The following is a 138,722-nucleotide window of genomic DNA, read 5'->3' as shown; positions in this document are numbered from 1 at the left end:
ATAATAACACATAGCGAGAAGTGTAGAGAACACACACTCCTCTCCTCTCTATGAAACTCGGCCTCTCTCTAACACACATATCATCCCTCTTGTTTCTCTAACTCTCTTTGATTTAAGATCAAATGAAAAGTTGTCAGAATTTTGATGAAGAGAATACACTAATTAATGGTGTAGTTCTCTTTAATCATTTCTTCCAACTGATTTTGATTTCTTCTAGCAAAGAGATTAAAACTTTCTTGCCATGGTGTGGTGTGGATCATCTCTAGAGGGCTCCTACATTGGAGCCTAGGGTGAATGAAAGGGTCGAACGAGTATTACTAGTTGAAACATAAATGAGGTAAACTTTCATTTAAATATCGTATCTCGTTTGTTCTTTATCTATAGCTTGTATGTTGGACGTCTTATTTTATTTTCTTTAATACATATACTACATCGAGCATCCGGGAAGACAAAAGGTACACTCCTTGGTTGGTTGTAGAAATTATTTTAATTATGCATATTTTACCGCTTTCTTTTATTTTTCCTGCGCTTCTGCTCGTGCGTTCCTGGGCCGATCCGCTTCCCTTCATTCTAGTCCATAGCTCCTCAGATTTTTTCTTTCCCTCCTCAGTAGAAGGGTAGTTCTTAAGTTTTAGCACTGCTTGCTCTAGGCCACCATGTAGGCTCGATACAATATCTCTCAGATGAGTAAGGCTAGCCTCATATTGGCATTCTTTTTCATGCATAATCCCTCTAGCTCCTCCACCTTCCTGTAAGTTTCCTCTACAGCAGGCCCTTTGTGCTCCAGCAAGTCTCCGATCAGTAGGACAATCTGCAAACAGGTCAAGTAAATTCCTCATATTAAGCACACACTGGAATTAAAATTTTTATACTCCTTACCTTGCTAGCTATGAAACCCATAAGTTCATGATTTGATCGCGGGAAAGGCTCTCCAGTAAAATCTTGTTTCAAGGAGCCAGAGTCCTTTCACGAAGTTGGTTGCCCTGTTGCAATCACCCGCCTCTTTCAGCAAGGAGGGAGTCTCATTTGCACCAAGTTTTTCTCTCTTTATTTGCACTGGCGAGAGTCGAGGAGTACTAGCACGAGTGGAAGGTTTGGGAGCAGGTTGAGCAAAGGAACTGAAGAAGCCTTAGTTTTCTTTGCAGGAGTTGACATGGCTTTTGCTTGGTGTTTCCCTTTGGAATCTCCGGTACAAGCCGAACTCACAGGAATTGAAGAAGAACTTTTCGCCAACGGACGCTTAGAAGACCTCAAAGATTCTTTCCTCAGCTAAAGCCTTATCCTTCAGTAGCTTGTTGAGTATATTGACTACATGAAATACAAGGTTGTTAGCACAAATCCTTTCAAATGTCCAAAGCAAAGCTGTAATCTAAAACGCGCTATGAAGATATACCATCAGTTGTATCTAAGACCACTTCCTTGGGACTCAACCCATAGCGAAAGAGAATGTCCAGATGTACTAGCTCACAAGGATCATAATGAAAAGCATTCGGACGTTCTAACGAAAACTTGAAGGGAGCAGGCCAGCTACGAATAGAATACCTAGGAAGATCGGGAGCACTAGAGATCCAAGATGTGGAGAATTGCCAAGACGTAGGGGAGGATATGAAAAAGTAATGGCGTTTTCATTCTTTGATAGAAGTGTCAGAGGGGAGAAAGTGAGCATCCTCCTAAGAAGTAAAGTAAAAAAGACTAGGATTGGCTTTCTTTAGCATAAAGAAAGAGTGAAACTGAGTAACGGTTGGATCTTCCTCCAAATTTCACACTAAAATGTGGAAACCAACGATTATACTGAAAGCCTTTGGGGCGAACTGATTCAAAGGTACTCGGAATAAAGTGGATATTTTTTAGCACAAAATTGGAGGAATTATAAAGCCCTAGAAGCCGGGATTCTAATAAAAAAATCTCCATGTGTGCCATACTTAGACCTAAGATCGATTATATTTTCCTCCTTCACGCAGGAATGGTAAACCCTATACGATTCGGTACTAGAGGCAACTAATAAGTCCTCAATTTCCTCCTCTCTGACTCTCCTCTAGAAATTATTTTCCTGCTACTCACCTCCTCTTCCCCTTTACCCCGCTGAGGATCTGAGTTAGAAGTATCAGAGAGAGCTGCGAGGTTCAAGAAATCTTCTACTACTCCTTCCTCAGACATGATTAAAATTTTCAAAAAGGATAAAGTAACTTACCTAAAGGTGAAGATACATGGGGATGGTAACAAAGAAAAAGAGGAAACCTGCGGAAATCAAAGACTTAGAAAACACCCTAGCTTCAGAAGCGAAGAAAAAGAAGGGGGAGGATTATTTTTTACCTTAGAATGTGAATGGTAAAATAAAGGGTGAAGTCCCTATATATATGTGAGTTATTTTGGAATAAACTCAAAACTCCAGCCAGCTGTCTTTTCCTCCCTGTGAACTTTTCTCCTTCTTCTTTGCAATCATTACATATTAATGCTTATCCTTTTCCTTTCTTGCATATACGAATTTGAAATTCAAATTCTTACAGCAGAGGAGGGAACATTGTTAATTTGTTGAGTATCTTCTTTAGATATCACTTGTTGTCCTGTAGAACAAGGCACAATATCCTTCAGCCGGTCGGCATTACTCAAGAAGCTTAGCGGGATTCGTCCTTCTGACGAGTAGGCAAACTATTTTCTTTCTTTTTTTTTTCTTTTGCAGGGTATCCTATTTACTCCAGCAATCCCACTCTACGATTTGCACTCTTGGAGTGCGAGGGAGTGATGATGCCCTCTAAAATTATTGGGTCAAGCCCACAAGTGATGCATACTAGTCGAGCAGGCTAAAAGTCCAACTAGTCCGTCAGTAGGACAGATAAGAGCACAAGCAGGGCAGATAAAAGCCCATCACTAGAGAAGAAAGACACATAGGCTTACCTGCTTCTTTACTGTCTAGAATGCCCAAAAAGTAAGCCCACTGCAGCCAGACACGTCCTCATACAGCTAGAAGGACATGTCATATAGCTTGCTAAGACGCTTGTACACATCACCCTAAAATATCTCTATGTGGTTCTATACAAATCGGATGTAAAACGAGTTGGAAAGATCATAAGTAACCAATTCCCGGAAAAATAGACAAATCTGGCAGAGTTTCATCCAGCTCATATATCTAAATCGAAACTTATCCAAATCTATAATGGTTTGTTGCGGATGAAAGCCAATTCGAGGAGATTTTCAATGCTGTATGGCACTCAATAATTGACCCCGTATCCAACTATGTATAAGCCTATAAATAGAGGACTTATGCAGGTTTCTAGGTACACAGTTCAACATCACTCTTACTCTCAAACTCTCATACACTAACACTATTTTCTCTCGGTTTTTGAGCTATTTCGAGCTTATAATTTTCATTCCACACGAATATTAATCATCTTCAATCATATTTCACCATTATTCTCACTTTATTTCAAGTTTTTCTTTTTACTTCTTTATAAACTTTAGCCTCTGTTTTGCAAGGCTAGTCCTCTGATAATTTTAGAATTTTTTTGAAAATTTTTCGATCTTTGTGGTGTAGCCAAATTTTTTATACGCATCAATATTTAAACTTTTTAATCATAAAAGGGAACATGTGTCAATCACATATTGACCCGACACGTGACAGTTAAGTGGAATAGAAAATTCCCATTGAAAACAAGCTGTAGTATTACAAATATGAGCACGAGCATGCTCTGATGTAAAGAAAATTCACCAGATTTCTCCTCTCAATCCCAATCACAAAACAGAAAACTCATATCAGCAATCAATAAAATCAAGAACAGTTATTAAAATTAAGTATATATCAACACCAAGTGGAGTAGATCCACTTATTTATTATGCTTAGACCACTGGAAATCAAGTTCAGGCAGATAAAGAACATCTCTATATGTTCATGACATGTTGAATACGAGCAATGCCAGTGCAGTGAAGAGCATCATCAGCAGAGGGGTGTGAGCACGAGGGGGACGAGCCCCGTTTTGCTGCTGTGGTGGCGTAGCAAGGACCTCTCTGCAGTCGAGGCCTTTCTCGCCTTCCCTGCACAAAGATGCAAAGAGCCCCGGCGGGTACTTTCCATAGAGATTCACGTAACTAAAAAATGTTTCTGGGCAGTTGCTCCTCGGGTCGTTGAACTGCTCATGCACGGGGCAAATCAGTTGCTTCAGAGGTAAGCAACAGCGTTCGGCTGCGTAGTTCGGCCCTTTGCACTGGCTTGTGATCACTGTGTAGTTCATGTGCTCGAAGTCCACTGTGCAGGCTGCATATGTTGTCAAATGGACGGACAGATTAATGTTAGGAGTATGGGTGAATACTTGCTTTCCTTTTAGTGTAAGACCGATTGGTTATAACAGTCGTATCCTAATTAATAATACAAAATAAATTAAATCTAAATAACACATACTATTACTGTAAACAACACATATTCTGCAGCAGAAACAACGCCGCACACATATGGCAGGTTTCGAACCCATAAGTAATCTCTAAAGGTCATGAGATCTCAATTTCGTCAATTGAGTTAGACCTCATTGACAAGATTGGTTAACACCAGTTAGATATAGAAATTTGTCAAGTTTTATATTTGGATCAATGAATTTAAAATTACATATTTCAATCACTAATAACAAATAATTCAGGATTAATTTATCTCAAACTCTAACATTATGTTTGGATCAATGGATTTAAAACTATGTATCTCAATCCCTACAACAAATAATTCAACTCTTATTTTCAACTTCAATTGTGTAATATTAAACGATCTCAAATTTTTTTAATATGGAGTGGTCTAAAAGTGTTCTAAATCTTTCTACATATTCAAATGAGCCCTATAAATTAAAGTATAAAAAACATACCAAATAGACTATGAAAAATTCGCATGGATGTCAATGAAATTATCATCTTGATTAGTCTCATCTACTTATCAGAATACTTGTTTATGATGTTTTTTATTTTTTGTTATTCTATTACTTTTATTTCCGAAAAATTGACAAGAAGTACCATATATAATGACTTAGTTATATAAATAATTTTCTCTTAATTGTATTTTTAGTTCTATAACTATATTCTTTTGATATTTTAGTGCTATAACTTTTTAAGGTAATAAACTGATTTTTACCTTTTTTAATTTCACAAATTTAGAAAAAATTAGCTGAAATTTTTAAAAATTGGTTGGAAAGTGACTTGTACCAGTCGTGTATCGGTTAAAAGCTGGGAGACCATATTATTTATAGCACAATTTTAAAAATTTCAATTAATTTTATCGTAAAATTGCAAAACTAAAAAAGATGAAGAATCATTTTACAATCCTAACAAATAACAGAACTAAAGTGTCAAATTTCGATAATTATAGGACTGAAGGGATGTTGTTCTATTGTAATAATAGTGGACATGGGTTCGAGCCCCATCATATGTGTAGGATGCTGTTCTATTGTAATAATAGGTGTTGTTTAAGTTTAATTATCTGATATTGTTGATGGGGGTATGATTGTTTGCAACTATTTTTGTTGGAATATTCGACATGAATGATTCTAGTTGATTTATTTCAATTAATAATCGTTCATCGCCTTCGATTAAAAACAATAAAAAACACTCCAAGTTGCAGAACGTAATATCATCAATATTATAAATCCAATTCCATTTCTTTTTCACATGAAAATGAACAAAACCTCAAAGATTAAATGGAGAGAAGGTAGAAGATCTTACCTGTTTTCTGCTGCAGAAGGGATCGACCTACTGACCCGTGATGAGGTTCAAGAACCTCATCTGCTCAGATTCATGACACCAAAACCCAACAAAAAAAGAAAATGAAAAACGATCAATCACATGGATTTATGGAGTTTGTGTATAATTACATGCATGCAAATATATATATATTTGAACGTGGAATTACTCGAAATGTAGGATGAAGATGCGAAGCCAAGCACAAGGAAGGAAAGAAACAATTGCAACAAGGCTCGTCTGGAACCCATTGTTGCTGCCTTCTTCCTTCTGCGGATCGATTTGAAATTCAGAGGGTTGGTATATTTTTGTTTTTTGTTTTTTGGTTATTGGTTTATTTGTTCTTTCATATATTATCTGTTCTTTTTTTGTTTTTTTTTTTTGGGTTTTTGGATTTTTGAGTGTGTGATGATTATGGGAGAGAGAAGAAAGCGGGAGAAGAGTGGCATCAATGCAAGATGTAATTGTCTTTTGTCGTAGTTTATAAAGGCAAAAAAATATTATTTTTTAAGTGGCCAAAATAATTAAGGGTTGTGTATAAATTGGATTGATTATTCTATTTTTGTATGTGTTGTATCTTCTATTTCATTTAAAATATATATCAAAAGATTTGCTTATGTAAAATAGATGACGCAGTTCTTGGTACTTGGTATGTATATATTTGTTAAATGAAATATATATAACTTGAAATGGAAAATTAATTAAGAAAAAAGCAATGTTTTGGAAGATTGTAAGTATGAAATCATTGACATAGTTAGAAAAACAAAAAAGGTGAATAACCATAATTTATCCCCTCAAAGAAATATAGTTATTTGAGTCTTCCAAATCTAAAAACTATTGATGCTAATTTACTACTGAAATGAATAAATTCAACTTATTTTGAGGGTAATACTATTAATTATGAGTAGGTGCAAATAATATAATTACAATTTATATGAAAGTAAATATTTTTTCAACCATAGTTCAACAGAATGAAAAATAATCCATATTATGTTATTAATCATTATAAAGATTTAGTTGACATCACTATAAGAAATATGAATATTTTCATGGCTAATTACAATAACCAAAAGTGAAAAAATTATAGTAAATAATCACGAGGCACAATTATACAACGATTACTAGCCGAGGTTTAGTAGGTAAGGCCAAAACATCAGCCATAATTAAAATCGTAGTAAGTGTTTTGGTCATGACTAAGTATGATAAATATTTTGGTCATAAGTAAGATCATGATAAATATTTGTTGAAGAGTTGTTAATTTATTATTTTAAGAATATAAGTTGTCTTAGGACATATACATACAAAACTAACACATTTTTAATATTTAATTAAATGCTTGATAAACGTTGATTTGTATGGCCCAAAGAGATTTGACCCAAAAGCAAGTTAAAAGGCCCAAGACCCCTATAATTGAATATGGCAGTCCAGAAGGAGGAGGCCTACTCAGCATAGCTCAACATCATTGTCCAAATAGTAAATAATCGGTCCACATCTCTTTGCAAGACAGACGTGGTGCATATCTGGACCCTCCATGTGTTGCCTTTATCTAGCATGGATGACAAGTGTTGAGGGAGGTTCCCTCAAGAACTTGGACTCTTGAATCAGCCAGACTCCTCGCGGACCAAGAGTCCTCCTCAATTAAGGATTCTGTTTCTCATCTGAATAACGACTCTAATTGAGAGATTACTAGAAGATAAGGATGATTCATGGCTCATCTTAACTGACTATATCCATTTACCCCAAAAAAAGGGAACATGTTCGGTTCCTTGATGATGAGGGACACTACTCTACAAATGGTGGTTCTATCCCCACGCGGGGTGATACCTTCAACAACTGAATTTTAGCTATTACTCTGCTGCATATATTCTGCACTATTGAACATGAATTCACTCTTTCATTACGTTTCATTATTCAAACTTATTATTTCGTAAATCCAACACTAACTTGGGCGTCGGAGTTCTGACGTGTTATTTTGCAAGTCGTCTTTTTCAAATTCTTTGTTGGTTGATCTAAGCCCATCGCTCGAAGCCTAAGTCCATTGGATCCATACTAAAATCACAACGCATCAAGTGGCACCATCTGTGGGTAGATTCGAGTTAAAGACGTGAGTTACTATGGAAACCCCTAGCAACACTGCAAATAAGTGAAAGGCCATGGAGACATTTGGCAACAATCAGCCTCTACAGGTTGTTGTAGGGACCTCCTTGACTCCAATTGGTGGAGAATCAACCCTAGCTCTTCTTGTGCCCAGACTGCCCCTTAGAGTGGTGGATCCTCCAAGACGAAGTACCTGCTCAGACACCACCTTAAGGGAAATCTCCCCAGCTTTGTTGGGTGCTATCAGTAGGTGGTCACGGCAGCAATTTGGGAACAAATGGCAGTGCTTATGCTTGCTCGCCAGGCTCCTATGAGGGAGGTTGTCATCCCTGAAGAATGAATAGAAAGAGGCCCAGTCGAGGGAAACGCCCCCCATGTCCAGAACCCAACTGAATGGAGAACAGGGACCCACACCAGCAGTTTCACAAGAGGTCCCCCAACAATAGCTGGCATGTTTGGAGTGCCTCCAGAAAGGTCTCCTGGATGTTCAACATCATATTGCAGGAGCTCCGAAGACGACAATAAAGGTATCCCCTTCACCAAAGCAGTGATGACGGATGAACTTCCAGTAAATTTCCATACCCCAACTATCATTGAATATGATGGGATGTTTAATCCTCAAGAGCACCTCTCACGTTTTGAGAATACAGTCCTTTTGCATAGATACACAGATAGGATCAAATGTCGCGTCTTTGTTACCACCTTCGCCAGAGTTGCACAACAATGGTTCAAGTAATTGCCCATGGGAGCGATAGGATGTTTTCAAGAATTTTGATCCCTCTTTTTGCACCAATTCGCTAGTAGTCATAAGCTCCAAAAGACGGAGCTAAGTCTTTTCGTTGTACATCAAAAAGACAATGAGCTATTGAAGGAGTACTTACAGAGGTTCAATGCTGCCGCATTAGAGGGACCCTTTGCCACATAAGAAGTAAAGGCCCACGCTTTCTCCTAAGGACTCTTAGACGGGGACTTCTTCAAGTCCCTAGCCAAAAAGCCTATTTTCAAGTTCAATGCTCTCTTAGTTCATGCAGCAAAATATATCAATGTAGAGGACACCCAAGTTTCCATAAAGGAGATTCGTGGAGAAAAAAGGAAAGAAGTGTGAGAGGAGGCCTCCTCCAAGAAGCCTCGGACTGATTTTCGAGACAAGAAGCACCCTTCTAGAGGGTTAATGCAATATACATTCCTTTAACAGTACCCATTACTCAGGCCCTTATGGCGGTCAAAGGAAAAAGTCTACTAACTAGTCCTAAGTCATGGAGAGAAAACCCTCAACTTCCCAAGTCGGACAAATTCTGTCGTTTCCATAATGATTATGGTCATAGCACTAAAGAATACCAACATCTAATGAATGAGATTGAAAGTCTTATCCAGATCGAATATCTACAGGAGTACGTTTGTTGGAAAAACATTCAAGGAACGAGGCTATATACAAAGCAAGAAACAGATAAAGGGAAAGAAGTGAAAGTTTTTAGCCCTGAAGTTCCCTTAGGAGAAGAGCATAAAAATACATTTGGGGGAAAGGTTGACACCAGCGACCCCCCTTGTAAAGGAGTCATGATTTCAGGAGGCCCAAGTGCAACTCTCATCATGCCAGGAAAGCTAAAGTCAGAGAGGTACATAGTATAACCATAAAAGAGATATGGGATGGATCGGGTCCTAAAAGCCCCTCAGAATAATGCTCTAGTCATCACAGCATTATTAACCAACTATGAAATAGGACGCATCTTCATAGATTCGAGAAGCTCTGCAGACATATTGTTTGGAGAAGCATACAATCAGATGCAGTTAGGAGACACTCCCTAGAATAGGCTAACACCTCTTTGTATGGTTTCACGGGAGAGGTAGTCCACCCTCGGGGCATGGTCTCACCGTTGACCCTGGGTACCAGTTTTACTCGAAAGACTTGCTTACTGAAGTTTTGAGTGGTGGATACTACCTCAGCCTACATCGTTATTTTGGGGAGGCCCACCCTCAACGCTTTCCATACTGTAATTTCCACTTATCAAATAAAAATAAATTCTCTACACCTTGAGGGGTAGGGGAAATACAAGGAGGACCCCTACAGCTCCGAAATGTTATGTGGAAGCTGCACTCAAAGGACAAAAAAGAAACAAGAAGGAGACGCCTAAGGAGACTCCTCCAAGCAAACGAGAGAAGGGGACTGTAGAAGATAAAGAAAATGAGGAGATGTCCCCCAAAGTTCAGTCGGTCGAGGAGTTAATAAATATTGAACTCGTGCCAGTATTTATATTCATTCTCACAAAACTTGGAGTTCTTATTTATCTGTACTAAACTAAAGTAACAATATTGAGAAAAAAAAATTCGTTAAATGACATATAGAGTCTATACAAAATTCAAAAAATCGCCAAAATAGAACATCATAATACCACCTATAGGAAAATAAAAAATTATATAATAATCTAAAATTCTACGTAATGTCATGCATAGGTTATGCAATACGATTTAGTCTACATCGATGATTTTTAATAATACGGGTCATGTTGATGTGGTTGATCCATATGTCATTTTTACGTATCTGCTCACACAAAAAACAAAACTACTTGTAACTATTAACTTTCTTACTCTTAGAGAATGTTTGGCTAAGATTGTTTAAAATATCTTATAATCTCATACATCTTATAAAATGCTTATGAAATAAGTTGATGAAGTGTCTAAAGAAAATAAGATTATGGAGCTTAATTATATTATGTTAGTAATATAACTTATCTGATTCATTTTTTCTTGACTTTCGTTTTCATATATATAAATTCATTGTAAAAATATCATATAATTAGAATTATATCATGTTCAATAATATAAATTCTACTACTAACATAATATGTGCCGCACCAAGTGATAATTTCACATGCGAATCATATAACATAAAAACATGCGCTTTCTTTTGATATTTTCCTTTTACTTTATCTCACTGTCGAGTAAAATTTGATACGGGGATGAGCTTATAAGTACTTATAAGATTTTATAATAAATTCTGGCCATGTTTAATTTGTGGGGTGAAATTAATGCAGAAAAATATATACTTAAATTGGGAATAAGTAGTGATAGGATAAATTCATATTTTGTTTACTTAAAATAACAAATATCTAACTAATCAATAACTATTATTAAAATAGATCAATATCTATACTGGAACTTATGATATGGAGTCTCTACTTCACCAAATATCATAAGCAAAGTTGTATTATGCGAGATTTTGTAGGATATTTGATCGAAGGTCGATAAACTACCCTTTAAGTTCTAACTGATTACGAAGAACTAAGAAATAATGATTTTCTTTTATAAGATAAGAGATTCATTACATCATTCAATATATTTAAATTCAAATACTATAATTTCGAGAGCAAGAAAAAAGTTTTAAAGTAAACAAAAAATTATTATAAAAGTAGATAAATACCAACACATTGCTGAGACTAGAATTAATTGTGGTTTTGACCGATACCCAGCACCACAATGGGCTTCTACCCACTTTTCTTACCCAATACCGGAAGTTGTAACTAAAATTCGCAACCCGATTACCCATTCAAATAGCCCATCAAAATAAGCTTTTTCAATCCGACACAATTTTCTAGTATCCGGCCCAATTCATAACTGGGCTTGAATACCAGCTCCAAAGCAGACCAAGCATTCCTAAGGCCAATTTAATATCAATTTTCATGGTCCTCTTATGGCATTTCTCAGGTGAACAATTTTTCATAGTTTCTCATGCTTCTCACAAATTTGAGTCGTCCGTAATTTCTACTTAGGACAATGAGGTTGTTGCAAGGACAATAACACAACCTGCAAAACAAATGTCAGTACTTTAATACTCACTTATATAAATTTTATCATTTGTGGTCACCGATGCTAAGCTTCCTAACTAGCTCATTGATCTGTTAGCTATATTACCCGGTTAGCTAGCCGATTGTCTAAATCTCGCGTGCACCTATCTGCCCTTCGCTAACTCAGTTCATTAAGTAGACAAGTTGGGGCCTTCGAGGCCAACAACCTTGCCCCTTGTAATAATTCATTGATTTTGAATACAAATATACAAAAATAAAATAATTGTGTCTGACAAACAATACGATATTTTTGGGATCCTACCAATAGAAAAGAGTCACTGACATACCTAAGCCTTCATATTTTCTCATGAAAGAAAAGTTTTGTTCACACGGATGTTCCCCATCAATCGCTCGTGTTTGTCTGCAAATTTGAAACTGAATGCCCTAAACATGTTTTATGTCCTAACTTGTTGAATTTTATGTCTTAGAAATTCTGTCTGTGACTTTCCCCACACTTAATCTTTACAATATTTTCATCTAAGACATGATTTCAACTTCAATTTAGTCCCAGTAACATAATGATTTCAAGAGCTAACGGCTTACCATAGAAATTGACTCCGTACATGTTTAGTTTCTTGCGTCAAAAAATTATAGTGAAGGAATACCCCTCATTATTTGAATATTACAAATACTTCACGAAATTACAAATACTTTAACAAATATCATCCTACGATTGCCTGTCACGATCAATATTTATTAAAATACTTATAATTTTAAAATAATATATATAATTATTTAAATAATAAAAAATACTTATAATTATAATAAATCTCATCTAACCCATTGTTAATTACCTTTTAATAATTTATTTGATGGAGATAGGGAGTATTAGGTTTAGGTTGGTCTGAATTGTATTAATTGTGATGTGTTTGCTCTATGTATTGCTGGTCAAAGAGGCAAAGTGGATAGTGATGTCAGAGTGATTGCTGCAACTGCAGGCGTAAATGTGGACTCTCCAGTCTCCAGCATGGATTGATATATGTCAGAAACTAAATATATAATCAAAAGTCGGCCGATGGACCTGAAACACGATTTCATTCGCTGTATGATGGGTACCTGCATGCTTCTTGCTCTCGGACTAGCGATTTCGCCATTTCCTAATTCACCCACCCACACTCTCGTGGAATTTCAAATGATTTGAGGGGTGTAGATGACATTTCCTTCCATATTCAAACTCAACTCTAAATCTTAATTATATCCAAGAACAAAAGAATCAGCTGAGTTCAACTCACATACATAAGTGATCGAGAAATTGATCAAATTATAATAAAAAAATTTCAAAACGTACTTTTAAGTATCACATACTAAATTTGTTAGAATTCGATCACATGAAATAATACGTGAACGAAATTCAAATAATATAATTTTAAATTTTTGATCTAATACTTATAATTATGACAAATAATTCATAACAGTGGAATATAGTTTACCTTTATTCCCCTGATAAAGTAAAATTGATCAAATAAAACTACGTTTTATCCATAACATGCAATTAAAATACAAAATATTTCTCAATATTCATAATGCTTTTAACAAAAGTCCACCATCAACATTTTTTTTGAAAATAAAAAAATTATGACAACTATTAAAAACAATATTATCGAAAATAAATTAAGATGATTAGGTATGACCCTTTTTTTCAATTTTCTCTTTCCACTAAAATTTGAACTCGTAACCTATTTTTCATAAAAATAAGATATCATTGTTCGACCACTTAATGATAATTAGGAATTGAGTCTATTGACCCTTCGATGCAATTTGGGAGCATTCAAAGAAAAAAAAAATCTGACATCATTTTTCAATTTCCATAAATAAAATAAAGATGGGTCGAGTGGGGCCTACCACTAAGTGGGACTCCATGTCATGTCCACCCAATCAGCCTCCATTTTTTAATTATTATATAAAGTTGAAGAAGGGGGGGGTTGACGAAGAGGTCGGTGCAGGGTTCACACTTGCCGTACGGCATCCATACGGAAATGACTGCTCGGGTCCCACCTCCCTGCATCCACCCCATCCCTTCGTACGGCGCGTAGAATCAAGCGGTGGGGAATTGCAGAGTATCACCGGACGCGTGTCCAGTTGCTCATAGGAATATAAAAAGCACAAGATTATGGAGTATGTCTGCACCAGAATGCCAGTTGCCCGGTTGAGAGTACAATCAAAGTTTGGTGTGCTTAGCATCCACATTTTTAATTATTTGTATAATAATTAGAGAAACACGTCTAATTGCATATGAAATTGTTGCCCTCTGTCATAATAATTTATTCAGCTACGTCCATTTTTTTTTTTAATAACTTGATACAACTATTTAATAAATTATAATTATTAATAATTAATAATATCAAATACAGATAAGTAATCAATACTATGATATAGTAGTCGAATAATTATCATTAAAGTAAACCAGCACCAACACATTGATGGAATTTATACACGTGACCTCCTAGTTGACAGACAAAACCAAAACTAACAAATCAATTAGTTAATAAAGGAATAATAATACTGAGCTCAACTCCTCGAAAGCCCAAAAAACATGAGGGGAATCGACATAGCCGAGAGTGAGATATTACTCTCCAGAATACAATGTAGAGGGAGCCATTGGCCTCGTAATCGGAGAACAGGAACGAGGGAGCTGAGCAAGACCTCACGGTCATGTAAGTCTAGTTGAAACAAATTTTTGAACTTTACATATTTAAGATGTAAGTAGCTTGCACTAAATTCATGTCCAAAATAGGACAAACTCTCCTCAAAATAATAAAATTGTAAATTTCAAAAATCACAAATTGAATAGAATTTTTTGAAGTGTTTGATAATAAAAGTATTGGGTGATTTCTTGGGGGATGAATGGAGATAGCTGGAGGTGGAGATTCAGTTCACATATATCAAGAAACATGTGCCTTGATATTATATTCCATGTAACAAGGCATGGCAAGCACTTACCTTAAATTCACATTAATTTACTACAACTACCATTTTAAGGGTTCCAATCTTGGTACCAACTCTGTCGTCTTCATATAGACATAATTTTAAATGTTACGTCTAAATTTCAATAATTAAAATATTTACGGCTCGAATATTTATATCAATTCTCACAAAACTTAAAGTTGTTATTTATCTTTACTAAACTAAACTAACAATATTGAGAAAAAAATTTCGTTAAATGACATATAGAGTCTATACGAAACTCAGAAAATCGCCAAAATAGAACATCATAATACCACCTATAGGAAAATAAAAAATTATATAATAATCTAAAATTCTACGTAATGTCATTCATAGGTTAAGCAATACGATTTAGTCTACATCGATGATTTTTAATAATACGGGTCATGTTGATGTGGTTGATCCAAATGTCATTGTTGTACATCTCCCGCTATCCCAATGGTCGACCAATGCCAAATTAATATAACTGACTTCCTAATGCAAATTTTCGTACTTGAATAATGATTACTGAGTTGAGTGTTGGAGGATTATAGCTTAGGTCATCTAATGCTTGGTCCTGTCTCCAATCACCATCACGAGTTAGAATATATTTTTAAAATTAGAAAGTCCTTATAAAAATAATTACAAATTATATTGAAAAAAAGTTAAAACCACAACCATCTTATTAAAAATGATAGATTCTTACTGATTGAGGCAATAATTAAAATAAAACAGATTTTTATGTGTTAGAAAAGAAAAAGAGTGTAATCATGCTCACAATTGCACGTGAATTCCACAACTCTAGACTCTACGCCTCGTGCAAAATGACACAAATAAAGGGGCAATAGTGAAAAAAAACAAAGGATTCCTTTGGACCACTTTCTTGAACTTGAAAGCGGCTGATTTTCACTGAAGATGGGACCAAAGAAATGTAAAGTTGAAGAGATATGAGGAAGACAAGACAAGCGGACTCAACTCCGACCATATCGCAATAAATTTGAAATTATGAATTTGAGTCTTATATGATTGTCTTATTTTATTTGAATATTTGTCTAATTTGTAATTTATTTATCATTTTTTGTTATATTAATATATTAATTGAATTGAAATATACTCAGTATATTAATACAAAGTTGAATTTGTGTAATAATCATTTTTTCATTTAACATAAAGGTTTTAACTTCAAATTCCACATATGTGCATGTATATGTCCTCCATTATAATAATTTATACGTGGTGCTTTTAATATATACTGTAATAGTCGATATTATATCTATATATAAGAAAAATATAACAATTAATTCCTCGACAACCAAATTTTGGTTTACTTTCATAAATAATATTTAAATTCGAAAAAATTAAAAAACACACGAGGAAGATCCTGTTCCAAGAAAAAAGATACAAGGTATGGAGGAGAGGCGGAAAAGCATATTGAATTTTTGATTATAATATTATAATTTAACATACATACATCACGTGTATAATATTTTTTTAAATAAAAAATATAATATTATTTTTAAATTTATTGAATAAAATAAAAAATATAAAACAATTCAAGAGGGAGGGGGAGAAAAGGCGAAAAGTGGGAGAGGGATAAAGGCGTCAAAGAGCAGATTGATTACGGAAAGCTGTAGTGAAACGGACGGAGAATAAAGCAAAAGGTAATGATGAAGGCAAAAGGAAAGGCGGATGACTCACTCCAACGCCAATCACGCCTCCAACGTTTCGCTTTCTTTCTTCCCCCCACTCCATTTCCTTCTTTTTCTATCTAATCTTCCACTTAAAACTACTTAACTTCATTTACGTCACTCTAAAAAAACATTTGATTAATACATATTACACTTACTTTGTTTTGGATTCGACGAAAAAAATGCAAGCAACCCACTCTGATATTATAAATAAGTAAATTATTTTTTTATAAGTTTATATTCCTGTGTTTTTCAAAATAAAATAATTTGTCGTAAATTGCTTCATTTTAGAAAATACACAGGAGTGTGAATTGCTATTATTTTTTAATAAGAGGAAAATTTGCTCATTTGCAATATTATAATTGCATCAGACCCCAATTACAAGTATTCACTCTTGTTCGAAAAAATTACAGATATTCTCATAATTTTAACATTTGTCTAACAACAAACTCATTCGTTATAATTTTCTTTTTATTTCTATGGTAAAATAATTATTATATTTTTTATAATTTCAAAAAATCAACAAATACCACTTTACATTCAACTTAATTTTTTTTATATTTTAATATATTATATGATGTAATTATTCACTTGGAATGCATATAACTTTTGTGTGTAGGCTAAGTATCGACGGAAGCGTTGCGTGCTGGCTTATAAGGACACACTCTTGAGGAAATTGGGGTTGTTTAGAGTAGTTGTAGGATAAGAAATACTGTCTGTTTTTACTATGAAGATGGATGAATTTGTGACGCAAGTTATTAAGGTTTCTTCACTTCTTCTTACTTTCTTTCTATTTCTTATTTGTTTTATTTTGCAATGAAGCTATGAAATTAATAGGAAAACATTATTACTTAATAATGTACTATAACTACATTATTATAAAAAAATATTTATTACATAAGTAAATAAATAAAATAAAATTCCAATTCGATATGTCAAAATATTTTAGTTAATCACATGTTTGTCAAACGATAGTTAGAACTTAAAATCGTATACCACTACTAAATAGTTGATTTTTGTTTGTCACAATTTTCTTCTTTTGACTATAATAATTAATTGTAACAGAAAATCATATTTTTTTTAGTGTACAAATCAGCATATATAGCATCTACATGAAACAATTACATACAAGAAATTGTATGAAAGCTTACAGCGCGGTTTTGGGTATTAATTTGGTTAAGGTGAAAATAATTCTAAACTCGAAAAATAAAAATATTATGAATAATACAATACTTTTATTTTTTATAAAAAAAAATTAAGTAATAAGATCGTAATTTATTTAATAATTTATATTTTTTAATTTGAAAGTTTCATAGCACAATTTCAAAAAACTAAACAAATAAATAACATCTAATAAAATATTTTATAAAATGCACGAGATATAAATAAACCCTTTAATTTTTGAAAACTTTATTGCCAAGAAATCAAAAGTCTAATTACATGTCACATGTTTAATTGTATGATTCCTAGATTAGAAATTGTACAAGCTAATCTAGATCTAGGCATTTTAACATAACTACTTTATTATTTGCAAATGTTAATTATTGTCCTTTTAGAATTTTATTTTTCTTATTACATTTAAATATTGGGTGATGGGTTGTACTTACTCTGTTATTCCGAAAATATATAATTAAATAAAATCAGAATCTTAGTCCAATGTGAACAAATTAATTCTTCAAGGAATTAATTAAAATTTAGAGAATTCTCAAAGCTCTACTGTCAGATCCAATTTTCAAAGATGGAAAGTACCTTTAATTCAGATTTTTATTCCTTTTATGATTAAAGAATTAGATCAGGTTAAATTCCTCGTAACTATAAAAATTTACGAACCTTCTTGGATTTGAGTTAAAGTAGAATAACATCTCATGTTAGTGGGATTCGAAACCCATAACTTTATAGTAATGGAGTTTCAACATGGTCAATTTGAGTTAGGCATTATCAATGAAGATCTCATGTTACGGAATATTCTCCTTCGTGAAGACTCTTGGATCGATCGATAAGAACAAACTTTTTGTCATCGACGAACTTCGAATTTATGACACTAAAATGAAGAACTAGTAAATTTATAATCACTAGACCGCTGATATAAAACGAAGGAGATATCAATTATACTTTAGTTTAGTGGTTAAGAGCAGGCGCGAAGCCAACTCTTGTCAAGCCCCAGCAGCCGATAGGGCTTGGCTTCAGATTGGATTGTTAGCCTATTAAGTCCTAGGTCTAAACTTATCTTCTTTATTAATAAAAATAATCATCAAAGTTTATATTAATGTGTTTAAGAAATAATTTCTTCGGCATTCTCATTTTAGTTTTTCTCTACTGGTTAGAACAACACGATTTCCACTTAAATAATAAGAAAAATTTGTTATCTTGTGATTTTCATAACACCAGGTTATATATTTTTTTACCAAAATTCCTTTTACTTGTAAATTTCAACCCGCCCTTGTTGTCGGAATAATAATTTGTACTTACATTATTATGTTTATTTAATTTATAATAATTATTTTTTTTTATGAATTGAATATTTTTATTTACCACCTAATTAATTAAAATTTGATAGGGCTAAGCCAGACAGCGTAGATATGGTGAGAGATGAGCATAAGGTGATAGGAGAAGCCGTTCTTCTTATTTCGGCGGAATTGAATCGTATAAAATAAAATAATAATGTTCTCTTTTTCTTGATTGGTCACTATGTGTGCTTACTTGTATGTATTTGTACACCAAACTGGACTTTTTCTCTTTCAACCTTTTTATTTTTTATAACGAGAAAATGACCCATCAATTAATTTTCTTTTTAACGTCACGGGTTCGAATCCTATCGAAATATATAAATATTTATTTTATTTTATGTATAATTTACGTATCATTTTTTATTATGTTGATGTATTGCTCTGAGTTATTATAATTTATTTATTATTATCATTAAAAAAAATAATAATTGTAATAATTCCCTTTTTTGACAAAAAATGAAATTATCAAGTTTGGTAATATCCAAACAAGTGCATGAGGGAAGCATCATATATACTCTATTTTGCATTGGGGTGTTTGATCACATCCAAACATTTCTCACCTAACCTAAGAATAAGTTAAATTATTTTTTTATACTATTACCAAAAAAATTGAAATGTCAAATTTTGACTGGTCGGACAGATTTTCTTTTGATCGAACAAGTTACAATTATATTATAAATTTTAATAATAAATCAATTATTAATATAAATGACCAATTAACGACTATTACAGTGAATTATATAACACCCATACACAAATGAGATTCGAATAAGAATATTATCAATTGAATTAAACCGCATTAGCGACTGCAGGAGTGAGTATTTGATTATTTGGAGAGTCAAATTTATACTAAGTGTTGGCCTTAAAAAACAAAATTGACAATGACGCAGAGAGTTTCCTGTAATAGTTGATCAATATATTTCAGAAAAATTTGTGGCAACATTTTCCGTGATACTTCCCAACTCAAGTTGCATAAGCTCAGAAGGCCAAGAGTATATTCCCCATGAATTCCCATATTCACTTTCCAACAAAAGATACCAACCTATGATGTTTAGCTCGTACTGAGTAAAAGATTTTTTATCACACTTTTAGTTTTATATGATAGTAACACGCCAGCATATAAAATTGTCAGCTTCAGATTTACAGAATTAAATTGTAACTTTATCTACCGTGAGGTAAAGTGTGTAGAAGATCCACGTTGGGGTTAAAGAATTTTTTTTGAGTAAATTACAATAACCTCCTATGAGGTTTTGTATAATTATAAATACCTCTTATTATTTGAAAAATTATCAATAACTCCTGATTTTACAACAAATTTAGCTCATTTCGTCAATCTTCGTTAGATTTTCATCTAAAAATTAGATTAATTTTATTAAATATAATGAGGATATTTATGAATTCTCAAATAATAAGAAATATTTATAATTATGTCAAATTTTAGAGGGGTAATGGTAATTTAACACCCCGTTTTGTTATGTTGTTAATGGACACAGGTTATTTAATAACCTGTTTAATTAACTACAGTTTCTCAAGGTACAAAATTAATTAATTCTCTCTCACACTAGAAATAATTGTACCTGCCAAGTACGCTGATCTGTACCTCCCTCCCCTCCTACATTTATTTATATATAGACAACCCCCCACTCCTCTCTCTCTCACTCATCGTCTCATCTTCTCTCACTAAAATAACCCAAACAATTCTCTCGTTTCAACTTCAATTTCTCGCAACAATGAAGAAGCTCATGAGGAGACTATCCAAAGTTGCTGATTCTTCGCAGTACCGCCTGCTGAGGTCCGAATCTAGGGGGTCGGCGAGGCCGATCCTATCGGTGTCGTTCAGGAAGAGGTCCGGCGGCGTTCCGGGGGGACACTTGCCGGTGTATGTCGGCGAGGAGATGGAGAGGTTCGTCGTGAGTGCCGAGTTGCTAAACCACCCGATCTTCGTGAAGCTGCTGAACAAATCGGCGCAGGAGTACGGTTACGAGCAGAAAGGTGTGTTGCGGATCCCCTGCCACGTTTTCCTCTTCGAGCGCGTGCTTGAGACGCTCCGCATCGGCGGCGAGGCTCGTGACTTGCAGGAAATCCTCAACACGCTGTGCGATGAGTTGTGATGGATAAACGACGCCGTGTTCGGGTCAGTGAACGGACGTCATTGATTAGACAAGGAGTAGAGAGATAATCGCTACAGCTTTTAGATCAGCGTTTTTGTGTCTAATTTTCCTTTTTCATTTTTTTCCTTCTCCGATGTAAATACTTTGTGTTGAACAGAGTGGAGGAGTGGAAAGAATTAGGGTGTGATGAAGGTGTTTTTGCCGCCGAGTCATGATGTAGAAAGTGAAAGCAAACGTTAAAATAGAGAATTATTTATGCTATATGTGGAGTAACCTTTTCATCTTTTTGAGCCTTTTTGTTTGTGAATTTTCGTAAAATTACATAAATGCGTGCAAAAATTAACATATGTCGACAATTATTTTACATTTTGATTGTTGAATTATTATTTTCTTTTATCGTATAACTTAAGAAAATTATTGACATAGGTAAATATATTTTAACTGTATAAAGTTGTAAAACTTCATTCCATCAGATGCAACTATAGTATAGGCATGAGATGAAAGGTAAGAAGGAGAGGAAGCAGGTCATATTACCAAAATGGGAGTCGCACCGTACGTGAAGAGACGGAGAAGAAAAGCAGACGACGCTTGGCTGGTAGGGGTAGCCGCAGAGAAAGGGTGGTGGAATCGGTTTCCGCGATTTTCGCTGGCGCTTCGATGGAGATAGGAGCCTGGGATTCCCGAGGAACTGAGGGGGTCTACTGGTCATTTCACTGTCCCCCTCCGGGGCCAGTTTCGTCATCTAAAATAAAATATTTATCTTGCCAGATTTTGGACATTTATAATCAATTATTATTATTATGGTAATATAATCGTACAAGATGTTAGCCTTAATTAACTAGTTTTATTTAATATTCAAACTATTTTTTAATTTCTAGACTCAAAATAAATTGACTTTCTTCCAGAAGAAAATAAAAATAGGGTCAAGTCTTTATTCCTAGACATTAATTAAGGTTGCTCATATTATGGGTCCTACCCCTGCCAAGTTGAGCAAACATATGTCACTAAGGGAACTTTCTTGATACCATAATGTTTTAATTTAATTGTTAAGATTAAATATGAAGTTTTATGAACAAATTTAAAATTACAGGTTTGAATTTTATTGGATATTTGGGTAAGTTCTTTTACTTTATGTGAGTGTTTATCTTGCTTTATGTGAGTTGTTGTAATTCATTTGTCATTGTTAGTCATATTAATGTATTTATTGAGTTAATATATTACTCAATATATCAAAATGAGATACTGTATTTGTTTATTGTTAGTAGTGAATTTGAGTTCCATGGACCTGTGGTATTTGTATCACTTTTTATATGAGTGTTTGTCTTGTTTTATGTGAGTTATTATAATTTATTTACCGTTATTGATAAATTACATATATATATATATATATATATTTCATTGCTGATTTTGTACACAGGAAATCTCCATAACCTTTGTTTTATTTTTGTTAAATAAATTTGACAAATTCCTCCTCCAATCATCGTTACAAGTTAGGACATATCTTCATATTTTAGGTTGCTTGTAAAAATTCTTATAAATTAACTATCAACAAAATTCTTAAATTGATAATGAAAATCGAACTCGTAGGTTAAGAGTGGTTTGTATATGCTGACTGACTTATTAAATATTATTTTTTGTGGAGATACATATAAAATATAAATTCAGTATATCTAAACTTAAATACAAATTCAATATACCAATATTTATAAATCAACAAACATATTTAAAATAAACAAACGGACAAGAGAATACCTATGAAACATGAACTATATACCCACATTCATAAATTTCGGACCCACAACTTTTTCATTAGGATGTCTCCACTTCATCACTCAAACAAGACTCTAACTCGACTCCTTTTCGGACATTAATTCTAATAGTGAGAAACTTAAAATAAAACTTTTGGAGTTACAGAACCTCAATCTCTGCCCCTGAATGAGGAATAATCAAAATTTCAATTTTAAATTGCGATTAGAGCTACATAGGATTCAAGTTGAGTCCAACTCATCATTGTTCATATTTATCGTTGTTTAAATTTATCTGCATTATTACCGAACCTGAAAAGCTGCTTTTTTAATTTGGTTTAATTATTGATTTAGCTGAGTCCAAACTAGTTTTATTTGGAGTCGATCTTGATTAATTTGATATTTTTAAGTGTATTTTATTATTTTTATTGCACAGATCAAGCTCTAACCAAGTTACAAGTTTTATCGAATAAACACTGTTCAAATTTGATTTATTAAATTTAATAAAATCAAATTCAAACAATTTTTTTATTAATTAATTTCAATCAAATATCAAGTAATTTAATCCATTTTTTATTTCTCCACCTACAACAAGGTACGTGGAGAATTTCTCTTAACTCTTCCCACCAACCTCCTAATTTTTATTATGATTTGGCCAAAGCAGCTATATTTACATTAACCTAATTCCTATTAAATACGTCGTCCTTTTTTTTTATATATATAATTACATAAATATTTTAGTGGAGTGAACGATAGATCAGTTCATTTAGTGCATCAATATACTTAAAAGTAATACAATAAATTACAATAAACTCATACTAAGTGAAATAAATATCCACACATCTGATAGTACTCAAATAAAAAGCTTCAATTTGTTCAAAGAATATTGACATAAAACACTAAATTAAATTAAAACGTTTCTGGGATACGTACGCAGGACGACGTGGTCCTCTCAATAAACATAATTATTGTCAATCATCAACTCTATTTCTCTTAGTTATATTTATTACTTTATTTTTCATTAAATGGGCGATAAGATTGACTTAGAGGGTATTTGGGTGAGCTAATATGATAAAAATAAGACGTTAAGAGCTTATAAGCTCTTCACGAAAAGGGGGAAAAAAAAAAAAGTAAGAATTTGCCGACTGTTTTAATAAGATCTTACAATATTCCTTGGATTTAATTATAATAAGATCCCCTGTGTTGTAAAAAATGAAGCAATTTACTTCCTTAGGTAGGGAGGTAAATTACTTCATTTTTTAAAATATAGGGAGAGTAAATTGCTATATTTTAAAAAATACATAGGTATAAATTGTTATTTTATTTCAAGCAACGAAGCATAAATAAATAAATAAAGGTAATAATAATTATAAATATGAGATAAAATAAATTTATCTGTATGCAGGTAAGAAACACGACTTTGGATTCCGGAGAATATTATTGCATATGCATTACGTTCTTATAGTTCGCGATGATATCACCATAGTCGTTGTTTAATTATATGACTTCAACACATTCGAATTCCAACTCTGTGTTTATTTTTTTATTAATAATTAAATTAAAACAGAGAAAGCGTGGTTTCACATTGACAATTCAGTTTTCTTTGAATCAATGATTATCACTTGGAATGTTGCTCCCTACATCCTATTTTTGTTTTTTGTTACTAAAAAAATAATTGATCATATTAAATTAATATTAATATGCTTTAATATAATAAATAATGTATTCGATTTTTTTTAAAAGTAAATAAAAAAAAACACTCATAAATTTATAGTATTTAATTTATTATTACCCGTAATACGCTTAAGCTGTTCAACACGTATATTGATGGCCTCATGCTTCTTCATCATCATCATCATAGTATTCGGACAACACGTATACCGCCCGTAATACGCTTAAGCTGTTCAAACTTATATCCTCATACATATATATAATATTATTCACTTCAATTATTACATTATAAAACTATTAATATATAATCGAGATAACTACATTTACGTTCTCTAATATATATATAGCCTGCTTTTTATATAATTATAGAAATAACTGTTGATAGTAAAAAAAAAAAAAATACAAGTAGTTTAAAATGATGGATGATTGTGTAAATAATTTTTAATAAGTATATGAATAATTATTTAAAAGATGAAAATAAATCATAAATATAAATATTATATATATAAATAGTAGAGAAAGAGAGTGGCACAGCTCAACCACTTAACTGTCAACAATCATCATTAATTAATAAGAGCTCCCAAGAACATGATGAGAGTATTGTACTGACGCGTTTGTCTGTGATTAGCTGACAAGCATTAAGCCCTCAATTTCAGTGTGAAAACTGATTCTGCCCCACATGTAACTTCAATAATCCAAACGGACCTTTGATACGAATGGAATATGGATATGTATAAATATATATATTTTTTAAATTTTTCATAATTATAAATACACTATTGAAATTATTAACACTATGTTTGTTTTAATTTTCAACTTATTTTCGAGACAAGTCAAAACATATTCAATGTTTGTCATCATTCAAAAACACCTTATTTAGGTGTTTTTAACTGTTTTAGCATAAAAATATACATATATATATACACACATATATGCATAAATATATATAAAAAAGGCATGATTTGACAATGAATAGTAATTTTTGTCTCCCAAAATACAACATTAAACATATAATACTTATTTTAAATTATCTCCAAAGACATGATTTGACAATGAATAGTAATTTTTGTCTCCCAAAATACAACATTAAATATATAATACTTATTTTAAATTATCTCCAAAAATAAATCCAAACATACATACTATCTCTAACACACACTTGTTTATCTTTGTTTTTCTCTCTCTATTTCCACAAAACACAACAAAACACTCAAAAAACGAATCCAAACATTATGTAATAGTCTAACAAGTACATCCGTTCGTAACTTATAAGGGATAATATTTGTTAGAACGCAATTAATTTTTAAAAGTATTTATAATTTTTTAAAATACTAATTGAGTACTTATGATTATGACAAATCTCATAATGCCCTTTGTAGTTTATCATTTTTCTAAAGCCGGCTTATAAAATTCCAAAATATAATTTTATCAACTTACACATTCATTAAAGAAAGTTGGGAGTTTTCAATTTATTTTAAAAATATTAACAATTTTTTCGATTTAATAAAATTTACTATTAGTAAAATATAACAAGCTCCATCATCTTATTTTCTACAAATACTTCAATAATTTCTCTCCTTTGTTTTAAAAAGAAATTATAGTTTCCTATAAAATATGTAAACTCATAAAATCTTTTAAACAAACTTAGCCAAACACCCTCTAAATTTAACTGCATAATATTCTTTCCATAAAGAAATTATCGAACAATGCCTAATTATAGTCGTACTAGATGGAAGTAATGGTTATCTATATTTATATAAAAAATAAAAAACAGACAAACTGCAGTTTGTGATATCACTCAACCAATTCTTTGTTGTGTCAACGATATTTTTAAGTTAATTTTTTTTTCTTTTGGATATATGAAGTACTGATTTATATAATGTATTTTAAAATATAAAAAATTATTATTATTTACACACAGAGACAGCGCGCTACTACGACTAAGGAGAAAAAATAAGAAAAGGTATTATGTGCATTGGTGTTAAGCATGATGATTGGTAGAGAGAAGAGCATGTGAGTAGGTGATCATGTGATGATGCACATGCCCACCACTCATTCATCACTATGGACTATCTTGAACATCAAGTTTTTGTAATTTTCCTACTTTATATATTATTATTATTATTAGGGAATAAATGTCTTGTATTATTATAACATTAATCTCCCTTGTTTACCCAAAATATGTTTGTAAAATTTAATTATATAGTAAGTGTAAATATATAATATATTTGTTATGTTATCGATCAATTTTTATATATCAGTACTCATAACAAATATAATTGATTAAAATTCAAGTTGTCATGTGCGAGCTTCTTCTTAATTTCAGATAGAAGGACCTAATTTGGATTTGGGCTTTCAAGATTCTTATGTTAACCCAAACAAATGCTAGTTCTGTTTGGGCTTCGGCCCAACACAACTCAACCCAAGTCTATGTGACATCAGATGAATCATAATGGATCGGGTTCTGACCCATTTTTGAAATATTTAATCACATAGCAAATATGATTTACTTGTTTTGTGATTGATTTGGTTCGATCAAACCTAACCTAGTTCGAGTAAGAATTTCTCCCTGATCAAAATTGTTCGACAATCTTTACCAAGATTCTGCAAAGTTTTGTTACTATCACAATTTCTAGACCAAGTGCTAATTGAATACCAATCTTGAATGCCCATAATTAGCTTTGCTATTTGTCGAGCTACTTATAACAAGGTTAGTTACGTCGTTCATTCGTAGAGTTTGGTATAATTACACATAAACTCTTTACGATTCGAAAAATCATATTTACTACTCATGAAGTTTGTTTCTGTGTAACAAATCAATCACTTTGTTAGTTAAATTTCGTAGAATTTGTTAATATTAGTAAAATAAAAAATTAAATAAAAATTTATATTTATCCACGATTGACTTATTACTGACTTAATATTAGTAAAAAAAAAAAATTTAAAATCATACATGTAATTACACCAAATTAAAAAAAAAATAGTATAATTAACCCTTATAAAAATTTATTGAAGTTGGAAATAACATTAATTTCCAGTGGTTTGGGTTTGGGACATAAATATTTAATAAAGTTATTTAATGCCCTTAAAAAACAAGCATTATCACAAAACTAAACCATATATAAATACATATAGGACAACTCTTTTCGATGAAACTTAGGTAAACACGCTTTTCCCTCATTTATAGGCTGCAACCGTAAATTAATGAAGTGCCGCTGTTGCCTCTTAATTTGTTACAACTTCTATTACAAGACTGCAGATTTATGGGTAGGAAATTTATGATCATAGTTAGTTACATTAAATTAAAAAGTAAATTATCAATGAGTTTTTTTAAAATTTGTCGTAATTACAAAAAAATAATATAAAATTAATGATCGTATAACAAATACCCCTATAATGAATTAATTGTCACAACAAAATATTTATTAATTTTAAATAATATTTATAATTTTTTAAAAAATAATAAATATTTATAATTATAATAATTAAATTTTCGAGAAGTACTTTATAATTTACCTTAAATTTTGACAAGCAAACTTTAGAGCATGGATGGATCTTAAATTGGCACTTTGAGACAACTACAAGAGCAACAAACTTTAAATTCTTGGAACATCAATGTCGCTATCAGCAATTAATTAGGGTTTTGATCCCTTATTAATTAAGATTTGATATAATTATAAATACATTTTCGTTCTCGAAAAATTACAAATACTTGTTTAGAATTAATGATCATCTGACTAATACCGCACTGCAATAAACGATCACTAGAGGTATTGGTTAGAAGGTCGTTAATTTAAAAGGTATTGTAATCTTTCAAACAATAATGAAGTATTTAAATCTATATATATGTCATTTAATCTCAATAGTGAAAATATAGATACATTAATTCTTATTAATTACTGCTAAATATTCTCTTGTCACAACTCTAAATTCTTTAATTCCCTGTCTGCAATTTGGACCAGAACATTAATTTATAGGTATGATCCCCATAATTTTTTAGAGTAAATGAGCCTATATACCAACACTATTGGAACTGCAACTCTAGGTAGTAAAGCAAAATTTTGGCTTCTATATATCTAATATCTCTATTTTATTTCTTGATAGAAAATTAGTGGCATATGAATTATAACATGCAGTTGTTAGGAGACAATCCAATGGTTCGTGTACAAAATTTTCCTATGAAAAATCTCGTTTTCAAATATTGAATCTTTGCATCTGTATTGGGTGTTTACTTTCAATGTCCAAGTATTTGATTTACGTAATGAGGACTAGTTTAATTAATGAAATTGAAATTTCATGACTAAATGGTATGGGTTTGAATCCCATCAATATGTGGACACAATTGTTGGTTTACTGAATTTCACAATATAATAGTATCCGATTCACTAAAAAGAAGTATTTGATTTGTTCGAATGAAAATCTTGATGTGTATACATATGTTATATATATATAGATAATTGATCGATTTAATATTCTAAATAGTAGAATTATTGAAAAATCTAAAAAAGAAACATTTAATGAAACAGACGTAGCCTACATACAAGTCGGGTCGATCTAAAATAACGATAGATGTACATAAAATTGCAAAAAATTAACCCAAAAAAAAAAAAAAAGGCTAAGAAAACAATTGGTTTCATCTGAAAGGGTAGGTGTGGTATTTTAAAAAGCGTGTAAGATGAAAGAACAATTATTATGGAATTAAATGTAAGTTAGGTAGATAATGAATGGGAGGAGTAAATGCGATTTAGGTTGAAGAAGGAGGGTGAGGAATTAATCCTTATAAATAGTTTAGGTGGGGTACTGTTTTCAATCATTTATTCTACGGTCAGGAAAGTCTTTGATGAGTTTTTGCAAATTTCTTGCGCAGCAGTTGCATTTAGAACCACTGCTGCAGGAATTATGTGGTTTTAATGCATTCCTCACACTCCAATACTATCTCCATTTTTTCATATTATTACCTAACTTTGTTCCCCCCACCCCCACCCCCACCCCACAGTTTTTCTCAAGAAAACTCTGCCCTTTAGTAATATATTTCTTATTTGAATTAAATTTGATTGAGTCCAATCGATTACTTGTTAGAAGTGATATAATCTGTTATGAGATTTGGTCATTTTCTTTAAATTGTACATCAATAATATGATAACTATATTGTACTTACGGTGTAATTGGTTCAGATTTTTGACTTGACTTGGTCTGGAGTTGAATTTTCCATTAATGTTAACCACCATAATTGTGATTTCAAAACCTTTTCCGTTAATACGCACAAACATGAGCTTGCTTGCAGTAGTCAGTAGTCGACTCATAACTTGATTATAAGTTTCTGATTCACTTTGTATCTCGAATTATATGTGTTGTATCTAAGAAATATTTATGTAAAAGTTGTTAAGTAGGGTGAGTAGAATGTTGAGGGGGTCTATATATTCAATAATTTCACTTGTTATGTCTAATTACTTCATATCCAATACCAAATCCATCATACTTTAATATGGTTGGTATTTTCTCAATTAAAGCATTAAATGCAGTCAAACTGAAATTATTTTTCTTATTTTTAAATTTTATTGTATCTTCCGACTTACATATCTCAAACCAAACTTCTCGTGTACGAATAAGATAAAACTTTCTATGCAAGATTCAATTAGTAAATTATGATGATGCAATAATTAAATTATTGTAATTTTATTTTTTTTTAATATAACGAATTCAAAATTAATTAAAAATATAGAGTAACACTGCTAATTTATGATGTTTGTATTTAGTGAAAACTTCATTAAATTTTACCAATATATTAAAACATGAATTATGGGACGAAAAATACAATTTTAATATCATATGGACCCAAAAGAAAATCCATATGCATATAAAATTTGGTGCTTTTAATGTCCAACATTAATGTCTGAATTGAAATATTCCACCTCTATATTCATCTTTGAACATCTTTAACTTGTCATTACTCAACTTCTATAACTGCTCTATGTATCAATCTTTAATTTCATTATTGTATTTGAATTCATTCTTTGACCAAAACTATGTTGAAAATTCAATTTCTCCTAAGAAATTTAATATAAGATGTTTTCTTTATTTTGTTTATATGCAATGTGATGTAATAGGGTTTAATAAAACCACCTTTTGATGATTTTGCCCCTCAAAGACCTCTAATAATTACCAGACAGAATTAAGGTCCGTGTGTTTTTCATTAGGCCGGTTAGCACTCGACCTGAAAAACCTGGAATTTGGCTATTGATGCCTACCATCCAAGGGCTCTCAGAATGATACGTGGCTTCATACAAGTTCTTGCAATTGGCTATAAATACCGATTGAACCATTTCACTAGGTATGCATGAATTATTTACTCTCTTAGGATGAGGGTTCAACACTTTTAGTCCTATGCTTCACGGGGTTTTGAAAATGGTCTCAAAATTTATAAAACTTGGCACATTTAATCATTTATTTTACGAAATTTTGAAAATGATTCCAAAATCAGGACTAAAGGTGTAATTTCACCGGTCAACCCATTATCCAGTTTGTAGGCTGTCACCTGACTCAGGTCACCAAGTCATCACTAATCTCGACCCCGATTAAATTTTGATATTTGATTAATTCAATAACATAAACGATAAACCTGGAGAATTCATTTCGAATCTGATTATTCAGCAAAGAACTGGAAAATCAAAATGATCACTCTCCGTGCAATTTAATTAATAACCGGAATAGCAGGCAGAGGACAATAAATTAGAATGGAACAAAGTTACGAGCTTCTATATATCCACAGTGGGACTGGGATCTTAAAGTCTTTCGTCAAATCCAACAGCAAAAGCACATTCAATCGAAATTTTTGCGTACAAGGTGGTAAAACACTAATTGAAATGCTGTAAGAAAGTAGGTGTGTGTATTCAAAGACGGTAGGAAGAAATAATTCTCATTTATTATTTGTTAGGTGCATAATATTAAACAGTCTTTTGGTATACAGTAATTTGCCCTCATGAAGCAACCATGCAGCATTTACAACCCTCTCAGCTCTGACTCAAGCTATCTATTGCCTCTGTCTTTATTTTTTTCAGTTCAACTTCTGTCTGGTTTTTATAAGAGAATCAAACACAAAACCTCTGAGGTGTAATTTGAAACTTGTGAGTTCAAGATTTCTCAGGTTCTGATCATCAAGAAATAGTTCTGATGATTTAGCAGTTATTAAGATAGTTTTGTGAATTGATATAAGTTTTCCCATTGTAACTCATCGGTTGTCTTCCAATTATGAAGAGCGATCAAGGTATACGGATCACCTGATTCCCGAACCTGAAACAGGAGATCGTTACGTTTGTGGGGATCGTCTCCAGGCTTCCACTACAACCATCCAATTAGTTAAAGTTAGTTTGAATTCGTGGGATGCTAGGGTCCAAGAGCTAGATCTCATAATATAAGTATATATTATATGACAAGCTTGCAACTAATTGTTGTGATTTCGAATCATCAACCTGGGTTTACGTTTGGATCAGCAACGACCCCTATTTTTGGGAATTTTGAGGGTATTATTGTCTTTTCAGGGGTATTCCAGTTTTACCCCAGACAAATAGATATTTCATCAACTCTAAATCCTATGACACATTATTCTGAATCCAAACACAGTGTGTAAGAATCTGTGCAGCCTAATACCAGACCTAAGATGCAAGCAGATGAATTTGTACTGTAGACAAGGGGATGCATTCACGATTCTCAACTTAGATGTACCACTGCAAATAAAATAAGAGAGCTCAAACCTTTAAAACATTTATGTACCAATTCTTTCAACTTATAGACCTATTTTTCTATCTATACAAAAAATTAGAACCATTTGATGGGCTCTTCCAAAACTTTCAAATAGATATGTTAAGGTCGATACGAGGCTTCTTGGCTGCGACAGGCAACGGCACGTTGCTGTAGCATCGAGGGCACTTCGGATTGCTCCTTGAGATCAGCACATAAAGCAAACACCCGGGGCACCCGGCTGCAAATGAGGCCGACGACTTCTCTTCCTGATAGAGTTCGCTGTCCTTGACCGAGGACGAAGAAGTCGAGCGGGGTGAAGATGACTTAGACATCGATATCGATCGTTTCCTAACGGTCTCTTTCTCTGCCCTCTCCAGCGCTGATTTCACTTTGTCAAGAGTGCACACACTCTGATAATTGGACGACGAAGGGGAAGCCGACGATGAAGAAACGAGCTTCAAGTCTAAGCTAGCCTCGTCGAAGAGGTTCAGCGTTTGCTTCGATGTTGGAGGGATATTGAGGTCCTGAAACTTAGCCGTGATCTTGCTGCTCCGTGGCTTGGTCTCTGAAGTTGAAGAGGAAGAGTTTGTAGAGTTGCATCTCTGGAGATAAACTTTTCCTGACTGCAAATCACACATAACCAACATGAGTTGACTTATAAACAAGAATCAGGGGAATTTTCCACAGTCCAAGGAAACGTACTAAGTTGTTGAGACCAAGAATTCATGCACTATGATACTAAAAACAAGAGCAACAACATATGATTTGAACTGCAGAGAATCTAAGTCCATGAGGATTGGTTTTATACGCGTATAGCCAAGGCAGAAAAGCTACGGATACAGTACAGCGTAGAGCTTTTTATTCATAAAAAAGCAGTGAATGAAATCCTGAGCGGAGAACTACAAAAACACACGAATAAGAACAAAGAACATTAATTCAGACAACTGAAATGAATGCTACAGTGACAGCTTCCTGTTCAGTAATAAATGCACGCAATTCATCAACTCATCAATGCCCATCAACATGGAGATTGAGATTCTGAGTGAATTGCCACACAAGAACAGGTAAAAGCAAACATGAAAAGGGCAAGAACGCATACATTTAATCATACAGCTGAAAGCCAAATTACAGCAAGAAATAGTAAAAAAGTAAATAAAAATTAAAAATGAAGCAGGAAAAACAAGCCCACAAGCAATCTTGATAAGATTAGGCAATAAACAAAAGAAAGAAAATCTTTATACATATAAAAAAAAAAAAGGAAAAATCAGCTCTTTTATGCTCGTGCATTATTAGAAAATCAAGAATCAAACAGAAAATCAGAAAATTAAATATATATATATATATATATAAACTTGTTTTCTTTTTTGGTTTTTGGTTTAAATAAAAAAAAAAAAGGGAAGAACAACAGACAAAGATTATACCTTTAGGTCAAGGCGTTTTTCCCAGCCACAAGGGACTTGCAGGTCGAGGTCCAATTCCTTGGATTCAAGGGTACAGCACCCTCCAAGCAAGTCCCTAGTGATCGGTGCCGCCGTCGATTTCGCCGACGCTGGTGACTCATTTGCGTCACCACCGCCCATCACTCTGACGAGAGAACTGACGTCGGCCGCCATCCCACGAAGAACAAATACTCTCTCTTCTCTTCTTTTCTTCGCAGAACCCAACAGGAAAACAGAGAGAAATAGAGAAAAAGAAACGAGAGAGGAAGAGAAGTCTTGAGTGGATGGGTTTATATTGAAGGGCTCAGTGTGGGGGTGCCGGGGGGGGGGGGGGCTACCTACACAGGAATAATGAGTGAATCCCTCAAATTAAAAAAAAAATTGATTATGATGAAAATTAATAAAACTGTTTTTTTCAACAATATTATTGATTCAATCAATAGATGAATATATATACATAATAATAAATAATAAATTGTACTAATTTTCTATTATATCAATATGACTGTAAATAAATTACAAACTCATATAATATTAATCAAATTTTCACATATTGGATAGAACTCGAATTTAATCATTGGACCTCAACCACCACATCAAAACAAAAATAATAAAATTACTATAATTATTTAAAGTCCCATTATGAAGAATTTAATGTACATGATATATATTTATGGGAAATTTCTTTAATATTTTTATGGTAATTAATTTTTTTAATTATTACAGAGAGATTCTAAATTTGTAATTTTGTTTTGAGGGCGTCGCATTAAATGCACTAAAGGACAGCTGTGAATTAATGAGACGCTAAATACAAAGAGAGAGAGAGAGAGAGAGAGAGAGAGAGGTGTTTGATAGGTCTCATAAATGCAGCTAATCACTTCTTCAAATTTTATGCATTAATCGCTGTTTGTCCTCTCTATTAATCAATACTTAACACCTTTCCCTTTCCCCATTTTCCTTTTTCTTTAACAATTCAAAACTCATTATACCTTATTTCTAAAATCAAAACTGCTTTCTTTTAAATATATGCTCCCAATCACCTTTCTAACTTCACTCTCCACAAACTACAACTAAAGCTGTTTGGCAAACACGTCCTTCTCATACTAAAATAACATTCAGATTTATATCATACCGATATAAATTAAATTATATTATTCGATATTTTCACGTTGGTCCGTCTTAAAAAATTCTCAATTTCAAGAAAAACAATATTGATAAGGGTAGTAGTATTAATTAAAGTAGATATTTTGTTTGACTAGATAATAATCAAACTTAATTCCTTGGACTTGAAATTAAAGTAACATGGGGTTGCATTCAATTTTTGGTGGATTGTTCATGTGGTGGCGCTATGCATCAATTGTTAACCACTCCTAGTACACAATTTATAGTCAACCCTACATTAAATATCTAACACAAAGGTGTTTATGGCCTCAAAAATATAATTTTTTACATAAATTATTCTAAGTTACGGGTCAAAAAATATTATTTAATTTTCTATTAAAATTGGCTTAAACATAAAACACTTTTTCATCTTTCCGTATGTGTTCATTTTTCCAAATAGGATTTTAAATTTTGCAGCCAAATAAATTAATTAAAATTCAATGATGTCAAACCCTTATACATAAATATTCAAATAATAATGTCATGTAATAGTTTTTCTTACATTAATTAAAGCCACCAAACTCACACCAAAAATTTGGCATCAAATTAAATAGCGACAAATAAGATGGCATCGTGCAACTTTTAAGTTTGGCAAAGTGCGAGTTTCATTCTATCCAAATTCATACTCAATAAATATTTATGTATCTACGTGCTTTTATCCTAGCCGTTAGAATGTTGATTAGATTTAAGATCTGGATTCTACCCATTAAATTTTGTATTTCTTTTTAATCAAGGTATTTTGTTTGCAAATAATTATTAGTAATCATGAATAAATAAAATCGAGTTTTTACTATTATTTGTCATAAATAAGAATCATAGTAAAAATAAAATTAAGGTAAATATTTTAACCATTTTAAGAAAAATTACTGATCGTAGTTAATAATTATTTATTATTAATTATTACAATTAATTCTTGTCCTGCACAAAATACTCTAGTGTTTGTGATGGGGCAGGCTGGTTCCTCTCTAGTGGCTACCTGTCTCCTTACCGGAAGGTGAAAATGAAATTGGGAGATTACGAAAATTGAGAAAAAAAATTATGAGCACTTTTGTATTGTTCTAACATTTTGGTAATAGGTCAAATGAAGATGATGTGGCTGCCAAAACTCATAAGACTTGTCATAAACTCTGACTGCGACATTTCTTGTCACCACCTCGAAGAACCACATGTCATTATGATCCACAACACATTATAGATAATTACATTTCACCTTTTTTATGTACGTTTTGTTTATACAAATTATTCATATATTTTATGTTATCATAAAAGTTATTTATGACAGTCAAAAATTAAGGAGCATTAATTTGTGTAATGATGTTCGTTTTTTAAGACCGTACGCGTAATTGCTCAAAAAATATGAGTGGTTTGTGTAAAAAATATGGACAATTCTGATGGGTGTATGTATAATTTTTCAAAAGACAGAAATTGTCGGTGTAAATAGACCACAAGTCGGGAAGAATAGATGTAATTATCCCGATAATAATACCCTATGCTCTATGATTTCCGAGAATTAATTAAGGAAATTTTGACAATAACTTTAGTATTTCATTGAGCTTCTATTTTCTAGAAAGTATTTTTTAAGTCGACGTTTTGATATGAGATTCACATCTAAATTTTGAAAAAAATAATAATAATTCAACCACCAAATATCGTTTAAATGACCAAATTCACACTATATGATCCGATAATATATTTGATCTCCATAGAGGATCTCGATCATAGTATGATCATGATAGTACAATTCGATCTCATCCCTATAAATATGAAGTCCCTAATTGTCATATACATTTTTTTTAAACTATTTTTAATTTCACATTCCTCCGACTAATGAACAATCGCATTGCATGTGTTTTGGTGTATATTTTTTGACGAAAGTTTAGACATGAGATAAAATATATTAATTTTTTTTTTGGGACCATTTTGAAAATTTTACAAAGCATAGAATTAATTCTATCGAGATTTTTCTTAATTTTGATAATTTCATAAAATATAAAACTAAATGTATCTAATTTTCTCAATTTTAAAATTATTTTGATATTTCATAAAGCATAGAATTAAATATCGTAAATCTAGAGACTAAAAATGTCAAACCGTTATTTAATAGGACTAAACCTGCAATTTTCCGATTATGATGTTAAAAGAAAACGTTAGTTAGAATTTTGTGGGTGAGAACAAACAAAGGCTTAGCCCCAGAAATGCGTTTTTGCGTGAAAGAGAGTATCATCAAAGTGTAGCCTAAACTTTTGTCCATATTTTTATGATTAAGTCCCAAAATTGAGGTGAGATATTATTGCATGTGAATGGTCCTCACTCATTACCTTGTCTATTATTATTTTTCCATCGTCTCGAAAAAATGTAAGCAATCTTCTGAAATATTGCAGATGAATAATTAAATTAATCTCTTATAAAATTAATTTATTTCTTCGAATTTGTTAAAATAATATAATTTACCTCTCTATATTTTTTAGATAAGGGGTTAAATTATTTTATTTTAAAAATATAAAAAATTAAGTAAATTGCTATTTTTTTCTATAGAAAGATAATTTGATCGTTTGTAATATCACATGATTTAAATTGCATTAAACCCTTAAAAGTTTCCCTAACTAACTATGTTAAAATTTCAAAAAACATAATGTTGAAATTTTAGGATTACGAGAAATATTTGAAATCCAATCTTAATTAATGCATGCAATTAATATTGAACTAATTGTGCGCTAATTGACTTTTGATGTATTATTATTATTTAATTAATTAGTAATAAATGTCTATATTAACTACTGTTCAAGTTTTAATCAACGGGGTGGGTGTTGGGTTGTTCAACGTCTCCAAGAATTGACTTTTCATGCATGTTTAAAACAAGATAATTGCATTCTCCTTTCACGAGATTTGGTGTAATCACACGTAAATTTTTTGTGGTTGAAAAATTACATTTAGCATTTGTGATGTTTATTTCCATCTTATCAATTAGTCCTTTTATTAATCAAAATTTATTGAATTTCTTGATATTAACAAAAAATAAAATAAAATAAAAAATTTATATTTACCTTGGATTGACTTAGTACTGACTTATTGCAGGTTAAATAAATTTTTTTTAATCAAATTACCCTCATATGTTTTCACGCGTTAATGTATGTGATTAGGTATATGTTCATCGTTATAAGGGTTGTTTAGTTCAAAGAAATTGTTTGATCTATAATAAAGCAGTAATAAATCAATCGAGGGTAAAAATTAACTTTCATCCAATTTTTCTATCAATATCAGTAAATTCAGTGAATTTTGACTAACAGAGAGACTTATTTGTTAGACGTAAATTCTCAAACCACATGGAATTTACATGTAATTACACCAAACCTCAGAGAATATGAGTGTAATTATCCCAAAAAAATGATGTGTTTTTCTTAAAAAAAATATATATATATTTTAACCTCAGCCATTGTAAAATTTCCCAGAAATATCATATTTTTGTTAGTTTTTTTTTTGGTAAAAACTATGTATTATATCAAGCAATACATAAATGTGGGTAAATGCTTGTACTAATTTATATCTCAATATTTAAGTGCACTAATGTGCATTAAATGATATTACATTTTGGCCAAAATCACACATAATGAAATATTTATATCTATATTGCCCAAAACCTCATAGCTTTTTATAAGTTATAAGTAAAATTAATTGACCTAGTTCATTGCAAGAAATATAATATTTAACCATAACCAATTTATATGATTAATAACAAATTATCGCAGCAAGTAGTCGTCGATCACGATTAAGCAACAGTTATTAAAAATTCTTAAAACAACGATTATTATAGAAAGCCGTAATTCAGAATCGTCAATCATATGGTAAGTGTAATTAATATATATTTTAAAAAGAATAATTAATTACGTGATAAATATATCACACATGTCATGTGTTTGAGTCCAATCAAATCTAATTTGGATAGTAATTTTGTCAATTATTTGATATTAACATATATAACCAAAATATTGAACAAGGAAAGTTGAATAAGAAAGAAGCATTAATTACAAATTATTTATAAAAAAAAATGAAATATATTTTTTAATATATATATATATAATTCATTCTTAACAATTGATCCAAAAAGTGTCTAAAATAAAAAATAAATTACAATGGACTCCCTGAATTTTGCTATAATTATAAATACCTCTAATTGTTCGAAAAATTACATATACCCATTGTGACAACCCATGTAGAAGATTTTCCTCGTATGACCATAATTTTAGGGAAAATTGTGTTTTTTTTAAATAATAAAAAAATATTTATAATCGTAATAAAATTAAAAAGTCTCCATTGTAATTTATCCAAAATTATATACCGAACAAAACGAAATAATCTAAATAAAAAAAAACAAAAAAAAAAGAAAAGAAAAAGGCAATAAAAAAATGGGCAGTATTGAAAGTGAGAGTTGGGTCTAAGTTGAAGCCCTCAATTAATGCCGATATGGCATTTTCCAGACATTAGTCTAATATTTTTGCGTGTTCCAATTCATATATATGGTCCAGTTTGTCGGCCCACAATAATGTCCAACGTTAATTCGTCGAAGATAGATACAGACACGGACACGCGGGTTCTCTCTTAATTTAACTGGGCTTACCTAAGGCACAATAATAATAAGGATAAATTACGACTCATCTTCCTAAAATTTGATATAATTATTAAAATTTACTCACTGTTTGAAAAATTATAAATATTTATCAAATACTTAATAATATGTAACTGCTAGATGATAAGCTGGAAATCACAACTTTATCTTTATTTTTTTTATTAAAAATATAAAAAAAATTGAGGGTGGGTAGGGATAGTTTGTAAAAGTGTTTTAAACAAATTGTAAAGGAATATATAAAATTATAATTGATATTTCAAAAAGTCATTTTAATCAATTCACCATAAAAATTGGATGGAAATATAATAAATGCTATTGGAACGAGTTTGTTTTCAGACGGATGTTAAAATTAGAAAATATTTATACTTTTTTTTAAACAATAAGAAAATATTTATAATTATACCAAAGAACAAAAATGACTCTAATTCGGCCTAATATAAGAGAAAATTGCATATAGGTCCATATATAAAAAATTTGCAATTTAAAGATACTTTTTAAAAAAGTAAAAAAGATAGGTTAGAAAAGAACCCTTAGATATATAGATACGTAGAACTCAATTAATTTGCATGAATATATATATAATATAATTATTAAATGATCATCTCGTCTAAAAATTAGTTAATATAATATCTTAACACGCTCTCTCACGTATAAATACTACACACACAACATTTTTTTTTAATAAATCAATGATAATGAGATCTGAACCGAAAATCTCTTATTTGGCTTGAAATTAGTACCATATTAAACGATAATTTTATCTAAAAGTTTAAAGTATTAAAGAAAAAACATTATTTGATATTTATACGTTAACAATATTATAGCTAGTTTAACTAATTAAAATATAAATTTAATAAATGCATAATAAATTAAAAACATTTAGAGTGATAATTTTATGCATAACTAGAAATTATTTAGTAAAATACAAAATATATTATTACTATTTTACAATAGTAAAATAAAAAAAAATAGTATTTGCTATATTTAATTGATGAAATTATGCTTCCTAAGTCTAACTTAATTAAACCCATTAATTTTCTTAACTCAAATATTCAAATTAATTATGCATTTAAAAATTATAATGATTAGCATCTGTCATTATCAATGCATAGAGTCAAGAAATTGCTGCACCATTTTTGAAATATTGGTGCATAATTAATCATAGCTTTTACCAAACTCAATGCAATTAAACCCTTAATTCAAATCCCCCTTTAGGGTTTGGGTCAAAAGGCAGAGCCTTTATGTTGACCTATATATATAGTTTTATTTAATTTTATTTTCGAAAAAAAGAAAAATATCTATTCTCTATTTCTAAAAAAATAAAAAATTACAACGCCAAAATACAAAAGTTGCATTTAAACACTTGTTTTTGGACTAAATTGCTGTGTTGCTGCTTTCTACTCCTTTCACCGGCATCTTACCAACCTCAAAGGACAAAATTAACCATAATTATAACTTAATTTCTTTCAATTTTATACTAATTAAATTTTCTAAAAAATCTTGCAAGATTTTTTTTTCCAAACTCCCATCATAGTATGGAATTCAAATTATATTTATTATCATTTTCTCATATTACATTTTATAAATTATTTTTTTTAATTTTAGTCTTTACTTTCATTTTTCGTTCAATAATTAACATAGCAATTATCATTTTCGCATGTTAATTATTAGACAAATAATACACATGAAAACTAACGTTTAAAAAAATTTCAATTTTTAGAATGCAATACAAAAAAAATCAAACAAATTGAACTAAATAAAAAAAAAAATCTTAACATGTAGAACCAAAAAATACGACTTTTCCCAAATTATATACTCCCACATGCCAATTTGGCGTCTGTTAAGTAATCAAAGTACTTAGAGTACAGTTTTCTCTAAAAAAAAAAACATAAATTAGTGGAGTTGCTTGTCAAGGTAGATTTCCAACTCCAAGAAAATAAATTCTAGACCCCCCCCCCCACCCCCGGGCAGCAAAACTCTTGAAAATAGTGTTCAAAATCAAATGAGTACCCGTGTGCTGCTGATGAAAACCACACAAGGTTTTGTCATTACAACATGAGTACTAAGCCACACGTACATTAACGTACGTCATGCAGACATACATGCACACGTATATGTGAATGCATGCATATAGTATAAAATGTGTCCCTTTCTAGGCACTTGCTAGGGTCATTATAAAAATAAAAAATAAAAAAAAAAAGTCATGCAAAGTTAGTGAAAATCTCTACTAACCCCATGAACAAATATGTCAAATAATTAGGTGTAATTCGGTTTTAAAAGCATTTAATACTTGCTTCCCTAACTCAAGACTTGCGGTGGGGGTGGGGGTGGGGATGGAATTTTTTGGGCTATGGAATTCAATCCATCTGGAATATTATAATCAAACTTAATTTAGATTAATATAATATACTTATCGTGTAATTAATGTACAATTCAAAAAGAACAATCAATGATATGACAAATGTATCATATCTATTTTGTAATTAATTTGATTCAATCAAATTTAATTTGAGTAAAAATTTTTCTATATACATCTCCTTTTATCAACTAAGTAAACAAGGCCCATGTCATGGGCATAACCGTATAAGAGAATAATCCAAACCATGTAAATATTTGTAGTTTGCATTTATTTATATTTTATTTTTTTAAATTTTTGCACGGGAGGCAATACAGAGACGCGATTTATATATATATATATATTATGAATGATTAATGTTAAAAAAATTATGGTAAATTAATATTATTTATAATAATTAGACAAAATTTATGCAAATTAAGTTTTAACCATATTTAGTTAATACTTGTAAGAATTTTAGATATGATCAAAATATCTATCATAATTTTAAGTCATGACTAATGTTTCAGCTTCGTTTGCTGAAACACGACTAACAACTAGCTGATGCCGTGGTTAATTAATTAGTATTTATTGTGATTTTTATCTTTTGATTGTGTTAATTAATTATGATAGGTAGCTATATTTCTGAGTTTGTAATATATATAAAATTGCTATTATTTTAATGTAATTTGTTGATAATATTTTTGACTTTGAGAGACTTGACTAATTAGGAGACTTTATATGACTATTGTCCAAAGGCCGGGGGTGGGGGGGGGGGGGGGGCACGTAATTTTCAAAATATGGAAATTTCCAATAATAAATAATATAAATGATGAGGACGGGTGACCTAAATCACTAGACTTGCAAATTGGACTCCTTTTTACGTGATATGGACATGGCTACAACCCTTTGCATGCACGTTAGCCATCACACTGCATATCGCAACATTCTCCTACTCCTCCTTTTCCTACCAAATTTAGGTCTGCACTATATATATATATATATTATATTTGTATTTTACATTTCAAGATTTTAGAAGAAAAATGAAAATTAGTGCTCACTAATTAATTACCATAAGGATTTAGAGGTTGTTTCACTATTAATTAATTTAAGTTCATTTTAATATTTTAATTACATGGTGTTTGAAAGTGTTTAAAATTTTATTTTTTTAAATCAATAAAAATCTAAAAATATTAAAGAAGATACATAGGAAATGATTAAGGTAAGAGTTAAGTTGTATATAACTATTTAATATAAATTAAATCAATAAAGCACAAATATTAATTTAATTAATGTCTTGTATCGGGCAATTTTATTATACGGAGAGGTTTGATCTTGAACTGACTAATTTTCACTTGTTAGACCATGATTTTGATCATAATACCCAAATCAATAATCCCTAAATCTAAATTAATTAACATATTTTTGAATTATTTCATCACCTCACGTGGGCTCATAAAAAACTGCACATGTATATATGTATATAGAGAGAAGGATAAAGATTAATGTTTTCTTCACTCAACAACATAGTACAATATTCAAAGACTTAAAATCATCAATATATAATAACTCAAATTTAATTTGTGACACTCATCAAGTGCAAAAAGTCTTTGTATATGCACACCCAATATATATATATATATATATATAAATGTCTAATCGTGCAAAAATCTATTATCCATATAGTTAGTCCAACTAGGCCCTAGCCATGACTACTCTTACGTAATACTAACCACATGTACAAATTAAATTAAGATACCACAATAATTATTATATACAACATTGGCTATGTCTTGCTAATTAAATTACTAATTACCCTTTTAATTATCATGTAGTAATTAATATATATTTGACATTTATATCATCTAGAACTAACATCTATTCACATATATACCCTTCCTGGATAAATTTCAAGAAAATATATATATACACACCAGCCGATATGTCATGCCATTCTTGGCGTATTTATAATAAATAATTTTTTATATTATAAATAAAAATAGAATATATAAATAGAAAAACGAAAGAAAGAAAAAAAATCAATTTATCATTAATAAATTAGTTATTTTATCAATTAAAGGATATTTTTGAATTCATAAAAAATTGATGTGACGGTAGTACTAACTATGTTTATTTGTATGGAGTATTTTTCTTTTTATATTAGTATAAATATAAATAATAAATTACTATTAATAAATAAGCGAATCCTGTCCACTTACTACAAAGGCAAGAAATCATGTCTGTACTAAACCTATATATATAGAGAGAAGGTGAAGTGATGAAAGAATCCAGCATGTAAGGGTCCAGACAAGACTGTGATGATCATCTTCAGGATCAAAGGGGTGGTTGCACCTTATTTTCTGTCTCTACTTTGTTAGTTACTCATCATTCTTTGTGTAGAATCCAAATGGGTAAAGGCCGAGCCCCGTGCTGCGATAAGAGCAAGGTGAAGAAGGGACCATGGAGCCCTGCGGAGGACTTGAGGCTCACAAATTTCATACAAATACATGGTCATAGTAACTGGCGCGCTCTGCCTAAACAAGCCGGTAATGAGACCCCATCTCCGTTGCCTCTTTTTCCTTATTCGTTTGTAGGCGAGGGAACGCGTTAATTAGTGTTATTACATGTATGACCGGCTGCTAACTGATGAAGTTGTTGAATGTTGGTCGACCTTTGTGTCGTTTGTATGTTGTTCTAATCTGATTAATTTCGCAATCTTGATTGTTGATATCTACACTTGTCTGTATGACTTGTAGTTCTCGTCATTCTTACAAATTTCTTTGAGTTTTACTTTGAGAACATAAAACAGTATGATCAGCCAGTATACGGTGTATTAGACGTAGATACTGAAATTTGGACAGCATATATGGCTTCCATTTTAATGCAATAGTAGTATATAGTTCTCGACTTTAATATACGATTGGATACTGATATATTTTGATTTAATGCACGAATCGGTAAGCTATCTATGATTGATGCTGTCTGAATCTTTCATATTATGTCTTTCCTTTTGTTTCAAGATTCACATTCCAAGAAAAGCCCCACCAATTCTTGCACTTTGCATGTTTTACAATGTGAAATTAGTTAACATCCTTTTTCGGACAAATTGTCACATTCGGAGATGTAGGAAATTCCAACCAACATCAGCTTCCTTTCTTCTCAAGTGCAGTAACATACAACAAACAATGACAGAACTAACTGGACAATGTAGTTTCCTGTTGTTTTCGGCATTTCAACTTACTAAATTTGCGTAATTTCTGGTCTGAAGGGCTGATGCGATGTGGAAAGAGTTGTCGTTTGAGGTGGATTAATTACCTAAGGCCCGACGTTAAACGAGGAAACTTCACGCCCGAAGAAGAGCAAACCATAATCAACCTCCATAATTCTATTGGAAACAAGTACATTATAGTAACTCACTAACTCATACATATTGCTTTTGCGTATTTTTTACACCGATTTGATCTAATTTTTGTCAGTTATTCAACTTGTAATAATTCTACAATCCGCAGGTGGTCAAAAATTGCTTCTTACTTGCCCGGAAGAACTGATAACGAGATCAAGAATGTCTGGAACACGCACTTGAAGAAAAGAGCACTAACTTATAAGAAAACTACAGCAGATCATGACTCACACAAAACTGATCTAGTTCCATCTTGTACCTCAAGTTCTATTACATCATCCGATGCTCATAACAACGTGGAAAAGTCGGCACCCAGTGATCAAGAATCGCAGGTTAAGAAGTCAAACGAAAAACAGGCCGAGTTTTTAAAACTGAAACCTAATAACCACGACCAAGTCAAGGAAACCCTGATGTCTGATTCTCCTACATCATCTTACGCCTCCAACTTCTCCAGCCTGCAGGAAAACAGGCCAAAAAACGATCCAAACAAGGGGAAAATCGAAATTCCATTGGATTCCGATATTGATTTCTGGGAACTGCTGGATTCCCTGGATCCTCTACACCCGGAGAAAGCAGAAGAGAATGACCCGAATCAGGGACAGGATCTGTCCCGTCCTGGAGAAAAACTGGATCCGGGGATTGAATGGTTTAGATTCCTGGAAAAAGAACTTGGACTAACAAATGATGCTGAGAATCTGACAAGTGAAGAGAACCTAGTCGCAACAGGCCCAGTACAGTACCAGGAGATGAATTTGGAGGGTGGAATCAGCCCTGTATTGGATTATTTCCCAATATGGCCTTCTTCACCTCAAAATCTTGGCGTCTAGAAGCGGACAAGAGTGTTGGGTCAATCTAGGAACCGTGTCAAATTTGGGCAAATCTTGTTAGTCATTTTTTCTTACATGTAAACACTGTTTTTGTTTTGGGTGAAACAAGAATAGCTAGCCCAGACAAAACACATGTACACTTTTTCTTTTTAATTTGTTTAGCATTATCCGATCCATAAGTTGACTGTCAAAACTAGCTAGGTAGGTGATATTCCCCCCACTAGCTTTGCTGCCACTTAACTTAGAATTTCATGCAAATTTAGTCTTGGTTATGTCCCCACACTTTGGAGAATGAGAGCTCCATCTTTTCACCAAGTACAATTACTGGTAGGTATTATAGTTTACTGCTTCAAAATCAAACATCCCCATCTAATCATTTCTTGAATTTTGGGTAAGGTATTTTTTAGAAATACTCGATAAAACCCTCTTCATATAATAAGATTCAAATTCAATCTGAAAATATAACTATATATACACACACTACAAGAAGCAAAAGTAAAAAATTATAGTGCATACTAATCAGTCTTGATTCAGCTATGACTATTCCTTGTTCTTTTTATAAGCAAGGTTAAAATATTTGCCACAACTAAAAACTGCGCAAATATTTTGATTATAGGTAAAATAATGGTGAATATTAATTACCCTTTGTAAAAATTTAAATTTTTACATTGATTTTGTCGGATTGTGATCGATAGTATTAAATTATTGTAGTGATTTATAACATAAAAAATAATTAAAAATTTCTTAACGGTCATAATTATTTTACGTCTGTAGCTAATGCTTTGTCTTGTGATAAAATTGCCAATAGCAGGTATAACTTTATAAAATAATATCATAAATTGGTGGAATGTTATTACAATGTTGCTATATTTTCTCTCTTCCTTGATAAACAAATTCAAGCGTTCAAGTCTCTAAAAAATTAAATAACTAAATAAAATAAAGCATTGAATGGTGGTATTCATCTGGGCTTAGTGGAAGCCCAATAGTAGTCCACTACACTTACCAGAATGCTGGGCCAGGCTTCAGATGAAGCCCAGTCCAAATACAAGCCCAAACTACTTGGCCCAATAAACTCTCCCAGTGCGTCATGGGCCATTCAACTTCCAAGGCCCTACCAAGAAATAAATCGAGTGGCGATTATGCCCCTCAAATTCTCAAAAATGACTTCTCGGCCCCATTTGCCCCCTCGACTCTTCCGGGGGTTTTCAATTCGCGGTTCTTCAACACCCAAAACCACTTTGCGCGCTTTGCTGAACAATTCTCTTGGTGCCTGCTTTTGCAATGGAAGAAACGCAAGGGTACAGAGGAAAATCGAATGCCATTGAAGATGAAGCAGCAGAAGAAGAAGATATTGGAAGCAGCGGAGTGTTTCTTGAACTGAAGCACCACTGTGTACAGCTGCTGGACCTCCTTCAGAATTCCAAGAAGAATCATTCTTTTCTTACTCAACTTCTTCAACTGCTCCAACGATCTCCCCCGCAGTCCTTGCAGCCGTTCTTAGAGTATGCCTCTTTTTCTTCCACTTTTCTGTTTGCTTATAAATGAAATTCCTTTTATTGATTGTCAATGTGATGATTTTGGGTTGCTAGTTAATGGGTTATTGTAGCACCGAGTTTGAGATTCTTTATGTTTGCTGGATTCTTTAATTGGAGGGATTGTGTTTGGTTTAGTGCAAAGGGGCACTTGTTAACGTTTTGAAAAAGGTTTAGGTAGTGTTGATGGATAAATGACTTTTTCCTGGACAGAAACTGAAACTGCGGACCATCTCTCGTAGTCTTGTTGTCACGTTCCAGTATTTTGCACTAGAAATTGGCGCTGTGAGCTTTGAAAATTATAAAATTCCGTTAAAACATGTATAAAACACGAGACTACAGTGGTGATGCTGCTTCAGTCATGCAGCGTAAAGCATTTACACGGGATGTAAGTGCCACTGCTCCCTAATCTTGGATCAAATGTGTTGGGTCCTAATCCTTCTGTGCTTAAATATATAATTTTTTAACTATGTTTTTATGCCTGTTTGCAGCTTTAAAACTTTTCTTTTAGCGTTTGGTGAAACTGTGAAAATTTCTTCAGAGTATATTTCCCCACAAGAGTTATTATATTAGTGAATAAATTAGGCACCAAATTACTTTTTCATTCTACACAAAAATCAACTAATATATACCCTCATTCAAGTTGGTGGCGTTATGCCGTCTTACACTGGGATGTACTGCGGTCTGAGGAGTGTAGTCCACTGTTTTGCCAGACTTGCTGGAGTTGGGTGAAAAAGCTTAATTCTTTTTCCAAATTCTATTATTCTTATTGTCTTGTAACTTTAATTGTTTAACATGCAGATTACTTATTGAATGTTTCAGCTATACTTTGTTTCCATTGCTGCTTCTATTCGATGCAGCAGTAAATTGTAGGTCCTCGATGAAGTCTGACTCCAAAGATAATCCTCTGGAGTCTAATACCTTAGGGCCAGCACATAAAGTGAGTGACTCTGCGGCCGAAGGTGTTGTCCTTTGTTTGGAGGAAGTCCTGAAGAAGTGCCAGATAGGATCTGTTGATCAGGTACTCGGAGCTATTAGTTTCATATCTATAATTAACTGTATCTAAATTAGAGTTCTATCATCTCTGGACTTCAATGCTTGTATTCTATTAGTTTTCTTTTCTATCTTAGTGTTATGCACAGAACTCAATCTTTGGCAACAAGGAGATAGATTCTTTACAATATATAAATGTTATTCTATGTAGATGGTTGTTATACTGAGGAAATTGACCCATGGAGCAATGCTTTCTCCATTGGAAGCTTCAGAAGAGTTCCGTGAAGGAGTAATAAGGTGTTTTAGGGCACTGCTGCTTAATTTGTGTCCTTGTTCTGATGGCTCCTGTCCATGCAAACAAATAGGTCAGTGGCCTAGTCTTCCTGCTGAAAAGGAGTTGCAATTTCCTCTTCCCAAACTACCAAAATGTGATTCAGTCTTGGGAGAATGTTTATCAGCATTTCTTCAGTCTGAACCTGCTTCTGCCGCGATTGGACACTGGCTTTCTCTTCTGCTCAAGGCATGTATCTGTCCTTCTAGGTGATTGTGTTCCTAAAACTGTGTTCTAACACATTCCCCCTTTGGTTTATGCGCACCACTGTTTCTGAATGTCTGACTTGATATGTAATTGAAGGCTGCAGATATTGAGGCCACACGAGGTCATCGAGGCAGTTCAAGGCTTCGTGTTGAAGCCTTGATGACACTACGAGTCCTCGTTGCAAAGGTATTTGATTTCTGTTTTTTCAAGTAACTCAACTGTTTGGGTAATTCAATGATCCGTGAAGCAGGCCAATGAAAATAATAAATTGGTTTTTGTTTACTTGACTTCCTCTTACAGGTGCTTACTGATGTTATCTTATGGACCACCAGATAGGTGAATTATGGATTTTTATATAAGTGAATTAATCAATATAAGCATGGAATTGCATCTTGCTGATATTCATGCAAATGAGACTGCTATGAAAAACCATGTTTGCCTAATTTATTTGGATGTGAAACTCATATCTAAATGAAAAACTGATTTTTGGTATGATATTTCTCTAGTCCTGGTAGTAGTCTACTACTTTTTTTTAGTTCAAGCTATTGGTAAATTATCAAATAAATAAATAAATAAACAAAAATTTAGGCTATGAGTATGGAACTATAAGCATCAAATTGATAAGGTAGTGTAACCGTTTTTAGTGGAAAGGATATTTTTGCCTATTCTTTTGTGGTTTAGGTGTTACACTTAAAAAAATATTCATAGTGCCATATGGGTATGTAGTTCATAGTTTTATGTGGAATCTGCAGGTAGGTACTGTGGATGCATTGGCTTTTTATTTACCAGGTGTTGTCAGTCAGATTGGGAAGGTGTTGCATGCATCAAGATCAATGATTAGTGGTGCGGCTGGAAGTTCCGAAGCCTTAGATCAGGCTTTGAGAGGGTTGACCGAATATGTTATTATAGTTCTCGAGGATGATGCCACTACATCTATTCTTGGTGCCCCAACAGATGAAATTTCTGGGCTCCGCTCAAGCAAAGAGAAACCTCTTGCATCATTCCTAGAGGAACTCCGGCACCTGCCTGTTAAAAGTTCACTTCCAGATGATGTCAGAACTTCAATTGAACCTGTAGTGAGCAGCTGGGATACCACTCTGATCGATTCTGATATTAAAGTCGGATCTCTGCGTGTGAAGCGTACGGCGGATTGGTTAGCAAATACTACTGCTCATGTTAATAAACTAATGTCTGCAACGTTTCCACATGTAGGTCTAACATCGTTGTCTTTGTGATATTTTGTGCGGCTTTCTGTTGCCAGTGATTACAATTTATCGAAACTCTTTCCGCTTCTTTTTGCAGCTTTGTGTTCATCCAAGCAGAAAAGTGCGACTGGGACTTTTGGCTTCTATAGAGGCACTCTTATGTAAATGCAGTTATGCACTCAGAGAAAGCAGATTGATGCTTTTGGTCAGATGGGATTCAGAATCTCTCTATTGCATATTTTAGTTGCTTGTAGCTTTCTGATGTGTCTTTCCACTAGTTTCATGTTTGCATCTTTTAGTGAAGAACAAAATCTATCATCTGATTACTTTCCAAATGAAGAAAAAAACACAATCTGATTTAAACATTCTGAAGTCTCTGTTCAGTTTGAGGCCTCAGACATTTCTGATTCCCCTTTGTGTATCATCTATCGACAAAGTTAAATAATTCAATAATTTCCTCATGTTGTTAGTAGTTCTGGCATTAATGTACATGAGCTGGTTGCTAATGCAGGAGTGCTTATGTATTTTGGTCTGCGACGACTCTGAAGACGTGTCTTCATATGCTCAGGCATTATTTGGACTATTTGTTTCATCCAGAAGAAAACATCAAATGGAGCATGATATAGCTGAGGTTTTTAGCAGGTAAATTTTTACATCTGTAATATGTTAACTTGCTCTTGATTTTGCTTCTCTTAGAGAGACAAAGATGTTGGTCATATCTGTATCATTTACAGGTTAGTTGAGAAGCTTCCTCAAGTGATACTGGGTAATGAGGAGTCACTTGCGCTATCACATGCCCAGAAATTGCTTGTGGTTACATATTTTGGTGGTCCCCGACTTGTTGCAGACTACCTTCTTCAATCTACGGTAATGCTGTTTTAGTTTTTTTTTTTCTAGTTTATTTGTTTGAGAGTCATGGATAAATTTTGATATCAAATGAGCAGCAACACACCACTTGCTCAGATAAGGACACGTGTTTTATTCAGGGAGCTGCCTAGTCACTTTTCACCTTACTCCAACTATTTGGAGGACTAAGTTCTGTATACTCTTAGAGATGTTCTCCCGACGAACCTCATTTTTCTGCCTTTCTGGAAATGTTTTCGTTAAGTAAGCATAAGAATACGAGTAGTTTTCTAAATTGCCCTTAGCTCAGATATTTCAATTCTATGTGAAGTCTGTTCTTCTTTTGACAGATTTATTAATAAGTTTGACATCTTCTAGGTGGCAGCTGCTCGTTTCTTGGATGTTTTTGCCCTCTGTTTGAGTCAGAACTCGGTATTTGCTGGTTCACTCAAAAAGCTTGCAGCTAAAAGACCATCCGCATCTGGATTCATGCATTCAATATCTGAGATCAGGGATATTACCAGTGCTGAAAATGAAAATTCTGAGTTATTAGGTCTGAAAGACAGGAAATCTTTATACTCGTATGAACATGTAAACAACAAATATGAGCTGCCTAGCATGCCACCTTGGTTTGGTCATGTGGGTAGTCAGAAGCTGTACCAGGCTCTTGCTGGAATTCTTAGACTAGTCAGTCTATACATGTTTACAGGTTGGTCACTTTTCGCATCTGTATTTGCTAAATAATCTTTCTTGCTGACTGATTTGAACTCACATAAGGTCATCTGGTTTTCCTTCTCTAGACTCTCAAAGCGAGGGCTCTTATTCTGTTTTAATTGATATTCTCCTGGGGCACTTGCGTAAATTGATATCTGAGTTGCGAAACAAAGAACACCTCAAGGACAGTTGGCAGGCATGGTACAAGAGAACTGGTTCAGGGCATTTGGTTCGTCAGGCTAGTACTGCTGCATGCATTTTGAATGAGATGATTTTTGGACTCTCTGATCAGGCCATTACCTCTCTCGGAAGACTCTTCCAGTCTAGTCCACAAGAGACCAAGGGGTTCTGCGGAAGTGGTAATGGTAAATCTTTTGGGTATATAGGTGCTTTGCCAGAACATTGGGTTCAGAAGGTGTATCAGAATAATGTTGCAAGGAGTTACTTGATTGAGTGCATTGGTAGTATCTTACATGAATATTTATCACCTGAAGTCTGGGATCTTCCACTTGGATTCTCAGCTTCTCTCCAACAAACTGGAGAAGTTGGAGACATAAGTTTACATTTTTTTAATGACAATGCAATGCTTCACCAGGTTTCTTTAACTTTAAATTCTCTTCCTTTGATAAATAGTTTGTCTTCATGTAGACGTAATTTAGATTTGTTCAATATGTGGCACTAATCTTATAGTTTTCTCATCAACAGGTTATTATTGAAGGGATAGGCATATTTAATGTCTGCCTTGGCAAAGAATTTTCATCATGTGGATTTCTTCACTCCTCACTCTATATGTTGCTTGAAAATGTTATTTGCTCAAATTTCCAAGTCAGAAGGGCATCTGATGTGGTCTTACATGCTATCTCTGCTACACAGAACTGCCCCACTGTGAGTACTGATGGTGCAGTTCTTTTTTGGTGTGAGCATTCAAACGACTAATATGTGCTATATCAAATTCTTGCAGGTGGGTCACTTGGTATTATCAAATGCAGACTATGTAATCGATTCAGTGTGCAGGCAACTGCGCCATTTGGACCTTAATCCTCATGTGCCTAATGTTCTTTCTGCAATGCTTTCTTACATTGGAGTAGCTGATAAAATATTACCATTATTGGAGGAGCCGGTATGAGTTTAGTGCTCCTGGAAAGCATTTCTATTTTTGTCATGACAATGCTTCAATAAGAAATGTAGTTATGTTATGTATTTGAATTTTTGTCCACAAATTTCTGTAACCTGATGCATTAAACTTGTGCAGATGCATGCGGTCTCTATAGAGCTTGAAATTCTTGGCAGGCATCATCACCCAAATTTAACTCTCTCCTTTTTGAAGGTCAAATTGACAAGCACTTTGCATTAGTACTTATTTCAATGTTCTGGGTCCTTATTTCACGAATAAATTCCTGAGGATTCAGATGTTCATATCATGGTATCATGTACTTAGCGATTTATTTGTTGATCTTTTTAGGTGGAAAAGTATGCTATTTTTTGTAGCTGGAACAACTTCTGTGCTGAATAGTAGCATCTCAATAAAACTTTTTGTATTATAAATAGATTTATATTTACCATAAAAAAGTTTGCTGTGACAATTCTTCTTAGTTGTGATAGTTTGCCGAGTTGCTATATCGGTAGTCTTAGGTTTTGTTACTTTTCCCTGTTCAGGCAGTTGCAGAAATAGCGAAAGCCTCCAGACATGAAGCTTATAAACTACCGAATCAAGCAGAGTCATACAAGAAAGAAATAAATGCAAAAATGCTGAACACAGAGAAGAGAACAGGAAAGCACTTTTCTGGATCATTTGCTAATGATACAGACATTGAACAAATGGGCTCCCGTAAGCACTTCTGCTACTGTTCTAGTCTTGTTATACATCTGTGATGCATGCATCATCATGGTAGCTATGCATGTCTATTATTAAATAATAGCAGTTTTAATGAGACAACACACCGACCTTGTCTAATTCATTCCAGAAACAGATGGTGGAATTTCCACCAGTGAGGCTGATATGCAAGAGGAGGAATGGGAGGTGGTTTTGTTCAAGTTTAATGACTCCAAAAGGTATCGACGAATAGTTGGATCGATTGCAGGGTCATGTCTTGTTGCAGTAACTCCATTAATTGCTTCAGCCAACCCAGCAGCATGCTTGACAGCGCTGGATGTAATTGAGGTACAAGTCTGCCAGTGTCATTTCTATAGGAACTCAATGTTCTCCCAACATTGTCTTTTTCAAATTTTCAAATCTGTCTCAGAAAGTAGACCTCAGAGGAGGATTTTATCCATTATTCATTCAACTGAAGAAGTCTTTAACAATGGTCCAAAGTTAATGCAGAATCTTTTGCTAACATTTACCCCTAAGCTATTTGCTCATGGTTAATTGGACGTGATGCTTCAAGTGTATAAAGTTAGCAATGCTTAAGTTTGGACATTTTCAAGAACGATTGCAGGAGAGAATGAAATTTACCCTAGAAAATATCAACCCAACATTTTCTGAATATTTGGTGCCTAAGCTATCTGCTCATGTTTTTAATAGATTATTTTATTTATTATGTGATGGAGGAGAAGTACGGACCTTTCAAGAATGAGAATGAAAGAAAAGGAAGTGCACCACAGAAAATATATGAATTAGTTATTCATAAATATCATCCGCACTTGCTCACAGTGAGACAGCAGAGACGCAACCAGAGTTCAATATACATAAATTCATGTTGGTCTAATTCTCAACCGATGAAAATTATTGATAATGGTTCAGATGCGGGCAGCGGTTGATTCATGCAATCTTAAAACTCTTCCAGGTTATAAATTTGCTCATTTTCACGTTCTTTTCCTTTTCTCTTTCAGGATGGTATCACGGTACTTGCCAAAGTGGAAGAAGCCTACAAGCACGAGAGTGAAACGAAAGAGGCAATCGAACAAGTCATTCACTCTTGTTCTTTCCATAATCTTCTTGACACTCTGGGTGCTGCTGAGGATGAAACAGGGGAGAACAGATTGCTTCCTGCAATGAATAAAATTTGGCCCTTTTTGGTTGCTTGTTTTCGGAGTAAGAATCTTGTGGTAAGTGATCTTACTCTCACTGCGGTTACAGTCTAGAATAAAAACACTGCATAAAGAACTTGTTTATGACTCAGGATTTTGTTCTGATATCTTGCAAATCTTTTCTTTATTTTCTGTCTTCCACCGTTTCAACAGGCCATTCGAAAATGCACTCATACAATCAGTACTGTAGTCCAAATCTGTGGTGGAGACTTCTTTTCTCGCCGTTTTCATGCTGATGCCATCCACATCTGGAAACTCCTAAGCACGTCACCATTTCAAGCAAAACCTCTGGCCAAACAAGAAAGAGCCCCCTTACAGCTTCCTTACAGGAGGAGTTCCACATCTTCTGAGGATTCAGCAGCGGAGACATCTAACCTAAAAGTCCAGGCAGCAATTCTCAATATGATTTCAGACTTGGCTGGGAACAAAAGAAGTGCTTCAGCATTGGAGGCAGTCCTCAAAAAGGTCAGTGGAATTGTCATTGGGATAGTCTGTAGTGGTGTTAAAGGCCTCCAAGATGCTTGTGTAAATGCCCTCGTGGGACTTGCATCCATCGACCCTGATCTCATATGGCTTCTTTTAGCGGACGTCTACTACTCAAGAATGGAAGATCTGCCTTCGCCACCATCTGCAGAATTCCCAGAAATTACGCAAGTGTTGCCTCCGCCAGCATCGTCTAAAGAGTACCTCTATGTGTTATATGGAGGCCAGAGTTATGGATTCGACATTGATCTCACTGCTGTGGAGACTGTGTTAAATAAACTATATGCCCGAGTTTTTACCTCACAAATGTACAAATAGTTATTTCAAGAAAGACCAATTCTAGTGACTTTTCAATTGCAATACCACCTCACCCTCCTCAATTTCTGAGATACCCAAAGACCTCTTCGGACAACAGCATTAGAGTCGTTAAGGTCTAGAAAAAGCCGCGAGAGTACTTGAGTACGTACAGTGCCCTATTTAAGGATCTCCATTAACGTGACAAGAGAGTGTAGAGGTTGAAAATATGCAGCTGTAGGACTATTGCCCGGGATTTAAACGCAACGATTAATGATGACTTATCAATGCTAATGGGTATCGAAAATGATATGATCACTACTACCGACACAATATTCGAAACAAATTTTATTATTTTTATTTAAAAAGAAAAGAAAAAAGGAAATTGCAATAGTTTCTACGTGAGATTGAGTGATGCCTAAATCATTTAACTGCCTGTAAGTAAATTTTTATAAGAGGAAAACACTAAAAAAACGAAAATTGAGCTGTACTGCGAAAAGAGAATTTGCTCTTGTTGAGAGTCGAACTCAAGACCTCCCGCTTACTAAACGGGTGCTCTAACCAACTGAGCTACGAGAGCTTGCCATTGTCATGGTAATCCCAATTACTATTTTTATCTCATCGCATGTGTCTGTGTCTTGGAGTTGAAAACAATTGGAACAACTCCATAACGACCATTACCTGCGTGCATAAAGGAATAACGTTTCGATTGAGAGTCTACAGCACCTCACTCATCTCAAGAACTAGTATAATGAATGTAAAAAGTACTTAAAATATAAATGACTAGACTAATCCAAAATCGTAATCAGAGTAAACCGCCTGATCATCATACATTTAAAACCATATCCATGTTGGGACCTCTTCTTTTAATTACTTTGCTAAGTGTAGATTGTGCCTCAAGTTCAGTCTTATTACATGTTTAACAGATACTAGCCCCCCTACATCCAATCAACGAATTAGACTGAACATATGTTCGCCAACCACAGGGATCCGACAGGCAGGTCCAGCCCAATCTAGCTGATTAGAAGGCCCATGGAATCAGCCAGCAAAGTTGTCTGCAACAATTTTCTTGCACATAACAAAAATAAAGAATTTATAAATTCCATTAATTTCCACAAATAATCCTTCCATGCCCAATCAATTATTTTGGATGATGAAATCCATTGACATATCTATTTGCAGTAATCCATTCCTATAACCCCAACTTCACTCCTCTTACACTTAATGCTGGATTCTATTGCAAAAAGTTGTGTTGCGGATAATATTTTAATGAATAAATTACATTAAGGTTCAGTTCAATTACATAAATTAACCTCAATTATACAAACACACCCCACCTTTCTAAAATGACAAATACACTCGTTAAGATTGTTATTGTAATTATAAATACACCCTGAAGCAAAACCTTACACAAACACTAACATTCCTTCAAAAAGTGTACCTATTCTTATATGATGTTTGTATAATTAAACCTAATCTAAAAAAATTTCAATGTAATTAACCCTTTTTAAATTTTAGTTAAAGGTCGTATCATTGCACTAGTTAATCCTAAGGTAAGCTATCATGCGTAAATAATGACAATCACAGATTTAGCAAACTTGATAATATTTGTAGGCAACAGGAATCCTCCTAAAGGACAAACAAGAGTGTTCAATTGCATATGTGGCCGGTTTAGGAAGAATCTAAGAGAAAGAAACGAGTTTCCAGTAAATGTAAGAATTGGAACAAGATCTAATACAGCAGCGGAATAGTTATACGGACAAAATCAACCACTGGATTCTGCCAACAACAAAAGGTGGGTGTGCAACTATTCCACTTCCTGTAAGTAATCTTCAATTTCAGACGAGGTAAGAACCCTGCAAACAGAAGGTGCAGCCAGCGTCACCAACCGGCTAACCAACATCTCAGACATACAGCAAATGTTCAAAGGACTGGAATAAAACATACCTGAATATTTTGTCATTGCCAATCACACCAATCTCAATGTTTTTCCCTGAAATCTGTCCTTCAAATCTAGAGAAAAGAGTGATAGTATCACGGGGTCACACAAATGTGTATATGTATATATGCAAGATATAAAGTCCTATTTCATTAATGTAAATCTTTTCCTCTCACAAGTAAAAAGTTGTTGGAGAAACAAACGTGATATATACTGACCACAATTCCTCATTGAGAAAAATATCATATGCAAACCAAATAGTTCTTTTAACATATACTTAAAAATCCAGGTACTTACCCCTCCTTCAGTGTCAAAATTGCTGTATGCACAGCATCATCAAGTTCCATATCTTCTGTGTACCTGCAAGAATTTCAATACATAACAAGTCACTGAAACTTGATAGCATCAAAACAATCAAGGAATCAAAATGCCCGCAAATAAAGTTACCATTAAAAAAAAATCATAGACAGAATTCAGAATCTTGTACACTTAACCCTATTTCTTCTCTTCAGGTAGGAAAACATGAAATTGGCCAATTAGCACAAAATGATTGAACATGGCATGAAATTCATCAGTAAGCCAAAGAAACAGTTTGACGGACAGCAGCTCATACAACTCTACAAGAAGTTCATCAACCCATGCATCCTTTGGGAAGGAGGCAGAAAGGCTATGATCATATCAAGGTGTCAAAAGAAGGAACCAGTATATTTCCGAGAGAGTTTACTCAGTGGTGCATGGCATTCAATATCATTCAGCAAGCTCAAGAAGAGAAGGCAGTTGAAATCCATCAAACAGAACAAGGAAAACCTCAACTCGTAATGCAAATAACCACCAACCTCTTCTCCAAAAATGTCTTTGCATTTGATACATTCTTTCCCATGGCTGAAGCTTTCCAAGAGAAGTATGAACCTGAAGGATCCACCTACATAACAAGAAAATATGTAATATCTTAGGCATAAAATGAATCTGTGGAGGACCATAAGAAATACGTTAGCACCAAAATTACAGCATTCTATAGTAATTTACTTAAGTGAAACAGCAAAACAGTTGATCTGAATCATATAACATTGTGCAGACTGCAGAGTGTGGACAATACATTTAGTATCAATATTATATGCACAGGGCAAACTGTAACATCATGTCAGCAGCAATCACAACACAACATATCACCACAGTCACCAGACCATGGCACACATATCCACCACTCAGCCCTCAAAAGAAAAACAGGAAAAACGAATAACCAGAAAAGTGGACACCAAAAAAATGAGAACATTGAATTTTTGCAAAAAGAATAAAATAAAAAGAGCCAAGAGTATCAAAATGCAAACAGGAGCATACTGAGAAACAATAGAAAAGCACTATCGGGCTATCACATTGAAGAACTCATGAGTTTACATGGTTCATGACAAGGACAAGATTGACATTCGTCAGTAAAGGGGCACCATAAACGCAAGGACAAAGCTAAACAAGATATGGTGGCATACCTGATATAGCTGTGGACCTTTGTCATCGTATCCGGCAACCAAGAGTGATACACCAAACGGCCTCACGCCACTACCAGAAAATTCAGAAAGTTTAGGAAGGACACGCATATTGCAGGGAAATAATATATAAGCTAGTTCTTTCAAGCATGCATAAGTGAGCAAGAGATTTCCATTAGGATGCGAAGCCATTAAATTTCCATCAGTTTGAATTACTCAACATAGAGGACCAACAAAGTTTCCGCACCCACACGCCCACCCCAAAAAAAAGGAAAGAAAGAAAAACACTAGTGAGATTCAAACCAAGCTTTTTCATATCAAAAGTTAACATACGGAAAGGATAAAGCATCATTTTCAAGGAAAACCACCTGTACCCATCACTTCACACAAATATAGCAGGAACACCTCCCAGTGAGTACAAAGAGTTACATATTGAGGCTATCTTTCTAGTCTTCTATACAAATAATTTTGGTGAGTATTAGCAACATTTCATGGGGAACAAATTAACAGACTCGTTCCTATAGTACCTTCATTCTGCCAATAAAAAACAATCAAGGGAACATATCTTATTCGCAGGATTCAGTAGACAGCATCGAATTAAGATTTGTAGGCATTTAACAAGAAAAGCAACCCAAAACAGCTTCCACAGGTGGTTTGGCAATATTTACTAAGCATAAGAGATGGTCAAGACATACACCTAGCATGCCAATAAAAGTTAGCACTTCGTAGATAATACTACATTTATAAGCCGTCAGCGGCTCTACTGCTGCCAAAAGATGAACAGTTCATGATGAATAAGCAATCCCATTCGCACAAGAGATTATATAGTGGAAAGTTATACATACCCTGATTGAGTAAATTCTTGCATGACCGTCGCAGTTTCCCTCACCAATTGAGTGACTGGAATTGGTTCCTAGAGTTTTCCAGGGGAAGATAACTGGAAGTCAGCATAATATGCTTTTTTCATACTATACCAAAGGTTTACATCAAGCAATTTAAAATAATTAAGTTAGAATGCAGCCTGTCCATAAATGAGGCAATTAAATGTAACTGAGGGCAAAGACTCCAACCGTCTCCTTAGGTCTTTTTAGCAATTAAAGCACAACCCTAGTAGCAAGCGTACCCTAGTGTCCTTCCATCCTACCATATTTTCATTACTACGAACAAATTTGAGGAAAGCTTATGTCCAGAAGGTGGTAAATTGACGCAAGTAGCTTTAGAAGGAAAGTTAGACACCACTTTGTGATGTGTTTGGTAGGATCATGTCAAAGATGAAAGAAACTTCTAGTCTTTATGTTAAGAAAATGAATATAGGTGTACATAAATTGTCATCTAATAAATCCTCTGCGATAGTGCAATAGATGATTTAATAAGATAAGAACCAGCATGATCAATAATCCCACTCCACTCTATATGTTAGATTAACTGTTTCTAATACATTGGGTTAATTGATTAGATATTAAATCAATCCCATTACAGATGGATAGCATGTAAATTCCTACTTCAGCTCTGCATAAAATATAATATGCTTTATTGCGACTTAATATGCATAAAGACATGTTCGATGATGTCACAATTTTCCATCAGGATAAATATATATCGAGGCAGCCCATGGGATTGCTATCAGAAAACAGAGAAGAAGCTGCAAAAGTACTTTGTATAGTCTATAATATTGCTCAGCCTGCTTCCTACTTTTTCGCACCAAAACTCGAGAATCGGGCCCCATGCCGCTGCACCAAAAATAAAGAAATCAGCCAACACAATTAGCTAATGTAGGACTCTAGTGAAAGAATAGATATAAGAGGAGAATCTATAGTAGCTCCAACACTTGTACACATTTTGGAGGATCACTTCAAAAAAATAAGGCATTGAGGGCTAATTTGAATAGAAACGTATTTCAACATATTAATGAAAGATAAACAAGTGTTAAAGTTGGAAGTATGAAAGGATGGTCTGGAATAGTCCAAGAGTCCCCTAATATCGAATCAAGATTCAAACATTTTCTAGTCCAAATAGGTATTTCTCTTAAATCTCTACCATAATAAACCAAATATGAGTCACAGTTCCCTAAGATATTATAGGCATCTCATTTGAGATATTTAAGATCAACAGAATATCAATGTCTATGGCATATTAGCAATACACTTGAGGCCGTCACTAGATATCATTCTCCTTGCATGCCATTATTCATCTTTTTATACAACTTTTACAGATTAAGTTAATAGTATAGTGTAGCTATTAAAACATATTGTAACGATGGATTAATAAACAGATATTAACCTGTAGACAACTCCAATATTTGGGGTCAAAATCTGAATCTTTTGCACCTGCAAGTAGTGAATGAATCCTCAACATAAGCCAAGAAGCACTTTTGACATAACTACTTCAGTATGTAAAAATGAGAAGGTTATCATACTAGAGAAAGTGATGCACTAGAAGGAATTTACTAAAAACCTCATACAATTCCTGAAGTTTGAAAAACATGAAATGTTTTAAAACTTAAAGAAAGAAATCCTTAATGTTGATAACAAAATACCATGTTACCCAGACAAATCTTGCTTCTTGCAATAATCTATTTGCAACAGCACATTGAATGTGCAGCAAGATAAGCAGACACTCAAAGTATGTTTGAGCATCATAATGATGATATCTTAGTCACTTCAAAAATTAAAAGTGAGATAGCAAAATTTTCATAAGACAGGGGAGGACAAGATATGTTGCTTTTATATGTTGATGTAAAATCAACAAAATACTTATCTTTCCTGAACAAAAACAACAATTGCAAGAAATTTATGCATGAGATATGCTCACCATGTCCCATCAATCACTAATTGTAAGGTGTGCCGCAGTAAAGATCGTACTTGAGAGGTAGATTACAAGTTCATAAATAAGAGAAATTTACATCATTTATAATATACTTGCAGATGTCGCTTAACATATGCATCATTTATAAGACAAAATTAACAAACATAGAAAAGAGTCTTCTCAGAAGTACTGAATAAAACCCATTAGAGTTACCAAAATATACTTACGGATGTTTCATCAACTAAAATTGATGGTAACTTCTTCTCTGTTGCAATAACAACGCCATTAGCAGCTGCAACAACCCCACATTGAATCATCAGAATGTTTCTTGAACTTTTTTCTTTTTCATTTGACAAAATGTTAATTGTTATCCAATTTTATTCAAATTGGGGACATAGACAGACGTGAATTACTCATTTTATCCTCGCTCCAGATGCATCACTAAAACAGTCATATTTTAATATACAAAGTGTTCAAGCAACACATCTGGAGAAATTGTACAGGGTTAAAAGTAGAAGCTCACCTTTAATTCCTAAAGATGTTTGACCAGATCCAACTGCTGTCAAAGCATGTTCAATTTGAACAAGCTTGCCTGAAGGGCTGCGGCCAGGACAAAAATACCATAATTACCAACTACAGATTCTTAGTAAAAAGATCAGATTCAAACATTTGTGCACCCTATCAATGCATTACCTGAAAGTAGTGAGGGAGAAAGAATACTGACTGTCACCCATTGACTTCTTGGTTAAACTTCAAATACTCCTGATGAATAAACTAGGGGAAAAAAACACAAGTAAAATACGATGTACAGGACAGAGAAACTGACCCTTTTGAGACTGAACGAAATATATATCAGTAAAACCCAGAAGTAATAACTAATAAAGCACTCAAATTCCAGCACTAACAAGAAAATTCCTGTCAAGAAAATATACAGTTGGATTTCTAATGGAAGAATAGAGGGTCTTAACTAACGATTAAAATTATGATCTACGGGAAATGCACCAATAGTTAAAAAACAGAAAAAACGTCATATCCCAGAGAAAAGTAACTCTTAATCCGGACAAAATTAATAATAATTGCAAATGATTTCTAACTTGTGCGAAAAATCAAACATTAACGGCAAAGATTTTCGCACCTTAAGCTATTCCTGTGACTCGAATGTGGTCGGAATTGCAGTGCAAATGGCCGAGGACAGAGGTTTTTGTTGTGGGGTTTCTTGTTGAAGAAGAACGGGATCCTCGATCAACTCTTTCACAACCCAATATATCACGGGCCTAATCTGCTCGATTGTCTTTGGGCCCATTGACATTAGTCCAATGACCTAGGTTGAATGGATCAATTTTGAATTATGAATTTCAAATCTCCACTTATAATTTTTTTGAATAATTCTAATTTTAAACAATTTCAAATGCAAATTTAAAATCCTTCTATTCAAATGCAATCTCAAGTAATTTTCTATTAAGTCCTCCCTCTCTTTTCCTTTTTCAAGAAAAAAACTTAATTCATACATTTATCTCAACTCTTCTATAACTTAATTTTTATTTCCCTAATTCAAATTATTTTCTCTCTTTCTTTTCGGCGTTTTTGCACTTTCTCTATCACACACACATATTTGAATGTGACGCGAATACTAACATACACTAGTGTGTATGGCACACTAAAATGAATTATCAAATTAAATAAAATTATTAAAAGATAATTGAAAATTTTAAAAATATTATAATAACAAATTTATAAAACTTAAATTAGTGGAAAATTGAGAAGAATGGACAATTTGAAGGTCTAGAAGAGTGGTTTGAGAATGTAGAAGAGTGAGAGAGTGGAAAGTAAATAAATAAATGAAATTAAATAAATTAGCAGACAAAAAAGAGTGAGACATCAAAGTGGTGCTTTTATTTAATAATAAGGTGTAGATTATAAAATTACATTTGAAATTATGGATTTCAAATCTCTAATAACAAAGTATTTGAATTTGTTTATGTTGCTTTTAGGTTGAAAGATTTAAAATTATGGATTTCAATGTGCTGAAAGATCCGTTAGTTCTGCTCTTGTTCCATACTTGTGAAAAATATTGTTGATGAGATTAGGCTTGTTATATTTAGTCACAATCTCGCATCAGCTAGTTGTTAGTTCATGGAGACTTTATAGACTATGGAGGATTCCTTGGTTTGAAGGGACTTATGATGCTTGAACCCTGTTGTACTATTATTTTTTATTAATGCAATTTACTGCTACCGAAAACAACAACAACAATCATTTAAATTTGTTTGGATAAGTTGAATTTACATAATTTCAAATATTTAAATTTTGGATTCTATTTTATTGCATATTGATCGATTTTAAAATTGTTTTAATTCGAACCATTTGAAATATCTTCTCCACGTCATTTTCTCAAATCCAAATTCATCAAATGAAATACACCAATGATTTGAAATTATGACTTTCATGGTGTTTTTGAAATATATTTTATTAAAAATATTAATAAATTTTGATTTTTTAAGTGAAATTGTTTTAATAATTTCTCCCAATATTTGTTTCAAATTCAAACTTACCGATCAAAATATAGTCAAGAAGAAACCGAATCTTTTTAAAGATTTGGTACCAAATTTGTAATTCACCTATAATTTGAGACCGAAAATGCAAATTGCCTCCAAAGTCCACCGAAAATGTTTCTCCACTCCACTGTGGACTCTATTACAGCTTATTGCAGTGGGTTTTTTGTTGATAGGTTCAAAGCTGAATTGTACAAGGAGAAGGTCCAAGTTCTGGGATAGAATCAAATTCCACTCTGCAATCTCAAAACCCTTTTTCTCCAATTCGGTTGATACAGCGGATCAGCGGAAGAAGCAAAGTTGGAGAGAAGACAAAAGTCCCTCTTCTTTAAATACTGCAAGTTTATTTGGTAACTCTGATTTATTTACCTCTTTCCATCGGTACTTTTGGAATGGCATCCGCCGTTTTCTCCAGGGCCCTCTTCGCCCGTCGCATCGTTCAATCATCTTCACAGTTCCTCCAAAAATCCCAATTCTTTACTTCAGTCTTCCCGGTGAGTTATGCTTCTCTAACTAGAGTTGTTTCCTCGTTCTCGATGCTTGTAATTCCATGATTAGTGTCTGTCTTTCTGTTACTTATTTAAATAATCAATCGTGTTTCTGTTTTCTCGACACAATTGGTGGTTGTTCCATGGGGGAATTTTACTTCTGTTGAATTCTTCCGTTGTGGGTTTGCGGATTCCAGTCGTTTGTTTTAGCTTCTAGATTGTAAATTTTAAGTTAAATGGTGATTGATTTGGCGAATTCTGAAATTTTCGCAGTGATTTTGTGGAACACGTGAATTCGTGTTTTCTTTTTCAATTGTCGTTTCAAGATGGCAGACATTTGGTTCCTGTATGATTAAAGGACTCTCGAGTTTCACAGTGGTGGGGGGAGGGGTTTAGGATTTGTTTTCCTGAATAGGTTTATCAAGTGGTTTTGGAATAGAAGGCTCCATTACCATGCAAGTTTACTCCGCCTTGCTCAAGTAGTTGTTACTGTTGTATTACTAATATCTGGAAGTCGAGTTCTTTTTGTAAGAACATCGCATGTTGTTGTCCAACCTATTCACCCAATGAAATTTATTGTATTTAATGAAATAGTAAATGAAAAACTGTGGACCACATAAATGCAATTCAGAATCTGTTGATCTTTTATTTGGGGGGAATCATGTGTATTGGCCATTAATTCTACCCTACTCACATTTGAATCTCTTCTAAGGACTCTAGACAAATATTTTACATATTGAACATTATATATTTGTTTGTTTTTGTGTTTCAGAAGAGAGCATTTCCCTCATGGTCAGGTTCCTCCAATTTGGCATATAAAACCTCGGTATCCATTTCTTGTAGCATGTCTTCGGCATCAGTTGCAGCGCAAGCTTCATTCTCCATGAAATCCTTGTCAACCAGTGAGCCTGTTGTTTCAGTTGACTGGCTCCATGCCAACCTCCGAGAACCTGACGTTAAGGTTTACAGCTTTGCTTGATTAACTGATCTGAACATCTATAGTTTCTATCCCGTTTTTCATTCTTGTATTTCTTAGGATACACAGGATGTGTATCGTTTCCATGTCCTATTGAAAAGTTGGGGTTCGATTTTAGCTCTGAAGTTCTGATAGAACTTTTATTTTTCATGTGTTCCTAGTGACAAGCTGTTTATCTCTTTGCAATTATGTGTAACATCTCCATCAAGGCTTGGGTTCAGAATGAAAAAGGATGGCACCAGGAAATTGGTATACAACCAATTAATACTAGACTGAGATATGATTATGTAGCCTCCCTGTACTGAGCTCTCTCCTTGCCCCTTGGACAAGGATCCACTCAGTTAACAACATACTATCCTCCATAAATGGCTTTTACATAACTGTTCCCCTGAGTATTTTGGGTCATCAGGCAGTTCAAGGGAATATTGTTTTCAAACTATATGAAGCCGGTTATCCAACATGTATGCTGTGAAATTTCCTGGAACAATATCATTTTCCAAGGTAAAGAGAGTGTTGCAATAAAGCAAATGCTGATTGAAGATGATGCAATATGCCTGTGTTTGCTTGTGCTAGATCTTGTTGAATAGCTGGGATAATTTTCATTTGCTCGCATGAGAACTTATGTTCTGACCCTGGAGACACAATGGAATTGGAATATTATGCCTTCTCTTTCAAACTTCATTTGCTAATATTGCTTCTAATGATTAAGTGTAACCTGAAGAAGTAATTCATTTTATACGAGATGCCTTTGTTTTCTGTACTTGTATTCAGGTTATAATTTAATGTTAAGATATCTTGGCCCTTAATACTTCCAGGTGTTAGACGCATCCTGGTACATGCCAGATGAACAGAGAAATCCACTTCAAGAGTATCAGGTGCAGACCCATCTTTACCTATGTTGTGTAGTTTTGCATATTTCTTGCTTGTTAGTGCCACAGTCTTCAGAAAATATTTACCAGTACAGCTCTACCTTTTTGGACCTGTACTCTTTCTTCAAATTGCATAGTTTGCTTCCATTGGTTGACGCTTAATATTAATCTGAGCATTACATGATACTCATTTGTTTCTTACTGCTGTTTTAGTGTTTTCTGCTATGACACTTACATTCTCTTTGTGGACAGGTTGCACATATTCCAGGTGCACTTTTCTTTGATGTTGATGGCATATCTGATCGAACTACTCATGTAAGATGCTATCACTTGTGAAATGCTAGTTATTTAATAAGTGCTCCATAAGCTCAATTTCCCTTTTTGGAAAACTTTGGAGTCTATTATAGTCCGAAGTTATTTTCTTCTACTAAATACCCTCTATGTTTATTTTCACCTTGATGTCTGTATTTGCACGTCATATTTGGGAGTCAAGAGAGGAAAGTGATCAGACCTTTTAGCATAGTATTAATGCTACTTAGCTCCATTACTGTTCTTTATCAAGATGAGATAAACTCCATCACCAAGAAATAGGTTGTATGCACTATGCAGCTGGTAGACCACCTAAGTTTAGGAGATTGATCATAGATATTTGTTCTTCTGCATTTAATCCTGTAGCTTCATTTAAATGCATGCATAGTTTAATCATGTGTATTGCATGTGACTAATCTAAGTGTCCTTATTCCTAAATGGTTTATTCAGTTGCCACATATGTTGCCATCAGAAGAAGCGTTTGCTGCTGCTGTTTCGGCGCTTGGCATTGAGAATAAAGACGGGCTTGTTGTTTATGATGGAAAGGGAATTTTCAGCGCTGCCCGTGTTTGGTGGTGAGTTTTCTAAGTTTGACGTTTTGAAGTCAACAAGCAGTTCAGTGTATTACTTGAGACATCCTTTAATCATCATAGACAGAATCATCTACTATTTGTTTCTGTTCAATAAACAGGATGTTTCGAGTATTTGGGCACGACAGGATTTGGGTTTTGGATGGAGGCCTACCAAGATGGCGTGCTTCAGGATATGATGTTGAATCAAGTGCATCAAGTGATGCTATATTGAAAGCTAGTGCAGCCAGTGAGGCAATAGAGAAAGTGTACCAGGGACAACGGGTCCGTTCTGTGTTATACATGTGAATATATTACTTGTTCCCTAATTCCTCTCTTATGTCTCAGTTTCAGGCTTGTTCTATATGACTTTCAGATCTTATGTATCTCTCGGGCTACTACTTACATTTTCTTGCTCAATGTTGGCATTTGTTCTATGCTTTGCTTCTGGAATAATAATGATCTCTTGATATCTGCAGGTTGGACCAATTACCTTCCAGACCAATTTTCAGCCAGATCTCATCTGGTCACTTGAACAGGTCTGTTTTTCTTGAGTTCCATTGTTCATTATGTAGCTATGAACTTATGTGCTATATTGATCAGCGCCAATGTCTTATGGGCTTGTTTTTCTTGAGGGTGGTACAATGTTCGACTAAGAGCGGGATATTGTTGAATAATGCTCTGTAAAGTCTCAACAGTTACCCCAGGAGGTACATTTGATTGGGATGTTAAAAAGGTCGAACGTGCAATTCTATGTGACGAGGAGGTGCAATATCAATGGAACACTTGATTCTTGACAACATGAGCAATAATTTTCCTATTGATTTTCTCAGGCTTTCTGTTTGCATCTGTATGACTATTATCGTATTGGTTTGGGTTCCTGCAAACCAAAATAGTTAAACCTTTTCTGCTTTTGCGGCAATAACTATTGAATTTGCAAGGCACAAGAAATGGAGATTTAGTTTTTTTGGTTGATTACCTGAAGCTGTTAGGCTTGTATGATATTTCTGTCTGATTGATTTTGTATGACCCTTTTTTCAGCGTACATTCAGGTTATGATTTCTATGAGTTTTTCAGGTTCAGAAAAATATTGAGGAACAGACACATCAGCATGTAGATGCTCGCTCCAAAGCTAGGTATATTAGCCATGACGCTCTTTTATTAATGTCATTGGCTTTAAATTATTGCTAACACAATGTCGTAAATAAAAGGAGTCTGTTTTTTGCAAGTTTTCTTTTAAACTTAAAATTATTAGCTATAATTATATCCATATGCTTGAAGAATTTATTATCGATCAGGGATTACTCGTGGATAATGTGCACCATTATTTTTTCATTTTCTAGTTTCCTGAAATTGAATAGCTGTTTCTCTTTCGCACACAAAGATCAAATCGATCCACTTTAAAACATTCCGCGTGCATTAGCTTGTAGGAGTTGTTAAAATCTCACATCTCAAATCCATCTCAACCAGTTGAATTTCTTTTTTCCTTCCACAGATTTGATGGAGTTGCACCGGAGCCTCGAAAGGGAATAAGAAGTGGCCATGTTCCAGGGAGCAAATGTATTCCCTTTGCCCAGGTACATGACTATCTATAATCGGAAGAACTGATTCATTGGAGCTGGCTTTCAGAAATCTGGATGTATATCTATGTGTCTCATTTCTGATCACCAAGGTTCACAATATGGAGAAACGTAGTAGAGTTTATAAATGCTGAACAAAAGTTGAATTGTATAATAACTTTTCTTCCTTTTTGTTGTATTAACTACTTTTTCAATTCTTTTATGCATCCCAATGTATACCATGTTGAGATGTGTCCCCTTCCAGCATAAGCACTTGATGTTCGTGAAATAAGCTTCCTTTTTTAGCCTTTTCTTTCAATAGTGGGCCTTTCTGTTGCCATTTGCATGGTTGCTGTTCCTTTGTAGTCACAGTACAAGTTATGAAGATCTTGATTAGTATTGATGTTGTGCTGGGGTTTCCTACAGATGTTGGACGGGTCACAGACACTCTTACCTGCCGATGAGCTCAAAAAGAGATATGAACAGGAAGGTCAGATATAATATTCTTGTCCATATGTAGTTGTTTGGAAGGCCTTAGTTTGAGTGGGTGCTTGTTTGACATCATGTTAACTGGCATGCTTGGTTTTGAATGGGAGACAGCATATTTGCTTTTGAAACAGCTCTAGTCTCCTAAATAGTTCTCTCTTTCTTGTAACACGGTCTGCCTTATGTTTTGGGGTTATGCCTCAATGGACATCATTTGTCATTTGAAGCAACAAACGTCTGTAATCACTTTGACAGCTAATTGCTTTTATAACTTTGTCTAAGAACCCGATCTTTTGCAGGAATCTCATTGGACAAACCCGTAGTGACGTCATGTGGTACTGGTGTAACTGCATGTATTCTGGCATTGGTAAGTCCGGTCTTCAACTCCTCTTGATTACACTCCAAAAGAGAAACTAGTTTCTGGCAATAGTATAATTCTTCAGTAGCTATTGACCATGAAAGAGATTAAAAACAAAAAGATTCGCATTTCAGGGCCTTCACCGGTTAGGGAAGACCGATGTTCCAATATATGATGGTTCATGGACAGAATGGGGAGCAAATCCTGATACACCCGTTGTCACTTCCCAAGAGTAGATTCAAGTGGTAACTTTGATGTCCATCGACACACCCACATCCCTGAGATTTGCCTCTTCACTAGATTCCGTTGACTCTGACGAAAAGAGAATGTAAAATATTTGACAGGAACTTCAAATCCTTTGAGTAATTTCATTTGTGAATGTCTTAAAAACTGGTATGTCATCTTCTGTGGATGGTGGCATATCTATCTATCACAGATGCGTGTTGGTTTGTATGGATGAGATGGGGAAGAGGGAAACAGAAGGGTGGAGAAATAGTAATTCCACCAGCTCCAGTCTTGGCATCAGCTGGAATTACTGAAATTGATTCTTGTTGAATACACCTCAAGGCTGATCTTGCTCATTGCGTATCTTCACACTGCCATATCTATATTTCTTTCTTTAATTGCATTTTTTATTTACTATTAGAGCATAAAAAAAAAAGACTCCTATTGCATAGATTCGTAGGAAACTCTTGACAACTATATAACATAAAATAAGATTTTCATTTGCCAACGTTTGAATTATCAAATCTTGACATATATTCTTTAAAATGCTTTTTCCTGTATAAAATACATGGAATAAAAGATGTTGAATAATAAAACCTCTCTCAAATTTTATTATGTTTTGTAAATATGAATTTTTCATAATTTTCATATCTATTTATTTTAATAGAGAAAAATTATCAGATACCATGTATTTGTTCTAATATATAAAAAATATATATATTCTATATTCACAAATTGTAGTTATTGATATCGTTACACAAATTTTTGGTGAAACTAAAAATATTTGTCAACTAATAAGATGATTTACTTACTCATTTTTCAAATTTTATATTAATTTATAAATTATTTTTTTCTTTCTTTTTTATCTTATTTATTATATATTTTAAAATAAAAAAAATATTTATTATACGCACATAAAAATAGCTTGCCACGATAACTATTATGTTTATAATAGTTTTTATTTTTTCTTTACGCATAATGTAATAAATAACATACTATTATAAAAAAAAATTAAAAATAAACTAATAATTTTTTCTCTGGTTGGTCTCATGGCTGATGGCTCATACTGTTTTGCCAAAAATGGAGAATCCAATCATCCTACGGTGGAAATTGCAGGCGGGGACACTCAACTCCTATCACCGTGGACAACAAATGGCAAATACCTGGTAACATTACGGTTGCATGTCTACGGCTTCAGTTTTCTTGCCAATGTTATTCATCAAAACGTAAGCAGAGGAAGGGAGGGAATGCAGGAGTGCTACTACAAAGACTTCGTTCTTCTTTCTTTCATTCTTGATTCTTTCCTCAAAGAAAGTAGGGAGATTAGTCGTTGTTTGATTTTTGAGAAACAAATTTGATGGGTGTTGACGGGGGAGAAAATGATGCCGCAAAGGCTCAATTCGAGGTGCCGGAAGCGGCGGGGCGTCCTGAAACTGTGAAGGGAGATGTGTTTGTTTTGAAAGATGATGCCGAAGATGGGGAGGGAAATGGAGATCCCAAGAAAGTGGAGGATGAGAAGGAGAAAGAGAATGTCGATGAGAGCGAGAAGGGCACGCGAACGTTGCCTCCAGCTGATGGAAATGGGATGAAAATTGGACAGGATGAGGTCGCTCTTTTAGCGCAATCGTCTGATGAAAAAGAGAAGGAAAATACCGAGAAAATTGAGAAGATCGGTTCTTCATTGCCGGAATCTGAAGGTAATGAGAAGGGCCGCGATGGTGCCCTGCCGTCATCTGATGGAAATGAGAAGGAGAATGCAGTGGAAAGTGAGAAAGGCACTTCTCCAATGCATGGAAATGAGAAGGAAAATTCAAAGGAAACAGAGAAGGGTGATCATCCAATGCTGCTTGCTGGAAATGAGGAAGAAAAGAGGCAGGAACATGAGAAGGGTGAGCGGTCATTGTCTCCATCTGGTGGAGCTGTGCTGGAGAAAATCAAGGAAATCGAGACGGCTGAGTCGTCTTCTTCACCATCTGATGCAAAGGGGGACGAATCCTATTCTATGAGCAAGGAAAATCTGTTCCCTCATGATTTGAAAGAACAGGAGAAGACGGCATTGATGGAACTGAGATCGAAACTTGAATATGCGATTTTGAAGAACAAGTTATACAAGAAGGTGAAGGGTGAGAAGAAAGACGAATCCCAGAAGGAAAATTCGAGCGAAGAGAAACAAGAACGTGAGAAAGTGGAGGAAGAAAAGGAAAAACAAGGTAAAGATGAAGAGAAGTCCAAAGAAGATGGAGGAGATATTGTGGAGAAAGGGAAAGCAAAAGATGAGGAAGAAGAGCAAAAACCTGATGGAGAAGAGAAGGTTCAGATAGAGATTGAAGTTGATAAAGATATAACTCTTTGGGGTGTGCCCTTGTTGCCAAGCAAGGGAGATAAAAGAACAGATGTTTTACTCTTGAAGTTCTTAATAGCTAGAGAGTTTAAGTCCAGTGATGCCTTCGAGATGTTGAGGAACACTCTTCAATGGAGGAAGGAACAAAAAATCGACTCAATCTTCGACGAAGATTTTGGAGACGACTATGTTTCGGTGGGATACATGAAGGGGTTAGACCGTGAGGGGCATCCTGTTTGCTACAATGTGTTTGGTGTCTTTGCTGATGATGAGATGTGTGACAAGACCTTTGGAACGGAAGCGAGTCGTGAGAGGTTTCTTCGGTGGAGGCTGCAATTGCTGGAGAAGGAAATTCAGAAGCTTGATTTCAGGCCTGGAGGAGTATCCACGTTGGTCCAAATTAATGATCTCAAGGAATGTCCTGGACCTGCACGCAAGGATCTCCGGCTCGTCAGTAAACAAGCCGTTGCAATTCTTCAGGACAACTACCCTGAATTTGTTGCAAGAAATGTAAGGCTTTCATACCTCATCTATTGTGCCCTTTGTCTGAACAGGACCAACAAAGATGACTATAACAAGGATCTGATCACTCCCTACATTCTCTTGTTTGTTCTTTTTCTGTTTTAGATCTTTATCAATGTTCCCTTCTGGTATTATGCGTTCAATGCAATTCTGTCGCCTTTCGTAACACAAAGGGCCAAGAGCAAATTCGTGTTCAGCCGCCCCTCCAGGGTCACAGACACACTTCTCAAGTATGCAACTTTGTCATTGTTCATCACATGTTAATTCTCTTTTCATTAGACTATTGCAACTAATGCAGCACAAGAAATGCAGGTACATTCGTGCAGAGGAAATCCCTGTTGCCTACGGAGGACTACAAAGAGAAAATGACCCCGAATTTTTGGCCCAAGATGCTGTTTTTGAGGTTAATGTTAAAGCTGGAGCAACTGAAACTGTAGAGATCCCTGCACCAGAGGCAAGTTGAATTGAATTTCCTTTGGCTTAAAGATTTTCAGCTCTCTGAATGAATGGTTGTGATGTTTTTGTAACAGGCTGGGAACATTCTGATGTGGGACTTGACCATAATAGGCTGGGATGTTAGCTATAAAGAGGAATTCGTGCCCACAGATGAAGAGTCGTATACGGTGATTGTGAAGAAGGGCAGGAAGATAAGCTGGCAAGATGAACCTATACGTAATTCTTATAAGAACAACGAACCGGGGAAAGTCGTGATCACGATTGAGAATGGGATGTTCAAGAAGAAAAAAGTGTTGTACAGATACAAGACCAAGAATCCCTCTGCTTCATCTGGAACTTGATGACAAGAGAGCTCTGATGTGGATTTAGTGTTGGAATGGTCTACCTGCAAGAATTTTTGCTTCTTTTACTGTGGTTTTTTTATGTTCTGATGTTGTGTTTTTGTTCTTTGAAATTCTTTTAGTGCATTTATGTTGTTGGTTCAAGAATGGGATTTGGGTTTTGGTTGTATGCTTCTAGTTCTGATGTGTAATAGAAGTACATTCCAAATTGTAGTAACTGGTCTGTACCATTGTAGTAGTATATACACTCAAATTAGGGGATAATATTCATTTTTGGAGATTGTAATCCTTTCTTTTCATTTCAAATTTATAAATTAATTTTATTTTATTTAATACTAATTGTGGCACGTTGTTTTTACGTGCATATAATAAATAATTTGTCACGATTAAAATATATTATGAGTAAGAGTAAAACTATATAAACCAATACATTTTATTAAAAGAATAGAAAGAAAGAAGCAAATAAAAACTAATTTAATAATTAATGTAAAATTTTAAAAGTTAAATAAGTTAGTTATCTTATTAATTGAAGGGGCATTTTTTTCTTTACAAAAAATTTGTGCAGCGGTATCACTAACCGCCATTTGTGAGTTTGGATAAATTTTCTATTTTATATTAGTATAGATATAGGAATCACCATACAAAAACTTCGAATAAATGATGTATCCTTTACACATATTATTGCTACCGTGAGAAATCTTTCTTTGGACAAAATAAATGACGTAATCTTTGTAATTTATACACATAGTGAGCGTATATTAAATAAAATAAAAAAACAATATGAAATAAAAAATCTATTCTGGATATTTATATATCTGATTTAAGTGGAAGCAAGTGCTAAATCAAAGTCTTTTAGCAAGAAGAGTATAATTTTAATTTTCTTTTACTATATTATTAATTTTGTTAAGTCAAAGCACATCCAAGATCGCGTGGCCTAATGGATAAGGCGCTCGCCTCCGGAGCGGGAGATTGTGGGTTCGAGTCCCATCGCGATCGGTCCTCTCTTTTCTTCACCTTTTCTGATTGGTGCCCCACTCTCCACCGCGCGAATTTCCTCTACTTTCTTTTAAATACTCTGTTCTTCCCCAATTTCTTTCTACTTTTCACCCCTTTCCCCCATAAATCAAAGCAGCAAAGCAAAGAAACTGTGCTGAATGGTTTCACTCAGAGGTCGTTGTTCTTCACAGAAGCACATCCTTCTATACTTGGATGTTTTGGCTTCTCACAAACCCAAAACCCACTTCCAGGATGAAGTGTATGATTGCGCGAGACTTCATCAGCTATCGCTTATGGTTATGGCGTATCAAACCACAATCTCTTCAGAAATTCCCACCTGTTTCTCCTTTCTCATAATCACAGCAGATAAAGAACCGCGCAGAGAGTTGGAATATTAGCCTCGCCGTCACGCAAATCAAGTTCATAACCACCAAGGGCTTCTTCTCTGCACTTCTCCAATCCAAATATTAATCCAGGTATGCAGAAAACAAAACCAAAATCCCGAGAACCCTCTCTCCTTTTTGTTGCTCTCCGCCTCTCCTTTCCGAAATTAGAAACCCATTATGAGTGTGTGACTGCATTCATCTCGAGAAGTATCCCACATCGTAAATGCTAACCTTGTGGTGCTTCCTTATTGATTCATGGCCTGCTTGTATTGCTCGCCGAGCTCGGTAACGCGGGCTTGTAACCCAAGTGGGGGCATCAAGGTGACTGGACGTTGGGTCGATTCGGCTGGCTGGATTCCAGCGGCATAATTCTGGCCCGCCCTCTCCAAGTGGGGAGTTGGGCCATGGTGCTTGGGCGTAGGCCTGGGCTTCATGGCCCTTAGAGCGGAGGGCACCGCGTCAGGCTGGTTTCACAGAGCAGCGATCACCTCCCGCTCTCTGCAGTGGAAGGATAACGAGCCGGCGCCGCTTGGATCCAATAAAGTCAGTTGGGCTGGCCCTAATTGGACAGTCACTTTTTTCCCTATTTTTTCCTTATCACGTAAGTTACTAAAAATATCTAAGCATTTTAGCTTCAATATTTGGTTCTGAATTTGTGATTTTGAAATTGGATGGGCAATGATCATCAATTCACCTTTTCTCTCTTTGGTTTATAATATATTTTAGCAGTTACAAAATGCTGACCAATTTTGCAAGGATTCTCTTCCCATGTTCAACTGTTGATATTTGCATTTGGTATCAATTTCTTTTGATTGTAGCAAATGCGCTTGAGTCTTACGATTGCTATGCATCGTCATCAGTTTATAAGGAAGGAGGCAGTTTTCATTTTCGTAGGTAATTTTGATCTACCATTAACACTCTACAAGGCCAGCTCCAACATTATTTATGTGAACAGGCTCTGGTCAAAACCAGACATGAAAACTGAGAGGAAACGTAACGGGATTTACATGCTTAAGCATCATGAAGAGCAGGAACTCCTCAAGCTGGCATCTCCTCCAGTGGAGATATTGTCAGCTAGATCAACCTTCTCAACAGCCACAACAGGATTACTTCCTCCAATGATTTCGTCGTCTGCCCATTGCCACTAAGTTCTGCCAATTTCTTGACAATGGCCTGAAAACAAATAATTACTCCTGCTTCCAAAGCTAGAACTGAAATTTCTTGCAGGCAAGCACTATGACTCAACGAGGTATCTCTGTTTCTGCTGCAAACTTTAACAAACTCAAAACACCCTAGGTCCATTCCAGATGATGGTCTTGGTAGTATCCAAAGCTTCACCGAATGATTTGATACTGTCAGGACCGGAACACAAACCCAAGAACCCCTCTCTTTTTTGTTGCTTTCCTTCCCTCCCTTTTGAAATAAGAAACTTCATTTCACTCTTGAGTAGCTGATAGAGAAATATCCCACATCGTAAGTGACGATCTTGCGGTGCTTACTTATTGATTCACGGCCGGGTTGGAATGACTGCCGAGCTTGGTAACGCAGGCTTGTAACCCAAGTGGGGGCACTAGGGTGATTGGATGTTGGGCCAATTTGGCTGGCTGGATTCTAGTAGCTTAATTCTGGCCTGCCCGTTCCAAGCGGAGAGTTGGGCTATGGTGCTTGGGCGAAGGCTTAGGCTTCATGGCTCTTAGAGTGGAGGGCAACGCGTTAGGCTGGTTTTACAGAGCAACGACTACTTCCCGCTCTCTGCAGTGGAAGGATAACAGGTTGGTGCTGCTTGGATCCATTAAAGCTAGTTGGGTTGGTTCTAATTGGACAATCACTTTTTTCTCTCATCACATTAGTTACTAAATATTTCATTTAAGCATTTTAGCTTCAAATTTTTGTTCCTAAATATGTCATTTTGTTGTTAAATAGCACCGATGATGAATTCACCTTTTCTCTTTGGTTTATAATAATTTTTTAGCAGTTAATTAATTTTGTAAGAATTCTCTTCCAGGAACATCGAGTTGAATTGTTCCTCTTAGTTGATTTGATACTGTTGGGAAAAATATCCAAACCCATCCAACCAGAAACCCAAGAACCTCTCCCCTTTTTTAATCCTTTCTGTTGCTTTCCTGCCTCCATTTCTAAATAAGAAACCCTCTTGAGAATTGATAGAACATCCCACATGGTAAATAATAATCTTGTGGTGCTTGCTTATTGATTCATAGCCTGGTTGGGTTGCTTGCTGAGCTCGGTAACATGGGCTTTTAACTCAAGTGGGAGTGATTGAATGTTGGGCTAACTTGGTTGGCTGAATTCCAGCAGCTTATTTCTGGTCTGCCCATTCCAAGTGGGGAGTTTGGCCATGGAGTTTGTGTAAAGGCCTTAGGCTTCATGGCCACCAGACTTCCTCCCATTCTTTGCAGTGGAAAGATAACCGGCCAGTGTTGCTTGGATCCACTAAAGCCAAGTTGGGGTTGGTCCTAATTCGACAGTCACCTTTTACTTACTGCCAAATTTTCCCTTCACATCAGTTACTAGAATAATTTCACAAAATATATATTTTTGCCTGTTTGTTTGTGTTTTCATTTTCAATTTTTAGTAGAAAATACTTATGTCTAATTTTATATAGGTTTTGGTGTGAAATGAGAATATATTTGCATGGTAGTAAATGCGTGGAAGGGTTACGGTTGCTACTGCACACGCTATATCACTTTATAAGGTTGCTATTTAAAGAAAATTGCGCCTAGAAAGATTTTGAACGCTTTCAGTGAAGCACGTTAGGAATTGCATTCTCTGGTAAAAACAATTTCTGTCATCCGTACAATAATTTAACATTTAAATGTCGCACTCACTGAATTTCCCAACAAGTGATGTTTAAACATTATATTGTAATATTTAGGATTCATTAAATTGGGATGATCGCAGGGAAAACAAAACCTAAATGAAGGAACAGGTGAGTTCATGGAACAGATAGGATGGGGAAGTCAATATTATTTCCTGGGTTTGAACTGAGATTTTTCTAATAACTATTTTTGATCACGTCGAACGGATTACTAGGTTGGGTGCAGTATTGAGCCACGGATGAGTATTTTCTTGGGGAGAACTTGTGTCTTCTATTGCTCAGAACATAATTGTTAAAATACACAACTTGAAACTTCCTAGCAAATTTGACACCCCCAAGTGCGATCAAACAGAAAAAGAATGATTGTCCAGACATCACAGCAAAATATAACCATAAACCACGGCAGTCTAATGGCATGTCAAATTTAATGAGTTTTGATGTCTTCATATGGATGTAATTGCATCAATTGACAGATGCGCCTAAAAGGAAAACATAAGGTGCAGACAAAATCTACATTTCACATTCCAGCAGCGGTAAATTGAATGGATTTAACACAATTGTAGAGCAATTCTCAAGCAATCACTGATTTCATATGTGCACCGTGTGGTAGTCTTCATTCACTCCATCCAGTATCACAAAACATGCAAGCGGTAGGAGAATCCTGAAATCATCACTCCATTATATCAACAAGCAAAACCAGAAAAAAATTGTTATTCAGCAAAGCATGAATTTCAAGTCATGGTAGAGATTATTTAAATTTGATCTACCACTCTACAAGGCCAGCTCTGACAGTAATGTAAACACGCTCTGGCCAAAACCAGACATGAAAACTGAGGGATGGACAAAAATGAAAAATAGCAGGAACGATTGCTTAAGCATCATCAAGAGCAAGAACTCCAGGTAGTGTCTTCCCCTCGAGAAGTTCCAAGCTGGCACCCCCTCCAGTTGAGATATGGCTCATCTTGTCTGCCAGACCAACCTTCTCAACAGCAGCAACAGAGTCACCTCCTCCGATGATTGTCGTCACCCCCTTGCCACTAAGTTCCGCCAATTTCTTGGCAATGGCCTGGAAAAACAATTAAACCTGCTTAATTCCAAAGCTACAACTTGTGAAATTTTATGCGGACAAACATCATGAAGCTAAATGTATTTCATGATATCAAGTACCTCTGTTCCTGCTGCAAACTTATCAAATTCAAAGACGCCCATAGGTCCATTCCAGATGATGGTCTTGGTAGTCTCCAAAGCTTCACCGAATGATTTAATACTGTCGGGACCAATATCCAAACCCATCCAGCCATCAGGAATTTGAGATGCCGGAACAACCTAAAGAAACAGGAATAGCAAAATCGTAATACTGATATAGCAAGTACAAATGCTTTTATAGCATGAATTGTCAAAAACAGTGCTGCATCTGTTTCATTGTTGAACAAGGCGAATTTGTTAGATATAGCACTGCAGAATCGTCTCTGAAACTTAAATTAATTCAAGCAGTGCAGCCAAAAGTCATATTTACGAGTTAAGTAAAACTACCAACCTTGCTGTTAGCATCAGCAGCAAACTTGTCAGCAATAACTACATCAGAAGGTAGCAAGAGAGAAACACCCTTAGTTTTAGCCTTCTCCATAAGTGAAGTTGCAAGACCAAGCTTGTCTTCCTCTACAAGTGAAGATCCCACAGCATGTCCTTGGGCTTTGTAGAACGTAAAGATCATTCCTCCACCAAGCAAGAGGAGGTCTACCTTCTCTAACAGTGACTCTATAACACCAATTTTACTGGATACCTTTGAACCACCAACAATTGCTGCAAATGGCTTCTGCGGATTGGCCACAGCCCCAACTAAATAATCAAGCTCCTGAAAAGCACAGTAAAGAAGTCACAGTATGACTCAGGAGCACATGTCCATTCATACATATAAGAATCAAGAGCAGCCAGTAGAAAACGAAATATTGGGGCAGCTAACTTCCTCCGACCATCTAACATCAAAATACCTTCTAGGAATATGTGGCGCAGGAAGTGCAAAACTTCTTACAATATGAGAAATAACTACTACATTCACAATCAAGATTGGATTAGGAATTATTAAAGTGTATAACACTCACGAACCTTCTGCATAAGGAATCCAGCAACAGAAGGCTTCAAGTACTTGGCAACCCCTTCAGTTGAAGCATGAGCCCTATGTGCAGTTCCAAATGCATCGTTAACATACAAGTCGGCAAGGGATGCAAGCTTTTTTGCAAACTCAGGGTCATTCTTCTCCTCCTCTTTGTAAAATCTAACATTTTCCAGGAGAAGAACGCCTCCCTCGGGCAAGCTAGCTACCAACTTCTCAACTTCTTCACCAATACAATCGTTAGCCACCCTCACCTGGAAATATCAAAGAAGTTAGATAAGACAAAGGCATCTCCAGACATGAACTCAAACTCCTATAACACATACCTCAACTCCAAGAAGCTCAGAGAGTCTAGGAACAAGGGGCTTCAAACTGTACTTTGGTGTGACGCCTTTTGGACGCCCCTAAAACACATATGAAAGGCATAATGATTGAACTTCATCACCGGATTATGAATTTGGGCATCTATGGATGTCCAAGAGATTTTCACACAAAAATATAACTCAGACCAACAAATCTTCCAATACAATGCAATAGAAAGCATGGGATAATCAATTACTTGCACTCGAGTCTAACCACAGAAGCATCACATGGTACAGAGTTGTCAGAAGTTTAAAAATATAACTGAGAGCAACAAATCTTCGAATACAATGCAACAGAAAGTATGAGATAATCAATCAGTTGCACTCGAGTCTAAGAACCAGAGAAGCATCATATGGAACAGACTTGCCATAAATTTAAAAATATAACTGAGAGCAACAAATCTTCCACTACAATGCAACATAAAGTGCGAGATAATCAATCAGTTGCACTCGAGCCTAAGAAGCAGAGGAGCATCATATGGAACAGACTTGTCAGAAGTTTAAAAATATAGCTGAGAGTAACAAATCTTTCAATTCAAAGCTTCGCGGTTTAATTTAAACACAAACAATAAATCAACCAACACATACACATTTATAAATCTGGCTTCATAACTGAAATCAAATAATAAATCCGAACCAGAACACTGAAATTTAAACAACACTCATTAATTCTTCAGTTGAACTGCAACTAAAAGGACTCGAAAGCACATACGAGGTGACTGGAGAGTATGACTTTGGCGCCGTGGTCAATCAAGTACTTAATAGTAGGGACGGCGGCCCTAATCCTGGTATCATCGGTGATGTGGAAGGTATCATCCAAAGGCACGTTCAGATCCACTCTGACGAAAACTCTCTTCCCCTTCAGATCGGCTTCCTTCAATGATCCAACGCTCTTCTTCGTCGCCATTTCTACTATTCAAATCAAAATCCTACACAAACACAAACTCAAAGCAAATCAATATCTCAATAACAATCAGTCACGTATACGTAGAAGACAGTAGGATTTGTGGAGAAGATAAAAATTACGCCTACCTCGAGTATCGAGAATGGAAGTTCTGGTTCAATAACTGTGAAATGTGGTGCGGAGAAGATCACATACGCGAAAATGTAGTGGAAGAATCGAGAAGGTGTCGTAAATATATATGTATGTATGTTAGAGAATAGGTCACAGGCTAAAATTAAATCCGGTTTTTGCTGAACATGACCCGAGACAAATGGAAGTTATTGCTCCTTGTATAATTTGATCAGTAGTGCTTTTATTATTCTTATGGATAAATTATATTTTATCATTTGAATTATATGTATTTTTATATTTAAGTATTTAAATTTTTTTATGTCAATTTATCATATTAACTTTGTAAAATTTGTACTTTATCATATATGACCTGTTTTTATTTATTTTTTAATCAGAAAAATATCACATCACATAATTCTTAAAGATCACATGTGCACTGCATATGATATTTTTTTTAATAAAAAGCTTAGTGAAAAATTAGTTATAAATAACAAAGTGTAAAATTTCACCAAGTTAAGATGAGACACAAAAAAAAGTTAGATGCCAAAATATAAAAACAACCATAATTCAGCAAATATAATCTACCTTGTTATTATTGATGAATGAATGTGGTTGGGCATCAAGAAAGTACTTAACCTGAGATGTGAATGTGCTTGTTATTACCTTTCCCTATTGCTCTTTTGGAATTCTACTTAACTTGAATTTGGGTAATATCAGATGATTTAGAACAACAAAATTTTATTTATTTGGTGATATGAGTTATTTTAGTAATAGGTGAGAAAAAAAAAGAAGTTTTGTATTAATTGTGGTATATAACTCGAACAGTTTGAATTGAATTATTCAAGAAAAATAGTTATTTATACCGGACGTATGAATAAAAATCGGGCCTTAATAGTACAGAGTAAATATCTTATAAAGTTATATTAGCAACTTATCCAATTTAATAACGAATGACAAAGGAAAGTTAAATGAATCATATTTTTCATATAATAAGTGTATAAATTTAAAAGTATATATTAGCATTTTTTGGCTGGTTGACTGAACTATTTAGTTGATTTATTTAAAATTTGAATTAAGTATATAATAAGGTAGCAGGGAGAAAAATTATTGATCCAGTGTGGTGGGTTGGCCAAGAGCAACTTGCTTTATGAATAATTATAAGAAGCTAAAGGGACCACCATTTTGGGGAAAACTCCACCTGTGACTGTGAGCCTCACAATGGTGATGAGACCTTCAGCTTAGGCAAGCGCATCAATTGTGTTTCACAGTTTGCTCAAGATTTTCAATGGCCCCCTTCTAACCTTTTACAAAACACCAGATGTCAATCAGAGATCCTCACAATGACTAAACAAAGCTAGTATTATTACCAGAAAAGAGGGCAGCAAAGAATGGAGATATCAAAATACATTCCTTCCTCAAATTTTTCTCCATTCATTATTGTGTTTTGGACAAGAAAAAGCCTGATCGAGACGATATATTACATGGAACTCGTCCGTATTCTACAACATCTCTTGTTCAGGAAAGACACATAGTTACCGGACTGGGTTAAAAAAATTGATTAGAATGGACGTCTTACGTAATGCCCTTACACGGCAACTGGAGTGGCTTCATCGAGGGCAAGGACACCGGGGAGTTCTTTGCCTTCCAAGAGCTCCAAACTGGCACCACCGCCGGTTGATATGTGGCTCATCACGTTAGCAACTCCAACTTTCTCCACAGCTGCAACTGAATCTCCACCACCAATAATTGTCGTCACCCCCTTCCCACTAAGCTCAGCCAGCTTATTTGCAATTGCCTGCAAACAACAACCAACATTCTCAGTACGTGCGTTTTATAATACTTCTTTTTTGTTTTTTGATGCATCAAGTTGGTAGAAAATGGTTTGCAGATATAGTAAAAGATACCTCAGTGCCAACAGCAAACTTGTCGAACTCAAACACTCCCATTGGTCCATTCCAAATAACAGTTTTTGTTGTCTCCAGGGCATCGCTGAATGTCTTGACAGAATCTGGTCCAATGTCCAAACCCATCCAGCCATCTGGGATAGCTGATGCTGGCACAACCTGCATGTTCCAGATTTAACATAGCATTTGAAGACTAATAAAGCTAAACATTCTGAAATAATGGTCTGAATCAATTGTAGCCGAGCAAGAAAGTTGGCCTCGGGAGACACAGTTACAGATTAACACACTGACAGATAAAGAAGGGAGCAATTAACTAGAGATTTTAAGGCTCAACGAATAGGACCTTGCTCTCTGCATCTGGGGCGAACTTGTCGGCTATAACCACATCTGTGGGTAGCAAGAGACTCACTCCTTTAGCCTTGGCCTTCTCGAGGAGTGATGTTGCAAGATCTAGCTTGTCTTCTTCAACCAGGGATGATCCAACTGACAGCCCTTGTGCTTTGTAAAATGTGAAGATCATTCCTCCACCCAACAGCAATATATCACACTTCTCTAGAAGTGATTCAATCACTCCAATCTTAGAGGAGACCTTTGAACCACCCACAATAGCAGCAAACGGTCTCTTTGGGCTTGAGACTGCTCCAACTAGATAGTCCAGCTCCTGAAACAGCAAAAACGGACCTTGAAGGTTAACAAACAAGAAATTAAACGCTACACTTGTATGCTGATCCCCACGTGTAATATGGTATGATCTAACCTTTTGTAAAAGGAAACCAGCAACAGAGGGCTTCAAGAATTTTGTAACTCCCTCAGTAGAGGCATGTGCTCTGTGTGCAGTACCGAAGGCATCATTCACAAATAGGTCAGCCAACGAGGCAAGCTTCTTTGCGAACTCAGGCTCGTTCTTCTCTTCCTCTTTATAGAACCTCACATTCTCAAGCAGGAGGACTCCACCTTCAGGTAGTGAAGCCACCAATTTCTCAACCTCTGGGCCAATGCAGTCATCAGCTTTCACAACCTGGATCAGTACAGTCGGCGTAGAAAAGCTCAACCAGTAATAATGCATAAGCAGAAATGAATGAGCACTGAATTTCTTCAAGTGGCTTCTGGAAACAGAATTATGTCGTGCTATTTCCCTAATTACATTCTTCTCTTTAATTTCCTATAAATGGTACCTGAATACCAAGTAGTTCAGAAAGCCTGGGAACAAGAGGTGCGAGACTGTATTTAGGAGTGACGCCTTTTGGTCGTCCCTGAGAAGCCAAGAATAAGAACCAAGTATGAACTCAGGCAGTCACAAACTAAAAGCATGTCACACATATAAATAAGATCCTACGTAAGACATATATCACCTAAACAAATAACAAAAAATCACCAATAATTGATTGAAAGAAACAACTTAATGATACATTAAGAAGCATCTCAATTGAGTAGAACAATTTTGTCTCATCTGAAGGGATGAAAACATAACCAATAACGAGGAAAAACTAACAAGAAGAAAGAGGCATCACAATGAAGATATTCTTTATAGTATGAAATAGAAAAATAAGATTAGAAAAAGAATCCCATGAGAGCAAATATTGGCATTTTGCCATTTAAACTTGTATATCCTTTGAGCTCAAAACAAAACAATGACCGAAGATTAACTCGTTTCATGTAACGGGAGCTTGATCATATTGTATATATAGTCCATACATTCCAAAAATCAAAAACTCCGAAAGAGAAAAAATGGTCTTTGATCTATTCTGAATCAAACAAATTCTGGGAACCGAAACTCCCCAATTAGGTATTGCGTCTGTATAACTTTACATGGAACAGACACAAGATCGAAACTCTATTCTAGTAGTCAACAAATGTATGAAGAAATTCAGATACAAACATGAAGACCCCAGATAGGAGAATTGCAGCAACATATGATCAAACGCATTTCTGGAACTCGCAGAAACATTAATCAAAACGAAAATCCCGTAAAATCACTCACCAAGTGACTGGAAAGTATGACCTTAGCACCATTGCTGATCAAGTGCTTAATGGTGGGGACAGCAGCTCTAATCCTAGTGTCATCAGTAATATTCTGGCTGTCATCAAGAGGCACATTGAGGTCAGCCCTGACAAACACCTTTTTACCCTTGAGGTCCGCCCCGCTGAGGTCTCCCACACTCTTCTTCGCCATCGAGGCCACTCCTCTGACGGGCTTAGCCGAGGCGTTCTTGAATGAAACCAGCTTGGTGGCCACATGGTGTGAGAGAAGCGGGTCGGCGGCAGCGGCGGCGAAGCCCAAGCGTCGGAGTGGAGTCTTCGAAAGGAAACGGGTGGTGGGGGCAGTGAGAGAGGCCCTGGCGGCGGCGGTGGAGGCCTTGGGAATGCCGCAGAAGGCTGGTGATGCAGCTGAAGACGCCATTGTCACGGTGTGTGGAATGGGTCGGCGGCTCTCTCTCCTCTGACAATTGTGGAAGTGAAATGAAAAAGAACAAAAGGTGTGGATTGAAGGGGTAATATTGTTTGTGGAGAGGGTGTGGGGATTGGGTGTTGAGGAGATTTCAGATTTCTCTTATCGCTGAGTAGAGGTTGAAGATGTTCGATGATTTTCAGGCTCACTGTGCTTCCATGCTTGTCTTGTGGTTATGTTTTTTCTATTTATTTTGCCAAAAAACTTGTCATATTTTTACATCTTCTACCTAAAGAAATTAAAAAAAAAAAATACTTTTTTTTTATTTTCTTTCTCCCATCAATCATTTCCACCCTTCTTTATTTTTATTTTTTTAATAAATAAAAGATAGAAGAGGGGTAAACATGGCAATTATACTTGGACACAACAATTGATGTGAGTACAAATTCACATAAACAGTATCACCAAATTCCTAAAAGGTGATGAACTAATAATGGTAAATAAATTACAATAACTCGTCTAAAAATACTGAATAATAGCTCTATTCAACCAATACATCAATATAATTAATAACGATAAATAAATTATATAAAATGACAGTAATACTTAAACTTACGCCTTCAAATTTGTTGGTAAAACCTATTATGACCAACAATTTTGCATATAATCGTTTCTTTATTTGTCTTTTGGGTATGATTTTGAGTAATTTTCAAGTGATTGGCAAATATGAAAAGAAATAAGTTAACTCCCATCTTTCACTAATTTGTGGGTATGCACTAAGGTCTACCTCTTTCAAATCTATAATATACGAATATTTCAAAAAATTACTTAATGTATTGTTAGATAAAGACATGATTCAAACACAGTATCGAAGTGTCCAAAAATCAAAAAGAAAAGGGGACACAGCTTCGAACACACCACAAATGACACGTTTTGGACGTATTTTAATTTGTTTTTTAATAATTTAAAAAAATGGGATGTCTTGAAAAAATAAGCTTAATAAAAAGAAAAAAAATTAATTAACTCTTCTTAAACTAAAAGTATTAGGATAAAATTACTAAAAATTTAAAAGATGTTCACGATTTAATTAATTAAATTATTAAAAAAACTTCATTGTGTTTTTTTTTAAATAAACTGATTGTGTATATTTTTGAAGTTATATTTAATTAAAAATATAGATGTAACACATACTTATTTTATATTTTATCTTAATATTTTTTTCTATTATATATTCTAATTTTATGAAAAATTGAAAATATATATAATAAAAATATATATTATATAGTGTTATCAGTGTCGTGTTGTATTCTAATTTTATTTTATATTTTTTATATCACTGTACCCATATCATATGGTATTTGTGCCTATGGATCCTAGTCTCAAACCAATGGTGCAGAAAAGTTCTCAGCACCCCCAGAATATCTGCACTAGACTATCAATGGTTTGGGCCCAACAAATAATGCAACTCCTGGCCATGGAGAAAACCAGGAGCAGCCTGAAATGTCAGACATAAAGTCAAGGGTTGATTACACTTGCATCTTTTTAAAAAAGACGAAATTATATTTTTTAAAAAAAAAAAAATTAAAACTATAATTACGCTTCTCCTAAAATTTCACTGTTTATGCTTGACCTCATTTTATTAGTGAGATAAAAAAATAATGACATTACAAAAAAATTATATAAATTTTCAATTTTACCTCTCATTTAATAGTCTCATATAATTATTTTGTACTTATAAGAGAAAAAATACAATGATATTAACTCCACTTCATATATATAGTACATTTATCTCTTTATAAGTAAAAAGATAAAATGATGAACAAAATTGAAATTTTATGTAATTTCTTACTCTAACACCAACAATTTTCATTCAAATCTTAACGGAAATAGATCAGGTGTAAATTGAGGATTTTCAGATGGGTAAATGTAATTTCACGACTTTTTTTGGAAAGAAGAGTAATTGTATATTTTTAATGAGGGTCTAAATGTAAGTAACCCTAAATTCAAACATCAAAAACTTCTCAAACAAGATCAATCCTGAATGGTGATTACATAGTCATATTACAAACAGTAGGTGATAAAAGTTAATTTCTGAGAAGTATTATGTTTGCAATTCTTAATTGGTAGAGGTAGACAGACAATATTGTTGAACATTCAGGTTAGGCTACAGTCTGCTGGTAGGAAGCGCAGTTGGAGCTGCACGCGATCTTTTCTCCACCGTTCGAGAGAGCTGTTTAACGGCGTCTTTGGGCAGATGACGAGGCCTGCTGAGCCAAAGCCCTCCATCAACCGGTAGGATGCTTCCGTTGATGAATTTACCTTTGCATAAATGAGAGAAGGTGATGAGGTTTCCAAGATAAACAAGTTAATTAGAATTCTAAAGTGCATCGGAGCAGCAGTTACGACTATAAAGGCAATCCATCAAAGAGAACACTATGATCATCGTAGAATAGGGAAGAGACGAAATTAATAATATCGATTCTTTAGTAAGACTAGGATAATTTAGAATGGCTATAACAACGAACGGAGAAGATAAGGATTCTGCAACTTGGGAATAGTTTGGACACCAGTAAGTTAACGCAACTTCAGCTTTTGTTATTCACACAGAAGGTGCAAAGTTCAAGAAACTGAAAAATCAAACACCATCGCCATTAATGTGAGATGAATGTTGCATGCTATACGTCCAACCAGGGCAACCAGACTCAAATTTGAATCCCCTAATATAATGAGGTGTTTGAGAAACTTTTGAAAGGGTAGTTAGAGCTGAAAGTGTAAGAACACCTGATCAGTTTTGCATAGATTGTTGGAATATGAAACTTCGATATTATATTATGAGAACTACATGAATCATGCATCTGTTACTATTTGAATCTTTTCTACTTACACAACATAGGTTGTCTGTAATACAAATTCCAGAAACTTAGTAATATAGAATCCTATCTGACTGTAAAGTAGAATATGTAAACAAAGATCAAAGCTCTTCATGCAAATGGTGACAAGGCAACAGATATTAGAATACAGTCATTATGAATGCTACCATTTGTAATGAAAAAAGCAGTCCCCTGTCTTTCCTTACAAAAGCCTCAAGAGGTTTATGCCAATCAGAAAATATGAGGAATTGCAAGATTACTGACCGGCATCTGAGGCAAGGTAGACAGCAGTCATGGCAATATCCCACTTAGTGCCAAGTCTGAAGAGAGGCATATAGTCTCTGGCTTTGCTATCTATCTCTTGAGGTGCAAGTTTACTCATGCCAGGAGTGTCTCCTATGGGACCTGGAGCAATCCCATTAACTCTAATATCATAGTCCGTACCCCATTCCAGGGCTAAATTTCTTGTAAGGGCATCAACAGCTGCCTAGAGAGGGAAAAATAATTGATCAAAGATTCTCAAGAGAGCCAAATTATTTTCACCTGTAAGCATCAAATTCACAAACCTTGGCAGCAGATACATGGATTTGATACCAGGCTGCCGTATAGTGCAACGTCGCACTGATATTCAGTATAAATCCTCCTGTAGACGAGTTTCTTCCAGGTCCACCTTTCTTAAGGTATGGAAGAGCTTCATGACACATTGTAAACGTCCCAACAGAATCAATATCCATCACTGCAAGAAGTAATTACAAACAGGTACTCAGTCAAATCAGGTTCTTTGCGTATGATTGAACATGCAATCATGCACAAAAAGCAAGTCCCAAGCCTTGTACTCTCTTTGAAAACAATCATATAGAGAACCTCGTGCGAAGACATTTAAGAGGTACTGATCTTGAATTGTATGAATCCTACAAAGAAATTGCAACTGAAGCCCACAGACCTAAACTCCTCAACCATTTCCAAGATGCATTCAAGCAAGAAAAATAACAGCTATATACATCTTCCCGGACTAGCGCATAGCTAGTTAATTGCAATACTTTGATCAAAGAATTTGGCTAACAATTATGAAAGGGGCAATCCAACAACCTCAGAGAACACTGTCATATAAGCTTCAAAGTCCAATTGAGCTTCCACAAAGAAGGGGAAAAAGCAAATTCTATTAAAACACCTGTTTTAAAACCATTAGGAGAGAGATCCTCAGCTGACGCTAAAAAATTGCCAGCAGCAGCATTCACAAGAATATCCAGCTTCCCGAAGTGCTTCACAGTTGCTTCCACAACTCTTTGAGCATCTTCTCTTTTCCTAACATCCCCTTCAAACCCGACGGCCTGAGATACAAATTTTGCAATAGAATGGGCGAATCATAATTGTCAACGTTTGAATTTCATTTAGTATTTATAATGCCAATTCTTTCAATTTGGAGAAGAAAAGAGGAAACTAGACGATCTCCGACGGGTAAAGAGAAGAGGATTACAGGGATGCCGAGGGATTGGAGGGCTGAGACGGCGTCGTCAAGGACGTTCTTGCGGCGGCCCATGATAGCAATGGACGCTCCGTGTTTGCCGAACTGGGTAGAAATCTCGAACCCGATACCCGACCCGCCTCCAGTCAGCAGAGCTACCTTGCCTCTCAGTACATCGGGCTTGAAGGGAGAATCCATACCCGATTATGTGATGTGATTGCTTCTTGATTGAATTCGGAAAGCGAAGACCAAATACTGGTGAGATGGATGCCTTTTCTTTGAAAAGCGGGTCAGAAGCAGTTATACTGTATGTCTTCAAGAGAGAGAGCACCTCCTGTCACCTTTCCTTTTCGTTCTGTTTTCATTTTTTAATTATTTTGAAATCTGGTTCATTCATATAATAAATAATATTTTATATTTTAAAATATATATTTAAATTAATATTATATATATATATATTTTTAAAAATTACGAAAAGAAAATAAATCTAAAAATATTTATGAGAGGAAAAAACCATTATAACCATTATTTATGAGAGAAAAAAACTTCTCATATACTAATATATATTTTAAATGTTTATTTTATTTATTTATCTAATTTCGTAACAATCCTTTTTTGGTAGTTATTTTTTTATCATTATTTTATTAGAAATTTAATATATATACTATATTATATTATTTACTAAGAGCCCCTCTCTCTCTTCTTTTATCTGCTATTTTCTTTTTTTAATTATTTCAGTAATTTTTTTCTTTTTTCTCAACCTCCATTTTTTTCTTTCTCTCAACTTCCATTTTTTTTTTTCTAAATAACTATTTACAACCTCTATCTTTGTAATATTTTTTATTTATTTAACTAAAATATATAGTTTAAAAATATAAAAAATATATTTTAATATTTTAAATTAATTACATACAAATATTGGTGTGCCACATACACTCGTAAACTTATTAAATGCGTTAGCCAAAGAGGACATACTAAATAAAGAGTAGGTACCAAAAAAGGGAAAACTACATTTCTCACTCTTAAAATTTGGTATAATTACGTGTAGATTCCTTATAATTTGAAAAATTACATTTAATACCCCTGAAGTTTGCTTTCGTCTATTAATAAATAAGTCCCTTCATTACTCAAAATTTATTAAATTTGTCTAATATTAACAAAAAAGAGAGAGAGAGAGAGAAAAATTTATATTAACCCCTAACTGACTTATTTCAAGTTAAATAAATCTTTTTATGATCAAATTATCATCACACGTTTTCACGCGTTAACGATTGTGAGGAGATATATTTTTCATTACTATAAGGGTAGTTTAGTTTGAAAAAAATTATTTAACCTGCAACAAATCAATAATTAGTCGAGAAAAAGTATCAAGTTTTATTTATTTTATTAATATTAACAAATCTAGTGAATTTGACTTACGAATGAACTTATTTCTTAAACGGAAAAACTTCAAAATGTTGAATGTAATTTATCAAATTATAAAGACAGAAAACTTAGTCGGGTGTGTGTGGACTGTGGACTACTCTAGGATAATTGGAATTGGGAAGACCCCTGCTTGTAAAATTCGCTTTTGTATTGTAGGAAATAATTTTGGGTAAAATGTCTACATATGAAAAAAATAAAATAGTAGATAATAAATTTTACATTATTCAACAAAATATTTTATGATTGTGTAGAATTGAATTTTACTAGAATCATTTTGCATGTACATTATAACGAATAGCATCTCATAAACTCTTCATATTGGAATGTACATAATATACTATAAATTTATAACTTAGCTCTTACAAAAATTTCCTTGCAGTAGCCCTGTAAGCCTGCGTCCTATAACCCCCCTCCAATTCAGTACGGAATTGAACTCAACTTGTACCTAGATATAACATCCAACAATACAAATAGTTGGATGGATGATGCCACTCGACAAACGGTTCACAACCCAGCGGTTTGGCGTTGCTATCATTCAATCACGAGGAGGAAAGAAAAACAGGTTGAACTGCATTTTTATGACAGTTTCATGTTTAAAGGGCCCATCATTTTCCAATGAGTTCTTCTTTCTTTCCCTTTCCAGAGAGGAGCATTTTCTACCATTTGTTCAGCAGTTCCCACCAGCAAAATGAAGTATACCAGAGTAAGCTAACTTTAAGGTCATTTCACTACACCAGTAAAAAGTTCCTACACCACGGCCACTAGGAATACTACACAACTTTCCAATAACAAAATACAAACTTCTCCAGCTTTTTGCCAAAGAGGTCATGGCAATTATGATGCAACTTCCCCGGGGATTCAGCTATGATGCAATTAGCCTCTCAATTATGAATCACCTTGTTGCTGCTGTGGAGGTGGCTGCTGAGATGGACTCTGAGTATGCGACTGCGGCCATGGCATGAAAGGGAGAGGTGGTCGCGGCTGTTGACTAGCATATAGAGCTGCCTGGTCGACTGGCTTCCCCATCATCATTCCAGCTGCTGCGATGGGAGGCTGTGGGGGCACATAATAATATGGAAGAGCATCTGGAGAACCAACTAACGGAATTGCAGCCTTAGTGATGCCGAGTCCCTCTTCTTTCAATTCATCTCTAGGGATAATATCGACCAAAAAGTCGAACACATCAGTTCTTGAGATGGCAGCTGCAATATCATTCTTCTGAAGGGTTCGCCTTTTATTTTCTTCAGTATGTATCCAAGATCGCAGTGTCAGCTCCAAGATGAACATCTCACATGCCTTGGCAAATACCACAGGAGCCTCAGCAGAAATCATTCTGACATCTTTATCAGCTTTCATTATCTTTTTTATTCGAGCAAGCGGGAGACTATGGTTCTTGAAATCAGTAGTCTGCTCAATTTCTTGCATTTGATTCGCCCAGAAAGCTTGAAGTTGCTGTTGTTGCTGCTGACTATGAAAATGCTGGGGCTGATGGTAGCCAAGCTGTTGTTGAGGGGCAAAACCAGCGGGAGGCTGAGTTGGAGAGGAAACGGTCACAGCTGGAGCACTGGTACCCACCATAGGGGCTGCTTGATAAGGGGCAGAAGCATACGCCACCTGACCGCTGCCGGCTACAACTCCTGCAGCTGGCTGCTGTTGTTGCTGGTTATGGTGGGTAAACTGCTGCCGCTGGTCTGAGTGATCCATGATGGATGACAATGCTGTGCACTTCCCTAGTAACAGCTATATGCTCAACCCAATGCTGCGACACAAGACGGATCATGCATATGAAAGAGTTCTGATTGTCCGTTCAAATTAACCCATCTTCATCATCGAAACATCTAATGCAAAGCCAGCAATCATAGTAAATGGACAACACTGTACAGTACACAATTCTAAACACAATAAACTAAATCTGCATGTCCAGACATAGTGCAAGGATTCCTTGCATTAGCAAGTGCAAGCCCACTTAGCAAGAGTTAAGTATCAATAACAGAGCTGGTGAACTTCTTCAAAATTCAGTGCATCAAGAATAGTGAGTGTGAAATTTAAGGACCAACATTAACACACTACAATTTTTTCCTACGTTGCGTAGCATAACTTTGCCCTCTCGGTTGGATTCATTCATGAGACTAATACCATTCTAATTTCTAGCAAACCCTAACCTTACTATTCGGAAAACATCAAATTCATTAATGTAAGAAAGTGTTGCCACGATCTGCAAACTTGTCACAAACATTGAAGGCACCCCAGCCACAAACTAGAGAAAATACCCAGGAAAAATAAATAGTCAAAGCCAAAAAATATAATACAAAGCAAAAGAATGATGTAGATGGAATCCAAGAAACAAAGCCCAGTTCCAGAAGAAAACAAAAGATCATTATGTCTCTTTATCAACAAAGAATAGTCCCAAAACTGAAAATTTAATTCCAAAATCAATCTCAAAGTACAACTTTACAAGCCTTTCAGTTTCAAACTGGGGGGGGGGGGGGTCATATGGCCAACTCAAATAAGAAAAATTCACATCAAATCCCCGGCTACTCCCAAAAGCAAAATCATTCGGGGGAAAACATTAGCGTAAACCCCCCCTCCCCCCCAACACACCCAACCCACGCCGGCGGGGATTGGCGTAGTGCTTTGCACAAGAAACACGAAGGCACATAATTTATACCGCATAGAAACAAACACTTGAACAAAAGAAAACTACCGAAGAATCAGATAAAGAAGCACATGTGACGAACGCAAGCCCTTACCCATACTTGAGAAAACAAACAGCCGCAGATTCCAAAGAGTAGACGAGGAGACAGAGAGAGCAGACGACACCTAGAGAACTAGATACTCATGCTCAAAGATTTCCGTATCCTCTGAAATTGACGAAGATATACGATATACATACGCGTATGCTTATTCTCAAAGAGAGACGATGATGGGGAAAAAGCGAGAGAACTCCTGAATATGGGCCGACTGAAAATAGAGAGAGAGAGAGAGAGAGAGAGAGAGTCCTCTCCTCGCCCTTCTGGGACACGTGTTCCGGAATGGGACTGCCTAGACAGTGCTGGAGACTTCCACGTGTCGAATATCTACTAGTGGACAAAACCAAGGTTCGAAGCAAAGAAGCGCGTTACTGACGCCCCGTTTGTTTGATAGAAATCGTTCTGTTGTTGGATGCACGCCATAGCTATAGGGGGTTTGGTAGCATACTGGAGTCGCATGAGCAGTGAGGGTTATTTTGGGAAAATTGATGGGGAGTAGGGTTTTTGTTTGGCGTGCACGTGAGGAGCGTGTGCGGCTGTCAGGTGATGGGTGTATCATCAACACCGTCACGTGATGAGACCAAAACCACAGTCAGCCTGTTGAAGTTACTAACACAGTGTTTGATTTTGTTTTTGGCGCATTTTGAAGATGAGTGAAAATATGGATGATATTTATCTTAATTTATTTTGAAAATTTTGATGTTATTTTGAAATATTCTGAAATAGTACCCTCACTAATTATAAGCTTTACAACTAAAAAAATTATATATATACTCATACATATATATAAATATATATAAAAGAAATATATTTAACAATGAATAGTAGTTTTTGTTTTCCACAAAACAATATCAAACATACCATACTTATTTTATATTATATCCAAAAATAAATCCAAACATACTCACTATCTCTAACATTATCTTTATTTTTCTCTCTCTATCTCTATATGATGTGGTTGAGGTTTTTTACTAAGGGATAAAATCGGGAATTTTACCTCGACACAATTGCGCACCAGGTGAATTGCAATTTCCGCAAAATGGGTGCTTTTCTCAAGAGAAAATGTGTAATGAATAGTAAACTCCATAAAAAATTAATATTTTGGTATTTATAGTGGTGTTGAAAGTTATATGGTGTGGTGGGTTGCATTTGCTTAAGGTGTGTCTCATACCTATAAAATTACATTTTTACCCTTAGAAATTAATATTTTTTACTAATATACATCATATAGCCCCCCACTCTCGGATGAAATATGCACACCCGGTGTAATATTTCGTCCGAGAGTAAACACTTTTCGGAATTGAGTTAATACATGGGAGTGGATGGTTGGGCAGTCGTTTCTTATTTTTCAATTCACTGGGGTGTGCGAATTCTTGGCCAACAGTATCTGGTGCACGGCTCGAGCTGGGGACCCACTAAGCGATGCACCCCAAGCCCAGCTCGAGCCACCAGCTCGAGGCATTACCTCAGCCGGGGGGTGGGGTGCGTCGCACCCCGCGCCCTCGAGCTGTGCCAGCCGGCGGGGTGCGTGTGCACCCGCGCCCGCGTCCAGCTCGAGGCAGCGCACCTCATAGCTCGAGGCATTGCCTGCGCTCGCGTCTGGAGGGCTAGGGCTGGCGCGGGCGCGGTGCGCCCCGAGCCCTCCTCAAGCTTGGCTTGAGTTTTCAAGTGTTGAGAGGAGATGCTTATTTTTGTGTCCCCTGGGTTTTGAACCCAAATCAAAAGGATGGTAAATGAAAACTCCTACCACTACACCATCACTAATTTCTTGATAATATTTGTTTTCATTCTCTACTAATAGGAGTTATTCAGAGTTTATTCATCTCTTCCGCTAAATTTTTTCATTTGTCTTGAGGATTTCGACGTCATTTTCAAGAGAGACTCCCCATAAATAATTCTTACATGTAGTGATGGAGCCCCCCAAGACTTTGGAGGAAGTGAAACGACGCATTTTTTTCTTTTTTGAAGACGTTGCCTCTTGGGATGATTTTTTCACCATCCATTAGGTTGAAAATCTTAGGAGGTGACTCGATAGTACTCTATATTCATAAATGTAGTCACTACACTTACTAAGTTGTTGTTTTGTTCTCTTACGATTTATATTCGTCGAATGTTGCCTCAAGGGATGTTTTTGCTCATGCCCCAAAGTTAGGTTTTTACCAACTTCGGAAGGGGGGGCAAAATTTTTCGAGTCCAACATTTTTATGTGGGGACATTGCCTCAAGGATTTGATAAGGGGATGTTGCCTCAAGGATTTGATACTTCATGTCCTGGAGTCGGTCTTTTACCAACTTCAAAGGGATGTAAAGTTTTTGGGGCGACATTATTGACGAGGATCTCAATGAAAGTTCCGTTTAGGGGGTCCCGGGCAATAGCGACTTTTGTCTATATGACAATGACGATTTTTGCCTCTAGGGTACTCGTGAAACTTCAAGGATCTCTACTTCTAAATTCGTCTCGTTTGTTGGGACTACAACAAAAAAACTAACTCCATTACTTCAAATTCGAAGTACAATATTTTTGGAGAAATCAAAAGAGGAGAAAGATATGTTGAGCTACTACTCGAGTTTTCTCCTATTACAAGTGAATAGCCAAAAAATAATTTTTTCGCTACGTGAACTCTGAGTTACTCCTTTGTGGCTTGTTGATCTTTTTTAGGTCACGGGATAACTCCTGCGGTGGGATAGTTATCATCGCGAGGAGTTGGCGCATTCGGCCCATGGTCAAACTGGCGTCCTTGTAGATAGTAGTTGATATATTCCTTTAAGTGTCCCCGCTGGATCAATTTTTCTATCTCATTCTTCAGGTGATGGCATTCCTCCGTCGTGTGTCCCCTGTCTCGTGAAAACGGCAATACTTATCGGATTTGAGTCTCTTGGGGTTATCTTTCATCTTTGCCAGTCATTGACTGATTAGCCCTTGCTGTTCCGCCACTATTAATATCTCCCCCCTAGGAGCATTCAAGGGGGTGTAGTGAGCAAACCCCACCGGAGGTACATGCTTGCGTTCCTCTTTCTTTTTCGGCTCCTTTTCCTCTTCCCACCTTTCTTTTTGCCGCTAAGGGATGGATCTAAAGCATTAGACTCCTCAATCCGAATGTATTTCTGGGACCGCACGAGCAAATCTTCCATAGTGCTAGGGGGCTTGCCGGCTATGGACTCCTTGAATCTTCCCCGTGGTAGGTTCTGTTGGATGATACTAGCCAACAACTCATGATTAACATGGGGAACTTCGTGCATTGTTTCCACGAATCTGTGGATGTAGTCTCTCAAAGTTTCGCCCTCCCTTTGGCGAATGGTGAATAGAGATGCGGCCGTTTTTGGAACTTTTTTGTTCATGGAGAAGTGATGCAAGAAACGTTGAACCAATTGCTCGAGGCTAGAAATAGTTCCAGCGAGCAGTTGGTTGAACCAGGCTAATGCGCGTTTTGACAGCGTAGTATGGAAGACCTTGCAGTAAGCGTCGTCACTTAGATCGTACCAATCAATCTTGGCGTAAAATTTATCTAAGTGTTCGTGTGGGCCTCCCGTTCCATCATATGCCGACAGATTCGACACCTTGAGACCAGCTGGGAGCGCCTCGGCCAGAATGTTGGAGGCAGATGAGTTCCGTCTTGGAGGTGCCACACCCAACGGCAAATGGGAATCCTCGGCTCCCCAAGTTGGGAGGGGGGGAAAGATTCTCGATTATGGAGATCCCGATCTTGAGTTTGTGCAACTTTGGGTCTGGAAATCCGACTGTTTACTTCTTCTCGCCTCTGCTCCTCCTCCTCAGGAGCCGAGGATAGTTCTCAACTTCTGCGAGGGGGAGGGGGGGCGGGTTCACTGGTTGTTGCACCACAAATTGGGCCACGGCTTGAGCCGCAACTCGAGTAGATGCGTCTCGTATTAAGGCTAGCAAGGCCTCCTGTGTCAGCTGAATTATCGGTTCTTGGGGTGGAGCATCCGAGGGGAGTACTCCTGTTGGGGGCACGGCCAGAGATTGTTGATGTGACGAGGGGACTCCCCCATTGAGGGGTGTCTGCTCATGCATCAGGGGGGTTACCTCCTGAGGAACTGACTGTTCACGAGGCGGGTCTTGTTCCGCCAAGGCTCGAGACCTGGTTTGCATACTCAGTGTCGAGATAAACAATTCCCACAAACGGCGCCAATGATGTGGTTGAGGTTTTTTACTAAGGGATAAAATCGGAAATTTTACCTCGGCACAATTGCGCACCAGGTGAATTGCAATTTCCGCAAAAGGGGTGCTTTTCTCAAGAGAAAATGTGTAATGAATAGTAACCTCCATAAAAAATTAATATTTTGGTATTTATAGTAGTGTTGGAAGTTATATGGTGTGGTGGGTTGCATTTGTTTAAGGTGTGTCTCATACCTATAAAATTACATTTTTACCCTTAGAAATTAATATTTTTTACTAATATACATCACCATAGAACACACCAAAATAAATTAAAAATGAAACCCAACATAGTGTAAAGATTTTAGAAAAAGAACACTTCATACTATCCGTTTGCTTCTCTCGTTGATAGTTAGGGGAGTAGTTTTTTTAGATTGTTAGGATTAGTCATTTTATCAGTTATTTATTAGGTAATCGTTAATTTTTTTAAAAAATATTTTTTAAATAATAAAAAATACTTATAATTATAATAAATTTTAAAAAGTTGGTGGAAATATATATATATATGAAAATGAAATTGAGATATAAAGCGATCCGTAGATCCAAGTTTAATGAAAGGAGGTGAAGATGTTGATCCATTTATGACAAGGGTACACTCATAATTTGGGAAGAAGAGGGTTCAGATTAGATGGGGTTCGGCCCACTTTGGTTCAGACTCCCCATTCTCCTCGCAATTTATTGTTGTTTTCTTTGCCCAAGACTCCATCTAACAATGAGATCTAGAGAGGTAGGTGCTAACAGCTCCCATTGCATGCAAATGTGGAATGAAATCCATTAATAATTTTATTTTTTGAATTTAATTTCTTGAACTCAACAAGTCAAACTTTAACAAAATTCATTTTTTGTTGGGTAAGCTTTCGAGTTTAATTTGAATTCGATTCGATTAGTATAAAAATGATACCATATATTAAAAATAGAAATTATAAAGTTATTTATACTGTATTCATATTTGATCACATTAAAACTCGTTCGATCTCGATTAGATTAATAATATGATCAAATTCAAATGCAAGTTTTTAAGCTCAATCAAACCCGAACAATGATGCAATATATGGAGCAGTCTTGTATTTCCAACTCCAACTTTTGATTCATTTTGAAAGAAGAATTAAGGGATGTGGATGTGCCACAACAATTATACCATGCACTCGAATATAAATTCTATTTTTTTTTTTTTTCAATATTGGTGGAGTTCTGCTCTAATAGCACTTTATTACGATCCCACATCCATTCCTATAAAATCGGTTATTACATAGGAGGGGTGGCATTATGTATAAGAAGATTCAAGAATTCTGTCCTAACTCATCTGAAATGGGAGTCTCCCACACTTCAATTCAAACTCGGAAGTTAACTAACAAAAGAAAAGTAAAATAGAATACAACACTAGATTTCATGTTGTTTGAAAAATTATAAATACCCTTTGAAATTGACGATCATTTAATAAATGCCTTTATTACTGATTGTCATGAGAAGAGTATTTGTTAGATGTCCATTAATTTTAAACAAGTATTTATAATTTTTTAGATAACGATAAAATATTTATAACTATAACAAATCTCATTAAATTCGATGCCTTGCCCATTTTATATAATATGAAAATCCAGTAAATATACAAGTTTTTCTTGAGAAGCATAGGCCAACTAAAATTGTCTCATTGATTGTTGGCCGACCTCGTGACAAACAAATGAAAACCCATCACTAACTTAGTGGCAGCTAGGCCTTGTGGTAGGTATTTTTGATGAAATTCCTCATAGACCAATTGTAGCTCATTTTTCTCTCTCTATATAGGCCGGCTAACCAAGAAAATTAATGAAGATGCTTGGGAAAAAAACATTATTTTGGTTGCAGATGTTGTCTCTTTTATTTCACCACCACCCAATTGGTTGAATCCTCTTAGTTTCTCATAATCACAAGGGGAAGGTCTTATGTAGTTTGATCTGGTAAGAAGATGTTCTCCATGCCCAACACAAGGAGGATATTCTTGTGAAGGATGGTTAAAAGATGTACATATCATGCAGCTAACTTGCTCCTAACTCTCTAAGTAGTCATCTTTTCACCAAATTCCCACAAACAAGTGGAGCAGATGGGAGGGTTAATGAATGGGTGGCTTACCCTTCCTACATTTGAGATTCTCAACCAAGACTCGGCCATCCGACAGTTTTGCCCGGCACGGGTGGAGCAAGGACAGGGAGGAGAATGGGGGGATTCTTTGTCAGTGGATGAAGATGTGGAGATATGGCCACATCTTATCGATGAAACGCCTCAACTAGCCCCGTCTGAGGTAGAGGAGATTGTTAGGACTTTCTTCGACGTTGAATGCTATGAAAAAGACAATGCAGGGAAGTGCTTGGAGGAGGAGGGGAATGATCTTTTTGATAAGGTTCAAGAAGATGGTCTCCAAGATCTTTCGATGGTCGATGATGATCTTTGTTGCGGATTGAATGCTGCAATGTTGATTGAAGAAGGGTGTGATGAGATGGAGCGGTGTAGCTCGACCAACAATCTTGGGTCTTTTGTGCCTAATAATGCAGAGGATATGATCCCAGTTGGGGTGGATCAAGGGCTACAACTGGTGCATCTGCTGTTAGCTTGTGCTGAGGCTGTGGGGTGTAGAGATACTCAGCTTGCTGATTCAATACTAACTCAAATATGGCCTTGTGTTAACACTTGGGGGGATTCTCTTCAAAGAGTATCCCATTGTTTTGCCATGGGGTTGAAGTCTAGGCTTTCACTTCTGCAAAATGTGAACTCAAATGGCTTCTTCACTAGCAAGGCCATCGACGTCTCCTTGATCACTAGGGAGGAAAAGATTGAAGCTTTTACTTTGTTGCACCAAACAACCCCTTATATCAGCTTTGGTCTAATGGCTGCAAATGATGCTATATCCCAAGCAGCAACTGGGAAAGACTTCTTGCACATTATTGACCTTGGAATGGAGCATAATCTTCAATGGCCTTGTTTGGTTAGGACTTTGGCATCAAGAACCGATGGCCCCCCAAAAACTATAAGGATCACCGGTATAACCGGAGATCATGATACATCAGAGCTTGAAAACAGCATGAAGGGCCTCTCTGAGGAAGCCATTTCTCTTGGGATTTCCCTTGAATTCCAGTTCTTGGCAGAGCAAGTATCTCCATTGACGTTAACCTGCGAAAAGCTCGACTTAAGACAAGAAGAGGCATTGTTCGTCAATAGCATAATGCACCTGCACAAGCATGTCAAAGAAAGTAGAGGATCCTTGAAAACCGTTCTCCAATCAGTCAAGAAATTGAATCCAGTTCTCCTCACTGTGGTTGAACAAGATGCAAACCACAATGGACCTTTCTTTCTAGGCAGATTCTTGGAGTCACTTCACTATTACTCAGCCATTTTCGACTCCCTCGATGCCAGTCTCCCAAGAAACAGCCAACAGAGGATCAAGATTGAGAAATTCCACTTTGCTGGGGAAATCCACAACGTTGTGGCCTACGAAGGGTCCGATAGGGTTGAGAGGCATGAGAGAGCAGATCAATGGCGAAGGCAGATTGGTCGAGCTGGCTTTCAGGTGGTGGGGTTGAAGTGTTTGAAGCAAGCTAAGATGATGGTTTCCAGTTATGGGGTTGACGGGTATAGTGTGGGAAGTGAGAAGGGTTATCTTCAGCTAGGATGGAAAGGGAGGCCAATAATGATAGCATCAGCTTGGCAAGTGCATAATGTGCCTTCTTCTTGATGCTTAAATGATGATACTGCTACTTCCTCTTTGTCATGATTCATTATTCATTGAACTCAACAAAGTTTTATTACATCTATATGTGAATTCATTTATTTTACTTGTCTCTCTTCCTACTGTTTTACATAGTACAATCAATCCATATCCTACTCAAACAACGAATTTAATTTCATATAGTGCGAGTAGCGGATTAATTAATAAGTCACTCTACTTGACGTTTGACTGACCATCGAATTCATGATAATAACCACAATTATTTATTAAATTTTGAAAAAAAGTAACAAAACCACATTACAGTAGAAAAACTACATTTAGTATATCAGATTAGTTTTATATAATTATTAAGTGAATTTTTCCCTATTTAGCACACGCAACAAGTATGCTACTCTCACTGATTCTTATTAATGCATATAAGCGTCTAAATTAACAAGATTCTGGAAAATAAATTCTAGGGCCTTTCATCATATTCAAGATTCTAAAACTCGAATCTGTTTGTTCTAATCTTATTCCAAAAAAAAGGCTCAAAAGAATTTGGACAAATTATTTCAAAATTGCAAAATCACAACCCCATCGAGGAGGAAACATCGTGTATACTTAGTGCATCAAAGAAGCAATCATATTCAAATTCATTCATTTTTTCAATTCGTTTACAGAAAACCCAGCTTTGATGTTTGTCCTTGTCATACACAGAAGTACGTTAAACATACAAAACTAAACCTTCGCAAAATCCCTTTAATTGTATTGAAAGGGATGGACAGGTTAATCGAGACCCGTATTGATCGAAGGGGATGAACTCGAACGTAATCAACCGATTCATTCAGTTAAGGTGAAAAGCCCCACAGCAGAGTTGAACTTAAAACCGAGACATCTCCCTTCATATACAGATTTATAGATATATATTAATTACATTATATATAGGCTGATTTTCAAGCCATTTGTCCACCGGTTCAGGAAGTAGGACAAATTATCCCCAGTTTGAGCAATTGAATGAACAAATCTATATGCTTCATTAGTAAAGATGACATCAAAACCATTAGCTTATTACCTACGAACTCGCCTTCCTTGTCTGGGCTGAGGCAGACATTACACGCAGCCGACTGGCTATTTCAGTAAAAGAAGGCCTTACAGCAGGATTTGGGGCCCAACACTGCTCCATCAATCTTCTCCATTCTGCATCGCAGTAGCTTGGAATGGTTGGCCTCAATGTGTTGTTCACAATCCCTCCTGCACGCATGAAAACGTAAATCGATAATTAAGAATGCCCATCAAGGCTGCCAAAATATTGAAAGCATGTACAGGACTAGATGCGCTGGAAGTATACCAAATGAGTATATAGGTTTTGATGTACAAGAGGGGAACCATCAAAAGATGGACAAGCCATAACAGTAAACAAGATTTCGTCACTCAAAATGAAAAACTTAATTCACAAACCTATAATTGCACCATAATGCATGTTGGCATAAGGCTCCTCCCCCGTAAGAATCTCCCACAAGACAATACCAAATGAAAAGACATCAACCTGTGGGATCAGAGATCAGTTCTTATTATATAATCACATAGAAAGATTGGAATTTCTTCAACTATTCTCAAGAATTTAAAAAACATAGAAGATTGCTGGTCTGCTTGTTCATATGCAAGAGCACACTTGTTTAAATTACTTGGGAAGAATAAAGCTCCAAAAACCAAGGAATTCATCCATCAAAAGTATCTGAAAGAACCTCAATCTTGATTTCATAAGTATTAATTTTAGAATGTCTATCCATTCAATTTTTTGCTTATAAGCTTCTATGTAGTGTGCTGACCTTCTCAGAAACTTTATTGCTACTTCCATTAAGTAGCTCTGGGGCCATCCACGGAAGAGTTCCACGAACTCCACCAGAAACCAAGGTGTTCCGCTTGATTTTTGATAAACCAAAATCCCCTACCTGATAAGTTTCATGCAAACACAAATGCAAACCAGTCAAATCATGATCAGGGTAATAAAGAATACTTCACATGCTAATCAGATGATTCTGAAAATCCTTAATCATAAAGTCTTTCACATTCATCAAGTTGATGTGGAAAGGTGCGCTCCAACTCAAACAACCTTGCATATAGGTCTTGAAGGATCTTTCAAGTTCACGAGCAAATTGTCGCATTTCAGATCAAAGTGCACTATATTCTTTGAATGCAAATATTCCATTCCAAAAGCTGCATCCATGGCAATTATCAGCCTCTTCCGGCGATCAAGATGCCTGCAAATTTGTATTAAACATAAAAGAAGGTTGTACAAACAGAAAAAAAGCCACAAAAAGAAAGGGAGCAAGTATTCAAGATCTAATAGGTGAATATGCTAGTCCACGCCAAAGAAGACAGCATGCCGGAGCCCATTTCTAAGTTGCTTACTCTTGAGTAGCAAAACAAAGTTTACCAACCATGTGGATAGCAGTACCTATCCTTTCGAAGTAAAACATGTCTTAAAGAACCATCAACCATGTATTCTGTCACAGTAGCCAATGTTCCCCCTGGTCCATCTTGTACCACACCATAAAATGCAACCACATTTGGGTGGTGAAGTTTTGAGAGAATTTCAGCTTCCCTCCAAAATTCAACAGTCTGAAAGCGGGAAAGATGTTAATAACCATTTCAACAAGGGCCGAGACATAAATGTTAACAACATAAGATGACAAAAAGTAAGCAACACCAGAACCAAACATCTTCAATTTGATAAAGGAACTTCAATTGATTTTAAAGCATAAACAAGTAAAATACAAGAACTGCATATAACAGCTGAATGTATATAGAAAATAAACAATAGTAGAATGTTAAGGAATTCATGATAGATAACCAGTCTCTCTTGCTCTGATTGACGACCAGTGAAGCAACTCTTCTTTATGCGCTTGATTGCCACATCGGAGCCTCTCCATTTTCCATGATATACAGTGCCAAATGTGCCAGAACCAAGCTCCCTCAGTTCCTCAAGGTCTGCATCTTTTATGATCTGCAGAGCAACCAAACAGAGTCACTAAGCTGCAACATACAATCAAGTTGATGAAACCCCATCACTCCAACAGTTTGACAAAGAAATAGCAGATGGTTGCTCAACTCACTGAGTTGGGTTTAAACATATAACTGTGTTTAAATTACAACGGATCAAATCATTCCACATGACAATTTGACAAGTTTCTAAAATAAACCGTACTGAATTTTTTTGCAAATAAGCTGGATCAAAATCGCTTCAAAGCATTAAGTTCTTAACTTCAAGTATAAACAAAGAAAGCTCAAAAGAGAAATAACAAGGAAAAGAAAAACATTTTCCGATGCCTTATAAGCACAAATAGTAGCATAAACTACAAAATTACATATCATTAAAAAAAATCAAAAGTGAAAAAGTTGGCACAAACCTGCAATGAATTGATATCAAAATCCATCAAAGAAGGATCTAGATGAGGTAAGCCAATATTTCCAACTCCATCCTAGAATATAGTGAAGATTATGAGACATCCTCTGGAGGCACTTATGTTCAGTAATGACTCTTAACTGCCAAAAACTCAGCCCAAAAAAAAGGAAGTACCTCATATTCTGATTCTCGAGTTCTTATATTATCCATCAAGTCACCATATTGCATGCTTTCACTGACTTTCACTTGAGGTGCATTATAATTGGAATGATCAGGTGTAGCAACAGCTCCATCTCTGCCAGATATGTCTTTCTGATCATCCTCGCCATATTTCTCTTGCACCCCCCCGCGACTTGGAAGAAATCCATCCCTCGTCACTGGTACGAAGTCATATGCTAAAGGAGCCTCCTCTTCAACTTTTGTAAGTCCTGAGGAAAACATAACATGGTCTTGATCAATAAGAGATACATCCCTCCTTGTAAACTCATCCCCTGCCAGTCTCTGGAAGAAGGACCAGTGTTTAGGATCATGGTTCTCTATGTTCACACTCAAACCAGCTCCATCTTTTTGTAGAGGACCAAAATCAGACGAACTGTCAGAAAGAACAGCTTTAGAAAATATATCTGAAAGAAGATCGCGGGGGAACCGATCATTGATATCAATAAGAATGTCTCCCTGCTCAGTCCTGGGAACACCGACACTGGGTTCTTCACGAGTCCCTGGCAATGTTGAAGGTTGAGGATGGTTATGGGCATCACCAGCAACAGATTGGCTATCAACCCTGCCAACCTGATGAACTGTAGAATTTTCAGAATGTTTCACTGAATCCCCATGGATTACAGTAGGGAGCTTCAAATTAACTTCAAGGCCCTCTGTCTGCTTCAGATTTTGAGTTCTGTTAAGCCCATTATCAAGGGTTTTAGGTTCCTCAGGAAAATCCTTTTCAGTAGAAATTGACTGATCTGTAGGAATATGCCCACTCCCTTTTTCTAAGTTCTCCACAGCTGTTGTAATTAAATCCTGCTGGGAAGTATCAGTATGTGACTGATTAATGAGAAACTGAGAACTGCGTGAATCATCTGACTTTGATATTCTGCTGAGCAGGCCTGCCTGCTCCCGAGGAATCCACTCGGACCGGAAGGCCCTCTGGGGAGGGATAGAAGACTCAAAGTAGCTCAAATCAGAAGGATCAGGCTCTGAGTGGATGGATTCAGCAACAGAAACATTACCAGAGGTAAAATACTCATTGCCACTGGTTGTAGGAAACTCGGATTGCATGACATCATCAAGAGGTTTGGAGACCCGCACAGCTTCCTCAGGCCTCCCATTGCCTTTTGAAGAATATTCCCTATCCAGTTTGGGAACCGTCACAGGTGACTCTTCAACAGGGAAACTAATTTTAGTGTTGTCACTTTGTGCCTGTGACGGAACATAGTGCTCATTTGCCAACATTTGCTCGCCTTCATTTTCTGTTTGAATTAAGCCATCAACGTTCAGTTTAGCCTCCTTTTCATGTGCTTTTGTGCCCAGTGCACCAGAGCTATGTATCAACATCCCTTCAAGACCTTTCTGTTCAGAAGAAGGCCCATAAAAAGATTGTGGCACAGCACTTTCTGATGGCGTATAATATGGAGGGTGAAAATTATATCCAAATTGTGGAGGATGTTGTCTTTCTTGGTCTTGCTGCACAGAACCATGATTGAAGCGCAAGTCCGTTTCATAAACTTTGGAGGAACTTGGTACAGTTGAATTAGAAGGTTCAACTGCTGTTGGCGGGACTACAAAACCTGCCAAGTTCGAGTTACTGACAGCAACATATTCAGAAGCGATCTTAGTTGTGCACCTATCAACATTCAGTGTGTCCAACTCATTTAGATTATTTATAGAAGAGCTTGCTAAACCACATAGAGTAGAGCCTTTTCGTGATCCAATGTCCATGCCATTGACAGCAACTACATATTTCATTTCTGAATCACCATTGGAGTTGGCCAAACTGAAATGTGCATCATCCAAATCTGCAGGAGAGAATAGAAACATCCGAAGTTTTTTTGATGCATCTCCATCTTCCAGAATATTGCACTCCTCCATCATGTTCAATAAATCCTCATCGCTCGATATTGAAACTAAGGCATCAAGATCCTCACCAGGAAGCTGATACTTAATGGTACATGTTTCATCATAAAGTGCAGTTGTTTTACGCCACAATTCCTTCCATGTAATGTCCTTGCTTATCCGAATGATCCGTGTTTCCCCACCAACATATCTGAGCTTTCCATCACTTGGCCGAGGCAGAATTCTACCACCAAAGCTACAGAGTACCTTGAGCTTGGAGCTGTCAGATGCTCCAGATGAGGTATACGTGAGTGTGCGGCTGTTGTAATCTGATGAACCATGTGGCACCAGTTGCCTAGTTTGGAAAGAACCATGGTTAACATTGTCCCCATGTAAAGACGAATTCTTTCGTTCAAATTCTCTCGAATCTTTTTCTGCAGCGCCAATCATAGAGATATCTGAACCACTTTCGGAGCCAGTATGACTAAGGCCTAAAAGGCCTTTAAGCTCCAAGTAAGCAGGTGCATGACTGGAATCCCCAGAGATATTTGGAACAAATGGCTTCCTGGGGTTAACGCGGTCACGCATAAATTCAAGAGCAAACTCCTCACCAGTCTGTATAGAGTAATTAAGAACAGGTTTAGCTTCGGAAAAAGTACTCTCTGGAGACCTCAAACTAGCATTTGCATGACCCGAAGGATCCATCTTAAAAACTTGCGATTGAGGACCACGATCTTCATCCCCATGTTCTGGGGAATGGAATTGCACAAAATTATGATTTTTTGATGGTTCCATAACGAAATTGCTAATTCTGTCCTTTTTCAAATAAAAATTCAATCGGAACAACCCTTGATGCCACAATCTTCTGAGTAACTTGCAAAAGCCACAGACAAGCACTACAGTCCTCAACACAAAGCAAAGACTTTGCTTGAAAACAAGGTCAGTGGTATTTAAGGAATACATATAAGTAAAAGTCTAGGAACATTTCCTGAGTCAAGTTGTGATGGAACATCAATGAGGATTCTGAACCAAACACTGCCAAAAGAGGAAATATTTTGTGTTAAAGTTCGAATTAGGTAAATATTTTGTGGAGTCATAAGGTAACAAAAACATTACATTCCAAAGACGACCATTTTCCATTTTATTTGTGGGGGGGACATTCCACATTCCTAAAGAAGGGATTTCTTACATGCATGACTACATAACCACAAATCAGTTATGAAGCAAGGGATCATCTACAATAAAATGCAAAACTTATTTTGGCCAAGTAAATGAGAAATCTCGTACAGATGAAGCTAATGCATGATAGGATTCACAAGAAACAAGACACCGACAAATTTCTTCGTCCTTTTGGAAAACGTAGCGATTGAATGCTAAACCTCCAGGGGAAAACATCATTACCTATCACTTGGAGGAACGCCTTTACTATTTGAATTTCTTAGACATCGAGAGCTCATTCATGTCTTCTCTTCCTAGCAGCTCCATTATCTATGCGACTATAAACTTCTAAAATTAAGTAAAAACGAAGATGGTTTCAATCAATCAGATAATCGGGTAAGATTCTAAATTAACTTTACACCCCTTCAAAATCTAAAAAACCATCACTTATATACCTCCAAATGGAAAACCCCTAAAGATGCTACCACATGCAAAGTTTATCCAAAGAAAAAACGTAATTAGCACTCAATCCACGCTTCAGAAAACACAAAATCCTTCAATAATCCACTATCCTTATCCGAAAGCTATCATCATCGACCAATAGCAACCCAATTCTGAGAAGAACTTACACAAAACCAGTCGGTGTAGCTTTTATGTCCACAGATACAAACAAAGATAGATCGGAATGAGTTGAATCACATAATCAGTAGGGTTTTACCTCAACAGTCCAATGCAATGTGAGAACTCAAGCTGTTGACTAAATCCGCCACTTTCGCAACTCCATCTTCCGTGTCAAGAGGATAAACACTGATGACCAAATAAGAGTGAAATTCAAAGAGCATTTCAATTTCTAATTCGAAAATATATTCCACTTATGTGAATGAGATGTATTTGTAAAGCGTATGATGGCGTTTCGTCCTTTTCTGAGGAATTTTCGACATTTTTCCGCCACCAGACAATGACTGCGCACACGTATCTCTCCCTCGCATTGGATAATGTAAAATATTATGAGTTGGATTATTTGTTAAGTGCTCATAAAAATTTAATAATATACGAATAATTGCAGCATCATTTATGCGTTTATGTAATTTTATTTTGGGACACATAAATATCTTTATATAATTTAAAAAATTATATTAAACATTTCTAATCGTCAATGACAGATTTCATCTACTATAAGTACTTATAAACTATCTATAATGCAATTTTCACATTAATAAAAGTAAAAAAATTAAATGTATAGTTTTGTATCACAAAATTGTATATTATAATTAATCGAAATAATTTATATTGTCTGATGCATGTCGGACAAGTTCGGGTCGGGTCGCTGAACCTAGTACCCTAATATCGGGTCGCTAAATCCCTCTTTGAACTTTTTAAGAGTAGATATTGAGAACATAACACACGTTAGGCTTGCTAGCTAGCCCCCATCTAAGGCCCTCCTATGCTTAAGATAGAAAAGTGGAGTTAAAAGCGACCAGTCGAGAACGAGTGAGATAAAAAAAAAAAAATGTGATAAATACACTTGCATAAATATTCATAAATACTGGTATTTATAGTGTATTCGGTACCGCATGGTACGTGGCATCATTTGAGTGTTCTGGTGTCAGGTGATCCAACGGCTATTAAAGCGGGTGGATCCATTGGTCCGGGTCAGGCAGGCCGGGGCGGGCGACTCGACCCGCGCTTTCATGTGCGGATCCTGTCCTTTACTGCAAATTTCTTTAAAAAAACAGGGACAATTTAGTCTCTTGAAAATTACTCTCATCATTGTCCATTGTGCACACGATTATTTTCATGTATTTTAAAATGATTTTTTTTTATTTTTTATTTCTTTCTTGCAAGTGAAGTAAAACAATTAATTTGAAGTTGGTCCATGCTGAGTGTCGATGAACTCCACGTCCTTTACGCCGCCCACTTAACTTCAAATTCAAAATCAAACTTGAAAAGTTTAGCTTTATTCAAAATTCTCGGCTTTGTTTGGTTTTGTATTTTCACATTTCCCGAGATAAGATAAAACACACTCAATATTTGTTTTATATTTTTATACCTTATTTGTGTGTTTTTATATTTTTCAACTTTCTATATATAATATATATATACATAATATAAAATACATGATTTAACAATAAACAGTAATTTTTGTCTCCCAAAAGTACAACATTAAACATAAAATATTTATATATATACATATTTATATATAAAAATATATGATTTGACAATGAACAGTAATTTTTGTCTCCCAAATTCCAACATCAAACCTATACCACTTATTTTAATATATTTTAAATATTCCCAAAACACGAATTCAAACATATCATCTATTTTCAACACACACCCACTTATCTTTATTTTCCAAAACACAAAACAAAACAAGTAAAACATAAATCCAAACATATGCTCGGTTTTTGTATTCAATTTTTATTTAGGAATAGATTCATTCACATTTATCATCTATAATTTATTAATAGAAATTATTTATATTTTTTATGTAATTATAAAATCACTAATGACAATTAAAAAAATTGAATACATAAGTTTCTATTAATCTTTTACATTTCTTCTATATTTTTTATATTCAATTAATATGTTTTTTTAAATAATAATTAATTTTAAAGTCTAAAAATATTTATGCACGTCCATCTGAGCGTGCCACATATACTAATATGAATTACAATGCATTTAAATTTTGCAAAATCTTCAATAAACTCCTTATCCATTTTTTTTTTAATTTTTAAACTAAGCACTTTTAGAGTCTTGAGGTGAAGCCTTTGTATCTTAATGCACGTATTTAATTTATTTGGAATTATGTAAATTACATGTAAACCTCTATGGTATGAAAAATTACATTTGGTAACTCTGATGACTGTTTTCATCCAACGAATAAATATATTTGTTAGTCAAAATTCACGAATTTTATTGATATTAGAAAGGAAAAAAGAAAAAGAATGAAAATCCATTTTCACCATGATTGACTTATTGCATGTCAAATAAGTTTTTTCTGACCAAATTATCCTTGCATGTGAGGAAGTATATCTTCATTCTTATAAAGAATAGTTTGGTCAAAAAATATTTGTTTGATTTGTTATAAGTCAATAGCAAGTCAATCGAAGTGAATATGAGTTTTCATTCAAATTTATTTGCTAAGTAAGGAATATATTTGGTTAAAGAGAACAAATGTTACTAAATTAAAAATTTTAAATAATAAAAATTTTACGTGTAATTATATCAAATTTTAGAAAATGATAGCACCCCCACAAATTAGCTTAGTGGGCTGTTGGGCCGTAGGCCCAATCGGGTTGGAGAATATGCCATTGCCGTACGCTGAATATTGCTGAAAATTGTGAAGGGTGAGGACTTTTAGTACTTAGCCCACAGTTTAGCTTAGTGGGCTTAGGTCCATCAACTTGGAATCATGAAATTTGTATCCCGTTTGGCTGTGTTTTCATTTTCATTTTTAGTTTCCAACAATTGGAAATGTGTAAAATTATTTTATTGATCTTTGTGTGAAAATTGATAATATGCTTGGATTAGTATAGGTGTGAGAATGTTAAATATAGGTATATGCATTTTTGATGTGACAGAAAGACAATTATGACAAGCCCATGTAACTTATATAAATTTGAAATTGAAAATTAAAATAGGAATGCATTCTCACTAAAAATGACTTGATCAAACAAATTTCTACCTACCCAAACAGTGAAAAATGAATAAAAATCTCATTGAAAACACAAACAAACAAGTTCTAATTTAATTTTCTTTTCTTTTTTCTAAACACATAAAAATGGGCTAGCTTTTATTACTTAAATCACAATGTTTTAGCATAGAAATATGAGAAACTCACCAATCATAATCATAAGCTCATTTGTACTTTGTGGGATGCCACGTGGTCAGTCTGTCATAGATAAATGCATGATTAAATTGGTGATAGGACAAAATTATTTTTTATTTGCTTAAAAATGACAAAAATTATGATTAATTTGTATTAACTTAATCTCAAGTCCATTTCAATCGATAAAAATTTGGCCAATCAACTCTTTCGACAAATTTAAGCACACATCATCGTGCATTTGTGCGCCACCACCTCTAATTAGTCCTTCTATTCTGGAATTGACGTCCAAGCTTGTTCGCCATCGTTGTCTAAACCGAATTTGAAACTGCCCAAATCGAATACAGTATTGACCCAATAATTCCTTCAACTATATGCGGCCACATCTCGCACCACCGTTGCTTTGTCTCATTGAATTTATTGTCTTGAGTATGGGATTCATGAAACTTAGCATCATAAGAAAGCTTCAATAGCGTGATATTTTAAAAAAAAAAAAAGAAAGAAAGAAAGATAAATATCAAAATCACATTAGTCAATATGTGTGTCAAACATCATTTATTGTTAAGAATTTTTTTAATATTTGGAGAATGTTCAAAAATATGAATTTCAATTTAAATGGACCATTCCAAAAGGCAATCCAACCTCTATCAATTTTTATCATACAAAAACATAATATTGAATTGAATTAGGAGAAATATCCAATTTAATAATCCAATCCCTCCCCTCAAAATTTTGTTGATATGATCCCACAAAGTGCAACCAATTTTGGGTGTGATAGAGAAAAGTAGCAAAAGTCAAATCAAAGGAAGTCAGTCTCAAATCCAACAGAAAGGTATAGGTGAGTCAGAGTGGGCAGGTGTGGGATTTGGTCCCATTTCCACAACAATGTACTGACAATCAAAGGAAGTCATGTCTCAAATCCACTTTATTATGTAGGGACTACATAATTTTATTTTATTTGATGTGATTATTTATAATTTTTAAACAACAAAAAATATTAATAATTATGTCAAATCTCATAAAATGTAATTGTAATTTATCTTATTATTAAATCACAAATGATATAATTATGATGGGTTGATAAAAAATTTACAATTTATGCATATGTATAATTTATGATAGATGAGCTCTTTCTTCTACCCCTAAAAATAAATCAAGGTTAATTAATAACACCGTAAACTCTTATAAAAATATAAAATTACGTATTTTCTAAAATAAGTATTAAAATTACACTTACATTCCTTTTGAATGTTCAGTGTTATATATGACCGTTTTATTGTGGTTGGGATGGAAAATGACGAGGTCATAAAAATATTAGTTAAATGTTTAATTTTAACCCCTATTTAACATTCTTATTTAATAATTTTACTTTATACTTATAAAAAGAAAAATATAATAATATTAATCTTATTCCATATATATATATATACTACATTTATCACCTTATATGTATAAAAATATACACGAGAAAGCTAAATGATGAGTAAAATAAAAAATTTATGTAATTTTATTTACTTTCATTAGTATTTTTCGTCCAAATTCTAACACAAATTGGTCAGGTGTAAACGGAGATTTTTTTGAGGACGTGTAGATGTAATTTTCAAACTTTTGGAAGAAAGTATAATTCGTTTTTTTAAAGGGATCTAAGTGTAATTAATTCCAAAAATTATATTAACATTTTTTGTCATATATTTCTATTATAGATATATTTAAATCTAAATTTTGTATCAAATTCAAAGAATTTAAATTTAAATCTAAACTGTGAATTATTAAATTAATGCATACGATGATATAATAGTAATAGAATTAATAGGTCATGTGAGTAGAATGTTAAATCTCAGTGGGTCCCATTGGGCAGTCTGACGTGGCTCCCACAGCACTAACGACACTTCCACCAACCACCCAACGTAAGAAACAGTGTGTGTGTGTGTTAGGTGTGTTTTTGGTGGCGACGACTAATTTTTCATTTTTCAGGATTTTAACTTTATTTTATTACAATAATGAGAACATAAAAAAGTGGAATTCCCGTAAATGAGGCACAGTTTGAGAGAGCAGTGGGCGGTGGCGTTCTTAAGAATCTCCGTCTTCGCTGAATTAGTACGCATTTAAATATTATTCGTCAAAAAGACGTTGGCTTATTCTTTTCCTCAAAGGCCAAAAACCTCTCCGTTCCTCCCTCTAGGGTTTTTGCCGTCGTTATATTGTTTGAGAAAGGTAGGAGAAGCAGCTCGATAGATCGGCGGATCGAATTTCGTTGAGAACAAAGAAAATGGCCTTCTCTTCTTCGCTTCTTAGATCCGCGACGTCACGCGTTCTCGATGCTGATGCTTTCCGCCATTCCGATAATTTTAAGGTGAGATTTCATTTTTGATCGGTTGGTATGTGTATCGAAGATTTAGCTCAGATCAGATTTAGCAGCACGTACTTTTTTTTTTTTTTTGGATGTTTCTTTTCGCAGTCTGCATACTGCGGTTTTGTTACGTTGACCGTTGTTTTCTGTTTGTGTGTGTTGTTGAATATGGCGGTTTAATTTGGACATGCTGCTGGATTTTAGCGTTGGCGCTGCTGCTTGTATTTTGGTTGAATAAATTTTCGACCAACTTTTCTGGTGGTAGGACTGCAAAAACCTAGCAAATAAAGATAAACGGATCGATTTTGGCACTTTGTTGTATTGATTGAGGGAAAAATGAAAAGTTTGAAGTGAACTGCTGAAGCATGCATAGTTGGAAAAGTATATGAGCATAACGCCGGCTGTCTTGCTGAATTGCTTTTTTTTTTTTTTTATTGGCACAAATCAATACTGAAATTATCTTAGCTCCTATGTCCTGACTTGTTCTCTATTTATCATGTGTTTACCATACAAATATAGTTCTCCTTATATGCTATAACACGTAGTTTGTAATGTGATCTAGGTATCATGTGGGGGCCATAACCATAATGTTAATGCGGTGAAGTTCCAGTCTAGCATCTTTGGGACTAATGTCTCAGTGGATTCATCTTCATTACAGTTCAGTAATTCACAACGCCACAACCCCAATGCTTGATGATGCTAATGATGGCAATGTTATTCTACCTGTATCTGTGACTAATGCTGATGTTATATTCTATAGGAAGTCTACTGCCCGTAGCATTCAGCCAATCAAAGCAACGGCAACAGAAATACCTCCAACAGTGGCAAGTAAGGCCTATACCATTAGATTTATTTCAGGTGTTCCGATGAACTCTGCATTAAGAGTTTGAAAAACTCTATTTTTGTGTGTTACTATTCAGAATCAAGAAGCAGTGGGAAAACAAAGGTTGGCATCAATGGTATGTTTCTGACATCTGGGTCACTCTGATTATGTTTATCTTTGACATACAACACAATGGGTTATTCACATAAATCACTTTGGTTACTTGTTGAACTTGGATGTTTGATGCTTCGAATATTATTTGCCCATATATAACATTAATTCACTTGTTACCAACTTGATAAATGGGAAACATGGCAAGATGATGGCAATGTATTACTAAGATGCTTGCACCCTGCAGGTTTTGGACGTATTGGGAGATTAGTTTTACGCATTGCAACATTTAGGGATGATATTGATGTGGTGGCTGTTAATGATCCTTTCGTTGATGCAAAATACATGGTGAGTATGTTTTCTGTTTTTCATCTATATGTTTGCTGTTTGAATGCTTAGTAAATGCTAAATGCAAATAAGTAATGCCTTCTGTGAAGTTTAAATTGCACATGTTTGAACGATCTATTTCTTGTCTGACAAGCACACACCCATATCAGGATTAGTTACCAAAATGCAATGTAAAATGTGTTGTTAATCCTCTCAGGCATACATGTTCAAGTATGATTCAACCCACGGACCCTACAAGGGGACCATCAGGGTCGTAGATGAATCCACTTTGGAAATTAATGGAAAGCAGATTAAAGTTAGCAGCAAAAGGTATCAGCAATATTTGAAGTCCGATAACCATTTTTGATTCACATTGCATATTGTTCGAGCTTTTAGCTGTCATTGTTAATTCCCACCTCTTGATACAGGGACCCTGCAGAGATTCCTTGGGGTGATTATGGGGCTGAGTATGTTGTTGAATCTTCTGGTGTCTTCACTACTGTTGAGAAGGCATCGGCGCACAAAAAGGTTAGTTATGGGGCTGGCACTCTATACATTATCTTTTGCCATCTCATATAAGAAGCTCCTCACTAGGGTTCATTGTGCAGGGTGGTGCAAAGAAGGTTGTAATCTCAGCTCCATCCGCTGATGCTCCTATGTTTGTGGTTGGTGTAAACGAGACTACTTACAAACCGAGTATGGATGTCGTTTCAAATGCTAGCTGTACCACCAATTGCCTTGCACCTCTGGCCAAGGTTTGACTGGATCTGTAAACCCTTGAGGATTATATTATTCATTAGGAAGGCCAAGAAGCTTGGAATTTCCGATACTTATTTTTTTATTTAATCTTTTTTTTTTAAATAAAAAATAAAATCTTCTCACATATCAAACCACCTTCTTCTTGAATCCTGTGGAAAGTGATTATTTTATCTGTTGGACTATTGCTTGAAATTTTTTACACATGGCAGGTAGTCCATGAAGAGTTTGGTATTTTAGAAGGTTTAATGACAACTGTCCATGCAACAACAGGTATGTAATAGGCCTGCGTATCTAGACACAGTATATACTCCCTCGTTTACAATGTTATCTTTGCATCTTTGCTCTTATGCTTAGGCCTGGATCTTCTTAATCCACTGTTCTTGATGTTCAGCCACACAGAAGACAGTTGATGGTCCTTCAATGAAGGACTGGCGGGGTGGCCGTGGAGCCGGGCAGAATATCATCCCTAGTTCCACTGGTGCAGCAAAGGTATGTGTCAGTTTTCAATCGGAAACCCTTTCACGTTCCAGTTTATGCGACAACTTATTTATACTTCAAACGAAAACTTTAGGCTGTTGGGAAAGTTCTTCCAGAACTTAATGGCAAGCTCACTGGAATGGCCTTCCGTGTCCCTACGCCTAATGTCTCTGTCGTAGACTTAACTTGTCGACTTCAGAAGAGTGCTTCTTATGAAGATGTGAAAGCAGCCATAAAGTATGTGAACCACATCTCTGCTTTAATCTGCTGTTGCTCACTTTTTTACATGCGTGGTGTGAATGGGATTCTGAGTATTTTCCATTCTCATGCTTAAATTTTCATGAAAAATTCCAGGTATGCTTCAGAGGGTCCACTGAGAGGCATCCTTGGATACACTGATGAAGATGTCGTCTCCAACGATTTTGTCGGCGACTCAAGGTATACATTTTCTCTCCTCATCTGTCTATCTTACAACTTATAACCCACAGAAGGAGCCTCACTTGGTTGTAAACCCTTATTGCTTATACTCTTCAGCTTTCTATATGGTCGTGAAGTTTCCCAAATTTTTGATGACCTTATGTTATCTAAGATCTTACCTATGACTGTGTTTGGATGGAGGGATTTGGAGACACCAATAATAGGTTAATTTGAAACTCACCACAATAATGAAGAAACTAGCTCAATGGGGTGCTAAAGATTTTGAAACTCATTGAAACTTGAAGTATCCAGATGTGGTTAATTCGGTTATGTTAGGCACGTCACCTAGTTTTGTTCAGTTAGTGGGCTTGGTCATTTCATTTACATTATGGGCACGCTCTGTCAATCTATATGTAATTGTATCGAACTTGGAACTTTTTAATCAGTCTTTTGGGCTCTCACTGCAGGTCAAGCATATTTGATGCTAAGGCTGGCATTGGACTTAGCAAGTCTTTCATGAAGCTCGTCTCTTGGTATGATAATGAATGGGGCTACAGGTATATACTCTTTCTACATTTGTGCAAGTTTTGTAACATACTACCAAACAGCTCGGCCCACTACATGAGTCTTTTGGTCTTTTTTTTTTTTGCAGTAACCGTGTGTTGGACCTGATTGAGCACATGGCTCTGGTGGCAGCGACTAAGTAGAGAAGTAGCTGCTGCAGAAGCCTCTTTTGTTTGAGCAAAGAGGTTGGATGTGGGGAGTAGTTGCAAAATCTTTAGCTGATTTTTGTGCTTGAAATTTCATCACAGTAGCCACCTACGCGGGATGAAGGCTTTGAAATATTGAAATAATGTACTAGTAATTAATTAGTATAGAAACTCAATTTAGAAATGCATGTATTGGTGTGGTTGTTTAGGTTAGGAGGAGGAGCCTAACCAGTGTGGTTCACTCTATATTCACCTCACCGTAAGTACCATCTGGATTGATATTTTTTTGCTGTATTAGGAGGTGCGGGATTGTGCACCAGCTTCTCGTCTCTGGATTATATACTTTTTGGAGGTCCTTAAAGATTCTTTCTCCGTAACCGCTGAACTCGATCTTCCAAGTATCTTCAAGTTACACACAGATTTACTTTACTTCGTACTGTCTAATGTTTACAGACCTTGAATTTCTGACTTTGTAGTATAATAATTAATTGTTACAAATGGCGGATAAATGAAATATGAGAATTTTGATAAGAGTTGACGCAACCAAATAGAAAAAAAGAAAAAAAAAAATTTGGCATCTTTTGTCTTTTGCAGCCATTCCACCTCAGACCAACTAAAAATAGCTACCCAAATTTATAACCTGATTAAATCAACAAGTAAATTGTGAGGCATATGGGAAAATCAAAATGCAATTGTGATGAGACTTGCAAACGGTGGTTGATGAGGATTCAGTTCAATGCTGCAAAGTGTCACAACCCCTTCAATACGTGTCGAGAACCCTTTATTTCACACAAGAGAGTAGGCGTGTATATAATGTTGTTAAGATGAATGAGTTGGATGGATGGGCGTGTTCCAGAGACAAGAAAGCATTATGGGCACAAAGGTCTTCTTCAGTCTCCTCCTGCTATTGCTCTTGCTCTTCACCACTCGTGAGTAACACAATCCCTCTCTCCATATCTCCTCCTCCTTGCATCAAACTAGTATTGAGGATCCTCTTCTTCATCTTAATTTCATGTCGTATAATGAAGCATTGTTGTTATGCAGACGAAGAGGTGGGGTTTGACAGCATGATAGTGAAGGCGGATGGCAGGACGTGCTTATCGCAGAGCCACGGGTTCAGGGGACAGTGCTGGAGCAACACCAATTGTCGGCTGGTGTGCAGGAACGAAGGTTTTCCGGGCGGCAGGTGTCGGGGCTTTCGCAGGCGCTGTTTTTGCGTCAGGCCCTGTCCCTAATTAATTACTCGGCCCCAATCTCATCATCAAATCCATCAACAAGTTATTGATTTCCTGAGTTTCATAGTGTATAAACTATTACATAAATAAAATCGGGAGTTAATTGCAATATAATTAGTCCTATATTTTTATGTTAAATGAATCCAAGATATTAACAAAATATAACAAAAGAGACATGTGGGCATGAGTGGAAGCAGTTAAAAGGGGGAAAATGGGAAGAATAGAGAAAATGAGGACGCTTGTCTCAGATTCCTTTAAATAAAATAGAGTTTGTGCAAGGGTTGGAGTTGGAGTTACTCCTCTTCCCTTTTTACAACACAAAATTCGTCAAGGAAAAATGTCTTGTTTTCAAAATCCCCTACTATTCTGGAGAAATTGGTGTCGCTTGAGGACTTGTACAATACAAAATGGTGAATTTTGAAAAAGTGGTGGGTAGCATTATAATAATGTAATGAGTATTTGCAATTAACGTAAAAAGCTCTCACTAATTATGAGTTTGTTTGTAATAATGGGAAAAGTGTTATGAATGATAATGCTTCAACATCAGTACCATGTTCACTATAAAACCCTACCCCCCATCGCAATATCATCATCCAACCTTCCAACTTTCATCATCAAAATGCCTTCCAAACTCCAAAATCTTCTGCTCTTTCTCCTCCTCTTGGCCTTCCGTAAGTTTTTGAGGGATTTTGAATCTTTCAATAACAGATTTTTCAAATTTGTTTGGATAATTTTATAGTATAAAGAATTTCAATTCCATCACCTCTCATTTTTGGTTAAATTATTTAATATAGAGTCCGTTGGAAATTCTTTCTACAAATCCAAATTGTCCTACCCAAATATATTCTTAAGGGATAATCACATTATGGAACTTAGACACATTGAAAAATCACTCTACGCCCATTACATATTTAAATTACGATTGCACCCTTGACGACGGGACAGTCCGAGGGGCAATTTGTAACAAGTATAAATTTTCGATGTAATATGTTGAAATATAATTATTATTATTATTATTTTGAACTTTTATGTTCTTCATGAAAAATTGAATGCAGAGGAGATGATAATAATGCATGGGGAGGCAGAGGCAGCCGTGTGCGAGTCGCCGAGCAAACTGTTTACAGGCCTTTGCTTCAGCGACAGAAACTGCTCCGCCATCTGCGAGAAAGAGAACTTCGTCACTGGCCGTTGCAAATTCTGGAAATGCATTTGCAGCAAAGACTGCGGCACTGGTGGCGGCGGCGGCGGAGGAGAAGGCGATCCAGGTGGCCCGCCTGACGAAGGCGGCGACGAAGGCCCGCCGGAGGGAGGGCCTCCCGCAACCGTTGTTAACAGGAAGCCTTTGATGGAGTCCTGATTTGTGTCCTCTTCTCTATTATGTCACCACAGTTGAAGAGTTGGAATAAAAATTTATTGCTTAGATGCTGCCAGCTTGGTATTGGTATTGGTATTGGTATAGGTATTGGTTTTCATCTATTAAATTAAAATATGGACTTGTTATGTTTCTAATTTAATAATTTAACAATCAACTCATCTTATACCTTAAGTTTTCCATTATTTTTCATTATTATGTTAGATAACTTATCTAATATATCATTGTAAGTAAAGTCTCTGGAAGTTTAATAGAAGACGTTCCTAAATTCAAGGAGGCCTAAATTTAAGAGCGCATCACAGGCTAACAAGAAAGCTTAAGAATTTGGAATTCTCCAACCAAAATCAAAGTTAATATCGCACGATGTCTACGGATGGTTTAGGTGACATTCATGTAGGATCTTTGTAAACACATCTCACAAAATCAGATAAGAATTTACAACCGACTCAAGGACACGTGGCGCTTTCAACCCAAAAGTAACCTATAAATCCTAAAAGCTTGAAAGATGGTGTCTTCTCAACCACCTCGTTGAAATCTCTGACAAGGCATCTTTATTCATAGAAAATGCTCTGATTTGCACATACTCCAATTGCCTCGAGAATTGTAGATCCTCCACCCGATGGGAGAAACCTTCCACCAAATCTACGACACTTTCAATCTTTTCCAATCGACTTATAGTTGCCTATAAATAGAGAGTTCACCCAAACGGGATAAGACACCTTTTCACCATCATACTACAGCTTTAACCTTCATGCTACAACTTTAGCTGATTAGAACACTTTAATTTCGTACTTAGAGTTTTACTTTAATGTTCATATCTTCCTTGTACGTAAAAATTGAAGAATAACACTCTTTTGTTTCCTAACACTTATTTTACTATTTTTTACTCCAAATGGATTTTAGCACCATATTTTTTGCTCTCATCAGGTTCCATAGTACATTTTTATTGATATTTAATGAAAAAAAGCCATGTAGACGTTAAATGCATGGGACCAAAAGTGTTACATTTTTAAAGTTATGGAACTGAAAATGAGAATCACATAATTAGTAGGACTAAAAGTAAAAATATTCTAAATTACGGGACGAAAAATGACTATATGTATATAGTTGAATATAACAGGAAACACAAATTTGAAACAAATGATCTTGATATAGACAATAAAGAGAAAAATAATCGCACGTAAGCTATTGTCTATATCGATATTTAACTATTTACATAAATGAAGATAAAGTAGGAGTGTTGAATGGATAAAGCTCCTTAAATATTTTTTTTCCTATATAATATATAGGTATATAATTCACGTCCTAAAGTGTGAGAGAAATAGATTATTCATATTTAGTCACATATATATATATATATATATATGATCAGTCTAGAAATGGGGTTGAAATGCTAGTAATTAGCCCACCTCTTCTCCAAATCTAACGAAGCACCTATAGAACAGAAAACACGTCAACTAGTCGGGTCATTGCCCGACTATAAGACTCCCACGCCCAAATCAGAAAAATGAGATCGAATGATTAGCCTTTAATGATAGGATTACAGTAAAATTTATTGATTACCTCTTGTGGTGTGAATCTAATCATATTTATATAACCTCAACTTTCCTTGCCTGATTGCCACGTGCCTTAATCTTAGACCTTCAAAACCGCTTAACAAGGCGGTCAATATGGGATCATACGTCTGGGTCGCCTAATAGGCTATATCCTCGCGATCCGATTGCCTTAATCACGCCACAAATCCTCTTGCCTTATACGGAACAAAAATGACCGTTGTGACGCACAATGTCGATAATATCCTCCCTCGAGGGTATTTGTGTCTTTTAGATATCCATCCCTCATCAATATATATGCTTAATTGGATGAGGCAGCTCATAAATTCATTCAAGTGAAGCTAAAACTAATTATAGTAATACTCATTTTTTAATTGAAAATGTAGTAGGCCAATTTAATTTTGTTACGCTATTCTTATTCTACAGTGTAAGTGAATGGTTTTTAAACTATACTTTATAATCTTTTATAATTGGAAAAAAAAATATTGATGTCCTCTTGTAAATTTCATCTATTAATTAGCTACGATTTTTAGTAATAAACACATATCTGTAATGTATCTGTTTTAATGGGTTTGAATAGAGTATTGATTTGCGGTGACATTTATTAGGCCTATGTAAGAATTTGGAGAGGAACTTTCGGCCCGGGTAGGACTTTTTTCCTACTATTAATTTAATTACATCTTATAATTTTCAAAAGGGACACATGTGAACTATACCTTACTGCGACAGGGTATGATAAATGATATCTACCCCCTCAACTATATATATATATATATATATATATATATTTATTATATTATCCCTAGAAAAAAAAGGAGAATACGAAGATTAATTAGTATTTGCCTGGCAAGAACTCATCTGTTAGAATCATGTTTGGATGCGGCAATAAATTGTGATGATTATAGATCAGCTAAACTAATTACCAGATAACTAAATCATCGTTTTAATGTAATTGTCAAAGAAAATTCAAATAATAACATTCAAGTGTGGTTTTCAGGGCCACTTGTGAGTCTTGTCAGTGGGGGCAAACGCTATTCCTTCCAACTGTTTGATGTCTTTCTCACTCTGTACCTATATATAACTTTTCCTTCTCAAGGTTGGCTTACCTCTGTTTTAAGGTAGTAGTAGAAGAACACAATGACAATGAGGCTCTTTGATCTCTTCCTGCTTGTCCTCTTGGTTTCCTGTAAGCATTGTCGTCTAAGCCTGGCTATTTTTCCAGTCCCTTTTGCAGCTCAATATACACTATTCGGTGGACAAAATTAGAGCGAATCGTTTTCATTTGTTTATCCGTATCGTGCAGGTATAGGGGCAGAAGCAGCAGTATGCCAGACGAGAAGCCAGCAGTTCAGAGGGTTATGCTTCAGAAATGATAACTGTGCTGCAATCTGCGAGAAGGAAGGTTATATATCCGGGAGCTGCAAGGGGTTTCTCCTAAGGTGCATTTGCTTTAAAGATTGTGGTGCCACTGGTGGCGGCCCTCCTGACGGGTCACCAGATGGGGATGGTGGCACGCCTGAAGGCCTTACTGGCAGCCATGTGACTTCCAATATCAGTAGTGTCTATAAATATGGGAAAAATGAAGCCAAGCCTGGAAATGCTGAAATAAAGAAAGGATAGGGCTTGCCGCTTGAAGGGATTGTGTACTAGTTATGAAAGCCTTCATGGAAATAAATGGAATTGAGCATATCAAGTATTTGAGAATTTTCTTTGTAAGGCAGTAACTATTTAGATTATATGGTGTGGATTACCATCTATCCCTCTTTGGATCAACACTCATGAATGAATCAGGTGCATTGCACCCTCCATCACAAAATTTCACAAGAAAATAAGGGTCATGCGTCATACCATCAAGAAGAAAGGTTTAAATGCATAGGCTTGCCTCGGTCTTTAATGCTCACTTATTCCCGAATTAGCCATCAAAAGCCTCACTTAATATGAAAGTACATGTTCTGAAATCAAGGACTTTGGACAGCCAGCCAGCCAGCCAGCCAGCCAGCTACGTGCAATTACATTCTGCTCACTTCTACTTCTGCACGCACTAAGAAATCGACTCAGTTTGCATTAACCACAATGATTTTTCCAAGGTGAAAAATGGTCGATCTGAAACGAAAAATTAACATTTGCAAGCTCACAACTGCAGTAGTTCTCTTCAATTGAGAAACTACACCACTTCAACATTTAGTTGTACCAGAATGAACCGTACTATGGGAAACAAGGAAAAGTATATCAATGTATAATTTTAAAAGCAAGCCCCCACAATTTTACACACAATTTTGCTTTATGTTCGTCTTTTGTTTTTTTTTTTTTCTTGTTTTTGTTTTTTTTTTTGAATTTTACATTATCAATCTAAAAGAAAGCAGAGAACGAATTAATACACAGCTCCGAGATTGGTCAATGTTTGTAGCTCCAATCACTCAACTTGCCCTTCCGAATTATGTCATTTTCAGTCAAGTAGTCAACAAATTCATCAATCAGATACGGCCAAGCCCCATCTGGATCATAGTTTGACAATGCAGGATCCACTGTCTGCATTATTGCAAAAGGTACATCTAAAACAGTCAGCAATTAGATTAGAAAATTCTTGGATATCTTATGGAAAGCAAAAATGCAAATTATGTTTAAGGACGCAACATGCAAATTATAGGAAATATTTCGGACAAGGAAAGGCATAGTGTTGAAGAATTGGGACTCGAGTCAAATTTCAAGAAGTTGGGTACATGATAAAGTGCGAAATAGGCAATCAGCAAGAGTGGAAATTAGGAAATAATATGCATGCAGCAAGCCCTAGCAAATTGGAATTAATTGTTTACCCTTGCAAACTCCAGTAGCTGGGACCAGGTATCACGAGAAATTGCTTTGTTATGCCGTGCCTGAATGATAAAACCAACATAAAAAATAATCACCTTGATAATCTCTGCTATAAAAAAATTGCTGTATAATTGCCAAAAAAGATGCCATAAGCAGGGAAAATAGCCATTTGCTAAATATTCAGATATACAAGAATATTTAAGAACTAGTTCTCCAACAACAATAAATTGAGAGATATAATGTCCACATTCTGCCTATTAATTGAAAATCAAGTAAAGTTATCTACATCCCAAAGGAAATGCAACAAATCCTTGTTTTAAGCACGAAAAGTCCCTAGTTCGATACTTGGAAATTAAATAATACAGTGCCTTTCTTTAAAAGCTAAAGATTCTGTCAGATCTGAATCTATTTGACCACCACAAGAATTAATTCACTCACGGCATAAGAAATAGAAAATCCAGATTAAGTTTGTTCTACCTGCAAGAACTGGCACCAATGATCCACTAACGGCCATTGCTTTTCTGCAAATAGCAACTGCCACATTCCAATTGCAGTATCCAATGCCAAGGACTTCTGACCCTGGAATCAACAGGATATCAGGTACCTACTACTCCAAGTATGCCTTTCAATAATGGAAGTTACAAATTAGAAGAAACCTAATACATGCACTATTTAACAACCTTAACAAAATAAGAATTGTGGCCAGTTGTAACCAGATTTGAAGTCCGAAAATTTGAGAAAAAGATAAGTGTAGTTATGAATCAGTATAAAGCACGCAAGACAAATTTATAGATCTTTCTTGCTGCGAACAGGAAAGCAATTGTAATTTCTGGTTAAACGGGCCAGTTCAGGTGTGCTGTCCAAAGGTGCAGGGCTGTCTGATGACACAATAAAGAGGTAGACGCTCAAACCAAGAGAACCAAGTGAATTGAAAAAATAACAGAAGAGAAAAGAGAGAAGAAGAACAAGGAGAGGAGATAAACGAGACCATCCATACAAAGGTAGCAGTTCCATACCACAAATATCAACTCTCGCTTACTAGGACTCTGAGAACAATAATTAACTAATCCTAAACCAATCTTCGATAAAAAGAAGAACAATAATTAGTATATCCTACTTGCTTTGTAATTTTTTTTTTCCCAAGTGACGAAGTTTATCATAGATGTTTTGCCATTTTATGCCCTTGCTTGGTGGCAGCACCTAGGTATAACATGAACATGAATTAATTGTCTTGAACTATGACCAAGCCTTTGAATCTTCTCACTGCTTCACAGAAAATACAAGTTCCAAAATGGCGTCCCAGAACTTTACTGCCCGAGCAGAAACCAAGTACTATCTCAGGAATACTGATATACTCCTGGACCGACTAACTAATAGTTCTATGATCAATACAAATTAAGAAAGAATCATTAGTAAAAGAAGTTACCTTCTCTTTTGCCCAGCCAAATGCAAAGTTATAGATCTCCCTGAACTTTTCTGGAGAAAATAAAACTATAATCAACAATTGCGAAATTTCCCATATTTAACCTTGTCAATATCATTATTGCTTTAGTTCTTCATCTTGGAAACCATGTCCAACACACACACACATTGGAAGTTTATTGTTTGCTATCACTCTATCTGATAACAAAATTAAGTAACTAGAAACTGCAAAAAATCATTAGGCATTTAGCACTACAAAGAAGTAAAAGAATTTGAGGGGAAAACCAAGTAGTGAAAGAACAATATTTTGGAGAAGTGAATGACATCTTTTTGACTACCAACACATTTCCATGACATCACATACGTTCATCTTTCAGTTCAGAACGCATAAACGGGATTCTTTCTCTGAACTTCTCGAGTGAATCTATCCTGTCAAATATCATCAGGATGAAAATTTCAATTCAGTATCAACCAAATAAAAGAAGAAAATGAAGATAAGCTTCGAAAGACTTCACTTATACTCACCCAAGAGATTGTAATCCACCAATGAACTCCTGCTTTGAGAATTCACACATGGTAGCAGCCTTCATATGCCATGAGACCACCAACTACAAAGCATAGGCTTATCAAAATTCATCTAGGATAGAAAGACAAAACATCATAACGCAAAACACTTGCATCTTCTGTACAAAATTACTTCTGTAATTTCATTCGTTTGATTACAATCTCATGAGGGTGTTGATTTGCATTTAAAGTCATATTTCTCAAGCTATATTATGAGGATAAATGTATCCTGATAACAAGTACTGGAAGAATCTTAGCAATAATGCTCATGACATTACAGACAAATGAATCTGCTCTAGTTGATGCTAATTTTCCAAGTAAACCATATCCCTCTCACAAACTTGAACTCTTGAGGGTACGAGATCAACTTATGGAGTTTTAGAAGCCTAAAGCAAAGAAAGAAAACTTGAAATGGTTCCACCTCAATCCTAAAATCAGTTAGAAAGCTGCCAGATGACATGTTCAAAATTGTCCAAAAATTCCCACAACCGACTCAAATTCAATTTCATAAAAAAAAAAAAAAGCATCAAATGGAAGTGCTCAATCCATCCAGTTCTATGAGCTTCAGCAAGTTTCAGGTAATAGCTTGTCATCATTGTTGCTAGGAATCCTAGTGTCTTATCTTATATAGACGTTACAAGACCAGAACATGGATGTTTTTATACTAACAAAATCACAAGGTCTTTTGACATCATTTAAAGAATGGCCACAACTAGCAATCCTCAACCAGCTAGAGAAAAACCATTTCATTACATCTCTAAACATGTTTCTTGAAGCATTGGACAACCACATTGATTTCTGATTGGTGGAAAGAGGGAAAAGTAATATAAGCTTAGCATCAATTTCAGAACAGAAGAACAAAGAACCAAATGGAGCTTCAAACAACCAAACCATGCTTCAGTTACACATCAAGATAGAATGTACTTGATAATGCTAATCTCAGGCAATTCCACATAATCTAGCAAGCAACACTACACGTGGTAGCATTTCAGATGTAACTTACCATGACAATATCTTGAGGATCAACCTGCAAAAAGAAAAAAACAGTCCGCATGTTATCCAATACTCAGTTAAACAGATAAGAAATGACAACAGCAATGTGAAAATAGGGTCCCAGATTTTCATATAATACAAGCCAAGCCATCAGTAATGCTTGAGGATTTTCTTTCTCCATAACATTAATTACAGACTGGAAAGTAAGAGACTGTAATTAATTGCCAAGCCTACCTGAAGGTCATTGCACAGGAGAGTGATTCCATCAGCCAAAATCATATCAGCATAAGGATCTGAAAATTTAACAGCCTGCAGTAAGATTACTACACCCAAATGGCAAGAATGTGGAAGGAAACCATGCTGAATATGACTATAACCTGTCTCTGAAAAACTCACAGCACATTAAACAATTTTATGAATATTTAACTATTCCCTTAACAGAGAGATTCATTTAGCATTGTAAAGTCAAAGTGTGAGAGGAGGCATGCAACACCTGTTCAAAACCCTATCTAACCCTTGTGCAAATTTATAATTCAGATGTCAGAGATCCAGATCTTCGGCTGGCACATGAAACATGAAAGTAAAGAAAATGCCATATGATGAGAGAATGAAATGAATCGGAGAACTTTCTTTACAGCTCGAAACCATCATAACAATAATTCAATCTCCACATTGTCCACAAGTAATCATTCCAGTTGAATGACAGAGGAGCTCATGTAAAACAGGTTTATAAGAAGAAAATTTGAAACACTGATACCATATAACGTGAACGACGGTTCAAATTTCAATGCGAGCAATGAGGGAATATTACATTCTCCACCGGACAAATTATTGAAATGAAAACGTGCAAGTTATTTCTTGAAAAGTGACGAAAGTGGTTGAACATGGTCAAATACAAACAGTATGCAATATTGCACATAAAAAAAGATAAAAACAAATTGCCTTTGTATCTGTTGTAAAGCTCCTCTAAATGCCTTGTGTCAGCAACTGACTTAAGTTGGGGATGGCTGTAAAATATGTCAAATGCTCCTTCAAATTGCCAATCACTGGACTTCAGGGCATGGATAGCAACTTTCTCACTGCATCCAAATAAAAGAGTAACAGCTAAACTACACAAAAAACCATCATCTACAGCAATTAGAGGACTAAAACATGGAAAGTAGAAGTGAATGCCACACCAACGCACTCAGAATCTAGAAGCTAATCCTCATAGTAAGCATCCAAAGTTACTTAAGCTTTGAATGAGCATGCAAATTATCTCGTGACATCCTATGACTGGGACCATTATGCATTGACAGAGAAAAATAGAAAGAAGAAAGTAAACGGGATAAAAGTTAATTTATACTTTTCAGAAGATTGTATCATAGGATTTAGAGAGTTTTACTAATTAACGAGGCCACATGCAGCATGCTTGGAGGAAATATTCATGATTTTTAAGGTACAATAAGTCAAGCAAATAATCAGAAAAAGCAGACATGCCAAAATTGTATCTAGCAAAAAGGAAATTTCACTTCCAAACCTAGCAAGGCACTAGATCCTGCAGTAGATACACAAGTACATCACACCAAAAGTAAACAAATATTAAACTCTACTGAAATTTCACCATTTTATATAAGAGGCACAAGAGTAGACAATTGAGAAAAACATAAGGAAAATCTGCAAACCACATGAAGAGAGGCATGTTCAAATGGAGACCTCTCTATATATCATAATTCATAAAATTTACGAAAGTTCAAGCCTTAAAACACAATTGACTGTTAAGATACCTCGCCCCAGTAATTGACATGAATTGCTGCACTTTGTCACGCTGCCCTCTACCCAACTTGTTCTGTCAGGCAAACAAAACGTCAGAGTAATCAATTCCACATATATCACCAAAAGAAAGTCCAAAAAGCTGGTTCGTTTCAGCTCCTTCAAAACAGAAATCTGCGGGATTAACTCGTGACTGCCAGTAAAGCAAACACTAAACTTACCGATAACAACAACTTCGGCAATAACAAAATACTGCTCATAACAACGATTAGAACACTAATAACAGCTATAAGAAACATATTCAGCTGGAAACTTCTAAGTTGCATGCTAATGAATCAATACCGCTAAAAAATCCAACACCGAAAAAAGATAATTTCGCAGGAAATGACGGGAAATATTAGCACTGACCATATTGAGAAAACACAGAGAAATCCCAAAATGATCGAGATTTGATCCAAATATCAAAGAATTTGAGCCAGAATCACCAGAGCGATTGAACTAGGGTTTGATTAATCGCTAGATTCCCTCGCTCTGAGTCGCCAAACAGTCCCCCCTTTTTCTATTTTATTATTTTCTTCTTTTTGGGGGAATGGATTCCTTCTACTGTTTTTTAATTTTCGCACAAATCAGCACACCCACTGGGAACCTCTCGCTCACCAGACACACACTTGTGCATTTACGCTTTTACCCTTTATGTACTTTCCAGTTCCCAAGTGGCCTCTGGGCTGGGCCAGGCTGAAATCGCCCATATTTTGGGCCCAATCTTAGGCCCATTTTCTAAATGTGTAATATATTGGGCTGGGCCGCTTATAACTCGGCCCATTTTTCAGTTTCTATTATCCAACAAAATTTCCAAATTGATATGAAATTAAAACCTTTCTTATTCCCAATTTTGTCATAAAACCCTATACGCGATCATGACTTCAGACATTGAGCTTATGTTAATCCTCCATATCGACATGAAACAAGTACACTATTCAGATCCTACGTTACATTTCAACGATATCCAAAGTTGAACATTTGGGCCTTCATAACTGCTTGAGCCCATTAACTCAACCTGGACACAACACCCCAAGCCCATCACTTGACCTGATCCTGTCTACTACTAGATCCATAGGCCCGAATCCATCCGGACACACTTGGATTCTTGCATTAGTCCCGTCCTGAACAAGAATGAAATATCAAGTGGGTAATGGGCCGGGCTTTTCATGAGAGCTGGGCCTGAATTGTAGAGAGCGGACCTAATTGCAAAAATCGGATGTAAAACAAGGCAAAAACGTGATCTTCTAAAAAATGAGGGGTCAAAACAGGAAAAACGAAAACCTCGAAATTTAAGGGAGAAGAAAGCGGCAGCTCGGAACTCAAAAACGATCGGGGGCATATCTGTAAATCCGTAGCATATCCACAACTAGGGTTTTCTATTCTCACTATCTATATATACCCACCCCTGTACATACTTCCTTGCAATCTCTGCCAACAGTTTGAGGACGGCTGAGCCATTTTCGTCTAGATCAATCACACACTGACCAACACCTGTTTTTGCTTTTCATCGCGATGATTATTCTGGAGGCCAGTGATGCTTAGAGAATTGTCCGTACCATCTGAGTGTCATTTTCCGATGATCTCTTTGATGTTACTTCCTCTTCAATCTTCTGAGGTCTCCTCCTTTTAGATTTCTGCTCTCTGTTTTGAGAATTGTGTCTTCTTATTTCTGGAAATTGCTTTCTAGCGTTGGTTGATTTTGATTGGGAAAGGGGCAGTGATGTCGAGATTATACCATCAAACGATGAAAGCTTTAACTGGGCTTGTTGATGCAATTTAATCATTATTCTCTGAGCCTTTTGATGGATTATTTTGATAAGTTTTGAAAATAATTGTACAAGTGTAAAGGCAACAAATTAGAGTCACTGATGCACTAGATTGACAATGGTGTTTTCAGCGCTGTACGTTGCCGATAAAAAATATTTGGTGCTGAGATTCTGGCATTGGCTTCTCTCCCATGTAGCTGGTGCATTCAGACGCGCCTACACTCTCCCTTCAGCGATGGCATTCAGCAATTCTGAATGAGCATTAATAAACTCGACGGGAGGCTAAATTGGCTTATTTATTTGAATAATTCAGAAAAAATAACAAAAATATTGAAATTTCTAGTTATTTTTTAATTAGTAAGTTTTTAGCTTATTATTAATTATAATCAATAAACTATTAAATTTATAATTATAATGAATAATAAATATAGTTTGAATGAAAAAATAAAGGAGTAGACGGCCTGAATTTGTTCATGGCTTGGTATTTTTAATATGTTTTTATTATGAGTTTTATTTTAATTACTTGTTTATTTTTTAATAATATTAGAATAATTATACCCCGTTCTACATGTGAGACTGTCTGATCATGTCTACCCCCGAATATCAGCCGTATAATTTTGTTTAGAGGGTGATGGCTAAATTATTAGCTTCAGAATGGTGGAAAATCTGAGTAGGGTTTGTGAAGGGAGAGTTTAAAATAAGTTAGATTTTATATATTGTTTTTGAAAGAGGTGGAAGAAAACAGAGTATAAGAATGGAAGAGATAGTTGAAAGATAGTACATAAGACCTAATGTATCCGAGGATAATTTATTTAAAAAATGTAGGACAAAAATAATAAGAAAAGTAATGTGAATTGGAGAAGTTTAGAAAAGTAAGTGGTACTGCCGTTATTCATCACGGTCCCATAATTTTTATTTAAAAAAAAAATTTTCTATGTCACTATTGTGACACAGATTTTATAAATTTTTTCTTTTAATTTGTCATTGCGGTCAGTGATCGAGGGCATGATTATTATATAAAAAAAAATAGTAAAGAACTGCAGCATGTAAAATTGTAGGCTGCAGTTTAAGGTTGAGCCACCGTGCTTATAAAGTGCAGTGGCTTAACTTTTATTTGAAGTATGGTTTGTCACAATTGTGGAAACAGAACAAGGATTGTAGCTCACACTTAAATAGTGTGAGCTGCAATTGTCACGGGCCACACTATTAAAGTGTGGTCAAATCAAAGCTGAACTACCGTACTTTGTAACTGTGGTGGCAAGTTAAATTTTTTTTTTAGAGGGTGACATAGAGAATTTATTTTTAAATAAAAATTGTGGCATCGTAGTGAGTAATCGCAGTGCCACTTATTTTTCTAAACTTCTCCAATTCAAGTTATTTTTCTAATTTTTTTTCCTGTATTTTTAAATAAATTCCCCTATATCTGAGCTCTTTACTCTCTTCCTTTCATACCTAAGTCGGTTTTTACAGCATTCCAAGAGTCAAAATTTTGTCCATGACATCTATAAGATTAGCCAATGTTCGATTTTGACTAGGCATGTCAACGAGTCGAGCTTGAGTTGAGCTCGACCATTTTTGCCGAGCTCGAGCTCGAGCTCGACTCTGCAACTTCAAGCTCGAGCTTGATACAGTATTTCTGAGCTCGCTTTCTCGAGCTCGAGTTTGAGCTGTTGAGCTCGAGTTTGTTCCAGAAATTGCAGCAAAATGGAGGTGGGAAGGAGAGGAATTTTACAACATTATATACAACAATAGATACAAAATTTTTCAGAAATTTTGCTTATTGATAATGATCTTCCATACAACATTACAACTCCTTTACAAAAGCAAACAACAACCACAAAAATTAAACAAACCATTATCCTGTGAAAACACACCCAAACCCAAGAAAAAAAATTAAAGAAGATGCTAAAAACACACCAAAATCCAAGAAAAAGAAGAACAAGTAAAACGCAACACATAGAAGGATTACATTAAAGCAGACTCGTTGCTGACTTACCGTCCTTGTTGTCGTGAGTTTGGGACTAGGGTTCTAAGAGATGGATTTGGGGAAGAAATGAGAGGAGAAAGATGGAAGCTGTTCGTCGCCGTACTCATTGCCGGCCTGCCGTTCTTGTTGCCGTGAGTTTGGGGTTAGGGATCTAAGAGATGGGTTTGGGGAAGAATTGAGAGAGGAGAAAGATTGGAGAAGAAACAAAAACAAAACAAGAGAGTGAAAGTGATGGGGGTTGATTTTTGACTTTTTGTATTACTACTACTATTATTATTATTATTATTATCATCATCATTATTATTACTACTACAACTATTATTATTATTATTATTATTTTAAATCATGAGATCAAATCATAAAATTTTTACATAAATATAGTTGAAATTAATATATGTTCACAATTTGCAAAATTTATATATTTATAAATGTTAGTATAACATTGATTTAACTATCATCTTACATTGTTGAACAATATGGGTTAATCGGGCCATCAAAATTTAAATCAGACTGTTTGATATGATAAAACTTACAAAAAAGTACATTTGGTAAAGTTTTAAACTTTTTGGATATACGGATGTCGAGATATCATACTCGAAACATAAGCGTAATCATTCAAGATGGTGTATCGTTGAATCAGGCCATGTGATTTTAAATCATACCGTCTGATATGATCTAATGGACACAGTCTTGTATATATTTAAATTTTATATGAATCAGGTATCTGAATTTTAAGATATCGTAATTATTGATTAAATTTTTTAATCTCATTATATATATAATAAAATAATAATTAGAAGTTCAACCATCATCATCATCATCATCATTATTATTATTATTGTTGTTGTTGTTGTTATTATTATTATTACTATTATGATTTTTAGCTTAATTCATAGGAATTACTAAATTTTGACATAAATAATAAAAAATCATAAGTGAATTACTTGTCAATTTAAAAAAAGTAGAACATAATACAAATATATATTAAAATATAACATAAAGATATTATAATAATTTTAATTATAAAAAATATTATAATTTACTAAGTTGTTGATTAAATTTATTTTTATATAAAGATCAAATGTATAAATAAAAGTACCAAATTTATTATTATACAAAATAAAATATATGATATTGATCAATAATTATAATATATGGTAAATTTAGATTATAAAACTGATCAAATATTAAATATTAAATATAAAATTAAATATATAAAGAATTCAAAAATAAAAATATATATAAAAAAATAAAAAATATTCACCAGCTCGCGAGCCGGCTCGACTCATCTGCCACCCCTAATTTTGACCTAGATAATGGTAAATTGGGTTATGAGCTTGGTTTAAAGTGTATTAAGTTTATCTAAATTAAATATAATTTAATTTTAAATTTATTATTCTAAGTCTTTTAATTCAACTAAAATATAAAAATCCATTCTCTGATCAAATTTATAATTCAATGAGATATTTAAATGTAATGAAAGGTAGTTAAATAAAAAAAAATTAAATATTAAAAAATAGATAAAATATAGGGTTGCATCAGAAAGGTCATCTTTCTTGTTGAAGAATTCATGTAATTGTATTTAAGTAGCAGAAAGAGGTGGAGTCATCCGTAGCTCTTTGCCTTGTAATCTTGTACCAATTATCACTAAAGTAGAATTGCTAAAATAAACACTTTTTTAGCTATAAGTAAGTAATGTATATTGAGTCTTTGCAAGCACTCCCTTGATCATGTAGTAGTATAAAGTTTGAGAGTGATTTGTTATGTATTGTGTTGTTGATGATTAGAAAATATTTCAAAAAGATTAATTGTTGCAATATTTTGAGGACTTGTTTCCTTCATACTTAACAAAACAAAGCAATCCCAAACTTGTTATGGAAAATTGCTGTGGGGCGGTCCTATTTGAATCAAATCCACCAGGTCCAATAGCAAATAAGGTTTGATGGAAAATATACCTAAAATCAGAGGAGTACGTGTCGATGGCGTTGGGGTTGTCCCCAGTAAAACCAATACGGTATCAACTGCTCAACCCCTATTTATAGATAATATGTGGCCTCTATTTAGGCCTTTGATGTGTCATCATCTCCGTGTTGTTGGTCCATTCTTGGGCCTTCCTGACCAATGAGCCTCATGTCAAGTCCTCATCCGTACGGATACTGGAAAATGGAATTATGTAAGAGCAATTTTCAAAAATGGTTGTCCATATAAACCCAATTATTTGTAGGAAGTAGTGTGTACATATAAGCTTCATTGTTTTGTTCCATGGGACAAAATTGATCGATTAACATGTTATATAAATCAGATTGAACAAAACGTTTCAAAAAAAGCGGGTGATCATCAAACACATCGTCAGTTGTTATTTTATTTGCTAAATTTGATAATTTAATTTCCTTCCAAGTCTCCGATGATACCTCTTGCTCTTGATCTCTGGGATTTCCTCTAAATGAACCATCAATGTTTAATTTGTAGCAATTTTGCGCCAATAGTTACCATTTTCTATTTATACTTGGTCCGTTCCACATTCCATATTTTGAAGTAAACGGGACCTAAAAAATAATTAAAACATTAAACAAAGTAGGGTATATTTGCTTATTAGAGGTCTTTCTTGTTCTTAAATTGATTATTATGTCCTTATGAACATTTTGCAATTCCATCAGCATGATAATATGCTTTGATATTAGGATTTCCAATTTGAGAATAAAGAAATATTATCAAGGGAAGTGCCCATCAGGATTCTAACTTTTTGCAACAAAAGTCTATTTAAAAACAAGTTCAATTGGATTTCTTGTATCTGTGTGGTGGGGCTCTAAAGCAAAGCCACATTCTGGTTAATATAAAAAAGGAAAGGAAGTTGCAATACCAAACAAAGGACAAAAGTAAAAAGAGGAGGAAGAGAAGAGACATAGTAACAACATTGTGAGGACATACATAGTTAGGCCAATGAAATATACAATCATATGAGAGGAATATGTACTACCAATTATTGTAGTTTAATGTTTAAAGTCCAATGTTGTTAAATTTAGGGTAAAATATAACCATTTTTTTAAGATTTAGCATAATTACGATATATCTTCTTATTGTTTGAAAAATTATAAATACTCTCTTCAAATGAAAAATATTATGTAGCCCCTAAATGGTGAAGTGAATATTACTTTTTTACTCTTACTGAAATTTTTTAAAAAATAAAAAAAAAAGTATTTGAAAAATATAAAAAAAAAAATTGGGTGGGTAAACTAAATATTCCATAGGGAAGATTAGTTCATAAAAATATGTTTAGAAAATTTGAAAAAATATATAAAATTTTAATTTATAATGCAAAAGGGCGTTTTGGCCAGATCAACAAAAAAATTGGACGAAAATATAATGAAATTAGCTCGCTAATAGACGGATGTAAAAATCAGGGAGGTATTTGTAATTTTTTAAAAAATAAGAAGATATTTATAATTATGCCAAACCTAAGAGGAGATAAGTGTAATTTACCCTTAATTTATGACGTGGGTTTGAATCCTTACTCATAGGTTTGTAGAATTATTCCCTACTTTCTCAACCTTGTAATAACAAAAAGAAAAAATAATAAATATGAAAGTATATATACACACACACTAAGTTGTGAATTATATAAAAATATCGAGATTTAATACTTTAAAAAATACCAATATTTCACAAAAAAAAAGTAGAACTCGAGTTACATATTTGTTCACCCACAACTCAACGATGACTGCCAATTTATCGATGGAAATGGTAATTTAACTTTTCACAATAAATATATTTCATTACATCAAATATCAAAGACTACAGAGAAAAATAAAAAAACATTACATTCATATGTGAGTAAAGTCTGATTGAGTTGTGCTGTAGAGTTGGAGGATGACAACATTTTGAGTCCACTTTCCACTCTACCATAACTAAAGCAACACATCTACGTGCAGAAAATTAAAGTGATTGCTATGTCTGGGGAGCCAAGTTGATGCGGACAGCCCCCCCTTTTTCTCGTATGATAGGATTCAATTTCAGACATATGCTTTTTCACAGCTCTGTTACCTGACCACATTTCTTGGTCTTTATACACTTACTTGTACCAATCACTCGTTAAGTCCTATATTTTTGATTGATTATTTGACTTGGAAATATAATTCATAGATTGTTAGGTCTCGTTTATCTTGAGGAATGAGATTAAGAGTATGTCCGATTTGGGTAAAAAGCGAGAGTATAAAAGACGTAAAAGTAAAAAAAAATATGTATTAGAAATAATTTGGTGTTTGGTTAGGGGAAAGAGATGGAGGGAAAGTAAAATTCGATGTATATGAAAATTCATCTGAAGTCTAATTTTGTTTATGTCCAAATTGAACAGAAAAATGAAAGTATAAGACAAAAAAGACAGAAAAGTATATGTTTTATTTTTATTTACTCTAGTTTCCATATATACATACATATATATATATATATATATTTTCCAATTCTTTTGTCCTTCCACTCGTAATACTGTACATAATCGTAGGAAAAAAGATAACAAAGTTGCTAAAAAACTACTGTATCAAAGTCAACAAAGAATACTTTTTATTAAATAAAAAATATTCTTATCCGTGTTCGACAAATATTTTTATTAATATAGTTTTTAAACTTTCTATATACTAAATTGATATTAGTATAATATTAATTTGTTTATTTTTTAATACAAAATGAAGAGAAGGGTTATTCAGTAAAATTACAAAAAATA

The 138,722-nt window shown here is 35.0% G+C and overlaps 17 protein-coding genes, 1 long non-coding RNA gene and 7 other non-coding genes across 40 annotated transcripts; 15 read left to right on the top strand and 10 right to left on the bottom strand.

Moving 5' to 3' along the window:
* Window positions 1-3,649: 3,649 nt before the first annotated feature.
* LOC105168114 (GPI-anchored protein LLG1) lies at window positions 3,650-6,011 on the bottom strand. The gene is made up of 3 exons (XM_011088061.3): window positions 5,879-6,011; window positions 5,692-5,751; window positions 3,650-4,249 (listed from the first exon to the last, which is right to left on the bottom strand). The coding sequence occupies exons 1-3, from the start codon at window positions 5,955-5,957 to the stop codon at window positions 3,885-3,887; spliced, it is 504 nt and encodes a 167-aa protein (XP_011086363.1). The 5' UTR covers window positions 5,958-6,011; the 3' UTR covers window positions 3,650-3,884.
* Window positions 6,012-20,402: 14,391 nt separating this feature from the next.
* On the top strand, window positions 20,403-21,134 carry LOC105168113 (auxin-responsive protein SAUR71). The gene has a single exon (XM_011088059.3). It carries the CDS (start codon window positions 20,493-20,495, stop codon window positions 20,871-20,873), a length of 381 nt encoding a protein of 126 aa, XP_011086361.1. The 5' UTR covers window positions 20,403-20,492; the 3' UTR covers window positions 20,874-21,134.
* Window positions 21,135-31,982: 10,848 nt separating this feature from the next.
* LOC105168112 (uncharacterized) lies at window positions 31,983-33,744 on the bottom strand. The gene is made up of 2 exons (XM_011088058.3): window positions 33,451-33,744; window positions 31,983-32,652 (listed from the first exon to the last, which is right to left on the bottom strand). Exons 1-2 carry the CDS (start codon window positions 33,640-33,642, stop codon window positions 32,137-32,139), a joined length of 708 nt encoding a protein of 235 aa, XP_011086360.1. The 5' UTR covers window positions 33,643-33,744; the 3' UTR covers window positions 31,983-32,136.
* Window positions 33,745-43,840: 10,096 nt separating this feature from the next.
* On the top strand, window positions 43,841-46,125 carry MYB63 (myb domain protein 63). Its single transcript, XM_011088057.3, has 3 exons — window positions 43,841-44,134; window positions 44,857-44,986; window positions 45,098-46,125. Exons 1-3 carry the CDS (start codon window positions 43,996-43,998, stop codon window positions 45,813-45,815), a joined length of 987 nt encoding a protein of 328 aa, XP_011086359.1. The 5' UTR covers window positions 43,841-43,995; the 3' UTR covers window positions 45,816-46,125.
* An 858-nt stretch (window positions 46,126-46,983) lies between these two features.
* Window positions 46,984-55,544, top strand: LOC105168110 (ARM repeat superfamily protein). 7 transcript variants are annotated; one of them, XM_011088052.3, is made up of 17 exons: window positions 46,984-47,317; window positions 48,170-48,368; window positions 48,552-48,860; window positions 48,975-49,064; window positions 49,631-50,086; window positions 50,181-50,288; window positions 50,595-50,725; window positions 50,818-50,950; window positions 51,305-51,635; window positions 51,727-52,235; window positions 52,346-52,525; window positions 52,602-52,760; window positions 52,893-52,967; window positions 53,297-53,468; window positions 53,611-53,801; window positions 54,473-54,688; window positions 54,824-55,544. In XM_011088052.3, the coding sequence occupies exons 1-17, from the start codon at window positions 47,097-47,099 to the stop codon at window positions 55,469-55,471; spliced, it is 4,128 nt and encodes a 1,375-aa protein (XP_011086354.2). In that variant the 5' UTR covers window positions 46,984-47,096; the 3' UTR covers window positions 55,472-55,544. The 7 variants fall into 7 exon arrangements, with proteins under 7 accessions (XP_011086354.2, XP_011086352.2, XP_011086355.2 ...); XM_011088050.3 differs by having other exon boundaries at window positions 53,605-53,801; XM_011088055.3 differs by having other exon boundaries at window positions 47,178-47,317; window positions 48,211-48,368; window positions 53,605-53,801.
* A 409-nt stretch (window positions 55,545-55,953) lies between these two features.
* Window positions 55,954-56,027, bottom strand: TRNAT-AGU (transfer RNA threonine (anticodon AGU)). The gene has a single exon. It is a non-coding gene; the product is annotated as a tRNA-Thr (tRNA).
* A 1,008-nt stretch (window positions 56,028-57,035) lies between these two features.
* On the bottom strand, window positions 57,036-62,964 carry LOC105168109 (proteasome subunit alpha type-2-A). 2 transcript variants are annotated; one of them, XM_011088048.3, is made up of 12 exons: window positions 62,808-62,964; window positions 62,366-62,446; window positions 62,196-62,272; window positions 61,900-61,964; window positions 61,148-61,194; window positions 60,522-60,597; window positions 59,713-59,780; window positions 58,871-58,940; window positions 58,223-58,308; window positions 57,684-57,746; window positions 57,395-57,460; window positions 57,036-57,303 (listed from the first exon to the last, which is right to left on the bottom strand). In XM_011088048.3, the coding sequence occupies exons 2-12, from the start codon at window positions 62,404-62,406 to the stop codon at window positions 57,255-57,257; spliced, it is 708 nt and encodes a 235-aa protein (XP_011086350.1). In that variant the 5' UTR covers window positions 62,407-62,446; window positions 62,808-62,964; the 3' UTR covers window positions 57,036-57,254. The 2 variants fall into 2 exon arrangements, with proteins under 2 accessions (XP_011086350.1, XP_011086351.1); XM_011088049.3 differs by having other exon boundaries at window positions 62,366-62,434; window positions 62,808-62,918.
* A 1,393-nt stretch (window positions 62,965-64,357) lies between these two features.
* LOC105168108 (thiosulfate/3-mercaptopyruvate sulfurtransferase 1, mitochondrial) lies at window positions 64,358-70,426 on the top strand. Its single transcript, XM_011088047.3, has 12 exons — window positions 64,358-64,718; window positions 65,485-65,673; window positions 66,504-66,563; window positions 66,810-66,872; window positions 67,317-67,441; window positions 67,558-67,720; window positions 67,915-67,974; window positions 68,513-68,571; window positions 68,931-69,012; window positions 69,421-69,484; window positions 69,780-69,847; window positions 69,973-70,426. Exons 1-12 carry the CDS (start codon window positions 64,617-64,619, stop codon window positions 70,072-70,074), a joined length of 1,137 nt encoding a protein of 378 aa, XP_011086349.1. The 5' UTR covers window positions 64,358-64,616; the 3' UTR covers window positions 70,075-70,426.
* A 529-nt stretch (window positions 70,427-70,955) lies between these two features.
* LOC105168107 (patellin-4) lies at window positions 70,956-74,056 on the top strand. Its single transcript, XM_011088046.3, has 4 exons — window positions 70,956-72,914; window positions 73,032-73,156; window positions 73,239-73,380; window positions 73,457-74,056. The coding sequence occupies exons 1-4, from the start codon at window positions 71,421-71,423 to the stop codon at window positions 73,721-73,723; spliced, it is 2,028 nt and encodes a 675-aa protein (XP_011086348.1). The 5' UTR covers window positions 70,956-71,420; the 3' UTR covers window positions 73,724-74,056.
* A 590-nt stretch (window positions 74,057-74,646) lies between these two features.
* TRNAR-CCG (transfer RNA arginine (anticodon CCG)) lies at window positions 74,647-74,719 on the top strand. The gene has a single exon. It is a non-coding gene; the product is annotated as a tRNA-Arg (tRNA).
* On the top strand, window positions 74,685-76,995 carry LOC148787282 (uncharacterized). The gene is made up of 2 exons (XR_016066865.1): window positions 74,685-75,195; window positions 75,924-76,995. It is a non-coding gene; the product is annotated as an uncharacterized LOC148787282 (long non-coding RNA).
* On the top strand, window positions 75,381-75,684 carry LOC148787284 (signal recognition particle RNA). The gene has a single exon (XR_016067087.1).
* LOC148787283 (signal recognition particle RNA) lies at window positions 76,635-76,938 on the top strand. The gene has a single exon (XR_016067088.1).
* Window positions 76,996-78,328: 1,333 nt separating the features above from the next.
* LOC105168106 (phosphoglycerate kinase, cytosolic) lies at window positions 78,329-81,606 on the bottom strand. 2 transcript variants are annotated; one of them, XR_016066864.1, is made up of 8 exons: window positions 81,449-81,606; window positions 81,129-81,345; window positions 80,381-80,458; window positions 80,048-80,308; window positions 79,479-79,796; window positions 79,109-79,267; window positions 78,709-79,007; window positions 78,329-78,602 (listed from the first exon to the last, which is right to left on the bottom strand). XR_016066864.1 is itself a non-coding variant. In XM_011088045.3 (7 exons), exons 2-7 carry the CDS (start codon window positions 81,321-81,323, stop codon window positions 78,813-78,815), a joined length of 1,206 nt encoding a protein of 401 aa, XP_011086347.1. In that variant the 5' UTR covers window positions 81,324-81,345; window positions 81,449-81,606; the 3' UTR covers window positions 78,620-78,812. The 2 variants fall into 2 exon arrangements, 1 of the variants encoding a protein (XP_011086347.1); XM_011088045.3 differs by lacking the exon at window positions 78,329-78,602 and having other exon boundaries at window positions 78,620-79,007.
* Window positions 81,607-82,772: 1,166 nt separating this feature from the next.
* On the bottom strand, window positions 82,773-85,952 carry LOC105168105 (phosphoglycerate kinase, chloroplastic). Its single transcript, XM_011088044.3, has 6 exons — window positions 85,317-85,952; window positions 84,511-84,588; window positions 84,093-84,353; window positions 83,679-83,996; window positions 83,336-83,494; window positions 82,773-83,226 (listed from the first exon to the last, which is right to left on the bottom strand). The coding sequence occupies exons 1-6, from the start codon at window positions 85,734-85,736 to the stop codon at window positions 83,017-83,019; spliced, it is 1,446 nt and encodes a 481-aa protein (XP_011086346.1). The 5' UTR covers window positions 85,737-85,952; the 3' UTR covers window positions 82,773-83,016.
* A 1,774-nt stretch (window positions 85,953-87,726) lies between these two features.
* Window positions 87,727-90,420, bottom strand: LOC105168104 (peroxisomal 2,4-dienoyl-CoA reductase [(3E)-enoyl-CoA-producing]). Its single transcript, XM_011088042.3, has 5 exons — window positions 90,072-90,420; window positions 89,766-89,925; window positions 89,161-89,330; window positions 88,859-89,081; window positions 87,727-88,043 (listed from the first exon to the last, which is right to left on the bottom strand). Exons 1-5 carry the CDS (start codon window positions 90,255-90,257, stop codon window positions 87,889-87,891), a joined length of 894 nt encoding a protein of 297 aa, XP_011086344.1. The 5' UTR covers window positions 90,258-90,420; the 3' UTR covers window positions 87,727-87,888.
* A 1,768-nt stretch (window positions 90,421-92,188) lies between these two features.
* LOC105168102 (nuclear transcription factor Y subunit C-2) lies at window positions 92,189-94,543 on the bottom strand. 4 transcript variants are annotated; one of them, XM_011088041.3, is made up of 2 exons: window positions 94,241-94,543; window positions 92,189-93,243 (listed from the first exon to the last, which is right to left on the bottom strand). In XM_011088041.3, exon 2 carries the CDS (start codon window positions 93,186-93,188, stop codon window positions 92,370-92,372), a length of 819 nt encoding a protein of 272 aa, XP_011086343.1. In that variant the 5' UTR covers window positions 93,189-93,243; window positions 94,241-94,543; the 3' UTR covers window positions 92,189-92,369. The 4 variants fall into 4 exon arrangements, with proteins under 4 accessions (XP_011086343.1, XP_011086340.1, XP_011086342.1 ...); XM_011088038.3 differs by having other exon boundaries at window positions 92,189-93,322; window positions 94,235-94,541; XM_011088040.3 differs by having other exon boundaries at window positions 92,189-93,322; window positions 94,241-94,541.
* A 5,903-nt stretch (window positions 94,544-100,446) lies between these two features.
* Window positions 100,447-102,214, top strand: LOC105168101 (GRAS family protein RAD1). The gene has a single exon (XM_011088037.3). The coding sequence runs from the start codon at window positions 100,491-100,493 to the stop codon at window positions 102,114-102,116; it is 1,626 nt and encodes a 541-aa protein (XP_011086339.1). The 5' UTR covers window positions 100,447-100,490; the 3' UTR covers window positions 102,117-102,214.
* A 749-nt stretch (window positions 102,215-102,963) lies between these two features.
* On the bottom strand, window positions 102,964-109,666 carry LOC105168100 (RAF-like serine/threonine-protein kinase 20). Of its 5 annotated transcripts, none has more exons than XM_020696245.2 (9): window positions 109,335-109,665; window positions 105,670-108,582; window positions 105,500-105,571; window positions 104,944-105,096; window positions 104,548-104,711; window positions 104,203-104,350; window positions 103,919-104,041; window positions 103,548-103,635; window positions 102,964-103,340 (listed from the first exon to the last, which is right to left on the bottom strand). In XM_020696245.2, the coding sequence occupies exons 2-9, from the start codon at window positions 108,508-108,510 to the stop codon at window positions 103,162-103,164; spliced, it is 3,768 nt and encodes a 1,255-aa protein (XP_020551904.1). In that variant the 5' UTR covers window positions 108,511-108,582; window positions 109,335-109,665; the 3' UTR covers window positions 102,964-103,161. The 5 variants fall into 5 exon arrangements, with proteins under 5 accessions (XP_020551904.1, XP_011086337.1, XP_011086338.1 ...); XM_011088035.3 differs by having other exon boundaries at window positions 109,424-109,665; XM_011088036.3 differs by having other exon boundaries at window positions 105,670-108,162; window positions 109,424-109,664.
* Window positions 109,667-114,557: 4,891 nt separating this feature from the next.
* On the top strand, window positions 114,558-118,885 carry LOC105168099 (glyceraldehyde-3-phosphate dehydrogenase GAPCP2, chloroplastic). The gene is made up of 14 exons (XM_011088034.3): window positions 114,558-114,887; window positions 115,447-115,541; window positions 115,645-115,712; window positions 115,805-115,843; window positions 116,066-116,166; window positions 116,363-116,475; window positions 116,574-116,673; window positions 116,754-116,900; window positions 117,114-117,174; window positions 117,296-117,393; window positions 117,476-117,618; window positions 117,736-117,819; window positions 118,266-118,355; window positions 118,451-118,885. The coding sequence occupies exons 1-14, from the start codon at window positions 114,804-114,806 to the stop codon at window positions 118,503-118,505; spliced, it is 1,278 nt and encodes a 425-aa protein (XP_011086336.1). The 5' UTR covers window positions 114,558-114,803; the 3' UTR covers window positions 118,506-118,885.
* Window positions 118,886-119,298: 413 nt separating this feature from the next.
* Window positions 119,299-119,857, top strand: LOC105168098 (defensin-like protein 1). Its single transcript, XM_011088033.3, has 2 exons — window positions 119,299-119,437; window positions 119,553-119,857. The coding sequence occupies exons 1-2, from the start codon at window positions 119,350-119,352 to the stop codon at window positions 119,741-119,743; spliced, it is 279 nt and encodes a 92-aa protein (XP_011086335.1). The 5' UTR covers window positions 119,299-119,349; the 3' UTR covers window positions 119,744-119,857.
* A 3,601-nt stretch (window positions 119,858-123,458) lies between these two features.
* On the top strand, window positions 123,459-124,423 carry LOC105168095 (uncharacterized). The gene is made up of 2 exons (XR_016066861.1): window positions 123,459-123,854; window positions 123,972-124,423. It is a non-coding gene; the product is annotated as an uncharacterized LOC105168095 (transcript).
* A 367-nt stretch (window positions 124,424-124,790) lies between these two features.
* On the bottom strand, window positions 124,791-130,857 carry LOC105168096 (defective in cullin neddylation protein). The gene is made up of 11 exons (XM_011088030.3): window positions 130,619-130,857; window positions 130,225-130,286; window positions 129,401-129,537; window positions 128,693-128,751; window positions 128,469-128,492; window positions 127,427-127,509; window positions 127,266-127,330; window positions 126,906-126,955; window positions 125,957-126,058; window positions 125,482-125,541; window positions 124,791-125,197 (listed from the first exon to the last, which is right to left on the bottom strand). The coding sequence occupies exons 1-11, from the start codon at window positions 130,619-130,621 to the stop codon at window positions 125,063-125,065; spliced, it is 780 nt and encodes a 259-aa protein (XP_011086332.1). The 5' UTR covers window positions 130,622-130,857; the 3' UTR covers window positions 124,791-125,062.
* A 921-nt stretch (window positions 130,858-131,778) lies between these two features.
* LOC148787281 (small nucleolar RNA snoR117) lies at window positions 131,779-131,871 on the top strand. Its single transcript, XR_016067111.1, has one exon. It is a non-coding gene; the product is annotated as a small nucleolar RNA snoR117 (small nucleolar RNA).
* A 93-nt stretch (window positions 131,872-131,964) lies between these two features.
* Window positions 131,965-132,050, top strand: LOC148787280 (small nucleolar RNA snoR116). Its single transcript, XR_016067110.1, has one exon. It is a non-coding gene; the product is annotated as a small nucleolar RNA snoR116 (small nucleolar RNA).
* The last annotated feature ends 6,672 nt before the right edge of the window (window positions 132,051-138,722 follow it).

The sequence above is a fragment of the Sesamum indicum genome, linkage group LG8 (genome assembly GCF_026168435.1).
Source record: "Sesamum indicum cultivar Baizhima isolate 11 linkage group LG8, ASM2616843v1, whole genome shotgun sequence".
NCBI lineage: Eukaryota > Viridiplantae > Streptophyta > Magnoliopsida > Lamiales > Pedaliaceae > Sesamum > Sesamum indicum.
Note: the sequence above shows the minus strand (reverse complement) of the source record. Positions and strands in the feature narration are given on the sequence as shown.

What these genes read in the sequence shown, in the direction of transcription:
- LOC105168114 (XM_011088061.3), bottom strand. Translation starts at nt 5,957, where the DNA reads ATGGGTTCCAGACGAGCCTTGTTGCAATTGTTTCTTTCCTTCCTTGTG. An exon ending in ATCTTCATCCTACATTTCGA is followed by an intron (nt 5,752 to 5,878) that starts GTAATTCCACGT and finishes GAATCTGAGCAG; the next exon opens with ATGAGGTTCTTGAACCTCAT. An exon ending in CCTTCTGCAGCAGAAAACAG is followed by an intron (nt 4,250 to 5,691) that starts GTAAGATCTTCT and finishes CAACATATGCAG; the next exon opens with CCTGCACAGTGGACTTCGAG.
- LOC105168113 (XM_011088059.3), top strand. Translation starts at nt 20,493, where the DNA reads ATGAAGAAGCTCATGAGGAGACTATCCAAAGTTGCTGATTCTTCGCAG.
- LOC105168112 (XM_011088058.3), bottom strand. Translation starts at nt 33,642, where the DNA reads ATGGCGGCCGACGTCAGTTCTCTCGTCAGAGTGATGGGCGGTGGTGAC. An exon ending in AAAAACGCCTTGACCTAAAG is followed by an intron (nt 32,653 to 33,450) that starts GTATAATCTTTG and finishes TGTGATTTGCAG; the next exon opens with TCAGGAAAAGTTTATCTCCA.
- MYB63 (XM_011088057.3), top strand. Translation starts at nt 43,996, where the DNA reads ATGGGTAAAGGCCGAGCCCCGTGCTGCGATAAGAGCAAGGTGAAGAAG. An exon ending in CGCTCTGCCTAAACAAGCCG is followed by an intron (nt 44,135 to 44,856) that starts GTAATGAGACCC and finishes TCTGGTCTGAAG; the next exon opens with GGCTGATGCGATGTGGAAAG. An exon ending in CATAATTCTATTGGAAACAA is followed by an intron (nt 44,987 to 45,097) that starts GTACATTATAGT and finishes TACAATCCGCAG; the next exon opens with GTGGTCAAAAATTGCTTCTT.
- LOC105168110 (XM_011088050.3), top strand. Translation starts at nt 47,097, where the DNA reads ATGGAAGAAACGCAAGGGTACAGAGGAAAATCGAATGCCATTGAAGAT. An exon ending in GGCTTTCTCTTCTGCTCAAG is followed by an intron (nt 48,861 to 48,974) that starts GCATGTATCTGT and finishes ATGTAATTGAAG; the next exon opens with GCTGCAGATATTGAGGCCAC. An exon ending in ACTACCTTCTTCAATCTACG is followed by an intron (nt 50,951 to 51,304) that starts GTAATGCTGTTT and finishes GACATCTTCTAG; the next exon opens with GTGGCAGCTGCTCGTTTCTT.
- LOC105168109 (XM_011088048.3), bottom strand. Translation starts at nt 62,406, where the DNA reads ATGGGTGACAGTCAGTATTCTTTCTCCCTCACTACTTTCAG. An exon ending in AACATCTTTAGGAATTAAAG is followed by an intron (nt 61,965 to 62,195) that starts GTGAGCTTCTAC and finishes GGGTTGTTGCAG; the next exon opens with CTGCTAATGGCGTTGTTATT. An exon ending in AAGACATTTTTGGAGAAGAG is followed by an intron (nt 57,747 to 58,222) that starts GTTGGTGGTTAT and finishes AAATTCTTGCAG; the next exon opens with GTACACAGAAGATATGGAAC.
- LOC105168108 (XM_011088047.3), top strand. Translation starts at nt 64,617, where the DNA reads ATGGCATCCGCCGTTTTCTCCAGGGCCCTCTTCGCCCGTCGCATCGTT. An exon ending in AGCGCTGCCCGTGTTTGGTG is followed by an intron (nt 67,442 to 67,557) that starts GTGAGTTTTCTA and finishes TTCAATAAACAG; the next exon opens with GATGTTTCGAGTATTTGGGC. An exon ending in GATGCTCGCTCCAAAGCTAG is followed by an intron (nt 68,572 to 68,930) that starts GTATATTAGCCA and finishes TTCCTTCCACAG; the next exon opens with ATTTGATGGAGTTGCACCGG.
- LOC105168107 (XM_011088046.3), top strand. Translation starts at nt 71,421, where the DNA reads ATGGGTGTTGACGGGGGAGAAAATGATGCCGCAAAGGCTCAATTCGAG. An exon ending in CTGAATTTGTTGCAAGAAAT is followed by an intron (nt 72,915 to 73,031) that starts GTAAGGCTTTCA and finishes TTTCTGTTTTAG; the next exon opens with ATCTTTATCAATGTTCCCTT. An exon ending in GTCACAGACACACTTCTCAA is followed by an intron (nt 73,157 to 73,238) that starts GTATGCAACTTT and finishes CAAGAAATGCAG; the next exon opens with GTACATTCGTGCAGAGGAAA.
- LOC105168106 (XM_011088045.3), bottom strand. Translation starts at nt 81,323, where the DNA reads ATGGCGACGAAGAAGAGCGTTGGATCATTGAAGGAAGCCGATCTGAAG. An exon ending in CTGAGCTTCTTGGAGTTGAG is followed by an intron (nt 80,309 to 80,380) that starts GTATGTGTTATA and finishes TGATATTTCCAG; the next exon opens with GTGAGGGTGGCTAACGATTG. An exon ending in CTGCTGATGCTAACAGCAAG is followed by an intron (nt 79,268 to 79,478) that starts GTTGGTAGTTTT and finishes CTGTTTCTTTAG; the next exon opens with GTTGTTCCGGCATCTCAAAT.
- LOC105168105 (XM_011088044.3), bottom strand. Translation starts at nt 85,736, where the DNA reads ATGGCGTCTTCAGCTGCATCACCAGCCTTCTGCGGCATTCCCAAGGCC. An exon ending in CTGAACTACTTGGTATTCAG is followed by an intron (nt 84,354 to 84,510) that starts GTACCATTTATA and finishes GTACTGATCCAG; the next exon opens with GTTGTGAAAGCTGATGACTG. An exon ending in CTGGTTTCCTTTTACAAAAG is followed by an intron (nt 83,997 to 84,092) that starts GTTAGATCATAC and finishes TTGCTGTTTCAG; the next exon opens with GAGCTGGACTATCTAGTTGG.
- LOC105168104 (XM_011088042.3), bottom strand. Translation starts at nt 90,257, where the DNA reads ATGGATTCTCCCTTCAAGCCCGATGTACTGAGAGGCAAGGTAGCTCTG. An exon ending in TCCAATCCCTCGGCATCCCT is followed by an intron (nt 89,926 to 90,071) that starts GTAATCCTCTTC and finishes TTTGTATCTCAG; the next exon opens with GCCGTCGGGTTTGAAGGGGA. An exon ending in TCCATGTATCTGCTGCCAAG is followed by an intron (nt 89,082 to 89,160) that starts GTTTGTGAATTT and finishes TTCCCTCTCTAG; the next exon opens with GCAGCTGTTGATGCCCTTAC.
- LOC105168102 (XM_011088041.3), bottom strand. Translation starts at nt 93,188, where the DNA reads ATGGATCACTCAGACCAGCGGCAGCAGTTTACCCACCATAACCAGCAA.
- LOC105168101 (XM_011088037.3), top strand. Translation starts at nt 100,491, where the DNA reads ATGGGAGGGTTAATGAATGGGTGGCTTACCCTTCCTACATTTGAGATT.
- LOC105168100 (XM_020696245.2), bottom strand. Translation starts at nt 108,510, where the DNA reads ATGTATTCCTTAAATACCACTGACCTTGTTTTCAAGCAAAGTCTTTGC. An exon ending in GCAATAAAGTTTCTGAGAAG is followed by an intron (nt 103,636 to 103,918) that starts GTCAGCACACTA and finishes CTGATCCCACAG; the next exon opens with GTTGATGTCTTTTCATTTGG. An exon ending in GCATTATGGTGCAATTATAG is followed by an intron (nt 103,341 to 103,547) that starts GTTTGTGAATTA and finishes TCATGCGTGCAG; the next exon opens with GAGGGATTGTGAACAACACA.
- LOC105168099 (XM_011088034.3), top strand. Translation starts at nt 114,804, where the DNA reads ATGGCCTTCTCTTCTTCGCTTCTTAGATCCGCGACGTCACGCGTTCTC. An exon ending in AACTGTCCATGCAACAACAG is followed by an intron (nt 117,175 to 117,295) that starts GTATGTAATAGG and finishes CTTGATGTTCAG; the next exon opens with CCACACAGAAGACAGTTGAT. An exon ending in GATAATGAATGGGGCTACAG is followed by an intron (nt 118,356 to 118,450) that starts GTATATACTCTT and finishes TTTTTTTTGCAG; the next exon opens with TAACCGTGTGTTGGACCTGA.
- LOC105168098 (XM_011088033.3), top strand. Translation starts at nt 119,350, where the DNA reads ATGGGCGTGTTCCAGAGACAAGAAAGCATTATGGGCACAAAGGTCTTC. An exon ending in GCTCTTGCTCTTCACCACTC is followed by an intron (nt 119,438 to 119,552) that starts GTGAGTAACACA and finishes GTTGTTATGCAG; the next exon opens with ACGAAGAGGTGGGGTTTGAC.
- LOC105168096 (XM_011088030.3), bottom strand. An exon ending in ATTGGTGCCAGTTCTTGCAG is followed by an intron (nt 125,542 to 125,956) that starts GTAGAACAAACT and finishes TTTATCATTCAG; the next exon opens with GCACGGCATAACAAAGCAAT. An exon ending in AGCTACTGGAGTTTGCAAGG is followed by an intron (nt 125,198 to 125,481) that starts GTAAACAATTAA and finishes GCAATAATGCAG; the next exon opens with ACAGTGGATCCTGCATTGTC.